This window comes from Odontesthes bonariensis, chromosome 24 (genome assembly GCF_027942865.1).
Source record: "Odontesthes bonariensis isolate fOdoBon6 chromosome 24, fOdoBon6.hap1, whole genome shotgun sequence".
NCBI lineage: Eukaryota > Metazoa > Chordata > Actinopteri > Atheriniformes > Atherinopsidae > Odontesthes > Odontesthes bonariensis.
Window position 1 is genome coordinate 27,167,461 of NC_134529.1, and position 128,293 is coordinate 27,295,753.

General features: G+C 39.9%; 1 protein-coding gene across 3 annotated transcripts; it reads right to left on the bottom strand.

Annotated features, from left to right (window-relative positions):
* Window positions 1-977: 977 nt before the first annotated feature.
* bach2b (BACH transcriptional regulator 2b) lies at window positions 978-104,353 on the bottom strand. 3 transcript variants are annotated; one of them, XM_075458856.1, is made up of 6 exons: window positions 104,038-104,353; window positions 88,573-88,712; window positions 35,249-35,503; window positions 18,686-20,197; window positions 10,000-10,206; window positions 978-8,104 (listed from the first exon to the last, which is right to left on the bottom strand). In XM_075458856.1, exons 2-6 carry the CDS (start codon window positions 88,609-88,611, stop codon window positions 7,601-7,603), a joined length of 2,517 nt encoding a protein of 838 aa, XP_075314971.1. In that variant the 5' UTR covers window positions 88,612-88,712; window positions 104,038-104,353; the 3' UTR covers window positions 978-7,600. The 3 variants fall into 3 exon arrangements, with proteins under 3 accessions (XP_075314971.1, XP_075314972.1, XP_075314973.1); XM_075458857.1 differs by lacking the exon at window positions 88,573-88,712; XM_075458858.1 differs by lacking the exons at window positions 88,573-88,712; window positions 104,038-104,353 and adding an exon at window positions 46,177-46,249.
* Window positions 104,354-128,293: the final 23,940 nt, after the last annotated feature.

A 128,293-nucleotide genomic window follows, 5' to 3' on the forward strand; every position in this document is an offset into this window, starting at 1 on the left:
CCTCCTGAGCTACATAACACAAGTCGTATTTCCCCTGTGACGGTTATAGAAGTGCTACTTTACAGGACACTTATATGAGCTGTATTTAGGGGTTTGGAGGTATATGATCATTTCAACTCATATGACTTTAATTCAGCTTATTCAAAATGATACAGCATGAGTTCTGATGAGAATTGGAAGGAGAAATCACATTTATCCAATTTTAGCATCTCTTTATTGGCTCCCCGATAAATATTTGATATAAAACTCTAGATAACCGACCACACACGCTCACACTCAAGGTCAATTTTTCTTTTTTTTTTAGAGACACCAATTAACCTAACATGCATGTTTTTGGACAGTGGGAGGAAGCCAGACTTTAAGATCTCATAGTTCAATATTTTCCAAACAGAGCACCCTGTATCATTCTGCAGGCTTACTTGTTGTTCCTTGAGTTTTCAAAAGTAGAATGGAAGGCAGAGCCCTCAGTTATCAGGTCCCTCTCTTATGTAACCAGCTGCCAGTGTGGGCGCAGGAGGCAACCATCCCCTCTCCCTTCTAAAGGGAAGCTCATAGTTTGGGCTGGCTTGGGAACCTAAGTAATGCATGGAACAGGTGTAATACATAAGCATGTATCACAACTTCCGCAGATGCTTCATCACATGTTTTTGAGACTGCCAGGAACCAACCAGTGAAAGTGTCAAATCATTTAGTGATCTGGTACTAATGATTTTATAGCATGTGTGATGTCAACTAAAAGGAAAATGTCAACTAAAACTGAACGAAAAGAAAATCTCAGGCATACAAATCTATTGCTTTCTCAGTGTGTCAAAAACTTGTGATGGTCTGTGGTTTTGGTTCTGTTTCTGTATCTTTTTTCTGTGTCTTAAGTTTGGTCATACATCAAATATTAAAATAGCAATGCAAATACAAAGATTAAATGCAAAATTTATAAGATTTTGGCATGGTTATGAAAAGCATTCACAATGCACAAAGCATGATATGCATGTTTCTTTATTTCATAAAGAGAAATTGTGTCTAGACAAAAAAAAAGTAATTTAACACTAGCAATTGAAATGAATGAAAATGGGGTTTGCACAATACCGTATTTACAATGGTTATTATGTAATTTAATAATTAGGGTCATGTAGCATTTAAAAACTAGGTAAGAAATCTTAGTGGAGAATAAGCAAATAACAGCTATTTCAAACGGACAATATCAGCACAAAACAATCATCTAAAAAATAGAGAAAAAAAATAAAAACAACTTGAACTACAAGCTTAAGAGCTATTACAATAAAAATGATGCACCAAAACTACTAATACAATAATCCATATAATCTGTGTAAAAAGCATGTAGAAAAAACACCTGATGCAGTTTGCTGATACAGTCATTGACCAGTTATGAGAGGTATGAAGGATTTCACAGGTAGATAAGTGTGAGAAAGTCCGCACTGGTTACTTGGGGATGGGGGCTTAGGCCCCTGCATACACTCATTTCACTTGAATGTGAACTATGGCCTCTGCAAGTTCTAAGGCAAATATCGGAGATGCACTTGTATCCATGTAATGCTGACCCATCCCAAAAAGTTGGATGAAAGACAAGATGAGAGCTCATTCTTTGTCTCTTACACCAGAACCTGTCCAATTGAAATGAGCAATTTTTACATGGCAAAAATATATCAAACATAACACCTATTTGTAAACATATTTCATTTTATACTTTACTCAATGACCTCAGCCTGTGCAGAAAACCAGGTTAGCATATTATTTTCAAATGACGTTGAGCAATCTATAAAAAGGCATGTTTTTGTTCATTTTGTTCATATTCTTTCAGAACAACCTTTGGAGTTGCAAAAGCCAGTGTTTGTTTCAGAGAAGCAGCGACAAAAAGTGTTAAAAAAAAAAGACAAATACACAGCAAAAAGGTAAGAACATTCTATTACAGAGTTACAGCAACATAGAAATAGTTCACATAAATTAAACAATTGTAATGGCCACAAAAAAGTGTTTGACCTGCACAAAGTAACCTGGAGAATTCCTCATATCAAAATATCAAATTCTTAAATACATTGTATGTGTTTTCAATTCTTAGAATCTCAAAAAAGAAAAGAAAAGAATTGTATGAATGATCAATCAGACAATGTAAAACGAGTAGGTAACTAAGGAGTTATCACCACATCTGCTTCTGCCTGTTCTGCATAGTTTTTTTTAAGCTCCTTTTAGCTCATTGTTTTGGTTTTACTAAAACCAAGCTCATTTTAGTTTTCTAGCAGCAGCTGAAGAAAAAAAAAAAGAACTGTTTAACTCATCGTATGCTACCAGCCTACAGTTGGTGGAGATCAAAATGAGCTAAAAGTGAACGAATATTGAGCTTAACATTCATCGGGTGGGCACAAACATTGTGTAATCACCCAACTTAATTAAACAATTCTTTTTTTAAGGAACTTTTTGTTATCATTTTGAGCGATGAAAGTACAGTCTGACTCAGAGTGATACAGACAGGGTGTTTAAATTGACACCCTGAGACTTTTAAGGGATGGTTCATCCAGTGGACAATAAAAACTATTGTCTCATTTACTTGTACTGGTATTTTTGCCACGCAGGCCGCTTTGGTTTGTACAGTGTTATTAGATTTCTGCCACAAGTCAACAATAATTCAGGTGAATGTAACAAATTCCATTGTGGTCTTTGTTGGAATTATTTAGTCAAATTAACAATAATGTATGTTGAAGTAAGAATAATACAACACTGTTTCAGACAAGATATGATGTTGTGGCAGTGCAGAATATTTTTCTTCCTTTTTGTTTTTTTGGTTAACAACTCAAACTAAGTTCCCTCAATTACTTTTGAGTATGGGCAGAAACCTCAACAGACACACCTTAAAACCTGGACGAAACAAAAATCAAAACTTTCTGTATGGGTATGACAACATAGGTAAAATACTTTTATGTGAATTTATCCCATTAAACAGCAGAAGAAAATGCGATGCAGCTTTAAGATCTAATTGAGATGTTCGATTAATCTCACCAGGGAATCTGCGGTGCTGGCTTTTTTTGTTTTGAGCCAAATAAACATGCAAGAAGTCTCATAAGGCCTTTAAGTCAGGACCAACTTTTGAGACTGGATTGGAGAGTGCTGTACTGTGTTACCTCTCTAACGTTCTGTAATGATGTATGGGTAAGGTGAGTTGAATTAGCAACATAAAGTCAATAATACAGAATTCATGTTTTTACTCTTAAATTATTAGGACACCTCAAGGACTTTTGTCCTTTGTTTGGCTACATCACAAAGGTAATTCAGTGATTCAGTTTAAGAAACTGTTCACTTCAAAGCAACAGACTTCCTCAATTTAAGAAAAGCCAGATGAAAATAATAAGAAAATGAGTTGCATATTCTGTGCAGAGAAGAAGCATCTGATGTAGATCGCTCCATTTTAGTTTCTGCCTCGAAGCTGGTAGAAATGTCGACGTGGGTAAATACTGCTCTGTCACTGAATATGTGTACAAGGAGGAAAGTAGCACAAATCAGACAAGGGCTGAAAAAACAGCTGATAAACAACCACTACTGCTCCAAACTCGGGTTGTGCCAGCACATGTGAACTGTGTGTGTGTGTTTTGAATGAATACATGTGAATGCGTGCATGTGTGGGCGTGCGTGCATTGTACAAGATAGGGACCAGTCTAAACAATTTAAAGAGATAATAATAAACACTTAAGAGCTTCTCTGTCCTGCTGCATAACAGAAACAATCTCACGCATGAGATCACTAATAAAACTACTTCTAAAATCTACATCTGTAAAAGACAGAGGAAAAAACTTATAAAGCATCTCATTCACGCTTTAAAGTCCCAATCCCAGATGTCTTAAGCCATGACATTTTCAGAAATACTGTTCAAGTACGAACTCTTATGAGGGTAAAACACTGTGTGTGACAATTAAAGAGGGAAGAAAGAGATTGTCTTTTTGCTACAAATGAAGCCACTGTGCCTGAATCACGTAATCAGTGTAAGGAATCACGTATCACATGTAACGACCGGCAATACTATGCCAATCAAACCTATGTTTTTGGTTTCCAAGAATTTCAATAGGGGTTTTTCTTGTTTCCGGATCAGTTCCTAAACCATCCCGTTACAACCATAAAGACAAATTGATGTAATCAAAGCTGGATTACAAACAAGACAAAGAGGGCAACTACCATGGAGCTCCCCTGCCTTTACAATTAAATGATAATGTTACTATTTGCAAGATTTTTAGAAATTTGTACCATGTTTATGTATTTGGCAGACACTTTTATCCAAAGCGGCTTACAGGTAGGGTAAGGGGGTCTTGCCTTAGGACCCCTACTGGAGGTAGTACCTTTCATGCAGGAGATCTGAAACCAGGTCACCCACATGAAAGGTGGCAATCTTACCACTACACTATCCAGTCCCCATAAATACCATTAATGCACCATCGTCCTGGGCCGCCGGTCTTGATCAGGAGCCCTATCTCAGACTCTTGAAAAATCCCAACCTTACTTGCGTGCATTGGTTAATTTAACAAACACCATTTCTGGCATGTGCAAGACGTTTGCAGGTGAAAATCACCAGCTTCATAGAAGAAGAGGCCAGATCAGCAATTTGCAGCGAATTTGAACGTGGCTATAGTGAAAGGAAGACAGGGTAATATGTTTCAAAGAGCAGAGATGAACTAAAATTCTCTAAACAGTTAAGGAGATTACTTTAGAAGATAGAATTCGTAGATATGGTAGATAAGTTAGAAACCAACAGTTAGAATAGTTGGAATAATGTATTTTGGTTGGTTAAGCTTTGGAAAAGCTGTACACTAGTTTCTTTTTAGGTGGTCAGCAAAGTAGGTGTTGAATTTCAACTTTAAAAGTAAGTATTGTAATAGATGATTGTTTTATAGTTAGGCAGCAAAATTCAGGAACGTGTCTCTTATTCAGAAAACTGAAAGAAATGCTCAGCGTAACAGAACTGACATTAGCCTCAGGTCCATTACGAACACTGAGAGCCACTGGAATTGGGGCTTTAAAGAATAATAAACAAAGCTTCGTGCTCCAACTAAATTCAACCCTTGTGCCAAAATTTGGCACCGTTATATTTTAAGCCTGCTTCTACTGAACTTGACATAATTAAGTTTCTTTGTACATAGAAATGTTAAAAAATAGCATTTTGAAAGCAGACTGCTCCAGAAAAAAGTTACGAGGCAAAACAGAAGCTAGACCAACTAACTAGGCTTGTATCTATAGGCAGCATGCATGCACATCACAAAGTTGGATGTTCAAACACAATTAGGGCAAACAAGTTATTAACCTTATATGATTGTTACTCTTGTCATTTGGACAACATATACACTGCTTTCACTTCAAATCAATATCAGATTCTTTAGTTTCGAAAGAAATGAAAATATAAGTTGTAAACACTCATACTAAAACATTAGCTTCCTTTTATATTTAGGGTTCTGATTTTTCAGACATATTTTTTACTCTATATTCATATTATTACATCAAGAAAATGTTTCCTTTTGCAGTGCCAATTTAAGTGCTCAAATCTCAGACTTTTAAGTGGGTCTGAAATAAAGACAAACACCCTAATTGAAGTGCTAAATGGCTCGGAGCGCTTGGGGCTGGAAACAAGGTGCCTGATTTAAATAAAAATATTTTACTTTCTTTCTTTTCTTACTTACTTACTTTTGCTTTTTGTTTCTTCTATACAGCATCAATTCAACAAAATGAAAGTTGCTTCTGACTGTCTAAAAACATCCAATAGCAACACTGAAGAAACCCAAAGTGTGTTTGCAAGAGTGTACACAAATAGCATCTTTAGATACTGATAAGAAATAAAATTTCCTCATAAATGACAGAAAAAAACACGAGGAAAAAGTTGTTCACATTTAAGGAGGAGTCAGGGGAGCAGAGGAGCTGGCCTGAGCCCAAGATTTAAAAACGTGTTTCGAACGTGTTAACTTTGATACATGCAAGGGGCAAATTGTATGTGTGTGGATGTATATGTACTGTTTGCATGTCTATATGTGTATCAAGCTGATTTCCTGAGAATAAGAACACTCACCTTGATGGGAAGTACTCATTAGGCAGGACAGGAAACAGCAAAGCAAAGATTTTCCCTTAGCAAAAAGGTGCTTAATATAACCCCAGTGAAAAAGAAACATCTAAGCCTCTACCTGTACAAAAATCACTGTTACAGTCATCATGCTCCATACTATATACACATCTGCCATACAAGCACTTGAAAATCACTGTTACAACATCCAAATACAATGGTATTGCTGATGAGTGAGAAATAAAAATAGCCATCTAACTGCTAGCAAAAGCCTTATTTTTCTCCTTTCAATTCAGTGCTGTGGAAGGCATAGAAGGAATGTTTTCGGTTACAGCCTGTACAAAGTTCTCCTGTACAGAAATACAAATGCAAGACGCTTGAAGACTTTTTTGCATATGAACATTTTACAGTCTCACTGCATTGTAACTTCCTCATCTACAGAAGCTGTTTTCTCATTTTCATGAATTCGGTTGAACATTCAGAGGATTTTCTTTTTTTTTCCTGAGTTTGAATTGCTGTGACAAAAAGGGCCACTGAGATATAATCATAGAATAAACGGAGAAGGAGAGAGGGACAGAGAGGTAGAAGAAACTGACCGGCTGTTTTCACACACGACCATCTGAAGAATTTCCAAAGTGTGTTGAGAATTCTGTTAGAACTTTCTCCGGAGTTGCCGTTCACGCATGCGTTCCACAGTGGGATACTTTCTGCACGGTCACATCAACAAACACCCACCGGTGTCTGGGTTGAACACGCAGTGGAAAGACGTGGTGCAAAAACTATGCCAAGGAAATTGCTGTGTTTTAAAAATGCCACATGACACTCCATACCCAACCGTATAGACAAATGTTTTTGTGTTTATGTCAGTGCAACATGTTCTTGGATGTATCCACAATATCAAAGAGCAAGCGGAGAGCAACGTATTAGTCAGCAGAAATCCCTCCGAAATACTGAATTATTATAAGGTAGTTGGTAGAATAATCTACACAAAAGTTTATGGTGAATGCGGCAGACATTTGTGTTTTCACTTACAATCCATGGCCATTGCCAAGAAAAATTCAAGAATACGGTACATGTGTGAAAACAGCCATGGGAACAGAGTGGGAAAAAAGAGAAGAAGAAGAAAAGAGAAAGGCAGGAACAGAAATACTGTGGGTGCACATAGAGACAAAGAGAGCTGCTGTTTAGGTCCGGTGAGGTTCAACTTTGAGTTCTGATGTGTGACACATGAATAACAGAGTCTCCACTGTAGAAGTTGCTGCCAGGATGAGTATAGCACCATTGTAAGGGTTTGGTGAGAGGATTCCCACTCTGTCATGATAATAGGAAAATGCCTGTAGAACAGTATTGCTGCTGTTAAGACAACTTTAGTGTCAACTGTTCAAACATAAAAAAAAAAGAAACCAGCACAAAAAGACATAAATACAAACAAAGCTTGTTTTTCAGTGAACACTGGCAGACGCTGAACATCTCACAACCCAGAGAGAGGGTTTGTCAGAAGAGTAAAATTAAATAATACAAAAACATCTAAAACAACAAAACAAAGAACTGCCACGACTAAGTACAGTCCTTCCTTGGCTGCTCGTCAGTTGTACATTTGTCTGTCATTTCCTGGCAAAAATCCACCGTTACCGTCTGGTTGGATTTTTCCAAGGACAGCCCTAATTCTGTGTACAACCCGGCGTCCTGGCCGTTTGTATCTTTGTCCGTCCCATTTCGGACAGCCAAGTCAGGTTCGCTCTCTGAGGGCCCAGGTGACCCGTGAAAGTTGGGTTCTGGTGTGGCCGAGCCAGAGTGGGCGGTGAGGTCAATGCTGGTGGTGGCGACGATGGTGGGGTGGTTGCTGAGGGCAGGCTTGGGCTCGTGGGCAGCGTTGTTGCTGGCAGTGGAGTTGGTGGGGCGCAGCACCGGGCAGTAGTGATGTAGGGACTGGACCTGCTCAGGGCTCAGCTGGACATCCCTGCACACCTCCTGTGACAGGCAGGAGAAGTTTTCCCACAGCTCACCCATACAAGCCTTCAGCTGGTTCCTCTCCGTCAGCAACTTCTCTTTCTCACACACCTAGACACAAACACACAAACACACACACACACAAACAGATTCATTTCTGAGAGGCAATAAGAAAGACAGCACAGAAAAGTTTGGGGGAAAAATTCTCTCCAATGGCTTCTACATCCACTTGTATGCCAGGCCTGTATGACGGAACTGTTTTTCATCTGCATAAGTTAGAAGGGATCACAGCTCACCTAGGCATTTGTCCGTGTGCATCCCAAAACTTATTTGGTCATTTTGGTCATTTTGTGAACATTGTGATTTTTCAGGCGATTCAACAGTGCATGTGCCTGAATCAACCCACCGTCTAAAAGGTGGAACACACAAAGTAAACCAATGCTTCCACACTCTTTTTTTTCTCTGAAGGTCCCCCTCATTTGTGTGTGTAAAAAGCTGAACTCCCCTCCCCGAAGCTAAGCCCACATGGGCACACATGAAAATTCACGTGGACATCAAAAGAATAATCTCCAAACCTGTATTGGCCTAACGTATCCAGAAAGTCAGTGTGGCAGTCTGTTACAGGCTTTTTATTTGTATTCCTTCTGATTGCTTTACTTCAAAAATACTCTTGATTCCGGACTGTTAATATAATAAAAATGTTGTTAGTGTGCAAATCGAATTTTAGCACCCACAATGGAGTGAGAATCTACGTGCACCCACTATGATCTATGGTGCCCCCCTTAAGGGGACAGGGAGGCAGGTTGGAAGTCACTGGAGTTTAAGTCAACCAACAGAAGAAGAAGGAGGATTCACAGATTCACACATCTGTACACTGAATGAGCACGGGGATAGTTCACCGATAAATGCTCGCACACAGAGAGGCTTTCAGTCTAAACCTGAAGGGTTTAGTGCTGACTCAAGCTTGGATATTTCGGAAAATTTTGAACAATTTTAACAGAGATAGGATATTTGGTTAAGACTGATTAAAACATGTTCGACAAAATCAGCTTCACTGACTGATTGATTCAGTGCTGGATTAGGCAGAAGTAAAGATTTTTTTGTTCAGAACTCAGAAGATAAGTTAGATTTAGATTATGAGAGTGTAAAACTGTCAAAACCTTTCTGCCTCAAAGACAGAAAAGTTTTGTTTTGGCTAAAAACATCAAATAAAGTAATATTGTAGAGCTCTACAAGATAAAATATTGCTGGGTCATTTGTCAGGATAACTCGGATTATTGACAGCCTGAGGCTGCTGTAACTTGATGAGACTGGTGGAGAAGAATATAGTCCAGACATCCTGCTATCTGAGTCTGACTAATCTTCTGTTCTTAAAGAAACACTTAACCTTAGAACTATGTGCTTCTGACTTATTTTGGAATACACAGACTTTGTTATGCACATTCCGGGGACTGAGTTCATGACTTTGGTTTCCAGTCCATCGCTGTACTGTTTTGCTTTGTGGCTCCTTGACATTTTTGTGGTCTTCTGATGGCGTCTTTGTGGTCTCTTCAACACCAAGACAGATTCATGGATATAGCTATACATGTGCAGTGCTCACACAGAGATACGTTTTTATGACATCTGTTGGTAGAGCCGAAGAGCTTCAAATTAGCCAAATTCTCTAGTGTTACTTTAAAGGAGAAGTTTTTTTTTTTTTTTAAACCTGGCGTCCTTCGGAAGATATTCAGATTACTCGAGATCCGCGTATATCCAAATAACGGGAGAGAACAGGACAGAGACAATACAGCCTCTAAATAAGGCATTATCTGTGTTTATTTCACCAATACTTTAAGACCAATGAATGAATGAATGCGTACTATTGAACAGTCAAAACAGTTGATTTTGTCAGTCTTTTTTGTCAGAAAAGAGAAGCAGAGCTCCACTAACCTGCTGCACTCAAAGAACGCAGCTATCAGAGCCAATGAAAACTTATGGGATTGAGCTAGACAAAGCATTCAACTCACCAGTTTTCTGATCTCACACTCAAGGTTCAGAATGCAGTCTAGCTTCCTCTTGCGGCAGCGCTGTGCCGCGATGCGGTTTTTACTTCGCCGCCTCACATCATGGATGAACTCAAGCTGCTCCGAGGTCAATTTGTGCATTTTTACCAACATTTGGAAGTCATTCCGTGGAAGATTTGTGATTTGATCAACAGGGAAAGGGAGTTTCACCTGAAAAAGAAAGGAAAAGACATTATGCATAACAGAGGTGTAATGACACACATCATTTACCTTTAATTGAGCTGGATAGAAGATTTCCCTTTATTTGTATAGAATCTGCTGAGTGCCTACAGAATGAATTCATTCATGTTGAATAAAAACTAAAAATGGAATTTGTCTACCCATTTAAATAGACCAAAAATGTCTCTGTTCCATGCTCATTAAAACTTAATTGCTCAATCATGCTTTGATGTCTTAAGATGCCAAATTCAACATTTTAATGCGATGTAAATGAGCATTTAATAGGTAAATAAATTATGCCTCAAAACACGCTCAAAGAAAAAGTATGCTGAAGAAACTCTACATGATGTACTTAGTAAACAGGATTAATGCAATGTTAAAATGACTGTTTGATAGATGCATCCAGAAAAAAAGCACTGTGTAGCCAATATGGACAAAGACATGCTGAGTGTGTGAGTGAATGGGTGAATGTGGCATGTAGTGTGAAAGCGTTTGAGTGGTCAGCTAGTCTACAAGTACAGTCTATTCACCAGTGATCAATGTAAAACTGTTATTCTATGTTCATCAATTTATTGATTTATTAAAATGAAACAATACCATGACTTGAGCTTTTGTATTGCAATTCGCATCTCCACAAATTACAAAAATTTCAACTTGTAAGCATCTCTTAATATATTTACATCTAGTAAGAGGAATTGATAAAGGATTTGATAAACTTTCTCAGGTCCATCAGGGTGCATTCATTCGGTGAATAACTGCATTGTTAGGTCTATTTGCTGTTGGATAGTTTGCCTCATTTTGACCACAAGATGGCAAAAGAGCTCTGTTCCACATTCCTTAGGGAGCGCCACTTGGTAAGCTTTTAATATTTCTCCACCCCATATTTAACATGAAGCACAAAAGGTGATCCAAAAGAAGACTTCTGTCTCTTAGCACCTGGAAACGTGCCAGGATGACAGACTGACGGGGGCAGTGAGTTAGTGACTTGTCAACCTGATCCAAAACAGTGTCAGGAGATTTCTGGGGGCATACACATCTGCATTGGGACTAGCTGCAGTCTTAGTCATGCCTAAAACAAAGAAAAGAATTAGAGGACTAAAACCAGAAGTGGTCTGGCAGCTCAAACCAAAAGGAAGCTAATATCCACCTCCGGATGTGACAAATGATCAAGGTTGGATGTGTTTATTTTCTCTCTTTCACTCGGAAGAGCAACAATAAGTCAGCCTCTCACCCTCAGGTGATGGCAAACCTTACGATAAGCACATCACAGGCAAATCCACCCCAGCTGTATCTGCCTGCACCAGGGAGCTGTTGCAGCAGCAAGGGAAGTGGTGGATGCATAACAAAAAGCCAAAGGAAGACAGCCATGGAGCTTGGCAGAGATGAGAGAAGCTGCAGCTCTCTCTTTTCCTTTTTCCTCCCTGTGGCTGCCTCAGTGGAATGCAGGAAGAACAAAGTCAAACAAAGGCGGAAGAAAGGAGAAAGGGACGCAGCGTTTCCACTGAACCTGGCTGCTCAAGCTAAGCCAGATGCTTCCCTGATACTTTTAGCTGCTGAGATGACTACTAACAGAGTCAGAAGCAGGTTATCTCTGGCAGTAAAACAAGATGCTTACTCTTGATAGGATCAAAATGACTTTTTACTGAAAAGAAAATCTAGATGTCGATCACTGAAAGTGAAAATGGCTTGGGTTTCCTTATTAGAAGTGCACCCATTTAAACTGCCTTGAGCCCTATTTCTCATCTCAGCTCAACATCTGCATGCAGACACATGAATAAATAATGGCGTGAGCTTTCAAGGCCACACTCAGCTCTGACTACTTTGCCAGGGCATGACAATTCCGTCTTAAAAAGGAAGCGCAAGAGCTATGGAACATCAGTAAGAACTGCCAGCTTAATTTAAAGAAGAGCAAAAATTGACTCACTCTGTGACAGAAAGCCAGTGCGTTAGAATGAGCAGAAATATGGACTTTCCCACTATAGGATCAGTTGGGAAGTTCGGAACCAAACCAGGCGAGGACAAACGAGGGGAAAGAGACATTTTGACCTTGTGATGTTTTCTTCCCCATACCCCATCCAACAGTCACTGGTACACAGGGGACAGCTAAATTTAACTGCTCCACCACAAGAACCAGTTCAGCAGCAGAGCGGGGATGACAAAATGCTCTTTAACTATGGCCATAAATTTACACCTAACTGTTCTAGATTCATACTTCTTTTACAATTCTTTTCATGCCTCCTCCCCACCCTCAGTCACTCTCTTTCTCGAGGTCATTACGCTGCAAATGGGGTACAGAGTAAAAAGTAGGGCTGCTCATCTGTTATCAGCACCAGTTCTGTGCAGGACCTCAGCCCTGACACTGCACTGTAAAAAGATAATGGATGTTTAAGACACAAATTTGGACTCAAATAATTAATGTAGGATAAGTGTTAAATTAGGGATTTCTGTGGTTTATTACAGCTCAGATATCATTTTCAGAAGCTGAGCATAAAATCTGTCCAACTGATCCTTTATTTTCTTGAATGAGAATTGAACATTTTCTAGATTTTCTAGAATACTGTTTTTATGAAGCTGTACCATCATGAAAATGCCAAGAAACACCCCCCCCCCCCCATAACTTTAATTCCCTTTTTAAATTATATGAAAATACTGCCCTACTGTTTTTAAGTCATTATTACAAGAAAATAACCTATTTTCTCTCTTTCTGAGAGTAACATAATTCTTGGTAGTCTCATGCCTTGATACAAAAGAGATAACTAACCTCACAAAAACGCTGAAAAAGGGTGAAACAGTGTAACAGCAAGCCCAGCTAGACTGACACTCACTTTTTCAAAGGCTGTATCGTTTTTAAAGCCACACCTAAGAGAAAACGGCTCATCTTTTTCAACACAGAAATTGTCATTTTATATTTCTGTTTGTGCATGGCACGAATAAATAGGAGATATTGTCTTAATGACTTAAGCTTTGTCGGTGTTCCCAGCTGGTAGTATTAGAATAGAGCCAGGCTAACTACCTGGTTATTTCCACCTGCTGCTCATTTTTATGTTGAACAATAACCATATCTGTAAGTAAAAACAAACTTGATATTTATGGTAATCTTCTTCTTTCATCAATGAAAAACAGCAATTGACTGCTTATTTCCCATGATGTTTTTTTTTAAACAGCTTGTGAGAATTACTGCTAAATGCTAATTTTATGTAAAGAATAGCAAAATATCTGACTTCTGTGCTTGATAAATTAACCTTACAATTACCAAAGCAGATTTTAGCAGCATTTCATGTGTGGAACTGAACAGTTGGCAGCCAGCTGCAGGTGACGACCCGAGGCTAGCTACAGTAGGGTGGGATGGCGCCATAGGTGACTTGGACTGCAATGGGTTGCTGTGCCCTGCTCTCACTTCTCACAGTCTTATGACCTCTTCATATCCAGGGATTTGCTTAAAATTCCTACCAAATGGCTGCCCTCTTACAGAGTAATAATATAAACCTATATTTGATTCATAAAAAGCTTGAGTGTTTTAAAAGCTAGATGTTCCAATTACACAATCTTTTTATGTATTTCACTGACCTGCTGACCTCAGCACTGCAGTTTGTTCAGATTAAATGCGAGAAGAAATTCGATAGGTAGTGAAGAAAAGAACGTCAGTATTCATTAACATAATATGTAAAAACTTTGCAGTACTAGGCATGCTGTTTGATTGCTAAGTATTTCTAGGAATTGAATGTAAAAACACCACATCACTAGCTGCCCAGTTGCAATGATAAGGCCAAAATCAACTCAACAAAGTTTGTCAAATTACCAATGTAAGGTGGCTGGATGCTAAATGTCTCAATGTTTCCAAGACTACCACAGGACACGAGTGGGACAAAAAAGCTATTTCTGTGCCTCAGCTTGCCCTTATATGCTATGTGGTTTGTTGTATCCAAGAGATCTCCACTCCAGCCTAATCACATACTATATAGACAGGCCTCCTCTCTTTATATAAATATAAGAACTCAAAGAGTATCTACTTTGCTCAGGCTCTTCAGTCCATTAGTTCCAGTATGGACACTGGATAAATGCTGTTTTTTTTTTAAACTCTTATCTTCTGGACATGCATCAAGCAAGATAAATATAAATGTCAAAGTACAGTACTTGGGTAAACAACATTGTCATTGTTCACTTTGAACAGGTCTCTCTTGACATATTCTGTTGCTTTAAAAAAAGGCTTAATCTCTTATCACCCTGAACAGGTCACCAGTATCACCACCACAGGGCCACACAGGAGACAAACAACCATTAACAAACTTGGGTCGGTTTGAGATCATAGGTTAACCTTACATACATGTTTTTGGATGGTGGGTGGAAACTGGAGAACCCACACTTGCACAGGGAAAACATGCAAACTCTACGCAGAAAGACCCCAGTAGAGGTTCCAACCAGAAACCCTCTAACTGTGTGACGACAGTGCTAACCACTGCACCACCGTGCAAATTCAAGATTACATGAATATACACTCTAAGTTCCATGTACACAATTCAGAATGATGAAATGTCATTCTAGAAAAAAAGGCAAATCAAAAATCAAAAGTGTTGACCAACTGCCCTATTGGCAAAGCTAAACCAATGTTGAACATTGTCTTATCTCTTCTTTTGTGGGAGGCCCTTTTGGCCGGAGATAATCATTTCTTGGTGGAGGAAAATCTAGAAGGTCACCTCCAGCGAAACTCTCTGGACTGCACTCATAGTTTACCCTAGGTTAGTGTGTGAAGGGGCACGGCACCAGTCACTATGATTCAAACGGCGTCTTATTCATTGACATCTTAAATATGACTTAAAAAAAAGCCAACAGCTGCACAGCTTTAAAAGGGAAATTAGTTTTATACCAGAGCTACATGATACACTATATTGCCCAAAAGTATTTGCTCATCTGCCTTTACACACATATGAACTTAAGTGACATCCCATCTTAATGCACAGGGTTTAATATGACGTCAGCCCACCCTTTACAGCTATAACAGCTTCAACTCTTCTGGCCAAGCTTTCCACAAGGTTTAGGAGTGTTTATGGGAATTTTTGACCATTTTTCCAGAGGCTCATATGTGAGGTCAGACACTGATGTTGGACAGAAGGCCTGGCTCACAGTCTCCGCTCTAATTCATCCTAAGGTGTTCTATTGGGTTGAGGTCAGGACTCTGTGCAGGCCAGTCAAGTTCTTCCACAGGAAACTGGCTCCTCCATGTCTCATTTCACTGTGCTTTTAACATGTGTTGAAATGACAACAAAGAATATTTTTTTAATTTTAAGGACCTTGCTTTGTGCACTGGTGCGCCGTCATGTTGGAACAGGAAGGGGCTATTCCCAAACTGTTTCCACAAAGTTGGGAGCATGAAATTGTCCAAAATCTCTTGGTATGCTGCAGCATTCAGAGTTCCTTTCACTGGAACTAAGGGGCCAAGCCCAGCTCCTGAAAAACAACCCCACACCATAATCCCCCTTGGCACAATGCAGTCAGACAAGTACCGTTCTCCTGGCAACCGCCAAACCCAGACTCCTCCATCAGCTCTTGATAGCCTAAAGCATCCAAATAGGTACTCATCACTCAGCAAATAAGTCTGCATGGTGATGAAAGATTTGTTCCCTCTGTAGGGCACGTTCTGCGATATCTTGCAGCAACAGTAATACGTAATAATGCCATTTTGTGAGCAGCTCTGGGATGAAGAAAGGCCACTTGGCATATGAAAAGGGTGGATTGATGGCACGGTTTAATTTATTTCAAACTAACAAAACACTTTGTAAATTGCCAAAAGTTATTCAAAAACTCTCCTCTCGTTTCAGGTCACTTGCCCTTCCTGTCATGCTCCAGTCTGGTTGTCGTATGAATGATTCCACCTGTTCCCTGTTATCCCGGTGTGCATAAGAGTCTGCGTGTCCCCCCGTCTTGTGCCAGTGAGTTGTATCTGTCCGATTGATGTGCATCACTCTCGCCTTTGTTCCACAGCCACGTTTTCAAGTTTTGCCTTTTGGTATTATTCCTCTTCAAGAGAGTTTTTTCGTTTTTTGATAAAGTTTGATAAATTAGTCCTGTTAAAGTAACAGTGAAAGTTTATTTTCATAGCATTCTTGTTTTTCCTCCCAGTTGGAGTGATTTCTGTTTTGTAAATTTTCATAGTGCAGTTCCTCTGTTTTTTAGCAGAGGTGATTTGTTTTTTCCTCTGTAGCACGAGTAACTTTTAGTTAAAGATAAAGTTTAATAGACCCTTTGGTTTGTTCCTCCGCATAGTGGAGTGATTTTCATTTCCTTGATAATTTTGATAGATATACTTCTCTATTTTGGAGAAGTGTATAACTGTGTATATATATATAATTCTATAGCCTGTTTTGTTTCTCTCTCTGGAGAGACTTGTTAACATCTGCCCATAAATAAAAGCTTTGGATATAACATCTCCTGCTCCTGCGTCCTCCATTCCCTGGGTGTGACACTTTTAGCTTCTCTTAATTGGCTTCCTGTTAAATTCAGAATATGAATTGAACTCATTTGGAATTTAATGAATTAGAATGTAATTGGCTTGAATTGGATTGTATCTTAGAAGTGCTTTGAGATGATATTTGTTGTGATTTGGCACCATATAAATATAACTGAGCTGAATTGAATTGAATTATAAGAGATTATTTCACCATTGTGTAAAGGGTCATTCATACCTCCTCTATAGTAGCATACATACTTTTGTCATAGCATACAATATGAATGTGACACCCCCCCCCCCTCCATATGTGTGATAGTGAGTGAAAAGCTGGCCGATAACTTTGTGTGACTCAATAGATATTTGACAGAGGATATTGGGTATAGTAAGCCAGCATGTTCAGTGGCTGATACATAATAATAAACACCGTACCCACACAAAGAAATGACAAAAAGGAACCAAAATGTCACTGTCACTTTTGGTCTGTTAAACCCAAATGATGACTCTGTAAATGCGTTCCACATAATTTACAGTGACACATTCAGTAGGCCCTTCAAAGTCCCATTAATCTAATAGTGATGGGTGTTGTATGGCACACTTTGAGGGTAATAAATTACACATTACTGCCGAGCCTCTTTATCTTGCAGCTTTGTTTATGCACCAGAACTGAATTTTTTTCCGAGGAAAAACACGATCCTGTATATGTAATTCCAACTCTTGCAACATACTGACTGGCTCTGTGATTACCATGGTAACACACTACTTTCTCTCTTTCTCCTCCTGCTCCCTTTGTGCACTAAGAGCAGCCCTCTCCACCAAGCCCAACAAAAATGATTCTGCCTACACCTCCAGCAAATATCTCTAAATGTAATATCACAAGAATCCAAATGACCAAGTGGCATCACAGAGTCTCATGAAGACAAAGGGCAGAAGTTCAAGCTCTGCATCACCCATCATATGATGTCACAGTCTGCAGAAAAATACAAGACACTGTGTCAAATGAAGACCCGCCAATGAATAATTTATCAGAAAGGCATTTCACATTTCAACCAGCGAAACAGAAAGGGCTCCTTTTCCAAGCCTCACAGCGTTCAGGAAGAGACATTTTGGAAAAGGTTCATTCACCTGACAAGAAGAGGCCGTGTATGCAAAATCCTTTGAATACATCGGGAATTTTAGGAAGCAATCCTATTCTTTGTGAAATTATTTTATTGTCTTATTGTCTCAGGAGAAAAATATGCTCATTTTAACAAGCATATAATTTAATATATAATCTTTCTGATCTTTACAACATAAATAACAACAGTCGTCTGGTCTGCAGTTTGGAGGACATCTGCCCAAGTGGATTACAAGAGGGCCATTAGAGGATTGGCTATTCATCCTTGTCAGCACTCTCCACCTGTGTTTTAGTCTTGTCATGTAATTTAGCTGAACTTATCAACAGCTTATATCATTGCAGCCTCGATCAATTAAAACTCTATGACCATAGCACATTACTATTGTAATGAATTGGCTGTAATCGTTTTGCAACACACCCACACATGTAGGCTACACTCCGACCTGGCAATGCATATTTATGGAGGCCGATAAATGCCAGGTTTCTGCTGAGATGGTATGACTTATGGGTAGTTGGTGCTGGCAGGGAGGCAAGGGGGATCAATCTAGCAGGCAGATGTGGCATATATGCATACCCCTCTCAAAAAAGATGATCAAACAATCACAGTCTGCAGAACATCACCACAGCCTCCTGCATTTAGACTGTCCTAGAGCATTGGACTCTGATATTCAGACTCATTACACAGCTCTCCAGCAGTGCATAAAGCAAATGAATAATATCAGAGCACATCTGTGCCCTTTGGTGGTGCTGTAAATCTTGCACTGACTCATTGCTGCTTCAATTACACTATGATTTAATGACTGTTAATGCAGACCCACAGAGCAGGCCACTGCTATATAATTAGCAATGGAAGAATTGAGTGTGATGGCTACATTCTGTGTTACATGCGATAGACAGTGTTTTACACTCACCTCTGGCCCTCGCTCCTGCACATTGCAGGACTCACTGTCTCCCTCTGAGAAGGAGCCTGACTCGTCGCTGGAGTTGGTGCCGTAGGACTGCTCACATTTGATCTTGGGTCGCACTGGGTTGAAAAGAGCATCCCCTCCAACACTTTGCTCCTGTTGATCCACATTGAGGCAGCGTGCCACAGTGGAGCATGGTGAGGAAGAGAACTCAAACTGAGGCAGGCTGCAGGGGGAGCCTCCACTGCCGTCCTCCGCATAAGAGTAAGAGGAGCAGGAGCTGGAAGTCCTGGTTCGTGTCTCACAAGGTGGTGAGCGTGGGCACACTTTAATTGGCACTGGGCAGCTGGTGTTGGGCCGTGGACGGCACAAAACTGGGGGCTCAGAAGAAGTGGTGCTGGGAGAATAGCTCTGAGAGTTGGGTAGGGACTGGCTAGCTCCAGCCCAGAGGCCCTTTGTCATGTGCTCTGAGAGCTCCATCTCTAAAGAGTTCCCGCCAGGATAGGAATGCGCTGGTGTTCCCAGACGGTTGCAAGCCCCTGAGGAAAATATGACACTACGGCGGTCTAGCTCAACTTCCTGCTTGCAGACCCCATCGCAGGAAGCAGCCTTGAGCGTCAACCCGGCAGGGAAATCATCCCCATCCTTTGGGGATGTTACAGACAGACCCAGCTCCCCAGTGAAAGGCCTTAAGTCTTTTTTAAGATCTCCCTGAGAGTTTCCTTTCTCCTGGGGGCAGACAAGTCTGTTGGTAAATAGCTGCTGTGATGTGTTGGACAGACTGGGTAGGTCCGCCCCTTTCTTGAAGAAGGCTCGGAGGCAGGATGGGGAATTGGTTCTCTTGGTTCTTTCCAGAGATGTGGGGTTATCCATTTCCATGGCTGTCACGCCGTCCTTATCCTTGACATCCTGCTCATCCCCTGACAGACACAATGAAATGGCATCTTCCTCTGCTTGTGGTTCGACTTTTATCTGTGCCACAGGCAGCCTGCCCTGACCTGGCACTATCCCGCTAACGCTGCTCTCCTTTAATGTGCTTGGAAAACCTGAGGTACTGGTGTGTGAGGAGGTGTCATTATTGTGCTTGTTACAAGCCCACTGGTATTTCCTGTACTTGGGGCATCGTGGAAGGTCTGATGCTGCATGCCGATCAAAGTCCAGCCGGCCATCTGTGAAGTTATTGGGTATAGTCATTGCTAGACTTTCATCATCAGGATGTTGAAAGGAGGTGAGGGTATCCGTACAGTGCCGTACTCTAGGGGAGCTGGGTCTCTCTGTCTCTGACTGCATGCTCTCGTCCTCTGAGTTGTTAACTACTGCTGCCCCCTTGTGGCAAAGTAGCAAACTGTCTTCTTCTCTACGCAGCTGAGCTTCCAGAAAGCGAAAGCATGAGTCCTCCAGGTTGTGCATGCGCAGGAATTCGGCACAGCGGATGACCTCTTGAATGTTTTCTCTGCTGAGTAACAGCTTAGCAGTGTAGGCAAACTGCAACAATGGAGCGAATCCCCTGGCAGTGACCTGCAAAAAACAGGGAAATTGCCAGCATTATGATCAGCACAGCCATTGTTAAGAGCACTTGGAGTGTGGTGAGACAAACCGACAGCTCCAATGAACATAAACAAACACTGTTAATCTTTCTATCAGGTCAGCACTGCATTTCAGTGCAACAGTAAGTAAGAACTGGTGCTCTGGGGATGTGGTTACTTGTGTTTAGCTACATGTTCATAGTAAAACCACTTATGCAACATTCCAACTGTCCACCACTGTCTGCCCTGTGGTCATCAGTGGTTTTGCATACACCCTGTCCTGCCACTCCTCTTGCTTTGCTCTTTTTTTAAGTATGTAAGAAAAGTTGTCCATGAATCAAAAGTGTTTTATGATCTGTTTAAATTCATTCACCTTAACTCATTCATTCACCTTAACTCTTATCTTAAACTCTTATCTTATCTTATCTTAAAGCACAATATCTAAAATGGTGCTTTCGTTATGTAAATTCTTTGTTTAACTGTGATTCTTAAGGAAAAAAAAAGAATTATGGATCTATAAGGCTCGTTCAATGGCTTAAACCAAGGACTGAATTTTAGTCTCTGCATGCTAAATATGTAACTCTGCAAAACTTATTTCAACAAGTGATTATTTGATTAAAGAATGAAAAGGCTATTAATCTGACCACATGCCATTTTTTGGGGCAAACACTATGAAATTCGATATAAACTGATCTACCTGGGAGCCCCAGTTATAAATGTTTTTGCTTACCAATGAAAATGCCTAGCAGTGTGTGTACAGTAAGTGCTCAGATCAGGTCATTGCCCAGCCACCTCACTTTCTGTGTCAGTGCCCTGTGTCCTCGGGGCAAGTGCTTGTAAAGCTTAAGGGTTTGTAAGACCACGGCTTATCCTTGTAGTGGCCATGTGGTGCAGGATGACAGAGGGAAGCCTCCCATTTGGACTTAATGCCAGATAATTAGGTAAACTCCTGAGCCTGCAGCGTTCCAGGCTACCCTCTGCTGCTGTTGTCACTAACCACACATACAGGAGAAAAGATTCCAATGACTGGGTTTGTCTGCTGTTGGAGATCAGCACCAAGTTCGCAGTGGGTTGTGTCCTTCACTTTACTAAGGCTCGATAAACCAGTCCCTATAGTTTTATCCTGGTTCATTTCCTGGTGAAAGATACATTACTGTTGGGTTGTAGAAGAATACAGTCAGCGATTAAAGGTATTCTCAGATATAATCACAGTGGATTCACTTTAGAACAATGACAGCATTATTTGTCATCTCAGTGGCTGAGTGATGTGAAATCTTTCTTACAAGACTCAACAGAAGCATGCAAATAAAGATGTGGTTTTAATGAACCCACAGCACACTGACTGTTTTGCCACCCTTGTTTGGGGATAAGAGGAAGATAAATTACCTAGATACTGCAAATACTTTCCAGAAGTCAAGCTGTCTCTGCCAGACACCCCACTGGTGAAAAAAGATTTTCTATCTAAAGTAATCAAAGTTCAAAAGTAATACAACAATAAGCAAAAGAAACCCAAAGCGGTTTGTGTATATAAACTAAAACATATTAGGAAGAAAGTTCATCCTAATGTGTCTTAGAATAAAATCAATGAGCATGATGGATTCTGTAGAAGAAGACTGAAATGGTAAATGGTCCATGCTTACATATGGATGCAGTGAGGATGGAAAAACTGACCTTCCAGTTGGAAGATCCCCACTCTGTCATGGGGGCCCAAACATTTGTGTCATGTTACAGCTTTTGATTACTCTTAATGGAGGCCCAAAGCAAACAGAACTCATGTTGCTTTATGTCTTGTCCAACAAAAAAGAAAAAAAGCTGTAGATATATATGCTGTATATGGGTTTTTGCCAATTTGGATAGATCATGAGCCCAAAATAAAGATTGGGATTATGTGATTAAATCATAGTACGAGTACTAGAACATCCCTATTTGAACAAATCTGATACTACATACAGCTGACTCAAGCACACACAACAGACTTACAGTACTTCTGACAGAAACAACTGAGACAGTATGCTTACAAAAGATTTGACTGTATTAGTTGTGCCCATCCTTACATTATAACTACATCATCTGTTTATCCTGCTGTTACACATTCATAAGCATCATTACACATTCCTCTTTTCCATGAATTGCTGTTATTATTGTTTATACTGCAGGTCAATACTAGCTGCTCTGCTCCTTTAAAAAGCTATAGATTAATGTGTTTTTTTTAAGTTGCAGCTTTGTGCTCTCAATTGCTTCTTCAGAGCAACAGCTGTCAAATCTTTCAATGTTTCTTTCAGCTGGTGCATGACAACTTCAAATTTTTTTTTTACTCAGTACTTATTGCTCTGTAAGCTTTGTAGTAAGTGTAGCGCTGACCACATGCTATAAACAGACTTATAAACACTTGCATAACTAATGTTTGCTCTTGATTTTGTCTTATTTTGGCCTTAATTTCAATTACACATCTGCTAAGTTTCTGCAATGATATGGCCACAGGCTGCCAAGTGTTTAAGATGTAAACCAGTAGATGGGTCAGATGCTATAGATACATGTATAATGTGTGAAATTTAAGATTTATTATAAAGGTTTTTGGATCTTTAGGGTGCACGGCTGCTGGGTCTGCAGTTGAAACTCCTTATTTAACCCTACATAGATCAATGGCAGCCTCCTAACATGCCTGTTGAATGAAGCACCTTGCTTTGTGCTCTGACTAACAGAGAGCCTTACAGCAATACACACACCAGTCATTGGTAAGAGGAAGCTGCTGACTCCATATCTGTTAGGGGGGATGGTCTGTGTGTGTGTGTGTGTGTGTGTGTGTGTGTGTATGTGTGTGTGTGTGTGTGTGTGTGTGTGTGTGTGTGTGATTGTGTCTGTGCGTGTGTGTGAGTCTGATGGATTGAGGGTAAGGGCTTTGACTGGACTATCCGATCTACTGATGAGCACAGCCCACCCACTGTACAACTATTGCAGGACCACTCAGGAACATGCACATGTTTACACATATGAATATGTGTCCACACATTTCTGCACTTGATGGAATAATAACTCAATGGAATCTGAATCTCAAGCTCTGTAAGGGTTGTACAGTATGTCATTTAGGCTGCTGAGAGATATTTTATCCCACCAGACATCTTGCTGGCTTCATAACAGGATTTCTAGTCAAGCATTAAATATGCACACCAGTTGTAAATCTAAAATTCTTGGTGATTTCCTAGAAATAGATTAAAACAGAAATGTATGTGCAGCAGAGGCCGTGGTACCCTAAATTTTTTGCTCTACGTTAAATTTGCTGACTGCAAGAGCTCAAAAATATTCTGGTGTCCCTATAAAACACATTTAGAGTTGTGAAGATTTTTGAAGGGAAACTACGCCTGTAAAATTTAGTTTGCTTCAGGGTTTATTAGCTGTGACAGCAAGCTATTGTTTTCATTTTGTGAGTGTCTGTGCTTGTGTATCATCATGGCAAAGTACAACCATTGTAGTGGAAACTACCACATAGATGATTTTGAGTTATCTGAAAATTGTTTAAACAGTGTATTTATGGGTTTGTACAGAATTTGTCTTTACAAACATGTAGGTGAGATCAAAAAGAGCTGGACCTGACATGATTCACATGGTGACATGTGGTCCTGTAGATGACTGTAGGAAGCACTAGATAGTTCCGTGTTCCATGTGTGTTGTTGACATCAAAATGTGAGTTTAAAGATGGGTATGAAAACTAACTCACTCATTACAACTATTTTATTATTTCTTTCTCTTGAGCACTTTGAAGTGAATAAAATAAAGTTTAGTCAGATGCAATGTGGGAACAAACGGTCACAAATTCCCTCAAAGTGAAGCAAATTCAAGCTGATCTGCAGATAAAATTGTTCAATATTACTAGTCTATCGTGGTTTTTTATGACGTTAAGTCAGTATGGTACTCATGCAGAAAACAAATTGATGATGTACTGAGGACTGGTGCATAAAGTAGGATAGAGTCCATTAATATATACAGTATATAGAGAAAAAAAAACACATCTCAAGCCTCCAACCAAACTGTGTAAATGTACTGATAACTAACTGCCACTATAGCCTCACTACAGGCATACAAACACACACTAAATAAGGTGTTGCAGAATGAACCAAGCTGACTTTGATGGCATGGCAGTGGAAGCTTAAAAGAGGTTGGGTGGCTGGTTTGTTGTATCCAGGGCTGCTGATAAACAGCAAAGCTGCTGGAGGAAAATTGCTGAGCGAACCAGGGATCTATTTTCAGCTAGCATCAGCAGCTGCTGCCTGCGGGAGCGCATCTTTATGTGTGCCCTGCACCATATGTGATTACTCCACTGTTACAACCAGCACAGCAGCATAATGAATGAAAGCCTAAAGAGACAGATGCAGGATGGAGAAAGAGAGAAGAACACATACTGGAGGAGGATAAAGAGGGGGAAATGAGAGGAGGGGAGATGGAGGATACACAGAGTCTCCTGGTCATTAACTCACTTGCATGATATTCAAAACATTACAGCTATTAAAAGCATTTACTACATAAGTCAAGACAAAGAATCAAATGAATCACTGTAAAAGATTGAGGCCAGTTCATGCTAAATGCTCTGCTCTACGTCTGGAGTACACAGAAAATATACTTTTAAAAGGCAGGAAATTATTGGCAGTGGTCAATTAAACCCACAATATTTTTAGGTCTTCCAAATATCCTTTCATAAACAAGCTGAGCAGTCCTACAGTGTCCTTCCTCATTCAATCACTCTTCTTCTACCCTTACCAATAACTCTCAGCCTTTTGCCTTCAAAGAGAGGACTAATCTATGTAAATGGCTTGGGTAAAATCCTGCATGTCACGCATGCTAATGACACGACACAGCATGACAGGGGAGAACTCTCTTGTACTACGCAGGAGAAAATACTCCATCTCTACTGGAGACAGCAGGCAACGCTTCAACATCAGATCTGCTGAGTAACCTCACTTTAACCTCTGTGTGGCCAGACAACGAATAAGGAGCCAAAGACACAACGCTCATGGAACTCATGGAAATGAAAGAGGTGCTAACTGTATGGTGTAATGATGCAGTTGTTAGTTCAGTTGTTATGTTGGAGGAGAAAATGTGCAGAGAGCATAAGCTGCCACAGAACAAAAAGCTCCTGTTCTGGTGAATTACATTAGTGCAGTAACTTATCCAACTACCTGTTCATACAGACATTGTATCTGTGTCACAGCTTGCGTTAGAGCTGCATTATACTGAAAACATACCGAATTGACTGTGGTGTTTCTTGTCTAAAAATTAAGTCAAATCTGGTATGACAAGCCACACATGAGAAATCAACTGTAAGACAGTAAAGAGACCTTCTGTAACAGGAACGACCCTAAAGTTATTTTTTAGAACAGTGGCAGGGGTTACATGTCTGTCTGCAGAGAAATTTAGTCAACATATCAAAACACCCGTGTAGAATGCAGTTGTAAAACTTCAAAGGTGGGTTCAAAGGTGGATCAACTTTTGCAGAATTTGAAGGAGAGTTCACAGTGGTGAAAGATCAAAATGTAACAAGAATGTCAGAATAAAGTTGTAAATCTTTACCAACTGTATTCATGATTGACTCTCTCACTGTTGTTGATTTGCCTTTGGTAAGTGTCTGAAAGTTTTTTTTGTACAGTTTAAAAATAGAATGCCACAGACTGGCATATACAGTATTTCGAAACAAAGCATTCTAGGCACTATTCTTCAAGGTTGGGGTAGTTAAGTACAGAGACTGAATAAATTATGGTTTCAAGATAATTTCAGTCACAGTGAAAACATTTTTGGTAAAAAAAAAATTGTAGTGTATAGAAAGTGTTTTTTAGTGACAGCAGAAGCTCGGACGTTCCTGGTGCTGAGCTAAGGGTAAGTAAACCTCCTCCTGATAGTGGATTAAATCAGATAGTGTATGTCTAATCCTCTGCCAGTGCAGCTTACAGTAAAGGCCAAACACTGGCGAGGACATGACCCTACGTCTACTCTATTTAAGACTTATAAATAGAAAAAAAAACGTTTATTTTTGTTTATATTAACAACAACAACAAAAAAAGAGTTACTATGCTTGTGTGGCAGGTCCTGCAGCTCAAACAGATCAAATCTGTGAATTCCTTTCATTAAGGGGAACGTTAGCTGCTTAATTGAGCAGGGTTTTGGAGGTTAAATACAAAGAAGACAAAGATGGGATCACACTGCCGGCTGTTGCCTGGCAGACTGGCAGCTGAAGGTGCTCCTCTAGCTTACCTCACACACTCAGACAAAGACCCTGCATCATCTCTGTCAGCTTGCCGGAATAAAGTTGTCCTACTGTTGGCTGGGGGAGATAGACCCCCTGATGGACCAAGGGGGTTGGGTGTAAGCTAAGTGTGAGCACTGCTCCTACCACAGCTTATCATTCCTCTCCATAAAGCTGCCTCTTTATCTCATACCAAGCAACCCCCATCTTTGAGGAAAGCAAGCTATGGCCCTGGCTCCTTACTACCACCATCTGTCTAACAGGCTGTATGTGTATGTTTGCTTCAGCCAAGCAAATGGTATGGGAGAAGTCTGCTTCAATTAGCAGGCATTGTGTAGATCGAGCCCCAAACAAGGTAAGGTCGATGTCACTTATCAACCCTCCAAAAGCTCGAAAAGAGCATTACATGCTCACAAATGAACAGTCTATCACAAGGCAAGGCAAGGCAAAGCAAGGCATCTTTATTTATATAGTGCACTTCATACCACAGGCAACTCAATGTGCTTTACATAAAGACAAGGCATTTAAAAGAACAGCATAAAGCAGCATAAAAACAAGCAATTTAAAGAGAATAAAAAAAAAATAGAATAAAAACACAGTTAAAAGCAATCAAAGAAGAGGGGAAAAAGAAAAATATAAACTCAACCATAAGCACACCGAAAGAGAAATGTTTTTAACCTGGATTTAAAAGTGCTTACAGTTGGGGCTGTAATGGAGCCGGAAGGTGAACAATTTATCAACGACTTTCACGATAGACGTCGCGAGATTAGGTCGCCTAGCGTAGCGACGCCTACTGATCAGGAGGTGAACTGCCTTGCGTATCCGACATCCCGACGGAGAACTTGGAAAGGTTTAATGGCCTCTGCGTGACCACGGAGTCGGATTGACGGATAGCGACGGAGTAGCATACCGAGGCCTTAACCTAAACTGGGTTCATCTCAGGAACCTCCGTGTTTCCTGGATTCTTTGGTGAACTCTCTCCTCCACTGCTAGGTTGTGGTTTAGGTGCTAGATTGGAGTCGATGTGATACAAAGAATTTAAGGGCCCTCACACACAAAGCTGACAATCAGCTACCTGAGAATCTGTAACCACTAAAGAATGCTGTAGCCACTAGAGGCCTTTGGAAACACAGATTTTGGGTCTGTTGAAATAAACCAAATTGTCTCTGACACTGCCGGTGGAAAAAATATATTGCAAGAAATAGACTATTTTGTGTTTGTTAGAGAGTCCGTTTTTTTTAGATGAAAAATGTGCAGTGTTTTCCACCTCAAGAGTAAAGAAATGACAAACAGAAGGTGGTTTGAGGTCTCTAAACCAGCGTGATGCTGAATCATAGTCTGACTCTCTGCTTTTTTCCACTGTAAAAATGGCTGTCTGCTATGAACCGAAGCACTCTGCTGTCCACACAGGGCTCTGAAATCAAACCTTCCATCCAGCCAGAATATTCCCACACCAGGGACAGTGCAGTTGTCAATAGGTAGAAAGACTTTGTCAATGATTATTTCATTCACCACACTTAAGTCAGCAAACTAATCTATATCTATCTATCCATTCTTTATACTGCCTTAAGGGCAGCAGGGGGGCTGGAGCCTATCCCAGCCCTCGTTGCTCACTAAAAACTGCTGTAAGTGATAGCTGTCTGCTTTGATCATGGCAGTGAGGAATGAGTCACATCTTTTTTTTTAATCACAGTCCCTCAACATTATTGTGAAAAATTAAAACTTTCCTCATTGGAGAACTCTCTTTAAAATATCTCTAATTGGGGCAGTCTGTGGCGTGGTGGGTACAGCAGGCACCCCATGTACAAGAGGCTATAGTCCTCACTGCAGCTGGCCCCGGTTCGAGTCCCGCATCGGACGGCCCTTTGCTGCGTGTTATTCCCCCTCTCTCTGCTTCCGGCCTCTCTACACTGTCCTATCTAATAAAGGCATAAAAAGCCCCTAAAAATATATATCTAATTGAATTATCTCACTGGGATGCTTATTCTCATTAATCTACATTAGTTTTACATTCACTAAAAACTATATAAATTTGACGTTGAGCAACAATGCAGACGTTATGCTCCCCCATTTGCCGTCTGCCAGTAGCATCACTGAGAAGGAGTGTAATTGTTCTGTTCCCATGATGTGATGGGCAACAAAACCACATGATAAAACTGACTGCCACTGTGCAAGACAACAGTCACATTAGGGATAGATGATGTCACTCAGCCGCGCCAGCCCCAGCAACTCCAGGGGCCCGTGAGCCCATGAGAGAGGGATGATGAGGGTGGTGGGGGAGGTGGTCTTTGTTTCACATTTCATCTGCACTAACCTCTCCCTTTCTCCCAGTAGTAGCCAATGCCCTTCTGATACAACCTTTGCTATACATACAGCAGGTAAAGCCCTCAGTAGCTTGTGAAGCAATACTAAAACATAACGAGGCAGATGACTGTCAGTCAAGTGCTGCTTAAGTATGTATGTAGCATAACTAGAGGGTGCTGCTCTGAGCTGACACACAGCAGAAGTGACCGAACAGACCATCCCCCCCAGCATCAGACAGAAGACGGAGTTCAGACTGGAGGCAGGGATGCATCAGCACATTCAAGTCACTGACCGTGAAACAAAAGGTGACTAGGGACGTTAAAAAAACATGATGGGCAGCATCAGTGGCATGACCCTCTTCCATGATGTGTCTATGGCTAGGTCCACATTAGAGAGAGATGTAAATCGTGCTGAAGACTGCAGTTTCGTGGAATATGAAAATAAAAAATATAAAAGATAAAATGGGCAAAATGGCAAAAGGGCTTCACGTCTGTGTGGTAGTTGGCACTGTTGCCTCACAGCAAGATGGATCTTGGTTTGAATCTCAGCTGGATCTTTTCAGTTGTGTGGTGGTTAGCAACCATCTGCACATATTTACTGTAACCACAGCAATAAAATGACTTTTTAAGACCATTTGCCTCATCATTGATATCCAAACTTTACATGCATTTACTTGTTCTATGATATAATATTTTGCATTCCACATTATGAGTACTGTTAATTCTGAACTTTTTAGTTTGTTCTGCTGAACAAACCAAAGTTCATATATTAAAAGAGCTTTTCTGACCATTTATGGACAAAGAAAACACAATATAAAGGTTAGGGGATGCTCTTCAGCTTTGGCTGGCAAGTCGCTTATGAGAGGGAAAATTCCAGTACATCCGTTTTTGGATGTACTTGAATTAAAAATGAATGTATACAAATGAATTAGACTCTAATTGGCTTGAATTGGACTGTATCTTTAAGATGACATTTCATGTGATTTGGCGCTATATGAATAAAACTGAAATGAATTGAAGTAAATAAACAATTATCTCCCACAGAGAAAGTAAGAAGTGGCAGATTGTCTCAAATGTTTTTTTTTACCAGGTCCCCAATGTTTCAGCATTGGACATACTAAATAACATGATTCCTGTATTTATACTGGGACAAGGACAGGCCAGGTCAAAGCCCAACTGTAGCTTGAATCAACTGTGCATGCAGCTGTGCTGACTGTCTGTTGTAAAGTGAGTATTACATAGCAAAGGACTAAGGCTGACAATAAGGCTCCTGTTTCACCTCTCATTCACGTTCGCAACTGTCTCCGTTCTCAGCATAACTGCTCACATACTTGCCAGTGTAGTACACTAAGTGTGTTACCAAGGGGCTTCCACAAGGGGGCACACCTGATCCCTCATACTGGAAGCTGTTGCCCGAATTACAGGATGTAAAAAAACAACCTCTGATAAATGGTAAATATGGGATGAATAGAAGAGGTTAGCATTTTGTTGACCTTAAGAACCATGCCAGAAAAAGTGACATCTGCAGTATCTTAGATGGTATGCAAGGCCCTAAATTAAGCAAAATTGACGATACGAAACGTCCAAAGTGAACTTACACACCCCCAACTGGTCACCAACATGTTGGAGCTTGCATATTCTGAGGACATGCACCACCGACCCACCAAACGAACGCAGGATACGCGAGCCAGCCACGATTAAGGCCCCTCTGTCCAAGAATAAGAGCTCTATTTTAAAATAAACACCATCAAGCTGATCACACTTTGCAACTGACCATGTGGCCAAATAACCACCTCACATCCCTGCATAACCTCAAACCCCACTTGAAACTTTGACACAACTGGGTCTTTCAACGGGTTAGTGACCCAAGGACACATCAGCTGGTCAAGCTGGTTATGGAATGGATAAAGCAGACTGACATCATTCTTTTGGGAATCCCTCCCGAATTCCTGGACCTGAATGCTACAGAATACATTGGTTGGTTTGTGTTTTAGCCAACCAGTATAGATTATTTTCTTTTAAAAATAATCATCCCATGTTGATTTCAGAATAACTTAAAGGAACACTATGTAATATATTAAGTCATTTATTAGCTCAAATCAACATATTCATTCATAAATTAGTCTTCATTGGTGTAAAATTATCTCTGTCAAAAATCTCAATTATACTCCTGAGTGAAGAATAACTTGTCTGTATCTACATAGAGCGGGCAAGCTCTATGGAGGCTGCCATGTCCTTCTGGTCTATGAAAAACGTTGAAGTGCCGAGAGGGACATAAAGCACTTCGAATCGCGTTTTCCCCATTTTGACGTCATGTTTGCACGCAGGTATAAACAGAGCCAGTCTACGCCATTAGACATTCTCTGGTATAAACCAGCCTGAATGGCTGCACTTTTGTTCGCAATGGAAGACCATAGTTATGCCACGCCACAGGAGAAGGGATCCTCGTCGCCAAAAAAGCGACAAAGAGAATTGAAAAGGCAACGTGAGCTTCTTGAATCTTGACACATACTGCCTGCCGTAGTTCAAAGCACATTTGAAAACGCGAGGCGCTAGAGAGCAAATTCATTCGACTTTGCAAAATAAAATTGCACCACTAGATGGGGGAAGAAATTACACAGTGTCCCTTTAATAAATTCACATTTGTGCACTAAACTGAAGATGTATGCTGTACATTCATTCTGCTCCATGCAAATACAAGTTCAGAGAGGTTCAAAGCCAATATTGCTATCGCAGTTAGGTCCAAGATGTGTCTAAGTGAACTTCCAACCTGAACTGTATATTGGCTACCAGCTGCTCTGCTCTCTAAATACTAAGTCATTTGCATCAGCTGTTGCAAAAACCCATATTGGTCAACCACTAATGTCAATGTCATTGAGACAGAATGAAGCTAAATAATCATTATGTTGTGCTGCCATTTAAACAAAATGTGAAAATGTCAAATTTAACAGAGATGAATCCAAGAAAGTAAGAAACTTCAACAGACGTAAGTCTCTCTGGCACATTAAAGAGACAGTTATTGAAAGATGTTACTTTCCACACTCCCATCTCACACCTGAAACCCACAGCCGTTCATGCATTATTTAAACCGCTGAATGAAGGGGATGCACCGAGGAGTTGTTCCCTGCAGTAATTCTTTGAGTTAAGAAGGGGAAAAAACAGAAACTCATTTTACATGAGATGCTGGCTTTCTTTTCAGTGAGCAACAAAGTTGTTTGACAGACATTATTTTATTAATGCATGCTGCCCCCAATGAAGAGACACATCTCCACGGCACATGTGGGATGTGCCCCAGTTTTTTCTGCAGCACATGTTCGTAGGAATATGTACATATGACATCAATATGTCAAAAGGAGGCTTTCATCATACAATTGTGGCAGTGCAATCGGTGTTTGCTGTGGCCTGTGGTAAAGCTGGTTAATAAGAGTGTCCCTTTATACAGTTTTGGTCTAGGTTTAAGAAAAAAATATCTCTTTTATATGTGTTAAAATAGACAAAAAATACAATCATGGAAATCTGTACGTGTTTTTTGTGTTGTGAAAAGTTCTGAATTTTGATGAGTGAGAAGTAAAACTGTGAGAGCTGAGGTGAGCATGAGGGAAGAATATTCCTGAACCTGATGAATGCTGAGCCAAAGGTAGCGTTAATCTTGCCGCAAAGTGCTATGTACCGTTAACACCGGCGGCAACAGCAACTGACAGGTGCTAATTGGCAATCACACTACTACAAGCTCTATTTCGTCACACCTTTCTCTTTATCTTACAGCAAATGACATTTACTTATGACATTTTATTGCTGTCTACTCTCACAACAAAAAAAGACATTACTATAGAGAGACGAAAACAAAATCAACACAATACAAATAAATATATCTGACAGCTTCTGTTGGAGAACTTCACCCCTAAGGTGAATCCTAATAAAGAGAATAATCAAAATATTGGTATTCATGGTCTAAAAATATATCTATTTTAATATTTTTAATATTAGTAGTAACCAATTCCCTGGATTGTAATGAACAAAATACCCATGCATTACCTCGGGCATGCCATTGTCGCTATGAATGAATCCACACTTTTGTTGGACCACCTTTGATACAGCACGCATTCCCTGCATCATTGTTTCGAAAACTTTGTAAAATGTCACTCATTCATTTTTTAGATTTGAACTTCTACTGTACTGATGATGGAGGAGTTAGGTCATTGTGTAAAGTCTTGTCCGGCACATCCCAAATACTTTAAATGGGGTTAAGGTATGGACAAATCCTTGGATTGTCATCTGGGCATATATGTGTGCCATCAGCCTAAATTTAATTTAGAAGAAATAATCTGTGGATTAAAAAAACAGGTCAGGTCACCTCATTTTTAGGCCTGTAAAGATGCTTAACCCAGACCATTGGCTTTATCCAGTTTGGGACTTCTTTTTTTTTTCTTTGTTTGTTTGTTTTGTTTGTTTTTCCCTCCTTTTTTGTCCTGAGTAATAACACAGATATTTTTTCAAGTAATGTTTCTGATGCAGAATTACAGGCACCATAACTGTTATACTGTTACTAAATAAATGAGCAAGGCTATCTGGTTATCTCTGTGACACTTGAGACTTTTGAGGATTTATTTTTACTCTTTAAGCCCAAAGCGATCACTGGGCTAACTTGAAAAAAAAAAAAAAAACATTCCCCAATTTCAACAAGTAACAGATGCAAAACTGTGAAACTAAAATGAACAATCTTGGGCTGTATAGATACCGTAATCAGGAGAATTGGACCATATGATAAACCTTCCTGTCCGGTAAATGGAATGCACTTTTCTAGCGTAGCTGACCACTCAAAGCGCTTTTACATTACATGCCACATTGACCCACACACTTGTGCAGTACTTTCTTTTACACAGTCGCACACATTCATACACTAATGGACACCCCGGCAGACAACGTGGGCTTCAGTGCACTGCCCGAGGCCCCATACTCGGAATGCACAACCAAAGTACATCATGAATCAAATTATTTTTCAGATTTCTCTCTTTTTGCCTCCATAACAAAACATAGCTCCAAGTTTTTTTTTTCTACAGGTGGGGGTAGGTAGAAGACCTGAGTCCAGTATGTGCAAATCCATTTCGTCTTGTTTTTTTATTGGGTCAGAGAAGAACGAACTATCCAATGTTGGTCAATGCCTGATGTGAGACATACATGCTCAATTGGTCTAGAAGCTGTGCTGTGCAACTCTTATGATGTGTTACCATGCTAACAGAAAAGTTATTTGTATGCCAGCTTTTCAAAGCCAAATCAATGCCTGGAATAACCCAGATGAGGTAGAGGGATAGGATGGAGGGAAGGAACAAGATGGAGAAAAATGAGGAGGTTTAAACCCTTTTTCCCTTGATCATCATGGGAAATGTGTGATCACTGGCAGATGGATTTGCCTGAAGCCCTGAATATCAACAGCGGGAATATTGGGAGGGCAACATGATTTGTTTTACTGAGACATGGCTGCAGGAACACTCCTCTATCCAGCTCGCAGATTAGACAGAGTTAGACAGATTAAGATTGCAGACAGACAGGAGTAAAAGAGGAGAGATTATAGTGCCTGTTAACAACACGTTATGTAATCCTGTCATGGAGAATAAGTCTCTGTGCATCAGATGAACTTTTGGCTGGGAGTTTCTGTCCATGTTGTCTACCATGAGAGTTACCCTGTGTGCGTTGTGTGTGGCGATCAGCTCAGTTGTTGCTAAGCTACAAAAGCAACACTCCAATCCATTTATGACAATTTCTGAAGATTTCAACCACACCTCCCAAATTGATTTTTATTTCACATTCACTTATTTTCATAAGAACAATCATTCATACTGCAACAATATAATTTACCTTTTGAAATGAATAACATGTTATTAAACTGAACAAAATTTTACTGAAGTTAACTTAACTGAAATCAAATGTTTGAGATAAAAACATTATTTATCCACATCATTATTACATCTGTTAGATGATGATTGTGTAGGGTAATGGCATCTGACTCTGACTTGTCCTTTTTTTCAAAAGGTCATCAGCCTAATGATATATCATCAAGGAATTAGGTGATAAAGAATTCTTCATATTTTTAGGAACTCAAAGAAACTGAAATACTAAAATAGTTGTTCTTTGTAAATCTGAGCACAAAAAAATCTGAAAGTCGGTCCAATTAGTTAGTCAGTTTTGGAAACCAGCAGGGTGGCAATGTACTGTACATGGGCAGCTGAAGTAGCATCTATGTCTATATATATATATATATATATATATATATATATGTACATATATATATACATATATATATATATGTTAACATGAGGGAAAAGATATAGGGTGTGAATTACTTCTCTATGGCCATGTGCCTGGCATCCTATCTGAGAATGTGTCCCCCATTGGGTAGTGACTCACATCTAGTTCTGACAGAGAATTTTAGAGGTGCATTTTTCAAAAGTCAACAGATTTTCAATCCAAGGCCTTTAAATCCATGTGTCAGTATTTTTGATAGACCTACCTCCTCAGGAAGGCTAACAACCAAGCCATTTTCTGTTTGGCCCACCAGTGCCTGGAGGAAATACTCGCTGCAGGCAGCCAGCACAGCCCGGTGCCCTCGGAACTCCTTGCCCTCCACCAGGACAGTCACATCGCACAGGATATCCTGCTTCCGCTGGTCATTGAGACAGAGGAGGATATTGGTACAATGAACTGTCGACTCATACACATACATGGGGGCTTCAGGCTTCTCATCCACGGACATTCCGCTCACACCCTGAAAATAGAAGCAAAACAGAGGGGGTCAGTTAACAGCCGAGCCCAGTGAGTGCATACCGCAGGGCTGACATCAGCCCCGGTCTACTGCAGCCAGCTTCATGATTCAACACATACAAGCCTTACTGACTGTTGCTTTAAATGCTCACTCGCTTTCTTATATTTAACAGGGCACCACAGGGCAAATATCCTTCAATTCAATAGCATTTCAATTAAAGGCAGATGTCCCACATGTGCAATGCTTTTTTTGCTCTAAAGGTCCACGTGTATCATTGATTGGACTCATTGTAAAGGTATGCTGAACAGTAGTCTGAAGTAAAGATTAGAATACGAGTGCAGCAGAGCCAGTATGACAACACAGCTGCTGATTTTCAAGCATCACAATGGGAATGAATGAAAATATGGGCATAAATAAGTTCAATAAGTGTTGATTAGTGTAATTTTGAACTGAACAAAAAGCCGTGTTGCTTTATACTCAGGTGCGTTAGCATGTCCTGACTCCAACTCTGCATGTAAATTATAGAAATTAAATTGGAAATATATGTAAAGACAAATACATGGCACACAGCAAAAAATAATAATAATTGAAAAGAGAGAAACACAGGAGCCTATGCTTAGACATGATCCACTGTAACACCCTTGAGACACCAACTGTTTCCATTTTTATTGTACACTTAAACTACCACCAACACGTTCATTCAAAGATAAGTTGGGGGCAATGACGACCAGAGCTTCAGGAAAAGGTCACTGTCATCACGTAACAATTATATTCTCAGGTGTATCAAAATAAACAACATCACTTTATAAAAGTGTTTCAGCTTTGCTGCCAGGCTGGAGTCACAGTAGGTCTGTATGACTACTCTCAAAACAAAAAGAGGTCAACTTAACAGCACGCACACCTGCAGAATAGTTTTCCTGTCAAATGTTTGTTTTTGCTCACTTTTCCTTCTAAAGATAGATGCAGATACACTCAGACAAACTTGTTTTTATATCCCTGTGGGGATTTTCCATCGACACAATGCATTTCATATGCCCTTACCCTAACCCTAACCCTAACCATCAATCCATCTTTTCTATAGATGGATTTAATTCAATTCAGGGTCACATGAGGTCTGGAACCTGTCCCAGCTGCCACTGGGCAAGGGGCGCGGTGAACCAGCTGAATGCCCAACCATGCCTAACAAAGTTTTTACCCTAAAATATCCCTTTGTACTCCTGGGGACCGCAAACTGGTTCCCGCGCTCACAGGAAATCTCCATGTGTCGGTGGGCTGTCAGGCTTTGTGTCCCCATCATGTATAAAACAACAAGTACACAGATACACACGCAAAAACACTCACCAGTGCATGTACAACTTGTCAAATATTGTTTATATCTGATGATAACTCAAGCCAAAAATGGTCTCTGGAATGAAGATTTGAGTAAATGTCTGATGTTGAATGAATGTGGGCTATTGCATACCACTGAACTGAATCAAAAGGTGACTTTGTCCTTTTGGCCTAGATTTACACATGGCTGCAAATTAAATGTTCCCAGAAAAGTTCCTCTCAGTCTTTTTTCTTAGTCAGGACAAGTTATCAGACAAATGTGGAGGTCAAAAGTGATTACATAGAGAAATGTCCTCATTTTGAAGGGAACTGTTCTAAGAAAAAAATCTTCCTTATGATCAGAGAGAAAATAATGTGTAAACAAATTGTTTACATGTCATAAACAAATTGCTGCAATAGTAGATTACACATGATGTCATGGGGTTTATATGCGGAATGATACTGGTTATTGAGGGGAATTTTTACTTGCACATTTTTTTTCTTAATAAAGGGAAAATCCAATTTCCTAGTTTTAAAAATAGCCAACCAAACAAGAAAGCCAAAGGAAGTTCTCACTAACTAATACTTAACTCAACTTCTACAAAGTTTTAGAAATACAGTAAAAGTACAATGCAGTGATTGGTGTCTATATACTAACATCTTGCCATGGTGGGAACTTTTTGTCACTGTCTGCAAGTCACAAGTAAATCTCAAATCTTTTCAATCAAGTTTCGAGTCAAGTCAAAGACTTGTGAGTCCCAAGTCGAGTCCAAAGTCAAGATGTGGAAGTCCAGAGTCAGGTCCAAGTCCTAAACTTTGAAATTTCCAGTCCTTATCAAGTCATCTGATCAAATATCCAATTCAAATGCAGAGTAATGATAGTCATATGATAGTACTAATAAAAACTGCTTCTTAAAAGGTGCATTTAGTTGCCAAAGTAAGCGGCAAGTGCAACTGAACCTGATCAAAAATAAAAAGTGCTGAGGGTGCATTTAACAACAATAATAACCCAGGACAACAAAATATTTGAAATATGGATTAAAATCTATATTATTATATTAATAATCTATATCATTATAATATTAAACTAGCAAGCTAGAAAAAGTGTTTAGCCATTAAGCTAATGTTAACTACCCACTAATCACGTGACAGCCTTGATTTGTAGCTTACAAAGTTGGATGTTTTTGCCTCTGTAATTTTTGACCCGCACATTTTGCATCCTGCAGTTCGCTTCTCGTTAAAGCTGTTAAACTTTAAGTTTAACTTCTTCCAAGTTGTTAAACTTGGTCAATTTTGTAAGCACACTAAATTACCTTAGGTTTCATTTTTCCCAACTGGAACCCAGAAATGTCGCGGTAAACCTTGGTACAACTGGGCAGTTAGTGTAAACGGACTGGAAATTAATCAAGTTGATTGATTTGTCTTTCGAGTTAGTTGACTTGAATGAGGTATCAGAAACTTTAAAAAACCCGACATGTTAAGCTTTTTGTTTGCTGTGAAATATAAAGTTTTTTCAAGTCAAAAGGCTAAGTGAAGTTGCAAAGTCCTTTATGACTCTATCAAGTCACGTCAGAAGTCCTTAAAATTATGACTCAAGTCTGACTCGAGTCCACACCTCTGCATAGCAGTGTCATTTTTCAATCTGTGTGCATAATATCAATAATTCAGGTTGCTTTATACTCAAGGTCTTCTTTCAGCAGGTGTGGAATGGTAATTTGTCAATAAGCGGAATGATCATTCAATGTCATTATTACATGCAAAAAAACATTTTATAGAGTCAAAAGTCGTCTTAATGTGAAAGGAATGGGTGGAAAATGCACCTTGTCACTGTGTATTGACTGTGTATTGAATGAAGCACAAACAACTGTAAATTATTGAAAATGTGTCAAGATTAAAATAAAATTGTGGAAATATGGTCTTCAGTCTTGTTCTTATTGCCCCACATGGATCCAAAGTGTTTTGTCTATTTCACTTTTACGGTAAAACCAAGAACACACAAGATTTTGAGCTAGATTTTCAAGCCGAAAATTGTAAAAAATAAATTCAAGATATAGTTTATACAAAGTATTTTGTCACATAGATTTCAATTAGTTTTTCGTGGTTTGAATATGGTAGTGTACTTAGTGGATTCAACAAACTTTGAAATCTCACTTTGTCTTAATGGATAAACTTAATTGATTTGGTATTAACAATTAAAGCAATCTTTTAAGCTGGGTCTTTTTTCAGTGCAGACGAATGTTTGAGGTTGCAGATAAACACCCCAGTTTTGATGAGAATCCTTGATTCGATCAGATTCAGTGGTCATCAATAGCTACGTGTGAACATTTCAAAGACATGAGAAGAAAGGAATCTGGGCTAAGTGGTTAACAACAAGAATGTCTTTCTTTTACCTATAAAGTGCAATCAACGTGTGACAGAGGCTGAAGAGCCATTGCTCGGTTGAGCCATGTAAACTTTGAACTGTCTGTAATGATGACTTCATGAGTTTCTTCACAAATAAAATAGTTTCTATGAAAGAGAAAAGTCATGGAATCCCTTCCACTATTGTAACTGATAAGAAGTCAAGTAATACTCTTTTCTAAACATTATTTTTGTTTGGACAGTTTCTGTCCTGTTGAGCTTCAACAATAATAGCTAGACCCCATCCAACCAGACTGTTTAAAGAAGATTTTCGTAAATAAACACTTCTATACTGGATCTGCTTTTGAGGCAGGATCTCTTTCTGAGTCTGTTTCTGCAGAATGTCTGGACCTGTTAAAAGGGAGTCCTACCCTTCACTGTCACATGCTGCCCCATGCATGCTCAGGACAAAAGTCTGAATCAAATTTAAGATTCAATATGATCCGCTGATTTCCTTTATAAGGCTAACTTTAACGAATTTGAATTATATGAGTCCAATTATCTTGAATTGGATGGAACAGGATTATAATAGATGGATAAAGTTGGACTGAATTGGATTAAACTGGTGACACATCCAGGGAGAACCTGATATGACTATTGTGAACATACAAATAAACTGAACTTGAATATAATCAAAGCTGGTCATGAAACTGGAGAAAGGCCTGCGCACTTACTCCATGTCATGAGATAATCACTGCAGTAATGTCCTACATCTGAATTGAGCTGAGATTTATACTATGTCTTGCATTTAACCTCACACAAACAGACTGCACAATTTCTTTCTTAATTTGACGGTACAAATGGTTATGACCAAGATTTTTTAATTTATTCCAGCCATCCATTATCTACTTTCTATACGCACTTAATCTAATTTGAGGCTGCAGGGTACACCCTGGACAGGCCGCCAGTCCATCACAGGGCCACACAGAGACTGAGTAGACACGCTCACATGCACACTCACTCCTAGGGATAATTTAGAGTCACCAATTAACCTGACATGCATGTTTTTTGAACAGTGGGAGGCAGTCGGAGTACCCAGAGAAAACCTGCGCATACACGGGGAGAACATGCAAACACAGAACACAGCTCAAACACAGAAAGGCTCCAGCCTCTTGATGTGAGGCTAACACACCACACCAGCGTGCAGCATTTCAGCTGAGTTGAACAAGTAAATTACAACCTCAAACATTTTTATGTTGATCCTCTATGTATGGCAGTTTCATCATGTCCCAAGGAACCCAGAAACCATCTTGTGCTGAAATGATTGGTTGATTAATCAACTAATTAGCATGATATCGAAATATCTAAAATCTAAAATGAGAGACTGCAATGTCCTTGAGATGTACTCGAGGACTCCATGCTTTTTTTTTGTGTTGTTGGCTAGAAATAAACCACACTGTTAGCTCCAAAGCTCAGAGACCAACTCATGTTAATTCACCACTCAAGTGGTTCACATTCATAGAAAATTAAACTACCTGATAATAGTCATTATAGTTCCTTTCAAAGCTCCTGGGGGTCTTAGACACTGGGAATGTTACTCTCTCTCAACTGCTGCTGAGCCAATGTTATCCTGAAGCAGCACATACTGGATTTAAAAAACCTTTCTCTCTATGAGAATCGAGTAAACCTGAAAAACATCAGCTGACAGTGAGTGATGAGCCTTAGCAATGTGCCAACCACAAAGGTATATTTTCTTTTTATTGATGATGTAACTTGTCACATTTATAACTCTTCAAAATAATCTTTTCTAAGCCAGACACAGCATCTGCATGACACATTTTTGACCTCAGGTTTTCGGAAATCTGGTTGGTTAGAATCAGAAGGCAAATCGGAGCCTGTGGATGTGTGCATTGCCCAGCCAGGTGTAAGAATGGATCATCTTGACAGCGCACCTGTAAGTTCTCCACTATCTCTTGTCTAGCATACTAGAATTGACAAACACAAAGAGTCAAACACTGAACACAGACAACTGTGTGGAAGTGAAAGCTGTGAGCTTGCTTCGGAGGAAGTCTTTGCTCTAAGCTCCTCTGTAGACTCAGTTGTTCAAATGTGACAGAGTTGCAATGATTTGAATGAGGCGGGCGGTCTACTGCTACAGCTCTCAGTGATGTGAGGAGGCTGTTGCAAAACAAATACATCAGCTGTACAGTTTTCTTATTCCTTCGAAACATTTTTCAGTTAGTTTCCCAGGATAATGACCTGTCTTCCAAGAATAATGTTTCCACATGTGGTTGTGAGGCTCGGAGCAATCTAAACATGCTATTTAGATCAATTCACTTAAACTTCAGATGGTTTGATGCAGTGGGAGGAAAATGAAAGGATGACACAAACAGAAGGCACACACACACACACACACACACACACACACACACATGCACATCCATTCATTTTCTATATATACGACATGTGCATAATCAAACTGACAGACACCCAGACACACGCACAGCAAAATAGGAAATTGTGGTGCTGGTGGACACAAAGGATTTTTTTTCTCTTTTTACTTGCAGGGTCAGTTGTTGACACTAGTTCTTTTCACATTTTAGGGGAACACTCCTGTGCAAATTTCCCATTAAAAACACAGTGTAAGTATGTTCCTGCACCAGTCAGAGCCGACCACAGGGCTCACTGCTGGCTACTCCTGGAGCGAGCCTGTGGATGTAAGGGATGCTGATGAGGACTAATGTGGCTGGAGACATGTTAACTCGGCACTCCCCATTATAGCAAATTACAGCTCATGGAACTATGGTGCATTGACTAAAGCATATGTGCACCACAGCCAACATACTGTTCAGTACCTAAGGTGTAGAGACAAAGGTAAAATTCCACAATCCTCATTATGGCAACCGCCATTATCTTAAGAACTGACTGTATGTGCTGTCTCCCCGTCTTTCTCCTTGGTTGACACAAGCTCAAATATATAAGTAATATCTATATGATCAATTTAGCAATGCCAATTACTGTCCATATCACAGTATTCCTTTTCTTACTTAAAAAAAGAGCAATGGAAAAACATTGAATCTCAGCACTGAGCAGTATTCAGGATGTTAGCCTTTTTTGTCCTAAAATATAAAATTCTAAATTGAATACTACTACTATTGATTATATACATCAGTTGATGTATAATTTCCTTATCATAGTCCTAAAGAAAACCCAGATACTGTGTTTCCTGGTACATGATGAACCTTGTTTTTTTTTTAGTTTTTCTTTTATAAATGAGTTATTGTAATGCTCAGCAACATCATCAGAATTATTTTCATTAAACATTAAACTCACTGGATTAAACACTGGTTAAAGGCAGTGTTTGCTACAACAACCTTTTCAAGTTGTGAAGTGATACGTTTTTCAGTGGCAGCGTTTCAAATGTTACATTATTTCCTCCGACATACACCACAAATTGTGAGCCATACTCTCCACTTTTTTTTCTGCTTTTCAGGTTACACGTGTCACCGATTATTACACAAGAAAACATATAGGGAATATGTCAGATGTCATTTAGCCATATAGTTAGCCTTTATTATCGTGCTTTATTTTGTAAGAAACCTATGATTGGGCTAATTAGCCATTAACAATTATGTAGCTAATGAGTGTGTAGAACAAGATAAGGGGCATAATGTTAGAGTTAAGCCTGACTGTGTGAGATCATGTCTTGGTTTGGGGACTTTAAGCGGGTGTGGTGAGAGGTAGGAGAGGTTGGGAGTGTGTTACATCTCTGCTTCTCAGCAGAAGTGTGCTGGATGTGAGAAGGGAAGACAAAAGGTTTGGTCATAACAGAATGAAATGCATAAAAGAGTCAGATTGGACAGAGCCCCAATGGTAGAGGTTTGACTGCTTCTCTCATTCAAGAAACTTATCACAGTCTTCTAGTTCTGCAAAGTGCTTTATGATGGCTTTCCTATTCATCCTTTTGCACATACTCATACGGCTTTCCTTATAATATATATTGTACCTTTTAGCCATTCTTATTACTCTGCAATTACACATGGTGAGCATATCGTCGGGTTCAGTATCTTCCCCAAAGACATTTCGACATGTTAACAGGCTGATCAAACCTCCTACCTTCCAGTTGTAAGATGGCAACTCCACTTGCTGAGCAAACGTTTGCTTCTGTTTTCGGCAAGCAGACCGAAGCAAACTGCTGTCAGAGATTAACTAGTGGATGACCAATTCCACCCTCTCCTGAGCCACTGGTCAGGTGACAGTTTAAAGACACACTAAGTGAACAATCATCAGGATGGTTTGAAGAACAACCTGCAATATCCTAGAATGAAGGTGATGGGGAAACACTGACACCCTAAAGCCCTCGGCTAGCACAACCCAACATTTACAGTGTAACAGCTGCACAGCTGTATGAACAAAATGATGAATGAGCTCTGTCGCACCTAGGACAATGTTAAAATACAATCTATCATCTTGCAGATTTCACAAAAGTTCAAGCAAATTTGAACATGTTTACTTCCTTACAACAGTGACTTTGTGGCGCAGATGTATTGAACCTTAAATCTCAAATGCAGCTCTACTAAATGTGATGGAACACAAAACTGAAATCCAACAATGCATCCTCTGAATTGATAATAGTAATTTATTCATTTCTCATGAATTTGCCATATTTGACACTTTTCATTCTCCACTCTGTTTACAAGTTAAAGAGCTTTTCAGAAGGTTGCGGATATACTGATCCTGATATAATACATGCAGGATGACGACTTCTAAAACATGTTGCTGATGCCCACCTGGCTCTGTTGGTGGAAGCATAATGAGGACTTTTCTTTTTTTCTTTTTTTGAACATTGACTCAGATAGTCTGTATAAAATGAAATGGACATCCTTGAAACAAATTGTGTAATAGATCAAGCGAACCAGGCCCCCTCAAACCCTCTCGTCCATCTAAAAAATATATTGAGTGCTTTTGGCTGCAGATAGAATCAATGCTGTCTCCTTGCACTTCGACTGGGGCACTGAGCACAGCAACACAGCCTCAGTTCCCGACGAAAAAAAGACCGACACATAAGGCAGTCATGCACCAGACTAAACTGGACTCTAGGAATGTTGTCTTAGATCTAATTTAAATGTCTGACCCAAGGAGGAACCTACTCTGGAATGTAATGTCCTTAGCAACTCTACAGTCTTGTGCATCAGGTGACCGGGGTTACTCAATTTAGGTGATCTGAAGGTGGACCCTCTTCTTGCTTCTGACACTGAAAGATTGGGCTAGCTCAAAGAGCGATCAATGGAATTTCTGTTTGTCCAAGAATGCATTTGAAGTGCTGCACAGACCTGTTTCTGTGTCAGTCAGCCTAATTAACACTAAACTACTTCATCTCCCACCACTGCAAAGGTCCATGCAGTGACCTTCCCATGAATCAATACTCAAACCACTGACAACATTTACCTTTCAAAAGAAACAATTAATGTGGAACTCAAACTGCATACAAACCATCAAATACAGCTGGATAACACACTATAAAAGACATTATATATGATTACATGCACCGTTGAATCAAGCTGTGGTTCCAGCTTGACAAAGCCATTTATCTAGACCATCGTCCTTGCAACAGTTTACGTGCATGAGAGTCAAACCGAGTTATTTAGCGAAGTGTGTCTGGCGCTGCAACACAACAACAAAATCCGGGTTACTAATTTTGAATTTTAGCCGAATGAATAAATAGCAGCAGGTCTGTGGGCTGTCTGTGGCAGTAGCACCACGAGGACGTCAGTAACACCCACTTTACGACAAAAAAATCAAAATGACAATAACCCGGATTTTTTTAAGTAAGCGACGCATCTCCACGTTATCAGTGCTAGTGTAGAGTAATTAATAAATTATAAACAGCATAGTTTGTGCCTGTATAAGCTTGCCCATAGGAAACCGTTTCATGGCCGAATATCTCAAGAGAGCAGCCAGACGCCTCGCGAATATCTTCGGAACAGCTCCAAATGTTCAACAACAAGCAGGGGTGAGTAGAACATCATGTTATAATGTGAAATCAAGGGCCCAATGTCAAAAAACCGATCTTATCCTTTAATTTACACGATTTTGTCAGATGATGCTATGGCGATAAAATCTGGATTTGATTTGAGCAGAGGGACAGTGTGGAAAAGCTTTAGGTGACAAAAAGTTGACTCACTCTAAATGGGCTGATTGCAAATCACAGTTTCTCAAGTGTTTCACAAAAGAAATATTATAATATGGTATGGGAATATGAGCAGCTTTATTGGAGGTTTGGTTGTATCATCGTACATTAATGCTCGACTGTTCTTACTGAAACATGCAAGAACATGGGACTTTGGAGCTTGTGTGGAGTGCTGAGGCACATTTGAGTCAAGTTGAGCATTTACATATAGGACTGATTCAAATCACAACCGCCTTATGTGGGTGTGTTACTCCAGTTTCAAGAGGCATAATTTTGTTTACATGGATTTTCAAAAGTTCATTTTGGTAAGACTAACACAGCAATCTCCTTTTTTCTAGCGTAATATAAACATGCTTGTTGCTGGAGTAGGAAACATTTGTGTTATTGGGAGAAATGTGAATGCTTTGATGAACATTTTTCCTGCAGTCTAAATAATCAAGACAACTCACCAACTATCAGCCAGATATTTTAGGACCATGTTTTAAGATGTTTCTTCAAAAACTCAGTGACGTTATGGTAACCCATCACAAAACACTGAAGAAACTATATACATCTATATATGTATGTATACAGTGCTCAATAATTACTTCTAAAGAACCATCTAATTTTGAAGAACAAAATTAAAAAAACAACAAACATCAAACAAATCTGAAGCAAACATACATACTGCTGTTGAGGAATTATTAGCATCTTTCATATGCAATCATATTTACTTAAACTACAGTACATATTGTATAGTAATAAAATCACTCTCTTTTGTATCAGGTTTGCATTCCATAAAAAGTGAAAAATAGGAAACAATTAAGTGGTGAAAGTGCTGGCTGCAGGTTGGCATTACCTCAGAAAGGCACAGATCCAGGCATTTTGTTATCCCAGTCTTTGCTCTGACAACTTTCTAATGTCTCTCACTGTATGATACCAGCAGCATCTGAGCCTATGAGTGCCTGTGGGTGGTGAGTATGACTGAGTAAGTAAAGTATGTGTGATTGTGTGAGTGTGCGTTTGTGTGTGTCTGTGATACTTGTGCATGTGTTTGTGTGATGGCATGCCAGAGTATTTTTGGGCCCTGCCTGCTTAAATGCAGCTTGCATGAATCATGACTTCCCACATAGTATGTCAGTGAGTGAGGTGAGTCATATTGCTGTCTTATATGGTAACAAGCTGCACATGTGATAGAAACACTGGGGTTATCTATAGACGAGGTTCATTGCTTCAAATGTCTGAGGCAGAACTGCTGTGTCTCATCTCTGCTCTGGGCTCCACATCAACCCAGGCCTCGTTTGCCCTCGTTTAAAGTTGTCCTAAACATATCTGACAACAAATTTCTTTAATATTTGTGAATTAGATTTTGGGTTTTGAACAGTCAGCCAAACATTTTGAAGTTGTTCACCATGACCTGGACCCGTTTAGGTTTTGATCTGATCCAGCGTCAGCCTTAACCGTAATCCACAGTCTCCATGATAGATATACACAAAGCCTTTGATAGAATCTGGAAAGAACAGAAATTGGTTTAGCCTTTCCTTTAATGTGCTTGATATTTACACTTACAATGGCAAGGTAAACCTGCACACAGTATAATCTGTTTGTTTGAACCTCGAACTGTGCGACTGCCTTAATAAATAAGGAAACAAGTTTGCAGACATCTCAGTTTGCGTATAAAGACAGCCACCTCATGGTGGGATGAAACAATGCACAACTTGCCAAGCGAGTGGTCTTTGAGGGGTTGGATGAGGATGTGTGCAAAGCTTTCTAGCAGCAGCTCAAGAATGAGCATATCTTGTGCTAATTAGGTTGGTGATTGGCAGGAGAAAGGGCCTCACCAGGACTGGATTATGTGCTGTATTATTAATGAAGCCTGGTGGAAGAGGATGGTGTAAAAAGGTGGAGAGGGTGTGCAGGGTTCTATTGAAAGGCTTGATTCTAAAATCAACAGAGAACCAGCATAAAGACAAAAAAAAAAACTGTGTCAATTTCAAAAAGCTTATGCTGAGAGCCCTAATGGAAAAAATGCAAGTGGAAAGTTTCCCCACAGGAAAGAGTTGACACAGAGGCATCGCCCACGTCAAAACCTTCAAAAGCCACATCTCTGTGCATATATGTGTATCCGTGTGGGTGTGTGTGTGCGCGCATGTAATCTTGTGTGTATGTGTGAGTGGGCTGGAAGGTGCAAGTCTGTTAATATGACAGAGAAAAAACTGTTTTTCACAAGTTACTTTTGTATGTGTGACATATCAAGTTTAAGAATACATAGAAGTGCCTTTGTTGGTCGGGCAATGCTTGCAGCAACATTTGACTGAGTGCAGGACCTCCTTCACAAGCACAAAAAAATGTCTGAAACACGTCTGAAAATCCAGAGCTGGAGCAAGATGCCCTATTCTTCTTTGTTTTTTGCTTTTTGTTCAGGTTTCATGTTTTTTTCAGCAGTTTTCACTTACTGTGACAGACCCCAAGCCTGAGATTGGACAGTTGTATATCTATATCTATTTATACATGGATATATATAGATATACACTATATTGCCAAAAGTTTTTGCTTAAGTGACATCCCATTCTTAATGCATAGGGTTTAATGACGTCGGCCCACCCTTTGCAGCTATAACAGCTTTGACTCTTCTGGGCAAGCTTTCCACAAGGTTTAGGAGTGTTTATGGGATTTTTTCACCATTCTTCCAGAAGCGGACAGAAGGCCTGGCTCGCGGTCTCCGCTCTAATTCATCCCAAAGGGGTTCTATCGGGTTGAGGTCAGGACTATGTGCAGGCCAGTCAAGTTCTTCCACACCAAACGGACTCATCCATGTCTTTATGGACCTTGCTTTGTGCAAAATATGTAAGTTTCCTGATATGTTGTAAAATTTGGAGTCTTTTATTAAACTGCCTTCATGAATTGGGTGATAGCTTTCTCTTTGCTGATTTAAACCCACAAATCCCAACAATACATATCTCACTTGTGTCCTGGTATCATAATGTATTTTAAACTTAATTTTTCTGACCAGCTGCTCCTTAATAACATTATTTCTTATCATTTTGTAATCATTTGTTTTAAGTTGCCATTAACGTCCATTTTCCCACAAGGTATTTATCCGGTGCTTCAGTTTTCATGTTGTTAGCAGAGCGATGGTCCCTTTGTCTAATTAGTCTAACTATCTTATGTTCATTTTGATAGCTTAGCTCCTCTAAAATAACCAGACAGGTATGTCCAGGTATGTGCTGAGCAGCCGTCGCCGTCTGTTTACTCTGGCTGTGGTGATGCCAATGGGAGCGTTAGGGAGTCGGGAATGAAGAGGTAGTGGCGGCATGCTGTCACCCATTCACATGCTCCAACGCTTGCTTTACCCAGCCAGAGAATGGCAATACCAGGTTAGATGGCCCACAGCAGCAACACACTGGGAGGCAGCTATTTTTGGGAAGCAGTGTGACAGACACGTGCACAAACACTGTGTGGTCAATCACTGGGGTGCAGTAAAACACACAAACAGATTGCAATATACCCTCTTTAAATAACAAGAGCCTTGATACGTAGCTTTTGTGTTGAATGAATCATGCTTGAATGGGACTTGGTAGCATACATGTTATACACATGTGAGAGGATCATGTCAAAATGTAGCCATATCTATCACGGGTTGAGGTTATGGTTTGGCAGGTGATGGACCATACATCAGTCCTTTCTACGGAGTGTGTTAATGCACGATAAAAATCAAGATTAATCATGTTCTATCAGAAGCATCACAGTCTATTTTCATCAGTAAAGGGCTATTCTGTGGACCATGTCACTTCTGCAGGTTATTTTATTTGTCGGTACAGAGCATCTGTCGAGCAACACAGTCCAAAAATGTGTTCCAAAACAACATCCTCACTGTATGCAAGACTTTCTCTGTATGACTGTCTGACACAGAAGTGATGCAGGGATTTTTCACAGCATATTTTTTTTTTAAAAGTGCTCTTCTGGTGGCCCTATATTGAGTAGCTTTTAGCGTCAGCTCCTCTGTCTGTAAGCCAAGATGAAGAGCACTCTGACTGCTAAAACACTAACTGACAGTACTTCATCAGGCCTGGAGTTGGACATATTTTTCCACAGCCCACCTCTTTTCAGTGTAGAGGAAAATTAAATAAAAAAACATCTTGTGGTATTTATTAATAAAACTCCATTTATCTTTCTGCAGATTTGTTTCTTACTGTTTCACATGTGTATTTTGCTGTCAAAAACAATAGCAGAGAAGCCTCTGATCATAGCTCCTAAATCAGAGGACTTTTTCCACAAATGTCAGCATTATTTTTTTCGGTGATATCAAAATGATGACTTTCATCTCTATTTTATTTATGAAAGACTGACGTTAAAGTACAGCAAAATGAATCTGAAATGTAAAAATCTAATTGTTTGGGCTTCCTTTTCTGATAGACCTCGGTTGTCACTTGAATTTTCAATGTAAATATAGAAAGCTTTTGAACATATAGATTTCATGTAAAATCCATCTGTGCAGCATGTGTGTTTGATTTCAATAACCAGCAATAATCTATATTCACATGTACTGTTCGAACTGGTATCCGGCCTGTCCCGACAGCAGTCCGATTCTTCATGAATTATTTCAGGGTTAATTGTCATTCTCAGCAGGACCAGGGTTGTTTGTGGCTAAGAGGATACAAAAGTATTTTAAAGTGGGGTCTTTCACTGTACATGTAAGTCATGCTCATGATTATCTGACATAATTCTGGAGCATGCACCGCAAAATGCCAAGATGACATCTGTAGAATGGAATTATGGTGCATATATCCACCTAAGCTTGGCATACTCAACATCCATTTATTGTTTATTTCAAAAATATCTTTAACCATTAAGGTAATTAGAAAATGCTGTTTTATGTGTATGTGATCAGAAAAGGGTCTGAATCAGGTTAATATCAGAATATTGCTGTGTATGTAAACATATCCACTGAACTCTTGGTAAGAACATAAGTGCTTAGAACAATTTCTAATTATTTATAGAATTGTTTCCTCAAAGCATATTAAAAAAAAGATGCATGTTGGTGCTGTATCATTGCCAAAAGTTTGTCTTAAACTTTAAACTGAAAATGCTATCCATCTCTACCCATGTACTACGAATGTGTGTGGTGACAGACTCATCTGTCATTCTACCAGCACACACAGCATTATATTTCATATTGTGATGTATCACAGCATCAGCAAACCTAGTGAACACAGCCACTTTAGCTGCTTCAGATCCTTTGAGTAACTCTCTCTCCAATCAGAGTATATTTTCTGTCTCCTCAAACATGACGCGTCTGTGGTTTCTGAAACCACTGTGCTCATTTCACAGTATTTGGTAAAGCCAAGCTGTCTGAATCATATGCAAGAGTTTGCAAGTTTCATATAAAGCAGTCATTAGTCAGCAGATTTCACTGATTGAATGCATGTATGGGCTGATTAAGTAAAATGACGTAGACAGTAAGGTCTATTGGTAGACACAACTCGCAATATCCATATACGACTCTACTGTAAACCAACGGCACAGAGAATATATCGAAGGTCAGTCAGAGATGTCAAAGTGCGTCAACACGAGTCACAACTCCCTCATATCAAGTGCGAGGGCCCACAGTGAAAGGTTATGGTTTCAAGAGTGCACATATATGACAGAGTGCGGTTTAGTGGCTTTGGGCTGCAGTCTCGATGACTCAGACTGAGAAGAGAAAGCAGTGCTTATTGATTAGAACCTGAGGTTCAAAAGTCACAGTGGAAATATTTGCAGGCAGGAGGAACTGTATCACCAGCCAGTGATGCCTCAGCTGTTCGAGCAAAATTTAAAAAAAGAAAAAAAGCCAAGATCATAGCCACAATCATCACCAACCACCTTACTTCTGCACAAAGACAGCTAATCTAGAGCACTACTGCACATTTATGTACATAGGTTATATTTCTATATTTTTTATTTCTATATTTCTATTTTATTTAAGAATACCCTGTTATAATATTGTTGTTGCATGCTTATTTTATCTTATCTTTTATTATATTTGGACATCCAGTGCAGGCAGCAAAGCAAAGAATTTCATTGTACAGGGAAACACGTTTCTAACTGCACATATGACAATAAACCTTTGAATCTTGAATATATTTCTGAATATGTTAAAATTAGGACAAGAAGACACATACACTATGCTGTCAGCTGTCTGATAGTGACATTTCTACATTATTCACTTTTGCTGACATATTGAAGGAATCTCCCCTTGAACAATTGTTGTGTTTGGATCCAACTTGTGAACCCCACCCTCAAATTATATGGAGAGACAGAGACCGCAGAGAGAGAGCAGTAAGAGTAAAGGAGCAGGGGTCTACCAGTTTTACTGAATATACGGTGTCATGGCACCTATCACAGCGCTGTACTTGTGTCAGCTTAATGCAGTAGTTCTGGTTTTATTGTTTCTTTCTTTGAATCTTCTTGAGACTGAACTGTTGGCTGTGAGATCCATATTGTCTTCTTAGAGAGTTTTAAAGGGTTCAAAATGTAATGCTGTGAGTGCTCATCTACTAAAATGTTGCCAAGCTACAAAAACGAGACCCTTATCCATTCATGGCAATCTCTAAAGATTTCTACCACACCTCAATCTGCTACTCAACTTTCCCCATGCTTGTTGGCTGATTATGTTTTATTTGATTTATTTTGTTATATAGAATAGAATAGAATAGAAAATATTTTTTTCATCCCAGTGGGGAAAGTCAAATGGTCACGTAGCTTAAATTAAATAGTTAATAAATAAATGTGAGATGAACATGTCAGCAGTCACTGTTAAAAAGCAGAATGGCTGTGGGGACAAAGGACCTCCTGAACCTCTCAGTCCTGCCAGGATGCTGTGGAGGGGGTGTTTATTGTTCACCATCATAGAATATAACTTCCTCCTACGTATCTATCACAATAGCATATATTTAACAATAATTTATAAAGTAGGAATTTAATGTCCCTATAAAGTATTATTTAATTTAACTAAATTAAATTAAATTGAATTAAAATTAGAATAAATGAGCTAAACTGAATTTAAATAAACTGAACTGAAATTAAATTGAATTAATTGAATTGAATTGAATTGCTGTCCTTAATCACTCTGTTACTGAAGAATTTTTCATCCCATTAAGTTGAAAAAGTCATGCTTTGTTTTTTAACCTATGAATGGCCAAAAGGTAGGCAATGAAACAACTAATGCGTTTGCATTGCATCTGATCTTGTAACATCATTGACTGGACTAGATATCCACAGTCAATCTGGAAGTTTCAAAAGGTTTCGCTTTTATAAAAGATAATGACTTAAGTGCAAGGAGCTACAGAAACCAGAGGGCCTACTACATGTAATTTAGAATTGTTCAATGGGAAGGATGCCAGCGTATGCATTTTGTTATGTTAACATTGTATTCTTGAAGCATTGTAGCCAGTGTATTTCTAGTGCCGGTCCCAAGCCCGGGTAAATGGGGAGGGTTGCGTCAGGAAGGGCATCCGGCATAAAAACATGTGACAAATCGATGATGCGAGATCGACTCGCTGTGAGGACCTGATAAAGGGAGAGGCCGAAAGAAGAAGAAAATTCTTCAAGCAGTGTGTTCTCAAGCAGCTTATATGATATGTAGGTTAGAGTTCATTAATCATCAAAAGATCACCCAGTTCCATCTTAACAATATGAACAACTTGCACAAAACCACACCTCTGCAGTACTTCCAAACAGTCATTGTGCAGCAGCTCTAAAGGTGCGGGCGGCCGGTCAACTGACTTTGTTACAGTCTTGGTTCTGTAGAGATCAATATCGATCTCTGGAACTATTGATTTCCACTTGATTAAAACACAGAACTGTCACAAGTTCAAAGAGAGGAGGCACTGAGTGCAAAAGTAAGTGGGTGTTTTTGGATGAGTCACTTGGGGAGAAACCTGACACTGTACACCCCAAGCACAGCACAGTTCAGCGCAGTACAGACATTGATGGCATTTGGTGTGGATAATGTTTTTCTGAACAGTGCATGATTGATTTTTCCATCATGGCTGGAAACAACTAGTCCAATAATCAAATGAAATCAACATATCTATGGGCAATGCATAACTGTATTGATCTCCTTTCGATGGGATTGATCAATATGTTAGGTATTAAACAAATGTATAACACAGCAGCAATAAAGCATGTGGTTGTTTGCAGTTTGCAGGTGCAGATAAGGCTGTGTACTGCCATTTATTAGTGTCATCGTGTCTGAGAGCAGCGAGGCTGACTGATAAATAGCAGAGTAAACTGAATGCTAATATTTCTATCTGTCAACACCTCATTATGAAGATCCATCCATTCATCCATCCATCCATCCATTTTCTATACCTACGGTGGTGCAGCCCCTCATTATGAAGATAAACATACAAATCTATAGTTGAAGAAGAATGTCTTGACCTGACACAACCCATAGATTATACAGGTTTAGCAGGTAAATTTCCCTTTCAAAGCAAAGGTGGAAACAGGAGGTGAGGGAAATTTTTATGTTGCGCTGCCTTCACCAACTGATAACTGGGGAATTCATTTTACTCATTTGCAGATGGTCAATGTAAATGGATCAGATTTGTCATGTTTCCATAAGTCATTGTCAAGGTTAGGATCAGAAAGATACTCTGATTTTTCTTTAAAGCTGCCCTAATTAGAATTATTTTACATTGCATAACTGATCATATGTGCAATCTAAAACAAAAAAAGCGGTATCCATGAGTCAGACATGATCATTGATCATCTTGCCATAACATTACATATTACATATATATTGCATAAATCAGCATGAAATTAAGTACAATCAAATAGAGTAGTTATATTTGGCTTGTAAGTAACAAATTAGGTTTACAGAAAACTTTTAACTCAGTCTGGCCCTGTGATGGACGGACCACCCGTTCGGGTGTACCTGCCTCTCGCCCATAGTTTCAGGGTGGATGTAAGATATTCAATTGGAATAAATTAGCAATTTGTGATGCTACTTATCACTCATCCTACATGTTGAACCTTTGAAGTTATAATGTAAAACAATGACAAAGTTGACAAGTTAGACACGTAGCTCTCTACATAGCAGAGCAACAAAAAACCCCTCCCTGTGTTATCATTCGATGACTCTCTCTGATGCGCCCTCTGAAAGGTCATCATCTGCTGCCCCTCTCACGCAGCCTGAAGTCCTGTACGTTACACCGCCTGGCGGAAGACAAACCCTCCTCTCAGATCAGCCCTGTGGAACCTCTGGTGGAAGAACTGCCAACGCAAGCTGATCTTATTCAAAGATGAGAGACGGGATGCAATGACACGTCGGACAGTGGTTTGTGGGAGTACATTGGTTTTTTCTAGTGGCACGCAGTTCTTGGAAGGCATGATGGATTCACATCTCAGCTTGAGCGTCTTAATCGTTTTAGCTCGTCTGTGGCTGTGCAGCTGCCACACAGTAGACATGGCCTGTGAGAAGGCCAGTCTCCTGCTCTAAACGGAGCTAAATGGCCCTTCTTCATCCTGCCGCTGTTTCCTGACCAAGGTCACGCCACAAATTACTCTCTGAAATACTGGCTTAAAAAAAAACTGCCATTTGTTTGTTTATGGTTTAGGCTGTGCTCTAAATCCCCTATCGTAGGAAGCTATTTTTGTCTAGTTTAATCCTACAATGGATTTATAATGGCCGAGACTGGCCAGAAGACAAAAATAAACCTAAATAGCTTCACGTATACTGGGTTTATGGCTGATCTGTCATTATTCTTGCCCTTTCAATTTCCATTATAAGGACAAAAAAAAATCCCTGCTCAATTATGTCGTCATGGTTACAACATGTAATATGCTATAGATGTTTGTCTTTTTAAGGAATATGAGGATATTTTTGGGACAGTAATAGGGCTGTCGCGGTTGAGGAATTCCCCCTGCGGTGAGTCAGGGCGGCTCAATATTGCGATATGCGATATTATTGCGCCATCTTTTTTTTTTTTTTATCTATCTATCTAGCAAATTCGTTTGTTAATTACTAAATTACTAAACTCATTGCAATATTTCCTCTGAAACATAGCACTTACACATTTAAAAAAGGTTATAAAAAGACATGGCAACTTTATAACACTTTATTTTATTGAAAGCAGAACAAAGGGCGGTAACGGCACAGATGCGAGATGCAAGTTGTTTCTCCTACTGATTGAACTTAAAAACAGAATTCAGGAGAAGGCTGAAGTTGAACTTTTAAATGCAAATAAAATATGAAATGAACTAAAAAACAAGTGCCTGTTTTGTTGTTTTTTTTAAATTAAGTATACAAAGTGAGATGTACCAGACACTACAATTTCACACACACAAAAAATTATACCACAGTAGCAAACGGCACCATCTCCTCAACCAGATACCGTGTAACAGCACCTGTTAGGCGTTTATGTCTGTCACTGTCTCTGCTGTATTTGGCGACTCGAGCAAAGGCTTCGCCGACTCCAAGTTGTCGGCTTGCCCCAACATGAGCTGCTCCGCGACTCTGTGTGGCAGGAGGCGGCGGCAACCGTGCCGCAATAGCCGGATGATAGCTTGCTAAGTGAGCCTTTAAATTAGTTGTGTTCCCTCGTTTCACTTGAACCGTTTTTTGGCAGATTTTACAAATCGCCTCGTTTAAATTGGCTGGTTCACCCTTTTCATTTGGTTGAAAGCCGAAATGCTCCCAAAGGGGTGAAGTAACATTTGCTTTCGATACTATTGCGGCTTCCATTTTCTCTTTCTAAAGTGTGTTAAGTTGTGGCGAGATCAGGTCACGTGCGGTGATGAAAAAGTAGTTTGTCAAAACGATCGTCAAACTTCTGCTGGAAAGCATATTTTGCTTTAATTTTTTTTGTGGAACATCTATGAACAACAGTGACCACTCGGTAAGTTTCAAAGCTTTGCAAAACGAACGCTTAATGTTGCTAATAGGACCGTGCGCATGTAGATTGAAACCTGCACGGACGCTATCGAAAATACGTGCGGTGATCGCGGTGACCCATCATGAAGCGCGGTGGGCGTCATCATATCGCGATATTTCATTTTTGCGGTTATTGCGACAGCCCTAGACAGTAAGCATTATGCTTATGTATGATGAAACAGAACTACAAGGAGGGGGATTTCAACAGGACAGTAAGTTTGACAAACAACTGGTTTGATTTCATTTAGTCATATATCGATGTGCCTGACACCGACCGAGCACATTCAGCCTGCGAAGCATACAAAGTGCTGCTAATCTGCAAAGGTGGGTAGAGACAAACATGATCACACACACAGCCTCCCCCCTTCCTTCAACTTTCAATTCAGAACTCAAACTCTTTTGTCGAGGCACAGCTAGGCCTGCAACCTCTTGTCCTATAATAGTTTTAAAGCATCACACTGGGGCCATTTTATGTGATTATCCATCATTCTGTCTCTCTTGGCTGTTACCTTGTGGCAGTCTAATAGGCACCCCTGAAATCCACAACAAAAACATCTAATGTACAATGGTTTCAAGTAGGGATTCACCGATACCCGATTATCAGGCCGATACTATTCTAATATACTCGTATTCGTTAAAGTTAACCGATACCATGAACCGATACCAATTTATTGCATGAAGACCGCGATCAGAGGGTGGCTTGTCATTTTTGTTAAATTTTTTTAGATTGGCGGCTAGGGGAGATGTCGAGCTAATCAGGAACAGTGTGGTTAGGCTAGTGAGACCGAAACCTGTCTTCTATTGGATTTTTTTTGTGGTAGAAGTATCGGCATCGGAACTCGGTATCGGCAAGTACTCAGATCCAAGTATCGGTATCGTATCGGTTTGAAAAACAGTGGTATCAGTGCATCCCTAGCTTCAAGATATTTACACATCGCCAATTTCTCACTCCCAAAATTCAAGCTTATTTTTGCCCTAAACGCTTGTAAATTTCCAAAAAGCAGAAATGCATAAACCAATAAAAACAACAACTCAGTGTGAATACAAACAGTAAATAAGCAGAACATCCTGAACACAAAACAGCACAATATTAAACCCACAGTAAAGATCAGATCTGTTCGAGTGAAAGGAAATACTGCTGGGACTCAAGCCAGAGGTTGGCTTTAGGGCAGCTGGGATGAGTCACATCAATTATATCTTGAACAATCACGTTTAACAGTAGATCAACATTACAGCGTTTGTAAGGAGTGTCCTCTGCCAGAGCGTTAAATGATAAAATGTAAAGGACCATTTTATATACAGTATATACTTATACATATTTGTACTCCGACACATGACACTGCTGACCTTCTGGTTGGAAGATGACCAGTCTACCACTTGAGCAAATGCAGCGTTTAGTGCTCAAGTGTGATATGCACAGAGTGTGAATGCTGAAGGATAAACTAACCATAACCCCACAAAAAATATCCATTCATTGATTCAGATTGGGCATTTAACATTTTTATCCATCCAGCACCCACTTTATCCAATTTAGGGTTGCGGGGGGCTGGAGCCTATCCCAGCTGTCATTGGGCAAGAGGCAGGGTACACCCATGACAGGTGACCAGAGAAACGCAAAAGTTTCTCGGGATCTTTTTTTTTTCTTTTTTCACCCATCATTCCCCCCCCGTGTCCCCTAGGGAGTTTGTAAAGTTGCATCTGAACAAATAAGATATCTGGAGCAATGTCCAGAGACCAAATGAGTACAATGAGAGCAAAGTGTAAATGTTCAGCCTTAATACACAGTTCCACATATAGTGAAAACCAAACACAGCTTATAAAGATAACGCCTCATACCAACTGTCAAGTATGCTGGTGGAGGGCTGATGATTTGGGCTTTTTTGGAGCCACCGAACTTGGACACCTTGCAGTCATTTAGTCAGCCATGAAGTCCTCAGCATGATAAAAGTATTCTACGGTAAAATGTGAGCCCATCTGTTCTAGGGCTTAAACTTGGCTGAAATTGGGTCGTGCAATGATACCAAGCAAAGCTGCACATCTACAACACAATGTCTGAAAAAGAAAAGGATCAAGGTGTTTTAATGACCCAGTTGAAGCACAAACCTAAATCTGATTGGAAATGTGTGGCGGGGCCTTCGGAGAGCCGTGCACAAACAAATGCACACAGACCTTTCCTAACTGAAGGTGTAAAAGAGAGTTGGGGTGGCTGTAGCTCACATGGTCCAGGTGCCCTCTGGCAAGACACCAAACCCCATGTTGCCTACCGTTGTATGAATGTGTGTGAAAAAGCGTCATGCAAACAGTAACATTGTATTGACTGAGACATGCTACATGAGTGAGTGTGTGTGTGAATGTGAAGCGCTTTGAGTGGCCAACTAGATCAGAAACGTTCTACATAAGTAAAAGTGATTAAAAAATAAAAAAACTACACAGAAAATGGTTTCTTTAAATTATTGCAGATTGTGGTGGTTCAACAGGTTATTGAATCATGGGGTGTATTATATTCTTTTTCTCACACTGCTTCTGCATTTTCATTAGATTTTTTTAATAAAACAAACAATGAAATTACGAGACGTGTCCAATGTTCTTGTTAACATCAAATTGTAATAGCCTAATATTAAGAAAGGCTAAGCATCATTTATTTATGATAAATTCCTTTCTTTTATCAGGACTGTATGACCCTAAAGTACACTTACCAGAGTCCTGTATATCCAGTCCCTAAAATCGGAGGTCAACTCATCAGCCATGCATTACCACAGAGAACTTGGACAGCCTGGGAATGGTTTGGTTTGAGGGTTTTGGTTGTCTGCAGAGACAAACGTTTCCACATTTGACTTCTGACAGCATGCTTCAAAACAAGCTTTAGGAGCTTGGGCTGCTCAAGTGTGGCTAACATAATAATCCAGTTTCCCATTCTCTCTTGAAATCACAATTATCTAACGTGATAACTAACTGACTTGTGCAGCAATGTAGCAATGCAGCAGTAGTAGTAGTTAGTAATAGCTGACCTCTTTTACCTCTCTCGCTAAACATAAGACCCCATTTCTAAAAGGATGTATTGTTCAAACTGAACTATCCCTCACAGCCTGACGTGGCATGTGTTTAGACTAAGACTTTGCTTCCTCCATAATCTGTGAATACTTTTTCAGGCAGCATCTCAGGTGTCTCAGCGCCTACATACAAGTTTCAGTTTACCAGTGTGGCTTGGTAGTTGGGGGCCTAGCAGCATTGTGTTAGTAGCTTTTCCTATTATTATTGATCCGTTTTCGCTGCCATTGAAGTCTATGTCAGCCCCATGAACACTATGGTAAAAAGTTGTGAAATTTGGCACACGTATTCAGCACCATGCCAAAGTCAAGGTCAAGAATTTTCATACCCCAAAAGTATACTCTCTAGCGCCACCAACACGTCAAAGTTCAAAGGGCATTCAGGTGCATAACTTTGGACTCCTTGGTCCAAATTTCACAAATTAGGCATCATTTGAATCATTGGATCATGACGAGTCTTATTACGTAATTTTCCATCTAATTAGATTTTCCGCCATTTTGAATTTTATCCAAAACCTTCAAAAAGTATTTCAGGTCACGCAGATTGTCCGATTTCCACGAGACTTGACATATAGAATCTTCAGACCAAGCCGCACAAAAGTTATCATGTGGATTTTCTTATTTCGCTTCCGTTTGCCCGTAGCAGCCAATCAAACTCTGCGCCGACGTGCAAACAGGAGGTGAGGCTATATCTTTGCGATGCATTGATGTATCGATGCCAAACTTTGTGCATGGACTCATGACGCCTTCTTGAGCAGCCATAGGCTTGCCTGCTTTGCAGCTGGGCTGCTAGGCCCCCCCATCGCTGCTTGCAGCTATATTTTCTCTTGTTCTCACTCACTTTATTTGATGAAGTGCAGCTCACTGCACTCATAAAAGCCCTGGCCCAGATTTCACCTGTCAGGGTAACAGCCTAGAGAGAGTCATGGTCCATTCAACAGACCTCCACTGACTGAAGGTTATTTGAGGGAAAAGCAGATGTAAGCCTCCATTACTGCAACTGTTTTGCCTCAACCATATCCTCAAACGAATACATTACTTATCTGTTTACACTTCTCTAATTGATATCCTTGAATTGAGAACCAAAGATTGTTGGTCAGTGCAACTATGGCCAACAAATTTAAATGTTTTCATATGGTAGTTGAGCTCGTCACAACAAACACTGCAGAGAGGTGGCAGAAGGCGGGAGTTGTTCATGGGGCGCAAAGAGTCCCCCAGGAGCCTCGTAAGGAGGACACCCAACTCCTTCCATTCTTCCTGACCAATGCCCCACCACTGCCACCCTCCACCTCCCCTCAGACACATGCGCACACACACAGTACCACACTTTATTTGTGGGCCTTACATTATGATGTACCACCATAAAGTGTAGAAGAATTGGTAATTATGAGCAAACATTGTGTCAGACATTACAGAAACCTGCCAAATTTGTCCAGAATTATTTAAATAAAATTGACATTAAAAAAATCTATCATTTGAAAAAATTTTCTTGTATCTTTTTTTGCACATCTACTATCTGTTATTGTATGTTCAATGATGGAGATCATTTGGGAAATATGTAAATAAATGTAACTATAAGATTAAGGGATTTCTAAACTGGAGGTTGTGTGAACACAGCATTACATTTTCTCAATATACAAATTTTCAAAATCCCTCTTTTCTGATTTATTGCCACTTTTAGGCAAGCCAAGTTTATTTGTAGAGCACTATTCGCACACAAGGCAATTCAAAGTGCTTTACAGCTACAGAAAATCACAAGAAGGCAAATAAAATCATTCCAAAAATCATAAAAATAATCATAAATTAATCAAATTAAAAGTGAAAAGTGCAGATAAAATACTTTCAGGTGTCATATGCACAGCTAAATAGAACTGTTTTCAGCCTGGATTTAAACATTGTCAGAGTTGAGGCCTGTCTCACATCTTCTGGAAGGCTGTTCCAGATGTTAGGAGCATAAAACTGAAACGCAGCCTCACATTGTTTCGTCCTGACTCCAGCAGCAGACCCCTCCCTGAGGTCCTCAGACACCCAGTTGGTTCATATGGCTTTAACATGTCAGAGATGTACTTTGGTGCTACACCATGAAGAGACTTGTACACAAGCAGAGCTGTTTTAAAGTCTATTCTCTGAGCGACAGGAAGCCAGTGCAGAGACCTGAGCACTGGACTAATATGGACTGCTAGTGATCTCTGTATCACTGGAGCTTCCTGTTCATTTGGAGCTTAAAATTACAACAGTAAACAGTATTCCCAGCCTCATATCTCTTCATTCATGTCCAGCAGCAATGCTCAGTTCCAGTGCTACAAGTTGTGAACAGAGAATAAGGCTGAGAAAGTTGGGGAGTTTGATAATTATGCAGCACCTTCCTATAGGACAGAGAGAGGCTGCATCGATCATAGAATGGCAGGGAAGGTTTAGGGAAGTTAACTGATTTCATAAACAGAGTCTTTAGTTGGATTCTAGAAATACTGTTGAAAGTGTGTAAAAAACATCTCCAGCAAAAAGTAAATACAAGTGTGTGAATGTAGTCCAGAGCATTGCAAAGTAGTCCAATACATCCAGTTTGCCTTGGGAACATGTGCGCTGACATGTTAATATGAGCATTAAGCTGCAGATGGAGTTTCTTTCACTAACTGATTGGTTGTGGTTACAGCTTCATTGTCTGAAAATGTTAGCTACCCTGTTGCCTTTTAATGGATTTAGATCTTTGGAAAAACAATTAGCACAGATGCTATTAATGATATTAAAATCAAAGCAAGGCCAACACTTTTATTCGTTCAGTTAACAGTGCGGGTACTATATTAAACTTTACTTTATCAAATGCTTGACAACCCATTAATAAAGTTACAAGAATTTAACTTCCCAATCTTGTGAGCTCTGCACATCTGAATGAGCGACAGCTGTGTCAGAGGGACAGAAATGCAAAGCAATCAAACCAGCCAGCTCTCTGCTGAAGCTTTAGTTCTAACCTTTCGGTCTGGCTGACTTTCATCAGGTATGTGCACTTAGAAAATCTACATACTTAATCATACAATTATTTAATTAAATAACTGGACTTCGAAATTGTAATTCACTGAATAAAAGTGACAGAAACACCAACTCTTAAAATGCATTTGGGGGCAATTTTTTATTTGTAATCTGACTATAGTTTTATGAAGACTAAACACCTTGCCTGTACTGGCTTCTCTTTGTGAGGATACTCATTTACATAATGTATTCCCTTTGTTCCTTGAATGTACATAATCGTGCATGTTCTGAGCCGAGCCCTAACCTTAAGCTTATTTTAACACAAGGTTAAGCATGAAGTCGCAGGACAGAAAAGAATGTAGAAACGTATGTGATGTTATTGACCCAAAATTTGCAGACACAAATATAGGAAGACATGCATAAAAACACAGACACACACACACACTTACAAGAGTACCTTTTTTTCACCCTGTGGCTCTGAGTCATAATATGAGGGAGGAAGCCAGGAATGAGTCAGTAAATGTTCCACTGTGTATTTTAGTGCTGCATGAATGACTTTCAGGGATTGTTTGTTTCTTGACACAATAAATAGCTGTAGTGACTGGACCAAACCTGCTGTCTGGTTCAACTTCTCTCCTCAATTATAAATGCTATGGAAAACAAAAGGAATGCTCCATTATACATTACACATTAAACTCATCTGGTTCTTACCAAGTCTTAGAATTAGGTAAATCTCAGATGAACAACAACACATGACGTGATGGCATCATCATTTATTTCACAAGCCATGTACTGCTAATCAAGAGCACTTAATTAACCAATTGTCAGCAAGTGTGACCACCTCTGTAAAAGGAGAAGCATTGAGGTGTGTGTTAATGCAATAGAGGGCATCACCTGAAGTGCTTTTCACATACTGGTTGGTTGCACCTTCGAGGCATAAAAAAATGTACCCTCATTAATCCTCTGCTGTTGAACAGATACCAAACAGAGGTGGCTCAGACCAGCATCACTTTGTGCTTACTCATGCTTACCCATTACCAAACTATTTTTGGTATTGTTATTCATCTAAGTGTGTATTTACCTACATTTAGGATCAAGTAAGGAACATATTATCATTTAAAAGCCAAATAATTACAAGAAGGTGTCCTTTCTTTTTAACTTCAAGGACTTTATTGAACCGTTTCCCTGCCTGTGCGACCACCTCGAATGACAGCATGAATTATTTAAGCAAAAAACTTCAAATACAAAGCAGATGCATTGTCTGGCAGTAATGTTACACCATTCTCCAGTTAAAAATCAAATAGATATATACAGCCCTCTGTGCTGCCAGTCTTTGAAATTCTGCTCCACGCCACAAATTAATTGGCTTTGCAGATGAAAGAAACATGCATTCTTAAGTGCTAAGTGCTGAATTGAGAGGCTTAGTGGAGCGGAATCAAAGCTCCACCAATTACATCGGGTGTCCTCTCTCTGCTGAGAGGAGATGAGGTGTTCAATGAGGTAGTTGGGGGAGGGAGGGAGTGAAAGGGGGTGTCTGTCCTCTCCAATAGCCCTATTCAAGATAAATGTGAGTGCTGTGAAGAAATACAAACAAATCAATTTATTTTGAACTCTATCCCGACACATTAAGGTAGTGCAGGCAGGCTACTTTTCAGACAGATACAGTGCTGTGGCAACACATGACTGCTTCCTGTCTTGTAACTTAAAGATCACATTACTTCCTGTATGAGCACTGGATATAACAGCTGGATGTAAATCATGTGCTGCACAGCTGTCTAATGTGAGGACAACCTGGCTTCACTGGGCAGGACTGAGGATGCAAAACAAATAATATGCTGACTATTTGCACTTAAAGCAACTGAAACAGTCTTCCATAAAATGTCAGAAATTCCAAAAAAATCTCAGAGCCCAAGGTAGCCATATTCAGACATCTTAATTTGTCCAACCAACAAGAAAATCCTTCCATCTTCCCAGTTGATATCAGCGAATAGGAATTCTTTGTCTGCAGCTACCTGAGCGTAACACCGCAGGTCCGTGATTAAGATGGATATTTGGGCGTTTTAGTCATCATCCCTGCTGGTTGATCATCATTCTGCTAATTAACAGCAAACAGTCCTTAATCATTGATAAAATAAACGCTCAAATAAAACCATGTCAAGTTAAATTGTCCGCGTGATCATCATCATCATGTTGAATTCTGTTACTGTTGTGTTAGCTCTGAAAATAGAAGCTCTCTCTGTTTGTTCACCTGCTGGTATTTTCATCAATAAAAACAAATGATGAGTTCAATGATTATGGCTCCAATCCTCTTGTCGCCTATAAATAGACTGAGACGGAGGACAGGGAGAGGGAAGACATCTGCTGCAGAGGTAAGAAGGGTTTGACAGCAAAATAGTTTGGGATACTGACAATTCAGGAGAATTGCATATGTTTCATTTCGGAAGAGGAGACACAATTAGAATGGTTAAAGTGCCAATGTATGAGCCAAATAAACGGACGGAATGAATAATCACATGGAAAACAAAAGCAGGTCTACATCAAACATGAAATCAGGAATTTAATGGCAGCTATTTCAAAAGACATTTTGATATTCTTTAAGTAATCCAAATGAAACACTGAATGCATAATATGTTATATTTCTTGATTTGCTTTTAAAGCCAGGTGTATGGGTCCTTTATGGCCTTTTATGGACAGATTGCCCAACAGATCTTGAGACTTTGAAATTATAAAAAAAAAAGAATCTTTTGTATAGATTATGCAACATTGACGATAAAGAACAGTGAGAATTTTCAACAAGATGTCAAATCTGCTTTGAGCTACGTGCTTATGTCAAAAAAATTGCCAGTTAATTGATTACTGAGCATAAAATGTTCCCCTTGGCAACTTAGCAGAAAGTGAGGGAACACGTCAGTCAGTAGAAGAAAAACAAAGTCCATGTCAATGCCAGTGTTAGCTAGCTTGCAGTGACAGATTTACATTATAAACACATACGTTTACCACAAAATCCATGTCGAACACCTATGTTAGGGCTTTAAAATTAGGCTTAAGTTAAATGAATTAGAGCAAGTTTTTCCCTCTGCTTTTACCATACTCTAAACCAAACTAGCGTTCTCTTTTCCAGTGGAACAATTAAAGCTGTTGTGAAATCATCAGTTTTTGAAAAAAAACTACAAGGAGAGCTCAGTCCTCATCAGATCTGTCTCCACAGAACCTCGCTGATTGAATTCACAAAGGGTAAATGGTGGATGGACTGTACTTATATAGCACTTTTCCAGTCTCGTTGACCATTCAAAGCACGTTGACAAGCAGGTGCCCACTTGCTTGTCAACCCTATTGACGAGGTGGCTTTGTGTTGGACGCCTAACAATGCATAGAGACGGGATGCTGAAGTGAACCATCAATGAGTTCTTTCTCCCTGGGGAGCCACTGTTTACTCAGCACAGAGTGGGTTGAAGAGTAGCACAGTGGGCCCCTGCGCCTCATATTGATGTCATACTACTCATCTCCACATTATCCTTGCAATTGATTAGTCTGATCTCAGCCTAGAGCGCTGAGGAGCAACAACAATACAGCAATCTGAGCTCTTTCTTTCTTTCCTCTCTGCAGTCTCACCCCCCCATGGGATCCACATATAGTGAGACAACCAATTATTTTTTTCCAGCCTCCACCCTGAATCCCCTGCATCATGGTTCATGGTTTATCGATCAGAGCTGTATCAATACTGCTGAGATTCTAAAATTCTGAAATGTGCAGTCACACATAATGGCTACAAGCTTTGCATCCCTCCTGGCCAAATTGATTTTGCAGCAAAGCTATCACTGAGAATACACACTTTGGTGTTCAGACAGTAGCTGCTCTCAGCCTGTATCACTCGTCGACTGGATGCAGTAAACCGCTCCATATAAGTATTAACATGACCAAATGTGACGACATCTGCATTGATTCAAGTTGTGCCAATTGTGAAGTTGACCTGTGCAATGTGAGTTTCTGCAGAAAGACTGAGGATGGCGTCACATCAATATAATATATATTATCACAGAGCCACCAGGAGATTCACATTAAGTGGAAAATCTGAATCACAAACAGTACACGTCAACTACAAAAAAAAAAAATCAGTGGAAATGTAAACTGCGCCTACCACCCCACATTGTTTCCACAGAGGAAAATTTACAGGGGTTTTAATATATTCATAAAACCTAACTGTATCACATCCCTGACTGCAGCCTCTGCTGTGGAAGGAAGTGGGCAGAAGGCTGTTTTTTTTTTTTTTTATCTTGTGTGTTGTGACATTATGTAAGTGCAATAAAATGCAAAATAAATATTTTTCTTTGCAATTCAGATTATTCTTGGAAAAAGTGCTGTTTACACACTTTTAGTATAATTTACATCCAGACTAAATGTATAAACAAATAATAAAAGACTGTTTCTGTTATAAGCAACCTAAATGTTTCTGTTGAGACTAAACATATTCATGCAAACCAGTAATAAATTGCAAATTGAGTTTTTTATCATTTCAATTTTAACCAGTATTTAAAATGGCTGATTTTGTAAGGCAATGCCCCCACGCCTGGTGTAATTTCCATAGAATATATCCTGAAGCTTTTAGGTAATCCTACAAACGTACAGACAGATCTATGGTATAGAGTGCATCCTTTGTCGATTATGTATTTTTTTTCATTTTTCCAATCCACTCCAAAATATAATAGCTTCTGTTTTTTGCCCATTCTTAAACTGGCAATGGTAGTTTTTCTGGAATGTTGCTTACAAACAGACAAACAATCACACACCAAACAAACAAAATCCTCCACATAACCTGCTTGGAGGAGGTAATAATCCTTACCATAAAAAAAAAGAAATATGGAAATCTATTTGAGAATGTTTTCCATACATACTTCTCAATCAAGAATTTTGATTTCTTAAATGGGTAAACATGGAAGTGACTGTATGAGCATGCATATCACTTCTTTGAGGTGCCTGCAGGACTGGGGTGGATGATGCACTGATTGTGCTTTATACTTTCAAACTTTGAACAAATAAAACAGCCAACACGGTGACATCAAACAAAAGAAAAAAAGGGATTTTTGAGTAGAATGGGTCAATTACTGAGCTCAGAGTCCAGGTGGGAGCAGTGGCACGTGGCACAGTAGCACGGCTGTTCCTGTGCTCCGCTGGCCCACTGCCGGGACTCTGCCACTTTCTCGTGTTTCCTTTCAGCCTCGCCTCTGACATCAGCGCTGGGCCCGGTTGCTGTCTAACTGCACCTCAGCCTATCTAGGGTTTCAAGTGAAGCAAGGTGTAGTAGGAGGATAATTGGACCTCTGATGTCTGATGGGTCACAGTATCTCCTGAAGCTAAAAATAAACCCCTTGTGTTTGCGTTGGGATGTCTGTAGGGAAGCCCGTGGAGGGACAGCGGAGGTTCATGCAGAATAAAAGGAAAGAAATAATTTGTCACAGCAACGTCTTCTGAGAATTCTGAAAAACATTTCCATTTCAAACCACTTTTTTTCATTTGCATCTTGAGGATTTCTAAGTCTGAAATGTCAGGATGTGATGATTCGAATTAAGGAGACATACCTTAAACAGACAGTGTTGGCTTGTCACTTTAAATATACACCTGGTTAATTATTCACAACCCTAAGGGTCTGTAGTCTAACAGGCTATGTGCGTAAGATCTCGCCGTTCCTGATGTTATCTGTGAATATTTCTGTATTCTGAGCACACAGTCAAAGACAGATGCATCATCAGAATTGTTTTCTTAAATTTTATTTCTAGGAAGGGAGAGACGGAAAGGGTCACACAGCAGTTAAACCGACAAATCTGGTTGAGAGAGCATTGAGGCAAACAAGGGGCAGAATAAAGGCTGGCCTACAAGGCTTGCTGGAAACAGATGACAAACAGGAACTTATGTGTTTAACGTTTCCTCTGCAACAAGTTTCCTGCAGACATAATCTACATCTGTGGGGGCCGGCCTGCAAACTGCTGCCTCATACTTTACCTCGGTCATCCCGTGACCTACTTTCTGCTGGGATATGGAGAGTCAAAACAAGAAGAAAAAAAAAAACAAAAGGCGCTCTCACTTGCTGGTTGATTTGGATTGAAGCTTTTAGACAAGCTTTAAGGGCAGTCTTTACTAACTGCTCCTTGCCCATAGGGGGGAAAAAAAGCATAAGAAATTTAAAAACTGAAACATTAGAGTGCAGTTTTTATGATTCAGTAATGAAAAATACTAATAATGTATAAAGTATCACCTAAAATGTAACTGGAATATCTGACTCCTGATCATCTGTAATTTCTAGAGGTCTTAATTATTATGCTGATGATACCATCTCTTGCCATCTGACCTGCCACAAAACAACCTGGCTGTTTCCATATAACTTGTTGCTGTAGAAGATCTTAAGACCAACCTGACTAATGTAAAACATTTTCCAAAATCTGAGCAGAAAAATGAGCACATCTCAGAAAAGAACGAGTCAATCATGATTCAAAAACTGAGATCCAACAGATAAAGTCTGGGGTCACATGCATACAACTTTTTATAGCCTCATGACTAAAACTGAGTGATTGCACAAAGGCAGAAATGTGCAAATACATTAATTTTACCAGTTTTATAAAGCTGTGTGTACATACAATCCTTTTTTAATCATCTTAATTATCGAGAAACTATACACACAAGCATGCACAAACCTAATTTCCACTCCCATTCTATGAGTGGAAGACACTCACATTATTAGTCATTTGCATGGCATGATGCTGTAAAGTGGAAGTGCAGTTTAACCAAATATAAAACTGAGACAATCATCAGTAACGCAGAGAAAAAGAACATGTTTTTATATTGTGATCTCACTTTAATCATGAGCAGAACAAAAACTGCTCGGTCAAAAGAAGTAACATACAACCAGCTCTGTAGGCCCAGAGCAAAGGACCCGGCAGAGGTAAAAAAGAAACTATATTCCATAAATGGTAAATGGAATGTACTCATGTAGCACTTTTTAAGTCTTGTTGTCCACTCAAAGCACTTTTACATTACGAGCCACATTCACCCATTCATTCATAAAGCATGTCTCAGTCTACACAGTGTTCAGGAAAACTCCAGAGCAGCAGCCCAACATGCATCGGCTCCAACACAACGTCACGGCTACGGCAAAATATAATGTCAGAAAAAATAACTATCATTTTTTTGTTGTTTTATCAGGAATTATATGGACTCGCATATCAGGGTAACACTGATAAAAACATGTGCATGGTCTGAACAATGCATGATGATGTGCGCAGTACCATTCTTTCTTTAGAAATACTCGTTTGTGAGAAGGGAAAATGCAAACATGGACTTTGTGTGCATGCATCCTTTATGCATCTGGCTCTGGCTTTATGAAAACTTGGGAACAGACTGCAGACATTCTAAGAAGACTCTTCTGAGTATCTTGCTTAGAAGTTCATTTCATGTCGATGCTTGTTTTTTCTCTGAGGTCTGGGAAACCAGTATACAAGCACCATACTGCAATTAAATCAGTTGGTGACATATATCACAGGGCCATTCAACACGTAATACTATCACTACTATCACAATCACCACAGTGTGTCATACAATTACTGTATTAATAATGTCTAAAGCACTATAATTACGACTGTATTTTCATTAATAATGTATGCTACAGATAGTGTGTGTTAAACATCTCTGATGGAGTTTGGTTTAAGAAATTGAGTTCTTTTCACAGTCATGGTTTGCTTTAATTTAATTTCTATCTTTGATTACAACAAGAAGCTCATGTATCTAACAATAATTGTGTTGCTTGTGCCGTGTGTTTGGAAGGTAAACTTTAATTGCTCCTGTGTGTATGGAATAAGCTCTTTTACAATAGAGAGCTTTATCAGGAGGAAAGTAAGACTTCCTGAAATAGTATGAAACAATATGTACAGGTAATTATAAATATGGAGTTTACCAGTTAATAGTATTTTGATTTAAAACCAGATTTAAAAACTTGGGTCTTTTCTTGCGTATACAAGAAAACCAACTTTCCAGCATAATGAGTCTAACCTTTGCATTACGACACCTCAAATTACATCATATTAAATACATCTTGTTTTAGTAAAATATTCCCATTAGATTTCAAGTTCAGTTTCAGTTAATTTTGCTATGTGTCTAATGGGTTATCTAATTAACTTATCAAATCACATTATGAACAAACATTCACTTCACATTCACATTGTAATATGCATTGAATTAAAGTTTAAGTCCCCCCTGTTTTCAAATAAGGACAGTGACATGTTGGTAAGTCCAGTTGAAAATCTTAGTAAATAGTAAAGTCTATGGTTAAAACCCAGCTCTGTCCTCAGCTGGTGCCATTTATTAGAGAAGTGGGGCAAAGGTCTGCTTGGTAAACTCTAACAGTGTTTGAGTGCACTCTCTACTCTATTTGTCCACATTTTTTCCCATCAGCTCAGCTCTGTAAGCCTGTTCTGCCTGATATCCCACCTCAAACAAAGGCAAGGTTAGCTGGGTTATAGACATCCAGGCTTAAAGCCAGTTTCACTGATTTTAAACATCTGGCTCAGACACATACAGAGCCTGGACACATCTGCCCAACTGCAGCATTACACTGCGTTCATTTTTCTTTAAGGCAACATTTTTCGCTTATGATCAAATGCTGCTCGTGCATACATTTCCATAGGACAAATACTCAGTGAACTGGAAGTGATGTCTCTCTCGACATCACCACAGGCACCAGCAGTGACTTTCCAATACGGTCAAAGTTACAATGAACTGCAGTGGCTAAACAGAGTTCCACCTGCACAAACAGAAGCTGCCTGACAGAGCACAGGTCAGTAAAGACTCTGTTGTTTCACTTCCAATAGTCTGAGTCAGAGATGCCATGTCCATCTTAAAGTAATATTATTAAAAATGAACATGTGTTTTAAAGAGTGCTCAAAGTCTGCCTGAATGCTTCTCAGTATTTGAGTCATTGCATTTTCAATACTTTAATTGAATACTATTATATATGTATATAAATTATTGTGGTTCCAGTACATGATGATTTTGACTATTATGACTAATGGTTTTTCCTTCTTAAAAAAGTATTTTCACACAATTTGGAGATTTAGTTGTTGGTGACTTAACTGAAAACTGCTGTTTGGAAAGCTAGAGCAGCAAACATTTCATATGGAAAGATTTCCAGTTTTTCAGAATTCTTTGTCCATAGTAAAACATTATTCAAGATTTAGTGGAATGAGTTCATCTTCTCTCATTTAGACACTTTAATTTAAGTGAGCCATTTAATGTTAAGTCAGTACCATTTGGTAGAGCCCAATTTTCAGTGACTTTACTGTCTGGCTGAGCCATTTCCTATGTAATATTCAAAGTAAGAATAAGCTATGCTATTACTTTTTAAAATTTTACTATGAAGTTATATCTTATATATCATTTTATCAAAAATAGTGATTCTTACATTTCTTGGAAAATAAATATATTTTCTGAGGAAAATAAAAAATGCCAAAAAAACCCTTTTTCCTCATCTTTTCTTTTAAAGTAGACATTAAAAGGTAAAAGTTGTAAAAATATTTCTGAATTTCTAATGCCAAAGAATAAAACGCAGACATGTTCAATGTCATACATGGTAATCAATACGGTCAACTTCCGTCATATGTGTGGTGAGTGTGCAGAGGTGACTTTGGATCAACTCACCCATTTCTTGTGACTTTCAACAACAATCAGTTCAGTTTGTAAACTGGTGCTTGAGTTGTCCTGTTGACACACAAACTAATATAGTCTTCTTGTTTGTTGTTAGCTATTTATATGTGTTAGTCTAATAGCCAGATGAAGGCGGTAAAGTGAACGGGAACGGTGCCCTATTCAGTGCTGCTGACAAGAGAACAGCTCACTCTTCCTTGTCTTCATGACTACTTATTTATTCTGTATCCATGGTCAGGTGAGCCTCCCATGTACAGCTGACCCCACCAACAACCACATGGAAAGAGACAGATGCAAAACCTGTTTTGAAACCAGTATGTAGATAACACAAAAAACAAACATGTTTTGTTCTTTTTTTTCACGAAGCTACTGCATTGACTTAAAGACTGACATTACAAAGCAATAGAATCTAACAGGCTGACCACACAAAACGAGGCTCTGGATTCCCACACGGATTATAGTTCTATCGTCAGACCAGGATTTACAGAGAAAGACTGAGATAGCCATAACTCATCGAACCTCCTCTTATGATGTCTGTCTGTGAGCTAAGCAAAGACAGACTTCCAGACATGAATTGAGTGTATTAATCTTTTCCCTAACACTGACATTCGGTCTGTTTAATGTGTCAATTATTCATTGCATAATGCATCGAAAATGGCTATTTATGTTGATATTTAGAGTGTCAAAAAAGTAAGGGCAATATTATTATTTTTTTCCTTCATTTAGAGAAAAAGCTAACAAAACAACATTAACATCAAGTTTTATCAACACCACAGTGGGGTATATACTGTATATTTTTCTCATTTGCTACCCACGTCATCCCTAACATTGTCATGTGGGGAATAACATTTGTTAACCACTTAAGTCCTATGCCAAGTCTATCCCAGAATTTAGACCACAACAGCTCCACATTTATAAGGCCAGAAGAACAACCCGATGACTTTATGTATGTAGAACATTTTCATTCTTGCTTAATCAAGAAAATAAACTACATCAAATAACTGTCTTAAAACCACAAGTCAAATACTCTTTCATATGCCTGCTCTTAACCTTGTAGCACCCAAGCATGTGAATAATCATTGAAAAAAATCATTTTTGGCTCTTGTTGGATCTTTTTGGGTGGGAATAAACCAATATTTTTGGAAAATGTTTGGCATTGGGCTATTTTTGATCATTTTAGGCAATGTTGCATATTTGCAACTGTGGGCTTTCCTGATTCATTTTGTTCACAAAACCAAGTCATTCTCTGCAGATCGTTTGGCAAAAGAGGTATAGTGAAAGTTCACCAGTAACTGCTGCTACCACAATAAAATGTATATAATAGACCTTTATTGAACATTCTTAATACAAAGTGCGGAACGCAACCATCATAAACTTTCCATTCAACAACAAATCAAACAGATTTCACAGATCTTTGTTGTGAAAAAGTGAAGCACATATAAAATGCAAAAAATGTAATGTAAATAAAAATATAAATAAAAATATAATGTAAATAAATAATGTAAATAAATAAAAAGCTTGTTGCATATCTGCAACTGTGGGTGCTACAAGGTTAAAGCTGTTGAAGGCAACGTCACATCATTTTCTACAACACAAATGAAGCACTGCACATCAGACCTGTACCTCAGCGGTGTCATGATGTCTTTTTTGATGCCTTACATAAAAGGCTGTAACATGAATGACTCTGGAGATCAGATTAATTACTCTGCAGGAGTATCAATCTTCTAACTGGGGCTTTTATTACAGCAGATTAGACTTGATATTAACACAAGTCTAAATGATTGTGGCCACAGGAACATGCAACCAAGGTGGGACAGCTTAAAAATATGTCACTTAATTTCAGATTCACACCCAGGCGCTCCAGCGTAAGAGCAAGAAAACAGCATGATGGAGAAGACCTGTGATGTATGCGTAAATGTGCTGCTGAAAACCTGAGAGCAGATGAGTATTTTAAGGGGCTTGTCAGGCAAAATTCACTCCACAAACTGCTGCATGATTATCAAAGGGAAAAGTATGCATAATACTTCCTGTGCCTGGCTGTACTCCACTGACTTCAGGTGGGGGGTTGGATTAGGCCGACAGGAGCATAGGTTAAGATGCTAGCTATGAGCTACGAGGAGCCTAAATGGGGAATGGCTGTCAATAAGCGGATAGAAGGGAGGGGCGAGCAGCAAATGAGGTGCTTTAGGATAGGATAAAGAACAAAGCAGAGAGCAAAGTGGGAGAGAGGTGGGACAGACTGGCCAGGCTGGAAGTGGCTGAGTCAGGCAGAGTTCACCGAGTTCAGCTTGTAAATAAGTGACTGACTCCTCCGAGTGCATTCCAAGGCTCCACCTCACCATTCCGCCCTGCGTCTTCTCGGGGGGATTCCTAAGGTTTCTGGAGCTGCTCTCTGCTCCATGTGTCAACATTTCCAGGCCCGCTGCCAGCTTTGAAGGAGGGGGGTTTGGGGGTGGAGGGGCAGCTGCTGGCGTGGCTCGTTCACTTTTTAGTGTGTTTGTTGGACATGAAGAAGGAAAGGTCCACATACCGCCCAGCTTCATTCCTTTACAAAAACATCCTTGGGGTGCCGTTCAGATTAACCGGTTCCCTCAGAACCCCACACAGATCTGCAGCAGACCGACTCTCACACACCCTTTCATGTTGCACACGCAGATATTTCATACAGGTAAATATGACTGCCACTTGCATATGCAGATTAATTCGCCCCTGAAGCAACGCAGAATCTGGCTATGGCACCATCTGCCTAATCACTCGAGCCAGGTGGGTTAGTAGAGCTTTAGGAAGTCTGTTTTTCTGCAAAAGCAAAATGCCGTATTGGGCTGTAGGACGGAACCTGTGCTGCTTTCAGTGAAGAAAAGAAAATCTTGTTTCAGAACTACAGTGCCAACAAAACACCACAGGGAAATGTGTGAGTTCAAGAAGGTAATATTGCTACCTACTAATTCAATGGCATTCTGAATCAGCAGCGTTTTTCCTGTGAAATCTGAGTCTCAGCATATCTGCTCCAAAATAAGTCCTGTTCTTACTTGGTTTTAACCTCTTCAGGAAAAACCGTGTGGTTGTTGAGCTAAGCAGGAAAAATCTATTCATGTCCCTGATTGAAGTGTAAGTTCTCAACTACAATCCTGAGTGACTCAATCAAATATTTTTTTCTAAGAGCAAGTACTTGGAAGGAGCTTCAACATTAGAACTTTTATTTATTTTACATTTCAAACTTGAACCCAAAGCAGCAGGCTTGTTTTTTACATTCAAACATGGAAATGGGTCAAACATTCCAGAGCTGTGGCCTGAAATCCTGAGAACGTTGCCTGAAGTAAACCAGCTGCAATACAATGGCAAGAGGTTGAGGGTGAGGAGAGTGGGTCCTTTGCAGCGACTAATATATTCCAAGGAGATTTGTTAAGTGCTCCACAGCCAGTTGCCCCACATAATAGTTTCCATGGTGATGAGTCTTCAGACCCAGGGCTGCGGTACAGAAATGAACTGACAAAACAATGACCCCAACTTCCACCACATTATGAAACCTTTTTTAGCAGGCGTATTCTCCCGTTCAGTGTCACAAAGTAAATAAACTTCAATTTATAGAAAAGAACGCACAGCTTTCCACGGCTATACCCCAACACTTTTTTCTTTTCTTCTCTGTTTCTCCTTTCTGAGGCATCCATCAGCCTTTGGGCGAGATGGCACAGTTTGAACATGCATGCATCAATAGTCTGGAAGAAAACTGCATCCTCATCAGACTCCACAAGTCCTGAGAACCACCGCCTTTTGCATAGTTTACTAAACTGGGACTGTTAAATTGCACCTATATCAACATGAACGGTGCAAATCAGCCTGAAGGACACACTAAAATGAAGACCGCAACATTATTTACACCCATGTCCTATTGAACCAAGTCTCTCAAGACTTCACAAGGCGCTTTAAAGACATGCAATGCAACTTTTTCATGGTCATAAAATTGCTTGGCAATCATCAGTTTGCTTGGCTTACCCGTTCCGATGAAAACGGTGACATTTCCATCTCCATCTGGTGGCCCTAGCCCGAAACAGCGCTTGCAACTTTGCCTGTGGCGCCGCGTGCTTTGTTTAGCTCTGGAAGTCTCGCAACACACGAGAGCCGAGAACTACTGCTTCACGGCAGGTCGTAAAGGGCTCTGAGCCGAGCCAGGTAGCCTGATAGACACACCCCCTCTCCATTAGCTGTCGACGGCTAAATTGAATGCGGTTAGCTTCTAGAGGTGAACATCGGTCCGGCGTTTACCGAATGGCGTGAGCTTCAAAGAAGGGAAGGATTCAAAACTGATGCCGAAGTGGCTCGTTTTTTATTGCAATCGTAAGTACATTATGCTCATATTTAGAACCTAAGTTTTTTTCCTAGACATAGTAAATGTGGAGCTATTGAACCTTTTTGGTGATCGTTACATTTTCCAAGTCAAAACTTGTGAAAACGATGTTTGGTTAGCAGCCATTGAGCTAACCACCGTTTTCATCAGTGGATGTAGCTGCTAGTATATAGACAAATGTTGAGCAGTTGCCGTGTGTAGGTTAGACATCGCGAACCTCCGTCGTCTTCTCCAACTCTCTGCCAGTGTCTTGAAAAATAAACCGTAAATTGCCTCTGGTGGGTTTACGACAGTCTGGCTAGACTGTCGCCTATTTTCTACGGAGCTCCCCCTACAGCTTTGGGGTGTGTATTGCATGGTAAACAAACCCCATATTACTGAGCCCTGCTTTAACAGAAAGAGAAGAGTACAAAGAAAAGAATCACACACTTTGATCATCCATACAGTCCAAGGACAAAGCTTTTAAATTCACACCGGCTATGTGTTCTTTGGTTGAAAGCTCTGTGAACAGTGCTGGCAGGCCCAAGTCAGACCAGGGGAGAAATGCAAGAACACTGTGTGCATGTGCATCCTTTTGGCAGATGCATTTGTTTGTACCACAACTAAGTCATTATGCTAAAAGGAAGACGCCCCATTTTACTCGATGTGAAACTGAAACACCAGTTAGTGAGGTTGAAAAAGAAAATCAGTTTTATTTGGTGATCTCAGTTGTGGAAAAACAAACTGAACAAAAACTGCTTTGTGCAAAAAAGTAAAAGACTCAATTAACTCTGCAGAGTTAAAAATGGTCAGATTACAAAGCAGAGCAAACATGCATCAGCTAACACAAAGACAGCATCAGAGCTGAAAGAGGAGGATTGGAAACTCCTGTCTTTATCTGCAACCGAAGAACACACAGCAGGGGTGATCAGCTGATCAGGAGAATGATGTGGGGGGAGACAGAAATACACAGATGCTGTTCGGTAGGTTGATTCTTTTTCTTAAATGGCCTTTGGAAACTTAAAGAAACACATGAGCCAATCATATGTCAAAAAATTCAAATGATCTATTAATTCCTGTTGAATTTAAGGTCTTCCGAAGCCATAGCGCTCAACAGAGCACATGGCTTTTTCCTGTGCATCTATCATTGATGCATCTGGCCCCTGGTATCAACATGTGTCCTGGGCATACAGGTGAGGAAGTGTTCACACCTGGCATTAAAATGAGAGCCAAGTGAGCACCTGTGATTGGATCTAAGACAAAAATTTCACTTTACATATAAATACGCATGCAGACTACATCACACGGTCAGCAGTCAGTTAACCAGTTAACAGAACATCTGAAGGTTTACTGATATTTCTGTCAAATACAGGATACATTCAGTTACCACGATTCTATTATCATTCAGACACGTTACGGACACATTGTAAGATAAGTGAGAGAAGCATGAAATGATTGACAGCAGAGCTTAGTGATGGCAGAAATTTGATGATGGAAGCCTTAAAGCAGTTTAATAAAGCTCACGCTGGAGTTTTTTTCTCTCGTCAGCCCTCATTAGCTGGTGTTTGGGGTTCTTCACTGTGTTACTTCTGTTTTCCCACAGTGTCAAATTAACCTCATTCATTCTTTGATTTCTCCTTCACTACCCTGGTCCGGTGGTCCTCTGACTTGCTTCTTTTCGAGCCTTTATCAGATCCTCATCAGAAACCTCTGCCCCCTCTTATCTCTCAGCCTCCAGACTCCAGGGGGGGTACTCTCCTATTCTCTTCCTTTGTTCATGTCACTGTTAAACCGAACTGAGTCAATTTGTCAAAAAAAAAAAAAACACTTTCAAATCCAACACTTGTACATCAATAAATCTTGTTTCATCTTTGCAGTGGATCTTTCCTTACTGAACAGCCTGTTATAAAACCAGGGGATATGTGCACTTTCTAATGCACAATGACACATTTCCATCTCCTTCCTGGGCTCCATTTTAAGTTCTGCTATGTTAAATTAAAACATCAGTTCCTCAGTTTTGTGGAACAGACATTTTCAAGGTTCAACTCTGAGCATTCAGGTAAAGGCCAGTTATAAGGAAACTCCCAGAACCATTATGTGAGATCCGGAGCTTTGGCAGTGAGCTCACAGCTATTTTGCTCACTGTCACTACAGAAATCTATATAAAACACACGTCTTTGACTTTGGTAACAGCTTTTTTTACCCACGGGAACTAGAAGAATGAGAAAACATCTTGCTGGAAAATCTGTTGATAGCACTGAGTCATGTCAGGTGGGCAGGTGGTCCTTCAGTGCGGTGAAGGACACATTTTCTTTTCAATACTGTTAAAAGAATGGCGCCACAAGTGTCCAAGACCACCTTCTCACATGAGCTGAGCAATCGAATGGGACTGTTTCATCATGCGTACATTTACACCTGTATTTAATATTTAGTGCTGTGCACTTGTGAGGCGGTCATCCAGGAAAGGAACGCCTGAGTTGCAAACTGGGCTGCAGAGTTTCAAAAACATAGAGCAGTGGTGTAGTCTACGTTGAACGCAGGTATACGGCGTATACCCACCTCTTTTTTGGGGGGATTTCCGTATACCCACCTAAAATGCTCAGTATACCCACCTAAAATTCGTTTTTCAATATTTAGAATAGCACAGCCACGTTTCATCAACTACCACTTTTCATGGAAGCCTTGTTATAATTTAACAATACAACGACAACACTTCAGAATTGCATTCATTCGGAAATTGCGGCAGTCAGTCAATCTCCAACCAATCAGACGCGTTTTTTATGTCTCGCTGTCAGCCAAAACAAAAATCTATCATGGGGTGCGTACGTAGGTGCTTAGTGGCTAAGGAAAGGACTTTGTAAAGTCGAGGCTTCTACGAAAAGTCATTGTACATCTGGAATGGGCTCATACGATATGTTCTCCATGTTCTCACCATTCTGATGGGATTATGGAATTATCATCTCATCATCTCAACCCGAGAGTTTGCATTTCCAGGGCACACTTTTCCATGGCTGTTGACACGTATGGTAGTGATTTATTAACACGTTGTCTAACTTTCGTGAACATATTAATGACTTCACGGAGGCTCTGAGACCGGCGGTTGCCGAACGGCTCTTTATTAAGTTATTACAAGCAGTACAATCGCAGAACACGGGTGACTCTCAGTCCTGCTCCGCAACCAGCCCCAGGAGAACACCAAACCTGCACACAGACTGGCCCACGCCCACTCCTCTCCCCCAATCACCAGCCCACACCTGAGTGACATGACCTGCGGTCCAGTGATTGACAGGGAGAGGAGGAAACAAGCCAGTCCGTGTGCTTTTACCTTAATTCTGGGTCGTTACAATATATTATTATTATTATGATGATGATCATTATTATTTGAAAAGCCTCAATGCGTGAAGAAAACATGCCAGTGAATTTCGCTAGGTAGCCGACCGCGAGCTGCCGGTTAAACAAAGCAGCAGCGTTCCAGGTTTTTAGTTGGGGACGACGAGGATTATGGCCAGGCGCAAGGGACAGCAAGACCTTAGGAACTTTTTTAATAAGGTTGCCCGACCTGACGTTTCCGAAAGTAAGTTAAGTTGAGTCAAAAACATAATTCACGCTTTTTATGAGACTTTGCTACCAAGTTACCCTTCTAGGTTGTTTAATTTGTGGACATAACACGGCAATAACACAGGCTAGTCATGCTGTATCTAGCTTTCGTTCTTCTCTCAATACTAGCAAGCTAGCTACTCTGATCCACGTTTGCTTACTTAGTTTAAAATTCTAGACGTTTGTTTATCTGGGATTCTTCTTTGGGAATAACTCCTAATCGCCATACCTGTCTGTATATGGTCTACATGATGATATGTACAGTGGCTGTCTGGATTAAGTAATTTATCTATCATAAACTAAACTTTATTTACTAGTCAGAACCATGCTATCTCCATGGTATGCATGGATGGGGAGATGTATCTGTACTTAGGCAATGGTAATTACATTATCTACTACACTGTTACTGCGATATAATGTCAGATGCAAAAACCTTTAGTGCATGTGATGAGTTTACAATACAGGCTATATTTCTATAGGCCTACATTTAAAAATCAGTTCATTTCATTTTGTTTGGGCTTGACTTGCTGTAGGCCTACTTGATAGTAACATTTTTGATTGTCATAGATGAAAATGCTTAAAAATGAAACTTTACATTGGCCTATTTTTTGTCATAGCTTTTAGAGGGCTTTTCATCTTAACTGTGTTATGTCATAGTATTGTAGTACTATGGTACTTATTACTTTTCAATGACTATTACAGCGCGCCACTGGAGGTACGGCGTGCATTAAGGGGCTACTATTGGTTCCGAGGGGTCCCGAGTCCCGACCCCTAGTTTGGTACCACGGGCCAATGACTGGCCAACTATACAGTATACCCACCTCAAAAAGGTAGACTACACCACTGACATAGAGGTTTACGGGCATCTTTGAAGACTGGTGCAGAAGGCTTACTCTTGTATTAACATACTGGGAACTTTTATGGCATATGTACAGCATTTATGTGGTGCTTTCCTGTCTTTTACACCACTAAAATGACTAAAATTTATCATATAATTTTCGGTTCACTAATGGTCACCAGTGCAAATTTCCATGTTAGTTGCTACAAAACAAAACCTATAGTAAGTAGGTTACATTAAAGGAATTGTAGATTCAATCCTTTATCGGACATGAATTATCTGGTTATACCCAAATGTGCACCTTTGCTGATTTTAACTGAAAAAAAGACAACTGAATACGTTTGAAAAAGAATCAATTGTTGCACTCAACATGTCAGAGTACTGTAACTGACTAAAAGTTAAAGTATGACCTCTATATTTTCCCTTTTATCATTGGCTTTGTTGATTGGCTTGCTCCAGGTGTGCAAAATGTTTGAGCTACGTAGGATTATGGTGCAATTAACTGCAATTAGCCGGAAAATGATTTGAATTTGAGAGTGGCTCACTGCATGTTTGACTCGCCAACAGCAAAATGGTGTGAGATTTGCTTAGAAATCCATAACCCAAAAGAAATTAACACTATGCTTTCAGTTTCACAGGGCAACATGGCGAATGCACAACATGGCTGACGGAAACCCTGTAACTCAGGAGTATAGCAGTTATTAATAATATTCTTCCTTATATTTTTCCTTAAGAAAGAGTGCTTCTATATAAATATCAGTTCAAGCATTCATACAGAACATCTTCTGCTATCATTTCAAGAACATACATAACAGCATGGTGATAAGCTTGCAAAGAGACAAAAATCACACATGCACAGACGTAGGATGTACAGTCACTTGGCAACGCTAACAGAAGTGAGAAGACAACCTGTATAACACTTTATAAAACACTGCAGGGCTCAAAACCGACTCTGTTGCCTCAATCATTAACTCTTCTCTTACGTGAGGTTTACTACATAAGGTATGCTTGTAGGATTTGAAATGAGCAGCCTTGTTTCAAAACACCCCACAAGGACCGTCTTTCCTAATTTATGTGCCGTGAGAGTGTTGTAGACTTCTTCAGGAATATGAAAACGATTAACCCATTGGATGTTTTCAGAAAACAATTTAATTCCACAACACAAAATACCAGCCATGTCCATCACAACTGGAAGAGGCAGTTAAATTCAAATAGAAAACAAATTTCTCTTCTGAAATTCATCTACTAACGATCAACCTTGAAGTCAAAGACAAACCAGGCTTCATGGAGACCCGATTTCAAAATTAGCTTTGATTACCGATATTAGATCTACTATCAAATAGGCATGCTTTCCCACAGTCTTAAATTGTTTGCCATTAGTTGCTAATGTAAATTCTTTTTCATAGTGCTGAAGTGCCCAAAATATTAACACACCAATGGATAATGAGAGATATCTATATTTTCAGCTAGTGATCGGTCAAAAAATGTGTGAGTTAGTGCTAAACACAAAGTACAGATGAAGCTGACAGATATATATATTTTTTTTCTCCATGTGTTTAGTCCCAAACCAAAGTACCAAAAACACACAGGCTCTGCTCATGGGCCTTCATGAAATTTGGAGCATCACTACAGCGATTAGATCACATTTTGAAGAATTTTACACAAGCATCTGCTCATAATTCCATGACAACCCATCTGATAGTTGTAGTTGTACATTTCACAAGAACTATGTTTCACCAAAGTGTCAACAGTGTCAAAAAGACAGAGCGATAAAGACCAAAGCAGTGTGATGAACATTTTTAGCCCACCATCACAACGTCATAAAACATCATTTAATTACAGGAATAGAATTAACATTGAATTCAATATTGGCACAAAGTGGCAGAGTATAGATTCAGTGGACATATTTGTATGAATCATCATCAAACGTTTTTACTGTCCATCCTTACTGTGAAACAGTAGCATATTACAGTGTAGGAAATGGGAAGCATTGCTCATTTTATGTTATACATTTTATTTGGGATCTTTTATAGATTAGAGGATGAGTGCATGACCTTGAGAAATAATCAATGGATTATTAACACACGTAAAGGGGAATAGTGTCATTCTTTAAAGTTGATATCGAAGGTGTGTTGTATAAACATATTCTTTCAGATACGAAGCCACAGCAGTAGAGTCCAAACTGTCCAAACGCTGTGCTGTATAACACCTTTAACCCGTTACTCATACTCTATCACTGCAATACTAAATACCAGACTGACATGCCAAATCCAAACCTCCCCACCGGGCAGTGTACTCAAAACATGCCCGGCCATACGAAGGCAGAGTGAGTGAAAACAGCATTAAGGTGCTGGAACAACAATCCAAATCATGCAGATTAAAAGGCCACTGTGACTGTGACTGAAACTTGCCTTTTTCAGTGTTTTTTATACGCCTGTGGTGAGTTTGTCAACTAAAAAAAGTCCTGCCTTGTCCGAAGTGTGACAGTGGTCCTGGGATGAACTAGCAGCCTCAACATCCCTTCCCCCACTCCCAACGCCGGCTGCGTATTAAAATAAATCTGTGCACACGTCCCACCCCACCATGCTAGACATTACCATATACAAAGCTACCACCAGCATGTTCTCCTGTCTGCTGGCCTGTGTGCAGAATTTAGTTCCATTGCTGCCTCAGCCTCAACTCCACCCACCTCACACCAAAAGCCCCCTCCACACTCATATCTCCAGTGTTTCTGTGTCATCATCTCACATGACTCAACAAAACCTCGAGCCTGGAGTAGGGGCTTACCAGAGCTTTTACCCAAGAGGGGAAGAGAAGATCGACTTTGTTTAAGGGACCTGGAATGCTGCCCTCGACTTCTATGGATTTTGGCCAAAAATAAAAGCAAAAAGGGAACCCTGAGAGGCAGATAAATGAATTCAGTGGATTTTCTACCCACTAAGTACAAACTTTGTGCGTTGTGTCTCGTCTGTGCCGCCTGAAACACAAGGATGGTGAGCACAGCCCGGTGAGCGCTGTGTTTGGCAAACAAAACATCCCCTTTTCCATGTGTGGCCAGGAAGGAGTTGGTGAAGGAGCAAATGCAAGATGAGCCAACTTAGTGGGAATTCCTGTGCTCCCCCCCTCCCCTCTGTCAGCCCACCCCACACACATTCCCCCGCCACATTCAGAGCAGCAAAATATCTGAGCAAAACAGAGCGGCAGAAACAGACTGGGAAGGAGGATCATGACCCCATCTAAACAAATATAGAAGCAGAGGAGTCTGCAGGCTTTTTGCTTCTGAACTTTACATTTCACTTTTCAAAAGGGATTTTTTTTCAATTTTTCATGCACCTTTTTCCCATTTTTCATTCTCATTTATGGACTTGTAGTAGAGGAATTACATTTACACATAAATTCCCAAATCAATGCACTATTCTTAGACATTTCTCATGAAAGAAAACTCTGCCTACTCTATGGCCGCTCATTGTTGCATCGGCATATAAATGGTCAGTGTTTAGGATCTGCATACTTACTTGTACTACATACCACTGATAATTGTCCAGTTAAAGGATAAGACCGGTTTTTTGACATTGGGCCCTTGATTTCACATTATACCATGATGTTCTACTCACCCCTGCTTGTTGTTGAACATTTGGAGCTGTTCCGAAGATATTCGCAAGGCGTCTGGCTGCTCTCTTGAGATATTCGGCCATGAAACGGTTTCCTATGGGCAAGCTTATACAGGCACAAACAATGCTGTTTATAATTTATTAATTACTCTACACTAGCACTGATAACGTGGAGGTGCGTCGCTTACTTAAAAAAATCCGGGTTACTAATTTTGAATTTTAGCCGAATGAATAAATAGGCAGCAGGTCTGTGGGCTGTCTGTGGCAGTAGCACGACGATGACGTCAGTAACATCCACTTTACGACAAAAAAATCAAAATTACAATAACCCGGATTTTTTTAAGTAAGCGACGCACCTCCACGTTATCAGTGCTAGAGTACAGTAATTAATAAATTATAAACAGCATAGTTTGTGCCTGTATAAGCTTGCCCATAGGAAACCGTTTCATGGCCGAATATCTCAAGAGAGCAGCCAGACGCCTCGCGAATATCTTCGGAACAGCTCCAAATGTTCAACAACAAGCAGGGGTGAGTAGAACATCATGTTATAATGTGAAATCAAGGGCCCAATGTCAAAAAAACGGTCTTATCCTTTAATGACACATTTTATTTACTTATCTTTAATGTTAAATTCAGGTTCTGATTGATTGGTTTATCTTTAAACCCCCCCCGATGTCTACCCATTGCAAAGCTATTACAACTACAGATTGGTAAATAAATAACTTTTCATGGTACAGATTCACCATCCCATCAACCCCAAAACTCAACTCCTAAGTAAGTGAATTTCTTTTCATTCTTCACACTACCAAAAATACAATACAATTCAGGCCTTCAAGGAGAGAAAGTCTCACGGAAAATGAATAAAACTATACATCTGTGCAGGTTGGCTTTGTTATCATTTCAGCTTCCAGTGCAGTCATTCAGAAGGAGCGAAAAGCGTGTTATAAAAATACTTTGGAGAACTAGTCTTCTTATTGCCCTCCACTGCAGACTTTAGATGAAATGCACAGGTCATCTATCAGTTCCGGAGTGACTCTGATGAAAGGCATCTTTAAATATTCCTTTACTGCTGGCTATTTGGGAGGCTTGTGTGGCGACTGCACGGGTGTTCCAGACTGCCATCTGGATTCTATCTCAGACCACAAATATTGTGAGGGTGAAAGCTCTTGGTGTTGGCGCAGGCCTCGAGGCTAAATGAATGGGAAGAGAGCGTTTTCAAACCCTAGAAACAGGTCAGCGCGAGGCGTGGGCTTCACCTCGTCTCACATAAAGCAGAGGAAAAGATCCATTGACGTGGAGAGATTCCGCCTCACCTTTCCTCCCACGCTATCTGAGGTATCTCAAGAGCTTCCCAAAATATCCCTAACCACGGAACAAAGGAACAAAATGGCAAGACGTGATATGTGATACAGCAAGGTTAAATATAGACTCCCCGCTGACGAGTAGGGCTATGTTTCATGATCCCTGCACGGTGCTATTGATTTACACCTTGAGTAGCTGTTGTGTCTTCCCTGGCTCAATGACATAGCTCCAGATTAAATAAAACAAGGATAGGGATTTTTTGTTTTTGTTGCACTTTCAGCAGATGCAGAAATAGGATCAGCAAGCCTCACTTCTTTACAGACTTTATGTGGCCTGCAACTTGAGAACAGGGAGAATCAAATGTTCTCACGCATGTCAGAGCACACAGCGTCCTGTTTTGGGGATTGAAATGGTCTTGTGGTATGTGAAGCACAAATGATCTGCCTGAGAAGTCAGAGAAATCCACCTTTTAGAGGAGAGGATATTTCTTTAGTTTTAAATGTCACTGCACATGCCATAATACATGGAGGATCATCAAAACATTACATCATGCAGGAAAAATCCATGAGAGAAGCTGCAAGCTTTTCCAGCTGAGGGCTGCTGCACGTAAATCAGAGCTCAGCGAGAAGAGGAGGGAATTACCGGGAGAAATATCATGAAAGCCTCTTGTTTTCTTGCAAAGTGTGAACAGGCTGCTCGAGTAAGAGGATCAGACATCTAAATGAGGCTCTGGAGGTGGTCTTCGGTCCAGGTCAGGTTAAAAATTAATCTGCGAGAGGGGACGTTAGCCTTTGATGACAATTTATTTAAAAAGTTACATTTCTGTCTACTTTTGTCCTCTTGACAAAATGAAACAAGCACATTTGTCTGCTAAGAAGCAGCATTTGTTTATCTAGAACTGTTTGATTCAAAGAAACTCCAGGGATATAACGGCAATAATGTCTCCCACTCTGTGTCATAAGTGCATGAAACATGCCTCAGAGTGACAGGAACAATAGCCTCTTTCACTGACTGCGCCAGGCTGGAGATGGGGAGGTGCATCATGGGAAACAGACAGGCTCTTACAGTTGAGCGCAGATACTTCAGAGGGGCCTCACACAAACCCAGGCAACAAGGAATGCCACTTAAACTTTCAGACATGGGTCATGTGTGAATTATGAACTCTCTGTCTGGATTTGAAGGCAGGCAGCACACAAACCTCTTACAACTCCTGATTTTGTATTGGAAACCATTTAGTGTAATAGGATATTTTGTCTTAATTCTAATCTACATACATGCAAATGATTAGCTACTTCCTTGTACAATCATATGCACAGATTTATTGAAAGCCAAAGCCCTATTGAATATTCTTGAAAAATGGAAATACTAATTTTTTCTTTAACTTTGAAGCTCTGTGGAATCCAATAATGAGAAAACCCTTTCAACACATATGTTGCCTCAGTTTGAAGAGTAACTCGGCATAATGATTGTACTATTTTTGGTACAATCATTCCCACCTTTATTACAGTTTGGCCTCTTTTTCCTAATGTTTTTTACTTTATTTCCATGACCACACAAGTCTCAACTGGATGAGCTGGAACAGGAAGTCATTCGTGATTCACCCGCATGTTTGAAACATTCCCTCCACCATTTCCTTTTTTGACATGGTTATAGAAACAACGCTGAATTCCACCACGTGTTACACACCATAGCTCAACAACCTGTCACCAAAATGGGTTTTCCCATCTTTTTCTTCCATCAAACGGTAATGTATGTCAGTCTTTAAATGTAAGCAATATGAGCTTTACATCTACTTGTATCACTAAACATGAGCAACATTAATATCAACAACAATAAACAACAATAAAAATCAACATCTGGCTTGACGCTGAAGTGAGGCAACGGTATCTTGGGGATCTGTGAACACCGGGAGCCGGCCCACCAATGACCACAGAGGCCGCCACCACGGGGAACCGCCCAGATCAGGGCAGGCCAGCGTCCACACCACAGCCAGGGCTGCAGTGCCGGATCCGTAAGCAGCCAGACTCAGGGCAGGACACACAGATGCCAGATCACCACGTGGTCAGAGTACATTAACAACTTGTATTCCGACTATTTCAGTTTAACTTCACTATTTACACAAAGCCACACACCATGACATTAACAGCTCCAAGACAAAGAGCAACTTTGTGTTTGACTGCAGCTGGAAGACTAAAAGCTGAAGCTGAAGTGCACTTTCAACACGTGAAAGCTGCCGTAGACAGATAAGTGAGCGCTATGTCACTTAGAATTATAGTTTCCTTTTTAACATGCAAGGATCAGAGGAATAGCTGGTCTGAATCTCTTTTTAGGCCGATAGGGTTAAAGTGCAAGTTTCCTGCATGAAGTGATGTTACTGTGTCGTGCTATTAGAAGACTTGTTAAAAGCCTCACATGAGAACACATGAGAAAAAGTTGAATGAATTATCAGTGAATATTAAGTCTCCTACAGCCACCACTCTGGCACCTGCAAAGGAAGTCAGAGAAGGAAGCTTTATTTCCTTTGCAACAGTTAGTCATAAATAAAAATGCGCACATTGTTGAGAATTTATTCCTTTTGAAAACTGTGGTTTCGTGTTGTTGATCGAGAACACACTCTGAAGGGCATTCCGAGTGTTGCCGAGCCTCCGCATGATGTGAATTTGATCAAAGATTTTTTAACACAAGAAGTTTAACTTATGACAAAAGAAACTCAAAAAATATAAGCAAAACCATTGGCTACCACCGGAATAAGAAAATATGTGTTAAACTATAAGTAAAGATCCGATAATCGGAATACAGCATCGTACGCCTTTTTGTTTGTGTCTTCACCGTGACAAATGTTTGCCTCGGCTTCACACAGACCTAACCACAACAGGAAAAAACAGTCTTCCTGCCAACTGAAAACAAATCATGTTTTGACACATAAAAACGGAACACAAGGCATGTACAAGGTCAGTTTTTACTTACAGATTTGTCCTTCATCTTCTGTGGGTGATTAGTGATCATTTATCCACCAGCAGCTTAAGAACACATCACTATCAGTCAGAGAGACGTGAGGTCAGAAAGATGATTGGCAGGTTGGCGGAGCGCAGGGAGGGCGTGCGTCCCTGCAGCATGAAGACAGACCCTCCTATCATCCACAATTACTCAGCCTCTCTCACAAACATGTGCACCATTTTCAAGTCAGACACCATTTGAATAGAAGGATTCTGTTTTGACGACTGTAATAGAGATGGTTATAATAAACTCTGTGAGATAATCGTTGAAACCTCGCCTCTTTCAGTCACCATTCTGCTGCTTTCTGATACGGCAAGAAAGTAAAAAAAAGAAACTCAAAGACCGAGAAGACGTGTTGAATTAGAAAAAAAGCGGAAAATGACAAAGAAGTGTAAATCAGTGAAAATGTACAGTTCATTTTGTTTCCCGGGCAAAAGAAATAATAACTAACAAAAGATAGAAATTAAAAGAAAAAATGTATCGTTTCACAATACAGCTAATTTAGTTAATTTAGTTTTCCTGGAGTGACTTAAGAGAGGTGAGCAAACATTATTAAGGGTCAAACTCAAAAGAATTAAATGATTGATTAAAACATTTTTGGGGGAATTTGCTAAAAGGGGCATTAAATGTAGCTGAAAGCTCAGCAAATGCCCCGTGGGGCTCTTTGAAAAACGTTTTTGGGAAATTTAAGATTTTTGTCTTTCTTTTTAATTCATATTTCAGATAATTCCTTATTTGAAGCTCCTTACCAGACATGCTGTTATATATGTAACATTTCAAGTCCACAGACATCACAGAATAATTCTCCTAATTTCTTCTCTCTATTTCCAGTTTTATCAAAATCTCACAAATCTTTTTTATCTCACGGGACAAACACCAACAACAAAAAAATCTCTATTTTGTAAAGAATATTATACTGTGCTCAGTATTAAGACTTTTTTTAAAAGAATATTGTGTTGTGCCACTATGAACAAAACAAAAACCTTTTTACTCACTGGCTGCAGCCAAACTTTGTTCTAAAAATCTTGTTTTCTCATGAATTGCATAAAAGGCCATTTATTCAAAGATATTTCGAGAATGACATTAAACTGCCTTAAACTTTTACCAACTCTTGGAACAAAGAGAATGACTCTGAATGTTTGTCAGAGTAGCCAAACCCAAACTTCCCAGCTGACACTTTCGCATTTAAATCACATTCTTTTCTTTTTTCTGCCACAAGAATCAAATAATAACAATCAAGCACTTTGGCCTGTGCTTCCAGCTGTACATTTGTTAAATTCATGACACGATTAATAGTGCAGCATACTGATTAGTTGCATTTTGAAAAAGGTATAGAGGAGAGAAACATAGATTCAAATGTTTTTGTTTATGCAGCTAACAGAATAAACTTAAGCAGCACTTGTTTGCTCAGCATGATAATGATCACCAATTTGCTTCTTTTCCCTCAAGACACAGTTCCTGTGTCAGATGAAGGCAGGCTCTGCTACTTGTAATCTATTTAAATGCTAAATGTAGGCAACTACAGCCTTTTATGCAGCCAAACTGATCTCCACTCTCACTAACTCCCAGCCTCTTGCTTTGGTCTCTCTACCTATCTTCCCTTTCACATTTTTTAGTAAAGCCTAACTGGACGTGAAACACTTTCTCCCAGAAAACTGAAGTTTGTTTTTGTATTGATGCATAAAAATGGAGTTTTGCCTTTTTTTTCTTTCTCAGGTTTAGTTTTTGGAGAAGTAGGACCATTATTTATTCTAACAAATATTACAAATGACAGTGAGTAATTATATTGTATATTGAAAAAAGTGAAAGTCAATCAATGATTAAAGGATAGTGCATTGATAGACAAAAAAGAACATCAAAATTAGAATAAACAAAAACTTCAGCAGGTTTGCATATAATCAACAAAGCGATTAAATGGAAGGCTTACAGTCTTTTTAATACATTGTTACATATTGTTTTACCGCATATTTAGTCACAGTTTAGATTTAGATTGATCTCAGAAATGTTTTCATATGAAATATGTTTACATATTAGATGCATATTTGTCTCCTTGCATCTGACTGTTAAAAATGTGATGAAAAAACATAAATCTTCTGAAAGCCTGCACAGCTGCTGTGCACTGAGTAAATGTCAGACAATACTGAAACAACATATTTTTGATCATTTTATTAGTATTATTTTTCTATTCAATTTTCTTTCAATTAATAACATAAACAATCAAATTTTCAATTAATTTTTTTTAAGCAAGTATTTGGTTTAAGTTCAAAATGAAAAAACTATTACAATGTAAGTTCTAACAATAATCTTCTCCCTTTTTTGCATAAAGTACCTACTCTCCAGTGGATAATCATAATTATCAGGCAAAAATACATTCATATTTTATGCTCGTTACAAACAGAGAGCAAATATGAAAGAACAAAGAGTCAACAGTCAGAGACAACAGGTGCAGATGAGCAGGTGCTTCACAACCTTGCTGCAAGGAGCCAATCAAGACTGTGACGCGTTGTGATGTGGCGTCCAACCACATTTGATCATATTCAGTTTGGGATGGATAATTAAAACTGTGGGGAAACTGTAAAAGTCAGAGGCGGGGAGCAGATAGTAGGCTGACAGGAGCCCACACTGCACTTTTTGAACACTTGGCTGATGCAGATCTTGTGACTCAGTATCAACAGTGGACCCTCCACGGCTGTGCCTGGTTGACCTTTCACCATCTGTCCCTAATGACACTGCCCAGGCCGTTAACCGCACGGAGCATGTGACACTGCAGGTGCACAACAAGGATGTGCTTGCTCACCACTGACCAGAGAGAGAGACAAGGAGACACATTCTGATTTCACCATCACACACACTGCTCTTTCCTGTGTTGATTTACTGCATCTGACACTCACCATCTGTAGTTAGCGTGGCTCAAGCTAATGCTTACATTGATTTATTTTCCGCTCTTTTCTTTTTGGTAGAATATATCTTCTTTAAGGGTTTCACCCACTGAACAACACTTTTATGTGAGATTTGTCTGAATTAAGAACTAGGCTATCATATGCATATTATTTATTTTCTTTAGTTAGATAGGATTACATTCTCAGCACTAACTGGGGACAGAATGACATGAAGAGTCAATCTGACAGAAGAAATATTTCTGAACAGACTTAATTAATACAGAACTAATTGAATGAACTACTTTTCAATAATATATACAATGTTAGTCATGATCATTAAAATGATTTGGAAAATATGAAGATGTAGTAAATGTGTTACTCAAGTCATTGTTGCCTTTTTATGAGGCAAACCAGATCAAAGCAGATCCTTCGTGACCCTTAAAGCCATAATGTGTAATATTTCACGTTGTCTATTAACAAATTTGAGTCTTATCATTCACAAGTATTACCTCAATCGTTATTAATTACCTCCATCACAAAAGTGCAGTGTTCTTATATTCTTTATATTCAGCATACGAATGTACATAAGAGTGTTACACTCCAATGAATGTCTCCATGTCGCTCCGCCATTTTAAAACTACGGGATTTGTAGAAGGACATGTCATCAGCTTCGCATTTTCCGTTTCCAATGTGGAAACGGAAAATGCGACATTCATTGTCCGTGAAATATTACACATTATAGCTTTAAATCATGTGCGACAATAAAAAAGTTGACAAGAAATTGGAAACAAATCATATTTCTTTCAAAACATATATATTTTGTTGTATCAAATACAATACTTTAGAGAAGAAAATGAACTGTTCAGCTGATATATCTGTAAATAAGTAAGTAATCTAGTGATACCCAAGAAAACCCAATACAGCTGACATGGAGGAAACTATTCCATTCTAAATGCCCTGGTGCTGTGGCTCAGGGTTTTATGTATGGATTCACTTGATGAAATTACCAGCAATCTATTTGACTAATATACATAACGATTATTCCCCCACAGGAAGGGCAATATTCATGGATTAAATTGAGCACATAGAGTCGCATGCTTTCCATTTCAGGTCTGTGTGCAACAAATAGAAAACTCATTGAGATGAGTGTCACACTTTCATTTCTATGTCCTCTCTTGCTGTAGAATAATTTTTCCTTTTTTTGTAGGAAATACTACAGAAAAAGCACCAGTCACAGTGGGCCACACCACGTCTGGTTGCCTGATGGAAAATGGTAAAAAATCTTGCTGATCTTGTTGTGAGGGAACAGGTTTTACAGTGCAGGATCGCGGCTCACTACAGGAAGTGGGCTCATTATGGCTCTTCCACGCCCACAACCTCGCCGTTCCCTCCCACCACCACACCAACCCCCTCCCAACCACCTGTGCTGGTCTCACAGGATAGCCCCCCACCCCCCAGCCTTCCTCTCCTACTTTACAGCTGCACTTCTCTACCAAACCGCAAACTGAGCGCGCTTTGTTCTTTTACGCTACGTTGCATCAACAACATTTGCAATGTGAATATTTTGGGTTTTTTAAACTCCCATAGAATAGCTAGAAAAGTAATGAATAAATAGAAAGATAGATAGATAAATAGGTGAAATAAATAAATAAGTATTTAACCATATAAGCAATGAATCTGTTCATTTAAATGTAATATTCTGTAAAGAATTATCAATAATTATTTTACATATCATGCTTGATGTGGGCTTGTGTGATTCAGAGGCAGAGGAGCAGTGGAGTCTTGTGTTTAAGGGTTAGCGTTAGCGGAGAGATGGATTTAAACAGGAAACTAGATGGGCTGTGAACAGCTAATATTTTGACATAAAGGTTCAGGGTGGCATCCATATATCTGCCAATTTCCTAAACTTACTACCCAGGTGTAGTACACCCTGGACAGGCTGCGAATCGGTCTGAAATAGATCAAGATTTCTGAGCGAACACAAAGAAAAACAGGAGGAACAACCCTGCACACTCAAACCCTCAGAGAATCACCGATAAACAAGGCCACAGCCACGCTGCCGTGCCAACTTACTGATACTACGATGTTCATCAAAGCTCCTTTGTAACAGTTTTTCTTTGCAACATATCTTTGCTCCAGAAAAAAAAAGAAAAAAAGAAATCAAATTGTTGTAAATACTCAACTAATCAATAGTTTAGTCTCGACACTGCAGAGGTGTATTACATTATGTTAACATGAGTTACTCAACAGGAGTGTTTTGTTTGGCCGGGGTGTCTTCGATGTCCAAAGCAGCTGAAATAAATCTGTGCAGACTGATCACTCTCGCAGCTCTAGCAGACAAACAATGTCTTGCTTCTGAGATCATTCCTTCTTCCTCCCTCCCATCCTTCAATAAAACCATCATCTGATTCCAAGTACAGGGAATCTGCTGATTGTTTAAAATGCCTTCCACCATGATCAACCAAGCTCCACTTTCTTTCCAGTCACTCCGCAGGACAGAGCAGTGGGGGCAGAAAATGTCCAACCTTTTAGCAAGATGGGAAATGGCTTTTTTCAGCTTCTCATGAGTAATGGTTTAAGTTTCAAGGAGTGACTGAAAGGCCACTGTAACTTGGTAAGAGTGATCAGGAAACAGAGCATCCTTCTGGGCAGTGAAGTGAGGAATCTGACACCGATGCTGGAGGTGAGATGTGCAAAAAATAAAGGGACTGACAGATTCTAGACAATTCTATATATGTACATATATTTACATCCTTTTTCCCATTAAAGCCATATTCTCACCACATGGCATTTTAACAAAAATGCAATTACATTTTAGCAAATATTCATATAGCTTAACTTCACTGACCTAATCTCACAAACAGCCTCATATCATGTTTAATCCCATTATAACTGACTTGACATATTATTACAATGTCATGCAAACAATAGCTCAGCAATGGGAGGAAAGCAGCGACACTGGCAAGCGTTTTACTGTTTCAGTGTTCATCCTGCAGTGTCAGTGCGCAAAACAAAAGGGTGTCACACAGAAGGATGTGACCTCAGGCTTCAGGGGAAGAAACACACTGTAGCATTCTCCTGTCTGAGCTCTGGTGACAAAAAATACAGCACACTTTACAGTCTGATGTCTTCAGATTCAGACACACTAATGTTTGAGACCATTAGCTAATACTGACACACTGTCAGGTGCACGGGGATTTCGGCTTTATCGTCAGAATGTGTCGGGAAGCCTACATTTCTGTATGCGCAGGGTGTATCAACATCAGTCTGCAGTTTTAGAACCCCATAACTCTCGTTGGTGGTGGGCTTTCTGCCACTGTTTCAGTCAAACAACTAAAAAGAAAAGTTATTGCACGTTGCTCAGGTTCGGTGAGCATGTGGAGAGCCTCGTTTTCACTGAAGCTACTGCAGCACAGAAAAGATGGAAGGTGTTAAAGGAGCGTTGAACATTTTTAACACGAACGGATCGAGCTTTTCAAATGAGAAAATAACTACGGGCAAAATACTGGTTATCGTGTTATTTTGAATGAACCTGATTTAATTAGTCTTGTAAATTTGACAGTTGTGTTTCCAGGAGAATTATATTTGAACTAAACAGTATGCTATGTAAACACAGAAAAATAATCTAATTCTATTCATCAAGGTAATATGAAGTTAGAGTTTTTAAGAGGCTACTGGGAAGACACAACGCCGACTATGATATAGGGTACACAACAATGCTGCAGAAACATGACATTAGCTTCTATTGGCAGAAATGTAATATTGTACGCTCATTGTATTCATCATTATAGAACTGTATGAGGAGGGTTGTGAATTTATTACCTTAGAGGAAGCTATTTATATCCAAAAACGCAGCCTGTATCTCTTCTTCTCCTCCTCCATGTGCCATGGATGTACGCTCAGCTAAAAAAACATAGAACTTTGCATCTTTTGTGGCACATGGTCCACTCTTATGTGGCAGCTTTCAAACCTTATCCTTATCCAGGTTCTCCAAAGAGCTTTACAATGTGTTTCTGATTCACCCACAATCATACAGCACTTATTCTTTATTCATGCACTCTGTACATGTGCTGCCTCACACATACAGTCACCTCTGCGTTGGGGGTGATGTGCGATCTTGCACATGGACACCTCAACTTGCTGGGGCGCTGGGCATCCAACTGCCGAACTTCCAGTTGGAGGACAACCAGTGTATTTGCTGATGTGCGGCCTATGAGTCATGAACATATATGCACTAAAACAGCCCCCAACCTTTTTTCTTAAGCCGGTCGGCGGTGAGAATGAGCGATAGAAGGTGGTGAAGCCTGATGCTGGGGTGGCTATATTGCATGTTGTTGATAATACACAACGCAAACTTTTCCAGCAGGCCAGCAGGAATGCAAGTTCCAGTGAACCTGGAAGCAGGAAACTCAAGGTAGCCTTTAGTGTATTTCTTTTTTTGAATGAATGTAAAAGTGTGACTGATAATTCTGGAAAGGAGTGGCAATCAGAGGGGATGCAGCTCTTTTGTAAGTCCATGAAGAAAGGTCAGGAACCAGCGATCTACGGTACATCAAATAATTGCGTGGGCAACAAAAAGCTGATTAATAGGTCAGCTTGCCAACAACGACACAGAGCTGAACTGTGGAAGGAGGCAGTAGGATTACTTTGTGGTGTAGTCATGCACATATGTGTGCAAATGGTGATGCTCGATGTCTCTAGGTTCGACACACTGGACCTTTAGGTAACTAATTACATTAATTCTTAATGAATTCTAAGTCATTTTACTTGTTTGGTAAATTAATTTTAAGATCCATTTTTTATTTATTTTTGTCTTTTGTGTTCATTTCTTGGAAGGCATATTCAATACTTAATATTAAATGAAACATCTGGGTTTCATTTCAAATTAAATTCCATGTACTTTGACGAATTTAGCTATTTACTGAAGTTATGTTATCCTTTGGTTCTTTAGTTCACATTAACTGTGGTATATAATATTTCGGCTATCATTACTATTACACTTTGTTGCATGATTTTTTATTTTATTTTAAATAAAGAATGACCTGTGAAAAACAACATCTTTAAAGAATCCATTTTTCAATTTTTTCTAATTCTTATAATTAAAATAATTCTTGACAATCACCTGTAGTTTCATTTTGCATGGGGGTCACAAATAAAATACCAATTTAAATTTTATTCATTTATTTATCTATTTATTTATCTATTTATTTATGTATTTATTTTAGTTTTTGTTTATTTTGTTTTAAGAGTAGCCAACATTAAGGAATCTGCTCATTACTGACCTTCAAATTTCATCCAACTTGTTAATGAGCATAGCTCCATAGTAACTACTGTACAGATCGTGGGACGAAATTGTTTTGTCAATTATCAGAAACAAATATGATGCCAAATGATATTGGAGTTACTTATTTTAAGTCAAGTAAAATGCATCAAAATGAGGACAAAACTGACAGCAAAGATAAAGCCTGCATGTGTGGCTGGGTTTACGAGGTGCAGCGTGGCTATTTTCTGGTCAATGCAACTTTGTTTTTTGTTCTATTCTGTTCCTCAGAGAGAAAAACTGTAGACAAACCTGCAGCAGTCCACTTTTATTTCAATTTAGTGTGTTACCCTGGAGGACTCAGACACAGCCTAAACCCAAAGACACATTGTTCACAATGCCTTTTTTTTTTACAGCTAACTTGACCACACACACCAGAGTCTGTACCATAAATAACCTAAGCAACCCTGAGAAAATTCAGCTTGATTATTTGGAAGAAATTAGCTTCTCTAGATGATAATGGCTGTTATCAATGTGAGTATCTGGACATAGTGTAAGGAATTGATCAGGCTCTTTGGCAATCATTTTCTCAATGGGCTTGGGAAGAAGAGACACTGTAGCACAAATACCGGTCCTTGTGACCAAACCAATAGAATACTTTTTTTTTAAAGCTTGTTTAAATAGGGACATGTGTTTTATACAGCACTGGGTGTATATGCTATCATCTGAATGATTAGAAGAACACCAAAACACATCTTACTGGCATTTTTGTCAAGCCAGCTTTCTCACGATAACCCACCTTACAGCAGATTTAGCTCTGTGTTATTTCAGTTCAGACGTACAGAAGTACCAATATTTCCCATTCAATTGTAAGTAGGATCATGTTGGACCTAAAATCTAAATATCATGAGAAGATAGTGACAATTTTAATTTGATCATTGATCAAAATGTAATTTGATCTTTCTGAAACTGAGACTTCCAGCATTTATATTGACGTCATAATGCAATAATACGAGGAATCATGAAAGTGACATCAAAATAAATTGTACACAATTAAATCTGTCATTCAAGCAAGTCAGATTGTTTCTTCTTATCACATTTTGTTTCAGAATGAGTCCATTTGGACAGTTAAGAAATCTCTATTCTGACAGAATTCTGTTTTATTCTTAAAGTGAACAAAAATGTAAATTTATCTTAAACTTAAAAAAACAAATGGTAATATAGCAAGAATAATATACTAAAATACTTGGACATTTTTAGAGTTCCTGAAACAATACACACACATTTCACAATTTCTGAATTGAACTCCAATTGGGTTGAATTGGACTGTATTATTGAAGTGCCTTGAAATTTGTTGTAATTTGGCGCTATATAAATACAACTGAATTGAACTGAACAGAATTAAATTTAAAAAAAGATTTCTCATCTTGATTTCTGAATCTTGTGACTCATGTGATAACTATTAAACTTATTTTAGAATTCATATAATTTGAGAAAGCACAAAATATTTCAAACTTGGATACAAATAAATTTTATTTAAACCAATTATCAGATTCTTAAAATAACTATGATGTCTGAGGTATAAATTATGATATGAAAGTCAGATTCAGTTCAATTCAACTCAGTTTAGTTCAGTTCAATACATTTCAATTAAACTGTTCAATTCATTAACGATATATCAATTGTAAATAATACAATTTTTTCAAAAAATACAAAAATCTGTTGACAGACTTTTGGAAAGTTGAAGTGTAGCAGAGAGAAAGATATGGTGGAAATCTTTAGAGAATGTTATGGAGTGCATTCTGAGTTTATTTACAGAATTGTAAAATCTAATTGAGAACTACAAAATAATTTCAAAACAGATGAACTTAGAAAAAAGGTTTTGCTGATAAAAAAGGGAGAATTCTATCACTATAAGGCCTTTAAGTTATAAATCCTAATGACTACGGTATAAATCACTTTTATTGACTCCTCCCTTTTTGCTTAGAAATCTGGGGTTTAGCTCAGATTCAAATTATTGGGGGAGCTGTGGAGGGTTCGACTACATGAAGCAAAGTCTGGGCCCAATACCAAAAGAGGAAAAACAGCAGACTACAAAACTGAATAATTTATATATCCTACTTTACCTGAAATCAATAAGAGAACATTTGATAATCTAATATTATTGGTTTTCACCTTGAGTGTTATCCAGGTAAAGGCCTTGTAATAGAAACCCTTTTGGTAACTTCATTTTGTTGAAATAGTCTTTGATTCTATTTGAGCATTATGTGGGACTATGTTATAATATGAAAAAAATAATTATGTCTGTTGTTTTGCTTTGTTGTGGTATTTTCACACTCTGAGTTTATCCAAACTATCTGATTAATCGCATCACTGATGAATTACCAAAATAATTTCACTGAGTTTGCACTGAAATGCTGCATATCACAACAACCAATGACCACATAAAACCACATGAATTCACTAAAACTAAAGCTATTGAGTTGTGTATTATCAGGGAACATCTTCTAGAAAAGCCCCTATTTGGTTGTTTTGTATAATAAATACATGTGTGTGACTGTCTACAGGTCATACTATAACTCTTTATTTTCTAAGAGTGGATCTGAACAAACCATTTTGCTTTGTTGCCCCCTGTGATGTTGAAGAAATAAGCCCCTTCCGCGACTAGTGAATAGATTTGCTCAAAAGAGTAGCTGACTTGAAGTGCACCATTCTTATTAAATTACAAATGCTGATCATTCGAACTCTAAAGATTCTCAACTGAAAGAAAAGCCCACCAACATCTGAAACAGCCACACAAGAGTCTGCATGCACTGCAGGCATCAGTGGACCAGAATACTCAATAAATCACTCATTTTTATGGCAATAACCTTACAACAGAAAATGCTTAGTTTGTCATCATGGCCTAAATGATGGTAGAATGAATGATCCGAGCGGTATTATGAATTGGAATTTGAAAAACACATCAAATGTCATAAGAAGTATATAACACTGGACTTCTAAGGTTGACACTTCAGCCCCATATCTTCTGACTGAGGAGTGAAGGTTATGTTTGACCTAAATGTAAGGATATCAAACACAACGTAACCTTTCAATTGAGCGATCTTAACCTGAGTGTGGACAAGTTAAGACATTTTTCAGTATAGTTTGCCAGTATCAATACTGCACTCATCCAATATAAACAGGATGTTACACTGTACTAAATGTTTCTCTTAATTCAGTGAACACCACTTTAGTTAAATATCCTCAGCGTCTTTTACACATCCTTTTTTTCCCCAGTGTTTCAATCCCTAATGGAATCTGATATGCATAATTTGATCAACTTAATATGGTCATGAACTTATTTAGACGACAGGATGGGTCACAAAAGAGTTTTAAGAGAGCATTTAAAAGGTCAAGCCTTCCGCTTGAGACAGTGCAACACACTTGTGAAATGATCAAATAGGTTTGATGCAACTCCCAGGACGATTTGCATGTCTTAATAATCTCTCACAGACAACACGTGTATAGAGAAAAAAAACACAAAGCAAAACAGAGCAATCAGAAATCAGCCTGTGGTGTTCTAAATGTGACAGCTTCTTGGCAAAAGTCAGAGTTGTGCCGCAGACATGCACAGACTTTGCAGCCACAGACTGATGGGAGCTGGGTCTGCTGGGATAATGCAATCTGATTTCACACGTCGCGCAATAATGCCAGTGCACATCGCTGCCGAGAACGGTGGGAGAAGAAGAATGAGCAGCCATGATGCAGGGAAGAAGGGTCGCAGTGGAGAGAAAGGGAGAGGGGGAAACAATAGCTCTTGGTGTAAAGTGTAGGATCTGAGATTTCTCCCAACAGTTGTGCCCCATCTACGCCTCACACTGGCTGGAGCCCAGTCAAACATGCCTTTGTGCTGACGTGGGAGAGCTATGGGAACATGTTTTTTTTTCTTCTTTTTCCAAGCTGAAGCACTGACTTGAGATGTTCAGCTTGAGCTTGTGGGCGTTACTCAAATATTTTTGGTGACGCAAACAAACGATACATAAGTGGAGGGAATACAAACACAGAATTTACAACAAGTTGTCAACATGTCAAACTGCACTTTGGCTATTTCCTTTATTAGGAAAAAAAATAATGATGCACCTTCACAGACTGTTTGGCATTATCTCAAGGAGAAATGCATTGACAACGATGAGAGATTGCTCCTCATCATCACATCTATTTTCGCTGCAATTTCATGAATCATTAAGCCATAAGTGGCTGTTTACTCCTGAACATGTGCGGCATTTCCAATCATCGGGCTCAGCAGAAGCCTGGGAGAGCAACCCTGGATGCTACAGTTCAGAATGGAAAGCCTGAAAAAGGAGTGGAGGGTCTGCAGGGTCGCACGATGGGATCCTGTTGCCGTGTGGGATTTCAGCTGCGGCTGGGAGGCCCTGAGGGACTCATCATGTCAAGATCCCCAAAACAGACTTACTCAGACCGGGAGATGCTCCAAAGTCAAGTTGAGAGATGCAGCTTACATAAGAGTCAGCCCAAAATGGTTACAAATAGTTTTGACAGACTTAGTGGGGTGGTCTGTGGCGTAGTGGGTACAGCAGGCACCCCATGTACAAGAGGTTAAAGTCCTAGCTGCAGCTGGCCCCGGTTCCAGTCCTGCATCGGATGGCCCTTTGCTGCGTGTTGTTCCCCCTTTCTCTGCCCCCTGCTTCCTGTCTCTCTACACTGTCCTATCTAACAAAGGCATAAAAAGCCCCCCAAAAAATAATAAATACTTTTTTTTTTTAAAAAAGATGGTCTTAGTAGTTCCACTATATGATATAATGTTATTTCCAGGTAAGAGATATTACAGCACTGCTGCCCTAATGAGGACCCCAACCCTAATTAAATGCCCAAAACGTGCCTTAAAATACAGTATAACCCGCTTTGACTCAAAGTGGATTTTCTAGGTGTTAATGTGCCAGAGATTCCAAACATCATCACTCATTTGAATTTGAAATGACAGTTTTTTTTACAGCCATGGAAGGGGGAAGAAGAAGCATGAAAATTCAAAAATAGTGACGCAATAACCCAGCAACAGTTCAGTGTTATCATTCCATGCAGTAGACTTACATCATGCTTCCACTGTATCAATTATTAGATTTTCTGTATCTTTGCTTTGATTGTTTTCAAATCACTGTTGTGATATTGTTTTCAATAATCACGCAAACTGATTCACTAAATGATGAGTAAACGCATCCCTCAAATGGTTCAAATTGTTCAAAAAAACAAATCTGGTCTCATTGTCTTCCCATCAAACTGCCTCTATTTTGGAAATCAAAATTCTGTCCGACACCATTTTAGAAAATATATATATATATTCAATGTGATATAGGTTTCCATGTGCGTTATGGGCTGCTGTAGCACAAAGAAAATGCGACAATGTAGCCGAACACCATGTGGGAGATAGGTTGAAGTGGCCTTTAAGCCTGCCTGAGTCACTCTGGGGTCTAACAGCACTGGACCACCTCCCCTCCCACTCCTTACAATAAACAGGAGATGGCTATGCATGGGGAAAGAAAAGCTGAGGCTACTGTACAGAACAAAGGGCTCAGAGTGGGAAACTGCGCATGAGTGCAGCCGCTTTGCACGTGTTGTGAAAGCAGCGCTATGTCAGTGAGAATGTATTCCCACGTCAGCGATCTTTGAAACAACAATGAGAAGATGGATCCTTATGAGCGCACCTGCACCTTCTCCCCCCACCGTGCAATTCCCTGATAGCCTTCGTGCAATCACAACCATTTTGACTGCCTTGCGGGAATAAATGCGCGAGACGTTGTAATAGTGGAGGTTGAGGAGGGTGGAGGGTGATGCTGCGATCCCCTTATGGCTTCCGTTGCATCAGCATTTACAGACAAAGAGGCTGGGATGCCGCGGACGTCACTGCTCATCAGAGCGCTGTATCACTCCATTAATGGCAGCATCACTCCGCTCCCTGATGATTCCAGTCATCTTCTTATTGAAGCAAACACGTGGCGGTCAAACAATATTGGACAAGCGAGGTCTCCTCAGAACAATTATTCTGCCGAGAATGCTGCAGTGCTAGTTGGGTTTGGAGGACACAAAGGGGCTTTCGTTCCATGACAAAGTGTACAAACCGAGCGCTGGAGTCAAGATGATGCTCGTCAGCATCGCTGTTAAACTCAGTTACAAACGCAACAGAACCACATTTTATATCAAACATCTATTTAAAATGACAAAGATTATTAAGAGGTAGCCTATACCAAAACATTGCCCGAAACAGATTTTTTTTTTAATCGAATATCTTTATTTCAAAATGGTGATTTCCTCAGATGAATATCGCATATTGGCTGGTGAGACCTTTATCAGTGTCTTGCATCACAACACATTTCAGCACTACATCACAGAGTGCTACATAATAAGACTGACTGGGACTGACTAAGCCACACTGCAGCATCCACTCACATGACAATGCAGGACCGCGCGTGCGGCGCAGTTTTTTTTTTTTAACACCGTCACCACTTGTATTTGATTTGAAAAGCGCGTTCTTTTGTTTTTGTGCGAGCCGATGCGGGACTCGAGGCTCCAAGTGTGTCTATAACACGAGGGGGCTACTAAATAATGACAATATGAGGGGTCTTCAACGGCTTCAGGCACAGGACTGAGAGGAGTCCAGCACACAAGGCTCGTCCTTACACAGCAAATATAGCGAATCTTTGTTTTTGTGTGTGTGATCAGTCACACAAGATGATGGCATCAGATATAATGCAATAACAATAATAATAATAATGATAATAATGATAGAATAATAATATGAAATGATATAATAATAGATTTATTTTCCCATTTAATGAGCAGGACGCTGTTTGTTGAGCGTTTCTCTTGCATTATATGCCAAAGCCTCGTCTGGGATCGCCAGGAGCATCTACTTCTCAAAAAGCCAGAAAGGGGCGCAGAGTCTGCGTATTGACTCAAAGCATAACAGGATGTGGTACAGAGTTGTGTTTCAGTCCCGAAGCCGCGTTCACACCCTTCGTTTACACATTACACCCTTCAGTTTTCGCACCGCATTCATGCATGCGGTTTTACGTTTTCTACTTTTTCTTCTTCTATTTGGCTCAGTTACTTTTTTTTCTCCACACAAGTCAGAGGGGCTGTTCGAGCCCACCGCCGTGCCACTTATGCAAGTTTGCAACGCGGCTCTGAGAGCATCAACAATAGGCTGAGATTTTTTTTTTTTTTTACAAAGCTGGCAGAAATAAGGCAAGAAGCAGAGGAGGGAGAGAATGACGCTGAGGACCGTGCACGGCAGCTTACCTTTTACTTTCTGTCCTGCGCCTTTTCCAGCCTTTTTTCTCTGTTTCCCACAGAAGTTCTCTCACATGATGACTCGCTTTGTCGTTTCCTGAAAGCCTCCCGGTTGCAGATGGGGGTGACTCCTTCTCGTTTCGCCGCAGTTCGCTTTTTTTTTCTCTCTTCTCACTTACAGCAACGATATCAAAAGAAAAAAACACAGCGTCTGTGATTCTACGGTCTGGTGTTTGTACGTGTGCACGCGCATGCGTGTGTCTGCGTGCGCGTGGTGATCCTGAGCGGCGTGCAGCTCCGTCTCCGCTGTTTGTTACACTCGACTGGAACGCCTACTCTCAGTCGCTACATTGTTGACATTCGGCCGCTGACGTCACCCCCATTCCCTCATTCACAACATCGTTAGCGCGGCGCAAGCTTTGCGTTGACGTCGGCGGGAAACGCGCGCGTACTCCAGCGAACGTGCGCACCGGAGCTTGGAGAATCGCACTACTGGCTGCCAGTTCAAATCCCTCCCCTCTTGCTCGCTCGCTCGCTCGGCGGCGCATTCATCCTCCTCCCCAGCCACCACGTCCCTTCCTCTCCTCGTGCACACAGCGGGAACATGACGGCAATAGATGACACAAGACATTTCTCTCAATCTGCGAGCACACTTTGACAACTTAAAGTGACCTGATATTGTCAGACTGAAGTCTTTAAGGCAGGGGCGATTTTAGGATCTGGTCTTTAGGGGTGCCCAGCCCCCAGTGCTCATAGAGGCACATCATTTCTCACTAAATGAGGCAAACTAGTACATTTATCAATTTTGGAGCCATATTAGTTTTGCTTTGAGTAGTGTTTTCCCCTACAACATTCAAATTTGACCTCTTCATTTCAAAAGACTGTGGCTTGACAGGGATAACAGAGAGCCTGAGACAAATATTGAAGATAACTCAACATTTATTTTGGGAGTAAAGAGTTAAAACAAACGAAAAAAAATGCTAGAAAATAAATAAAATGGTCACTAAATCCTTGAGCAAAAAAACAAAACTGTGTTTTTGCATAATATAATATTTTAAAAATGTGCTGAGCCAGGGGGTGCCGAGCGATCTCACGGTGGGGCCTTGGCACCACTAAAAATACCCTAGCCTCGCCCCTGCTTTAAGGAGAAGCCCACCTCCAAGTTTATCATCACTTTCAGCCAATTGGGCGGTTAGTGAACCTTCGATTATCTTCATTTTTTTGTTTCATTTTGTCATTCTGCACATCGAACAGGTTTCAAACATTTAGGAAACCAGAGTTTACACAGCAGCTTATGTCTGAAGTGAAATAGAAAAAATATGTTGTCACCTCTTTTTTCAACATTGTGTGTATTTATTTCAGGGCTGGGCAACGATTCAAATTTTTTAATCTAATTAATCACATGATTTCCCTGATTAATCATGATAAATCGCATTTGTACGCAAAATCCAAAAGTGAATCCAAAAGTAGTGTATAGCTTTTAACATTTAGTTTTATTTTAAATGTGCTGCCATATGAATGAAAGTGCCATAACATTTGTTGTGCAAACACACTTTTAACATCAGCATCTTTCTGTAGTTTTTCTGTAGAAGCCTCGCTCCACTGTCTGTTTCCTTGAATGACTTGCTGCTATCAGTTGTGTGTTTTGCATTTAAGTGATATTTTAGACTGGAACTACTACGCTGAGAAGACAATTCAACTTGGCAGTGTTTACAGATGACTTTGGTTCTGTCGACTCCGCCGTCTGGAAGAACTTTAAAATGAAAAAGTTCCGTACCCTTCTCCATGTTTGGTGGATCCGCCGATTACTTTCTTTTCCGGTTCCGCAGCAGACAGCAACAGTTTTTACAAAATAAAAGCCTGTGAGCAACAGACTTTTACAATAATAAAACAAATAATAAAACGGGTTGTTTGTGGCGTAGTGGGTTGAGCAGGCGCCCCATGTACAAGAGGCTACAGTCCTCACTGCAGCTGGCCCGGTTCCAGTCTCACATCGGACGGCCCTGTGCTGCGTGTCGTTCCCCCTCTCTCTGAACTTTCCTATCCATTAAAGGCACAAAAGCCCCCTAAAATGTTTGTTTTTTTAAATAAAATAAAAAACGCGTTAATGCGCGATAAAATATTTATCGGCGTTAAATAATTAATGCTTTAACGCGATAATAACGAGTTAACTTGCCCAGCCCTAATTTATTTCTTTATTGTCTTCGTGTATTCAAATGAATAAAATGGATGTTCGTGTTTTGTATTTAATATCAGTCAAATTGTGATCTTCAGGATTTCATTTGGTGTTGAGGAACCTGTAATGCTTGTTGTATATTCCATGACAGCAGTTTAGATCATCCACAGAGGGTTTTGTGCTTTTATAGAATTTTTGGGAATGACATTGTCATTTCAAATACTTTCTTTCATTGTATGAACAATCATTATGAAAGATTATATCTGGGTTATCGGTAGCTGTAAGTACACTGTAGGTCCTCAGCAGTTGTTGAAATGTCTGCATTTGCTGCTGTCAGAGCAATAAGCATCTCTGGACTGACAGTTTCCTAAAATAGCTCCAAATGTGTTTCCTGGGAACACAGTACTATTAAATAAATTACTTCCAAACTGAAAAATCTGAAAGGGAAAAAAGAACTTACTTTATTACATTCAGAACGTATCACTTATTTTTAATCAGGCCTCTTAAATGTAAAATCTCAGACGTTTGTATCACAATGAGCAGCACCAGATTTACTGTGTGATGCTTATAGAGCTCATTCATGACCTCCCAACTCAGAGCGACTGTGCAGTGTATGCAAACACATTTTCAACTGACTTATAGTTCAGATTATACTGTCAATCAATATATTACAATGAAACTGTCTGCAGCTTATGCGACAGAGTGTAAAAGACCTTAGAAACGGTTCCATCATTGTAAGTTGCTCAATTCTTTGCCAGAAAGCAGATGAACGGCTATTCTATCATTTTCTCCTCCAGTTTCACTACTTTGTGAAATTATTCAAATGAGCAATGAAATCACAGAAGCCTTTGTATTTTGGGGAACCTTGGTGTCTGGCAGTTGCCTGCTTTAACTGTTTGATGAGTGATCATATAACTCCTGTAAAAGGTTGCACAGGTATTATTGTTCTTATCATCACAGGTTACACATTCTCAAAAGATACTGTGGGAATTCTATAACAAAAGCTTATTTCTCTCTATTTTAAATAGTTGCTATACTAAAGTTATTATATATTTTTACATTTATATATATATATATATGTTAGGGCTGGGCGAGTTATTATCGCTCACAGGCTTTTATTTTGTAAAAGTCTGTTGCTGTCTGCTGCGGAACAGGAAAAGAAAGTAATCGGCGGATCCACCAAACATGGAGAAGGGTACGGAACTTTTTCATTTTAAAGTTCTTCCAGACGGCGGAGTCGACAGAACCAAAGTCATCTGTAAACACTGCCAAGTTGAATTGTCTTCTCAGCGTAGTAGTTCCAGTCTAAAATATCACTTAAAGGCAAAACACACAACTGATAGCAGCAAGTCATTCAAGGAAACAGACAGTGGAGCGAGGCTTCTACATAAAAACTACAGAAAGATGCTGATGTTAAAAGTGTGTTTGCACAACAAATGTTATGGCACTTTCATTCATATGGCAGCACATTTAAAATAAAACTAAATGCTAAAAGCTATACACTACTTTTGGATTCATTTTTGGATTTTGCATACAAATGCGATTAATCGTGATTAATCAGGGAAATCATGTGATTAATTAGATTAGAAATTTTAATCGTTGCCCAGCCCTAATATATATATATATTTATATATATATATTAAATTTAACAAGAAGAGTAAAAGTTTCTATTCCAACATTATTTTGCTTAGATGTTATATGGCGTTATGGGACTTGATGAGTGCAGATGTGGAGGGAGGGAGGTAGTGTCGGGGTGTTTTCAGTTTTCACTTCAGTTTAGTTTTATGCACAAAACTAAGCAAACAACAGAAATGCAAATGCATGATGCTGAATTAGCAGAGCAAGGCAGTGGGAGGGGGGGGGGGGGTGTAATCTGAAGAATGCTGCACGGCTTAAACATCAGCCATCTGAGGGAGGCAGGGTTTTTGTTCTGGAAGAGCTCACATCCTATTTGGACAAGCAAACACTCACTGGAGATGTTTTAATTTCTAATGTAAGAAAGTGCCCTCAGGGAGATTGCATATAATTAGGAATTATCATACCACAGCAGACAGCTCATTTCTTCTTGTAGCATTCACCTTTTTCTGGATATTCCATGACTGGCATTCAGAGAGCAGGTCCCTATGGTGCACGACACACTCAACTGGCAATTTGAGATGGTGCTCCTGCTTACTTCAAGACAACACGACTGACAGGCATTACAGCTTTGGCATGCAGAAGGTATCAAAGTGAGTGAGATTCAGAGGAATCTGTAGGAAAGAAGAGGTAAAATTTCATGATAATATAATCAATCAATTAAGGAAATGCAATAAAAACAAAGACAAATAATTGCATAAATGTGATTATAATACCACATAAACAAGATTTCTTGATTAAATAACCACTCATGACTCAAAGTTAATCCTTAAATATACCATTAAGCTGAAATAATTCAGCAAAGACAGCAGCAAAGGACACAACAAATCCCTAAAATATTTAGATTTACATCAGTTTCTACAAAGAAATCTCATCTATTCGGTCAAAATTGCAAAAACTAAAAATAATACATTTAAATTATTTTAGTGATTATTACAGATATCATTTTGGCACTGTTGCGATTAATATGAGATCTGAAGAGGTGAGCTCCAAAAAATAATGAATTATATCACCGTAATTTGCTCCTTAAATTACATGGGACTCTTTATCTATGTGCTGTGCTTCCTTGTTCACTGTTCCATGTGAGATAGCAGTCAGTTGTCCTTGTACACTTCTCTCACACGCTTCCATGTGCGTCAGTCGACATGAAGTAAAAACACTTTTGAATTTATGTTCATGTGAGACAGACTTGGATACAGTGCAGTCAGAAGAACGTTGCAGTGTTGCAGCACAACATTGCAGACAGAAAACGTTACTGTCATTAAAATGCACGTTTCCTCTCACAAAAAGAATTCACATTTCAGTTGGACTTTCAGCACACAGGTTTTCGACAGGCTGTGTCAACATGTTGCATAAATAACACTAGGCCATTTATTTAATCCAAATGGTAATTTTCACATGCAAAGTCTGATTATTTCCAAGAAGTCAGATGGCAGGCACAGATTTCATTTCAGTCTACGCACACAGTAAATTTGAAATTAACATGCATTCCTTTAAAGTTGAAAGTCAAATGTGATAGAGGAAATCAAGGAGGATTCTGAATGAAGGAGCCAAATGCCAAATAAAAAGTGTAGAGCAAAGGGAGAATTGCAGGCTGACATGGGGGGTTTTGGAGGGTGGGGGGTTAACACACAGTGTTAATCTCACAGATTAGTTAGGGTATTCAAATTCATATTCATCCAAGCAGATCCCTTCAGGACATCTGAACCTTTTTAGTTCTGAAACCTAAAGATCTGGGCCTCCAAAGTGGGGCCAAGGGCTTTTGGCAGGCGAGAGCAGCCCTCTGTCGAAAGGGTACTGGGAGACAAACCCCAACATCTTTGTCTCGGTGCAGTTCTTCCATAGTCTACATCTTGCTCATGCTCCCAATGCACTACATGCATGAGGAGAATTTAATTATAGAGCACAGACTTCCCCCACCACACACACACAGAGTGTGGTGGCACTCCTGCACTCAATGACCCCTCCTTTTAGGTCCTTTCAGGAAGGGCAGATTCATGATGTTGGGTGGTGGAAAAGTGGGGTAGAGGTGAATGAGGTGATGGGGGTGCGGGCAGGAAGTCCACAGAATGATAGCATTGGGCTTGTCTTCCCACCCGGTGCCCACACTGTGGACAAACACTGTGTTCTTGTGTCAGGAAGTCTCATTAGACTTAATAAAAGCAGCATGTGAAACGTCGACATTCGTCCTTGACAGAAAGAGAAGGCTCTGAAACCCTCAGCTTTAGTTCAAGGTTGCGCAACACAACTGTCAGAGCATGTCGATTTTTTTTCACAAAGACTTTTGAGTCTTTATGGTGCAGAATAATTTCCCATTTTGAGAAGTATAATCTAAATTGAATAATTAGATTGCTGTACATTTTCAGCTGTGTTTTATTGTTAGATAAATACACCTTGGTGTGATATTTCTTCATTGCTCGCAATTTATTACGTAGTAACTAGAACCTTGCAACTATATTCATACATTTTGTGATTCATTTCATTCGGGCATTATTATCATGCACTATGATTTGCATAGACCTGTTCTGTTGTCAACCCTATGTCTGGAGCCAGAAAAAGAACATTAATATTGGGACATTTTAGCTTTTAGGTGAAGAAGAGGTCTGACTCTGTGAACTGTACCTTCAAATGAAACTGGAAAAAACGAATTGAATGAAAGATGTAAAACTGTGAAAAGGTTTTTTATTTATTTATCCTACCTGGGTTTACATTTTCAGATCTCAAAAAATAACTTTAAACTAAAAAATCTTACTTGACTTGAATTGACTGAGTTCAGTTCAGCTTTTAGGACTGAAAAACAAATGACCCAACTACATGTCTGCATCTGGCATTCTTTCCCCATGTACAGTATAAACAAGCTGGAGTTTTTGTAACATCTGTAACAGATGCATAACCCAATGGCACACACATTGGGGAAATAGTACTTTTACATACCTAAAAGTACAAGATTATGAATACATTGCTTATGACTTTGTCTTCACATTTGGTTTCATGCATGTCTTAAATCCAACTAAATGTGACTGAGAAGTTTCTCAGTCCTCATTGTATGACGATTGATCCTTAAGCTAATGGAGCCTAATGCAGAAGTTGCTGTTATGAATGGCGGTTAGCTGGGTCCCTGAGGCCCCGTCAAACTCACAGTAAATGATGTAACCAAAGGCATTTGGCTATGGGTCACATGCAGGCTCATTGGCTGACAACAGCATAGCATTTACGTCTTTGCCTTTGCCTCGGCTTGTCGCTCTTCTTAGCCAGCAAATTCATGGAAGTTCTCGTTGGCTTGCAGTCTTATCTGGAACCGCAAACCCTGATGAATCATTTGGAAATGAGTCATCTCAGCTCTCGAAGTAATGACTCTTTGACCGAGCGATATGTCTTTCGTTCTGAGCAGGGCTTTTTTGTCTGTGTGGCTGGATTTGCTTTGAACACTTTTCTGATGAGTCACTGAGCACCAGCAGGACTGTACATGCATCCGCTTTGCTTACAGTGTAGATTTATTGAATTGCTGTGGATATATATCAGAAGCTGCGCTGCTGTTATTGGATGAAAAGCTCATAAAATCCTAAAGGAAAGTAGAGTTATTTAAACTTGACATACATCCTAGTTCTACAATGTGGATTTCACAGGTGATTTAAGAATTATTCATGATGACACTGTCAACTCTACTGATTAGGGCTACAGCAAGGTTGTACTCATCTACTTATCAAAATAACATCCACATGAATGTCAGAACCCAGTTCACTTTCTCTGCTGGCTTCCCTTCTTCCCAGTAAAACGGTTTTCATCTCATTCCCAGGAAGAAAAATGTCCTTGCAACCGGCCTTGTACATAATGAAAAAAGAGACCATATTCTCCCATTATTCTAAGGTTCAGTTTTTGATGCTTGTGCTAACTGTGCTTATGTCAGCATAGTCATTCCAACAGGTCCGTGACCTTGAAGCACACTGAGCTGTGATGCACTGGGTACCCTCACCTAGGGATGGGAATTGATAAGATTTTTACGATTCCAATTCCATTTTCGATTCTGCTTAACGATTCGGTTCTTTATCGGTTCCCTTATCGATTCTCATTTGGAGAAAAAGGACAACAAACCGGTCGATTAGCATCAACTTTGTTTAGTTTAGAAGTTACAGCAGTCATGACCTTACAAACCCTTACAAACATCTATCATGGCCTGGGTAATTTAACTCTTCCCTGCTCTGGTGAAAGGAGAAGCTGGAGGTAGAGGTGAACTGGGGGCAGTACCACCAGCCTCTGGCTCTGAGCCAGTCAGGCTCTGTCTCTCATGATTTCATCTAAATGTAATGCCTGAGAAGGCATTCATTTAACCTTAACCGTTACTAACAGCAGCTTTTACAATGAGGCAAATGGCGCTAACATGATAGGCAGTGTTTGTTAGTTAGTTACCTGCAGTGTTAGCCGAGGACATGCTAACGTTGCTAACGTTGCTGGGTTCATATTCACCAATGTTAGTCCGGAGCAGATCGAAAACGCGACATTCATTCATAGTTATTGCATGTTGGTAGTATTTCCTCCCTTTGGGTGAAATATTCACTTTGCAAGTTGCCCTGTTGTCGTCTTTTATAGGGATGTGTAATCAAACCTTCGAGCGTTTGTACCGCTTGGGCGCCATGTTTACTGTTGACTGCTGGCTGCACTGAACTCGCCACGCAACGTTGCGCGGTGACGTCATTCACACCCACTGGAATAGATAAGGGAATCGTTTGCAAAATCGCCAAACGATTCCAAGGAATTGAAACACTGGGAACCGGTTCTCAACAAGAACCAGTTCTCGATTCCCATCCCTACCCTCACCCCTTTCCAAAATTGTGCTTTTCAGTCATTCTATGCTCCAAACCCTCAGCTGGGATCAGACCACACAGACCAGTTTTTGTTCACCAGTCACATGGCGCCTGAGTAATCTGTCGCCGGGTAAGTAGATGTCTTTCCTGAGTCCATTTTTGGGACATATCAACATCTGCATAGCAAGAAGAAGCACAAAGATCTGCTACTTTCTCAATGTTCTGACAGTCATCGCCGTTCCAGGGTGGTCCTTTGAGTCGATCACATTCTTGCAGCTGCTCAGTTGGTCTGCTTCCAATACATCAATTTCATTGTGATCCTAATGTATCTCTCCTTGACAGATGCAATTTTTAAGAGATAGCAAATGCTTTATGTTCATTATTTCGATTGCAATAACACATTAAATTGTGTTCTTTGCTATTTTTCTTTTGTTATTTTGTGAGGTACACATTTTCCCCTTTCTTTCTGAGCAAACTGCCTTAAACTGTTCTTAAAACAAGATCAGTCATGTTGTACTTAGTTTGAAATTTCTTGATTAGATGATTGATAATCCCTGCTTTTAATAATTTTCTGACAGCTTCGAGATAGAAATAAAACAACCTCCTTGGAGGCAAAATACAGTTCTGCTTTGTGTAAGCATACCTAAAAGTGACTTTTGTTGAGATAAATTGAAAAAGGATGGTAGTGTTCTCTACTTTTTTTTTAACATGGCTTTAATATTAATTCCAATTCAAAACAACTGAATCTATTTTAAATATGAGCTGGCGTTGTGTTGCTTGTTGCCCCCCCCCCCCTCCCTTTCCTGTCCTCTTAACCCCAGCTGGTCGAGGCAGATGGTAAACCTTCCTGAGTCTGGTTCGGCTGGAGGTTCCTTCCTGTTAAAAGGGAGTTTTTTCTTTCCAGTGTCGCCTTGTGCACGCTCAGGACAGCAGATTGGACTGAAGAGATGTTTCAGTGCAATCTGTTGACGTGCTTAGCTCGCTGACCTTCTTTGAGTGGCATGGACTGGAACTTTGAAGCATCTCGAGATGACATTTGTTGTGATTTGGCGCTCTATCAATAAAACTGAACTGATTTGAATACATTAAATATCAATTTTTCAAGTAAGTAAATAACCTGGTTATTTCTAAGAAATCATTAACTTGTGCTTTAAGGGTCCAATATAATGCAATGAATTATAAAATGTTTGCTATATTGTTCAAACTCTCATTGGTCGATGGTTATTTCATCTCGGGGTGCAGTGTTGGGTTGTGCAGAGATCATTTCTCCTTTTTTTTACGTTCTCTGATCACTTCACTCTGACGAAAAATACATCACAGTCAACACAAGCACGTCCTGGTTAAGGTTCACTGCTCCCCGAGGTTTTGTGTGTATAGTATATGAAGTTTGTTCTAAATAATTCTTCAGCTCACAATACCAGTATTCAGCACAGTTAACTGTCAGTACTAAGTGCAGGAAGAAGAAAGCATTTTTGCTTTATGTGTTCCATGTCATCTCCAAAGAAATGGTGTTTCTCTGAGATTTATGTTTTCAGTGATATGCACATAATACAATACGACAATAAATAAACTCGCCTGGTGAATATGCATTACTACATGCGCATACTAACTTTTGCGAAGTCTGTGATCTGTGACTATAGGTATGGTGGTTTTGGTGGTTTAAGCTACAAGTCTTAACCTCTGAGATTCTTGAAACCTTTGGACAGCACAATGTAGTCAAAGTCAAGATTCTGTGTCATTTCATCAAATCATTCCATCAAACTGAAATTATTTCCACAATTCAGGTAATTTGCATTATGTTTAGGGCTGGGCGAGTTAAATTTTTATTGTCGCATTAACTCGTTAATTATTTAACACCGATAAATATTTTATTGTGCATTAACACAGGTCTAAAATATCACTTAAAGGCAAAACACACAACTGATAGCAGCAAGTCATTCAAGGAAACAGACAGTGGAGCGAGGCTTCTACATAAAGATGCTGATGTTAAAAGTGTGTTTGCACAACAAATGTTATGGCACTTTCATTCATATGGCAGCACATTTAAAATAAAACTAAATGCTAAAAGCTATACACTACTTTTGGATTCATTTTTGGATTTTGCATACAAATGAGATTAATCGTGATTAATCAGGGAAATCATGTGATTAATTAAATTAAACATTTTAATCGTTGCCCAGCCCTAATTATGTTTTAAAGCATGTTTTCTAATGCATCAGTCCCTTACATGAAATCTACTCCAATCATCTATCCATTTTCTATACCCGCTGAATCTATTTCCAGGTCGTGGGATGGAACCCACCGTGTATGTTGTATGCATTCCCGAAGACATACATATTGGGTAGTTTTGAAAATTTTACCAGTTTTTGAAACGTTTTAAACAGCACTGAACTGCAATAAAACACAAGACTGCAACTCTCTCATAATCTCAAAGATTAAAATGTAAAAGCCGAAACCTCCACGGTTGACAGGTTGTCATTGTGTGTTTTGTTATGAGTTTACAAGTACATACGAAAGCATATATGCGGGCATGAGCTGGAGAGTTAAAAAAGCCAGTGTCTTGCCACATAAACACAGCCATCATTATTTTCCACAAGCAAAAAAAGAGCTCACAGAGCACGGGAACAACTGTCTACAGTGGAAGATCTTGTTTACTGACTACTGAGGTTTGATAAGTGTTCTGTAAGTTTTAGCTCACAGTTCAAACCTTGGGGAAATATAAAAGTAAATGATGATATGACCAACAAAAGAGTGAGTTCACACCATGCCTGTTCTAACTGGCTCACACAAATACTGCCAAAAGTAAACTGTGACTGTTTTCCCTTTTAGTTAATGGCAAAATTGTCTCACACAATGGCATTCAGTATATAACCAAGTATATAACCATACTCTGCAGCACTTTTCCAGCAGCAGGGATCGGTGGGAACCAACAATGGAGCTAAAGGACGGTGGAAATTAGACTTACAGCCTGGTGTTTGCTAACATGATTATTAAACAACAAAAATTGCATTTGATTCAAATAAATGGATTAGGCTTGAGCAAATTAAGGATGTCAGGAAATAGTAAAAATGTTAGTTTTTCTTCCATAAACATTGATTATTATTTTGTAAAGAGACACACAGAGCCTTTAAGCACTTAAAGAATTGAAACCGCATCTCTGAACATAGTCACATAAAAACACAACAAATATTCAGAACTGGATTCTGTGCTTAATTGGACTTGCATGTTTTTCTGTCATTTGGGTGAAGCAAATCAACTTTGTTAGCCTTAAAAAAAAGCTCTTAAATTGGATTTATTCAAATGAGTTTACTTAGATTAGACAACTAATTTGTCTCACAGAAACATATATTATTACTCTTCACTGAAACCATACATTGTTAGCACTGTAATTTCTCTAGTCCATTTTTCTATGAACATACATACAAACTTAGTCTTCACAAATATACATTTAAATGAATAAATGTGAGAAATAAAAGGCCTAATGATAGAAGTCTAAGCCCTGGGAGTGTTTAAGCAAATAGTAAATTCAGACTTGTGCCTAACTCTTGCTCAGTCCAGTAAACAGAAGCTTACAGTCTGACAGGTCTGGTGGCTGTTTACATGGGAAGTGGACCTGGATCTAACTAAGCCGCTTGTCCTGAAGTCTAAACAGGTGAAATCCTTTAAGACGGCCCAATCACTAGATGACAGTCGCCTGTATGTCAGCGCTCTGGCTCAGGCTTTAGATGAGTGGAGTAAACAAACAGGAGTGAAAGGGGTGTTAGAGATGAGTCATCAGTTCTGGGCTGCCTGCGCTTCTCTGTGCGCACTGCGTGCCTCAGTCTGCTCGACATCCGCTCCCCTGAAGGCCCTCGTCACCACAGGCATACTTCAGCAATTACCTTCTCGCCCACACACTGTCAGTCACATGGGCTATAATAACAGGCTGTCACACTGTCCCACTCCAAAACCCGTTTGCCCGCACTCTCCAGCTCTCTCACACACACACACACACACACACACACGCACACACACGCACACAGTCTATGCACATATAAATCCAATCACAGACACTAAACACGCTGATTTTTCTTTGCATGAAACAGATTTCTGTTGGCCTATAATTCCACCCCTGACTGTTATTTTTCCCCCCTTATATTTTCAATACATAAAATACTACCAATTTTCACCAAATTGAATGTGAAATTTTTAATTCATTGATTTTTCTTACCCTCTTTATCCTTTCAAGCACCATGGGGAGTGGGATTTGGAAGGGGTGGAGCCTATCACAACTGCCACAGGGCGAGGGTGACGGCAGGGTTACACCCCAGACAGGTTGCCCATCCATCACAGGGCCAGCAGAGACCAACCATCATGCACTGAGTGTTAAACTAATCCAATCATGCAATAATCAACATTTTAACTGAAAGTGTACAACGTGCGTAACATGAGGGACCTGCATGCAACTATCACTGACTCAGCATTCAGTCTCCGTCGGCCTATCATCTCACAGCAATAGAACTTATCAGCCTGAACCTAAAAGTTTCCTCCACCAGGAGCAGAGCAACATATAAGAGAACAGAAAACTTGTAAGATGGACACAAAACAACTTCAATGGTCAAAAAGCAATTGTATTAACTCAACTTTATTTATTTATTTTATTTATGACCAATGTTCAGACCAGATAAATCCAAATCTTTAAAGTAACTTTGGGTTGAAAAGTCTTATCATCTTTATTCCACCACTACCAGTAATACAGATTTTATATCTGCCACACAACACGGAAATACAGTTGCATCTTTGATTTTCCCTCGGGATTAATAAAGTGTGTGTGTGTGTGTGTGTGTGTGTGTGTGTCTGCAGAATTGCTCCTGACTACTACTTATGGACATTAAAGGTTGAATATAATGAAGCGGGTCATACCAAATATTGACCTTCAAGTTTATTGTAAAAAAACCTGTGATTTTGTCTTTTATACCACGTTTTAATAAGTCCTTGCACCCACTACCCATTTTTGTTGAAATATACAGACATGAGGGTTGGCTCACAATCTTTGCACAATGCCGTGCATAATGCAGCGTTAGTCTTGATTTTTAGAAATCCCTCCGTGATGCACTGTTAAAGTCAAAGTCAAATTTATTTGTATATCACATTTCATGTGCAGAACAGTTCAAAATGCTTTACATAAAATAAAAGCATTGCAGCAGGGAGTGTAAGAAACATTAAGAATACATAAAAGAATATAAAGAGAAACAAAATAATTAAAATGATTAAAAACAAGCAACAGTCCAGATAACTTCAAAGATTTAAAAATGTCTCCATTTGGTGAAAGTTTAATCTCCACTGGCAGTTTGTTCCACTTGTTGGCAGCATAACAGCTAAATGCTGCTTCTCCATGTTTAGTCTGGACTCTGGACTGGACCAGCTGACCTGAGTCCTTGGATCTAAGAGCTCTGCTGGGTTTATATTCTCTGAACATATCACAGATGTATTTTGGGCCTAAACCTTTCTGGGGTTTGTAAACCATCAGCAGGCTTTTAAAATCTATTCTGTGACTGAGTGGAAGCCAGAGTAAAGATTTTAAAACTGGTGTGATGTGTTCAGATCTCTTAGTCCGGGTTAAAACTCCAGCAGCAGCGTTCTGGATGAGCCGCTGTGCCACTGGTTGCTCTACTGTTGACTGATTTGTAAATGCTCCCTGAGCACACACACTTTTTTTTTGTGAAAGTAAGTTTAAAGCGTTTACTGTAAAGAGGGTCTGTTATTATGAGCTTCCATTTTATGTTGTAGATTGAATGCATGTATAACGCCATCAGATTTGCAGAGTGAAGGCCAAAGCCACAGGTAAATAAAACCCTTTGGACATTTGTGTTTTTCCTGGACACGTGCTGGTGGAAAATGAGTGCAGGATGATGCAGGTTCTGTGTTTATACGGCATGAAAGTGAAAGTAGCTCGTCGACGGTTTGAACTCCACAACCTGTCTCTGACTGTCAGCTTCACTCGTTGTTAAAAGACGCTGATGTAAGAAACTTTAACCTCTCAGTGCTGACATCAGCACAGGCCTTACTGAAGTTGTCTTAGACATTAAAGGCTTTGCTGCTCTTGCTTACAAAGTGAACAGGAACACCAGACTGAGGAACAGCTCAACCTGGAAGCTGTGAGACTGTTGAACTCTGATGGACCACTGTAGCCCCCCCCCCCCCCCCCCCAAAAAAAGCCTTGCACAACTCTGAACACTACAATTCTCACTTCTTTTTTTCTTCTTCTTCTTATTTTTTTCTTTCTTTCTTTCTTATTTTTATTTTTAATTAATTTATTATTAATTTTTATTTTATCATTTTTTTAAATTTTTTTTTTATTTTTTTCCTTTTTTTAAATTCTTTTTTTTTTAACAATTGTCACTTTAAGATGTCACTTCATTCCTAATTGCACACTACCTCAATGGTACAGGTAGTACCACTTAATTTCCACTTATTTTGCATATTTTTATTTTTCTTGCTTTGTACATATCCTTAGTTAGCCATTTCTGGTTTTATTCTATTTTTTTGATTGGGCTTGCACCGGGACCAGAGAAACTCATTTCGTTTCACCCCGTTTTTAACATTGTCGAAATGACAATGAATAATCTTTGAATCTTTTGGTCAACATTTGTCCACAGAAAGTGCATCGAAGGCAGAAAATTGTGGTTTGCTGAGGCGCGTATGACTTGCTGATGTTGTACAACAGGCGCTTCGTTTTCTGTTGTAGCTCTGCTCTCATCACTTCCCACATAGTGCAAGCTGAACCTGAGGGCACTGGGACTAAGATTTCCATCTACCCGGAACACGGTTGCTTCATCTCTTACTCATGCACTTCTTTCCAGCATGAGGCAGCAGCAGCACACGGTCTGCTGTTCGACATCAAACACCAACACAAATATTGCATAATTCACTTCTCTTATTGTGTTTAAAGACACCACCATTTCAGTTTTATTCTTTGGGATTTTTGAAGTATAATTGGATTTTTTTGTTAATCTGTTTACATGCATTCAATTTTATCACAGCGTTTGAAATGAATTGAGTAACTGAACTCAGTTATAGTTTATTATTCCCAAATGGGGAAATTGCAGCATAAAGAACCAATTATAGACATTATAATGTCATAATTAGTCATTAGTCAGTGTAAAATAAGTCACTGTGCAGGTATTGTTGTGGTACGGAATGATCTGTACTGTTCTTTAGTGCAGTGGAGCTGAAAAAGTCTCTGACTGAACACACATCGTGTTTGTGTTGCAGTCAACAAGATTTCTTAGTAAATGAATTATGTACCTTCCTTTTTATGGCGTCACACTCTTGCTTTGTGGATGCATTCATCAGTTTGTCATTCATTTTTCCTGACGACACCAGAAATGAGTTTTACTGAGAAAAAATAAGTAAGCAATGCATCACTTCAAATGCTTTAACCCCTTAAACGCCTGAATTTATATAGCTGTATATAAAAAAATGTTTTGTGTGTGTTTTAGCCTTTAAGTAGATGGTAAATAATGCTGAGATTATTTATTTCACTTTTGAACAAAAAATAAATAGAAATTTTGGTATGTTGCAAATTTGCGACAACAGGCATCCTGGTCAATAATAAGATAACAACAACACAGTAATATAACAGTGAAAAAACAATGTTTTTTTATTCACCCTTTTTTTTTTTACATATTTATTTATATAAAGGTTCCTAGGTCCGTAGTGAATATGGACTAACCGGCATTTGGGGAATACAGATGCTATCTCAGCTGGTTGATTGAGTCAAACGGTTTGTAGCATATATGCGACAAAAGGCGTTAAAGCTGCAGTCTGCAACTCTTTTTCAAACATAATGCCTGGAACTGTCCGGGGATTCTGAAAGTAGTACATTAAATACCCCAATACAAAAAAAAATGAGTTCTCTAGGTCCCCTATATGTCCCGCTAGGTCCCTCCAAAGCCAGCAGGTTTGTTTACAAAATTGCAGACCGGACCGGTAAAAGGTAACCAATCAGGTTTACGAGCTGGGCTCTGCTGCCTGTCAATCACCGATTGTGCACGCGCGATACAAGGTAGGCTCGTCCCCACGCTGATTTATCTGGACTATTGAACTTCATTACGGGCTAGTCTACTTACTGTGTCTTCCATGATCGCAAATGACAGGTGAGTTGATGAATGAGGAGTCGTGCACGCGCATCCGGCGTGCACGTCTACGTGCACGAGTTCTCATGTGTTTTGAAGGGGCGGGACAGGAAGTTGAATAACTTTTTATTTTTCGGTTAAAAAATAAGCATTTCTTGCATTTTGCGACTACGGAGGTCACCGTTTTCAACTTCAAGCGTTCTGATAGATCATGTAAACTCTTAAAATGCCAAAAAGTAGGACTTTACGTATGACAACAACAAATCCTGCAGACTGCAGCTTTAAGGGGTTAAGAATGTTGACTAATTTCCACGATTGTACTTCAACTAAAGCTTCAGCCTTTCCCAGCAACCTCACTTACTCATTTCATCTCTCTTGCACTTTCACTTTTGACTCCATTCAGCACTTTTGTTTCAACTGACATTTGGATTTCTTACCAGACTGTCTCCAGGAGTCGCCCATAATTGAATTTTTGCAGCACTTTTCAGCACTTTTATCTGACCCCTCAACTTCTTTCAAAGCAATAATCCTCCTGCAGCTTGTTGCTAACTTTGCTGTGTTGTATTCCAAGTTGGGTCAGTGCACCATGACATGAATGTTGATTAAAGTCACAGTTACCCTGATTTTCTGAATGACATTTAGATTTCGTCTGCCACTTGTTTCATTGCCACATCAGTGTCTTCAGTAATAATCCAACAGGATCGACATTATAAGACATGTTGCGAGCAGTTTGAAATGTCCCTTTCTGATGTCGACTGTGGGTGGGAGAGCTGTCTTTAAGCGTGTGCATTGCTGGCAGAGTGGGTCGCAGTCCCTTGTAACCTTCCTCGGTGCGGAGTGGAAATTCTGTCTTTTTCAGCAGGATGAATGCAGAGCTTTGACCCCTCTTACCCTTGGATGCTATCAAATCACAAGGGTTCAATTACCCTCTCTTCCAAGAAAGTTCACTAAACAGACGAAGTCGGCTAATATGCTAAGTTTGTTAGGGGACAAAGCATCTTACAGTGTTAGCTCCCACTTTTACAGCAGAAAAGCAGCAGCTGCTCACACTCTCCCTCCTCTCACCCTCATTAGAGCCCCTCTAAATAGACTTGTAGTGAAAATATGAATGGGGAATGACAGGGCTGATTGCGGTTCTAAATAGTAAATTAATTCATGACCCCAATTAGCATTCCCACACTGTTATTATAGCGAAACTGCAATGAGTGGTTACATAATGCATGAAGTGGAGTAAACAACAAATTTGGTGTGAGAATGTGACTCTTTCCTCCTTTTAACTTCTCTGACTGTTAGGGGACCTTGCTGAGTTCTTAAATCATCGCCTGGAGACACTTTAAAGACCAACTGGGGACTCACGCAGATTAATAGAATCCTAAGTGGCACACGATGCAATTTATAGATCTAACATGCAAGAAATTATGACCCAAATTCTGTCCATTATTAAATCTCGCAACATCTCTCTCTGCCACTTCTAGCCTATTTATGTCATCCAGTTTCCATGGCTACCATGTCACGGATAAAATCTAAAGCACACACAGTTTTCAAGTGCAACATGAACTTTCCCTGCCAGAGTGAGGAGAATGACAACACTGCTTTACATTCATTAAAGCACTTGAACAAAGGCAAGTCAGGATTGAGCATTACATCATCACACTGAGCTCATGTTTTTCTATCGTGTTAAAAGGGGAGTAAAGAAAAGGTTGTGACAGCTGGACATTACCAAGTCCCAACGATTCTGATTGGTCCAAGTGCTTTGAATATCATTTTCTCTTTCATTATATGTATCCAGGAATACGGTCATCTTTTGTTAGCTTGTGGGAAAACCTTGTGCAAAGCTTGTGTTATTTTTGGCCAGTCGTAAAAATTTGGGAATTTCTAAATTCTAAGTTTCAAAAGATATCGAATATCAATCAGCCCTATACGATGCACTGGCATTTGAAGGATGAAGTCATATGCAAACGTGTTTCAGTGCTGTTAAACTGAGGCTAAGAGTCAAACCTAATATAAAACAGTTTATTGGTAGTAAATTGTCTCCGTAGCAACAGATACTGAAAAGGCTGACCAACAATACTTTATCATATTCATACTTCTATGTATTTATTCTTTGATATTTTTAGTACGATTCAGAATGCATCTTTGATTGCATTTTATTTAGACAACAGCTCAATGTTGCTTTTGAATTAAAGACAAGAAGTTTCAAAGATTCCCCGATATTAGATTCTGCACTCGTTTAAATAATCAAGTCATCTCTGAATGGATCTCAAAAGAGTACTATCAGGGTTGAATCTGCTCTATAGAAAATGCTCAGATGGATCTCAAGCCCGATCAAGGTAATACATGCAAACTCTGTCTTCCTTGGTTGCACACACAAAAAGACCCAGATTTCCTATGAGCGGGCCAAGCATTCCAGGTTTTTCTGAGAACAAAAGAGCCCAGGACAAAACTGCCGGCCACACATCACTTCCTCAGTATCAGAGTTCAGAGAGGCCGAGCAGGAGCACATGCACACATTCACAACAACGTGCAGGAGAAGGAAGATTACTTCATTTCTCCACAATGAAATGACTCATTGTTCCCCATTTAGTCGACTTCAAACATAGACAGTAAGAAAAAAAAAGGCCTTTGTCAGCACTTTGCTCAGAGAATTTACAATTGAAATGTAAATCAGTACCCTGGGCTCTTTTACAGAAAACACACTCTGAGGTTAGTATATCAATGGTCCTACCCATTAACAGAATGAGCCTTCGTCAGTGGGTGAATGTACTGGTGGATTGGTTAAATCAACCCCACTCAGGAAAGCCACAGTTCAAACTGTTATTTAGTAATTAGGTCAGGTCAGGCCTTGTGGTTTGATATAAGGATCCATTTTGATCGAGGCCAGTGATACATTGAATATATATTGTTCTTTGTTTGTGTGGAAGAGCGCCCTGGCTCTGAGGCTCCATGACAATGTTTGGATATTCAGCACCCCCTGCTGGCCAAATGAAGACACTGCAGCAGAAGAATTTTAGATGTCTGATTATGGTCGGCTGAGCAACTTGTGAAATAACGAGAACGACATGCAGCATGAAAGTTTAAAAATAGAAAAATAAAAATAAAATTATAAAAGAGGTTAATTGAAAATCAGAAAACATATTCAAATGGTTCCCCATCTGTGTACAGTCACCAGTCAAGAACCAGAACCTGTCCTACACCAGTCAAGAACCTGTCCTACACCAGCCAAGAACCTGTCCTACACCAGTCATGAACCTGTCCTACACCAGTCATGAACCTGTCCTACACCAGCCATGAACCTGTCCTACACCAGCCAAGAACCTGTCCTACACCAGTCATGAACCTGTCCTACACCAGTCAAAAACCTGTCCTACACCAGTCAAGAACCTGTCCTAGACCAGCCAAGAACCTGTCCTACACCAGTCAAGAACCTGTCCTACACCAGTCATGAACCTGTCCTACACCAGCCAAGAACCTGTCCTACACCAGTCAAGAACCTGTCCTACACCAGTCATGAACCTGTCCTACACCAGCCAAGAACCTGTCCTACACCAGTCATGAACCTGTCCTACACCAGCCAAGAACCTGTCCTACACCAGCCATGAACCTGTCCTACACCAGCCAAGAACCTGTCCTACACCAGTCATGAACCTGTCCTACACCAGTCGTGAACCTGTCCTACACCAGTCAAAAACCTGTCCTACAGCAGTCAAGAACCTGTCCTACAGCAGTCATGAACCTGTCCTACACCAGTCAAAAACCTGTCCTACACCAGTCAAGAACCTGTCCTACAGCAGTCATGAACCTGTCCTACACCAGCCATGAACCTGTCCTACACCAGCCATGAACCTGTCCTACACCAGCCAAGAACCTGTCCTACACCAGTCATGAACCTGTCCTACACCAGCCAAGAACCTGTCCTACACCAGTCAAGAACCTGTCCTACACCAGCCAAGAACCTGTCGTACACCAGTCATGAACCTGTCCTACACCAGTCAAAAACCTGTCCTACACCAGCCATGAACCTGTCCTGCACCAGTCATGAACCTGTCCTACACCAGTCATGAACCTGTCCTACACCAGTCAAAAACCTGTCCTACACCAGTCAAGAACCTGTCCTACACCAGCCAAGAACCTGTCCTACAGCAGTCATAAACCTGTCCTACACCAGTCAAGAACCTGTCCTACACCAGCCAAGAACCTGTCCTACACCAGTCAAGAACCTGTCCTACACCAGCCATGAACCTGTCCTACAGCAGTCAAGAACCTGTCCCATACCAGTCAAGAACCTGTCCTACACCAGCCAAGAACCTGTCCTACAGCAGTCATGAACCTGTCCTACACCAGTCAAGAACCTGTCCTACACCAGCCATGAACCTGTCCTACAGCAGTCATGAACCTGTCCTACAGCAGTCAAGAACCTGTCCTACACCAGCCAAGAACCTGTCCTACACCAGCCAAGAACTTGTCCTACACCAGTCATGAAGCTGTCCTACACCAGTCAAGAACCTGTCCTACACCAGCCAAGAACCTGTCCTACACCAGTCATAAACCTGTCCTACACCAGTCAAGAACCTGTCCTACACCAGCCAAGAACCTGTCCTACACCAGTCAAGAACCTGTCCTACACCAGTCAAGAACCTGTCCTACACCAGCCATGAACCTGTCCTACAGCAGTCATGAACCTGTCCTACAGCAGTCAAGAACTTGTCCTACACCAGTCATGAACCTGTCCTACACCAGTCAAGAACCTGTCCTACACCAGCCAAGAACCTGTCCTACACCAGTCAAGAACCTGTCCTACACCAGTCATGAACCTGTCCTACACCAGCCATGAACCTGTCCTACACCAGCCAAGAACCTGTCCTACACCAGTCATGAACCTGTCCTACACCAGTCGTGAACCTGTCCTACACCAGTCAAAAACCTGTCCTACAGCAGTCAAGAACCTGTCCTACAGCAGTCATGAACCTGTCCTACACCAGTCAAGAACCTGTCCTACACCAGCCATGAACCTGTCCTACAGCAGTCATGAACCTGTCCTACAGCAGTCAAGAACCTGTCCTACACCAGTCAAGAACCTGTCCTACACCAGCCAAGAACCTGTCCTACACCAGCCAAGAACTTGTCCTACACCAGTCATGAACCTGTCCTACACCAGTCAAGAACCTGTCCTACACCAGCCAAGAACCTGTCCTACACCAGTCAAGAACCTGTCCTACACCAGTCATGAACCTGTCCTACACCAGCCAAGAACTTGTCCTACAACAGTCAAGAACCTGTCCTACAGCAGTCATGAACCTGTCCTACACCAGCCAAGAACCTGTCCCACATCAGCCATGAACCTGTCCTACACCAGTCAAGAACCTGTCCTACAGCAGTCAAGAACCTGTCCTACACCAGTCAAGAACCTGTCCTACAGCAGTCATGAACCTGTCCTACACCAGCCAAGAACCTGTCCTACACTAGCCAAGAACCTGTCCTACACCAGTCAAGAACCTGTCCTACACCAGCCATGAACCTGTCCTACACCAGCCAAGAACTTGTCCTACACCAGTCAAGAACCTGTCCTACAGCAGTCATGAACCTGTCCTACACCAGTCATGAACCTGTCCTACACCAGTCAAGAACCTGTCCTACACCAGTCAAGAACCTGTCCTACACCAGCCAAGAACCTGTCCTACACCAGTCATGAACCTGTCCTACACCAGCCAAGAACCTGTCCTACTCCAGTCAAGAACCTGTCCTACACCAGCCAAGAACCTGTCCTACACCAGTCATGAACCTGTCCTACACCAGTCAAGAACCTGTCCTACAGCAGCCAAGAACCTGTCCTACACCAGTCAAGAACCTGTCCTACACCAGCCATGAACTTGTCCTACACCAGCCATGAACCTGTCCTACACCAGCCAAGAACCTGTCCTACACCAGTCAAGAACCAGAACCTGTCCTACACCAGTCAAGAACCTGTCCTACACCAGCCAAGAACCTGTCCTACACCAGCCATGAACTTGTCCTACACCAGCCATGAACCTGTCCTACACCAGCCAAGAACCTGTCCTACACCAGTCCTGAACCTGTCCTACACCAGCCATGAACCTGTCCTACACCAGTCATGAACCTGTCCTACACCAGTCCTGAACCTGTCCTACACCAGCCATGAACCTGTCCTACACCAGTCATGAACCTGTCCTACACCAGTCATGAACCTGTCCTACACCAGTCAGGAACCTGTCCTACACCAGTCAATAACCAGAACCTGTCCTACATCAGTCAAGAACCAGAACCTGTCCTACACCAGTCAAGAACTTGTCCTACACCAGCCAAGAACTTGTCCTACACCAGCCATGAACTTGTCCTACACCAGCCATGAACCTGTCCTACACCAGCCAAGAACCTGTCCTACAGCAGTCCTGAACCTGTCCTACACCAGTCATGAACCTGTCCTACAGCAGTCCTGAACCTGTCCTACACCAGTCATGAACCTGTCCTACACCAGCCATGAACCTGTCCTACACCAGCCATGAACCTGTCCTACACCAGTCATGAACCTGTCCTACACCAGTCATGAACCTGTCCTACACCAGCCAAGAACCAGAACCTGTTCTACACCAGTCAAGAACCTGTCCTACACCAGTCATGAACCTGTCCTACACCAGTCAATAACCAGAACCTGTCCTACACCAGTCAAGAACCAGAACCTGTCCTACACCAGTCAATAACCAGAACCTGTCCTACACCAGTCAAGAATCTTTCCTACAGCAGTCAAGAACCAGAACCTGTCCTACACCAGTCAAGAACCAGAACCGGTCCTACACCAGCCAAGAACCAGAACCGGTCCTACACCAGCCAAGAACCAGAACCTGTCCTACACCAGTTAAGAACCTGTCCTACACCAGTCATGAACCTGTCCTACACCAGTCAATAACCAGAACTTGTCCTACACCAGTCAATAACCAGAACCTGTCCTACACCAGTCAAGAATCTATCCTACAGCAGTCAAGAACCTGAAGTCTGATTGATGAATATTTCAGTTGTCAGCACCTTCAACTTAAATGTCTGGCCAGTAATAGTTGTATAAGGCTACACAGGACAAAATGTAAGTGTTTACTAGGGTTTAAAAGTATTATTGATATATATATTCAAAATGTATTCTAACTTAAGATACCGTATCACATCCTATTTGACATTAACTCTGATGCATCACTCAGTTCAAACAAATAAGCACGTCGAAAACCTGTTTACTATGCTTGGATGACCAAACTAGGTCCCCTCAGTAGTGGTGAAGAGAGCCTTTACTCTCATTAAAGTAGTAATATCACTCCATAAAAATGGAATTCCAGGTTTTATGTAAATCGTATCTATCCATCCTTTTTCTTAACCCACTTAACCCAAATGAGGGTCACAGAGTGGCAGGTGGGGAGAGCCTCTTCCAGCTACCATTGGCTAACAGTTGTCACTTTGGGGCAACGTGGACAGGTCACCATTGCAGGATCCACACTCACTCTTAGGGACAATTTTGGTGAACCTAATATGCATGT

Excerpts from the sequence above, each read along its gene's own strand:
- bach2b (XM_075458856.1), bottom strand. The coding sequence starts at position 88,611 with ATGATCACTAATCACCCACAGAAGATGAAGGACAAATCT. Across the intron at positions 35,504-88,572 it reads AGAAGATGAAGGACAAATCT|GGTGTGAGCGGAATGTCCGT; the intron begins GTAAGTAAAAAC and ends TTCTATTTTCAG. Across the intron at positions 20,198-35,248 it reads TTGTTAGCCTTCCTGAGGAG|GTCACTGCCAGGGGATTCGC; the intron begins GTAGGTCTATCA and ends TGTTTTTTGCAG.